Source organism: Cinclus cinclus, chromosome Z, assembly GCF_963662255.1.
Source record: "Cinclus cinclus chromosome Z, bCinCin1.1, whole genome shotgun sequence".
NCBI lineage: Eukaryota > Metazoa > Chordata > Aves > Passeriformes > Cinclidae > Cinclus > Cinclus cinclus.
The window spans coordinates 57,823,891-57,968,069 of record NC_085084.1 but is presented as its reverse complement, the minus strand read 5'-3'; the positions used below and the strand labels follow the sequence as shown (position 1 = coordinate 57,968,069).

Sequence of the window (144,179 nt, the reverse complement as noted above, 5' to 3'; positions counted from 1 at the left end):
AATCTCTTCTAAGTAGTAATGATATCATACAATGGCTGACATTGCTAATAGGCCTTGTAAACCTGTTCTATTTAACATTCCGAGATGAGGGGAGATTGACTTGGATGACAACTGTGATACTTCTCCAAGAAATAGGGATTCTGCCCCAGAGACTAAGGATTCTGCCCCAGAGCCTGACCCTGCCCCTGCCCCAGAGACTAAGGATTCTGCCCCAGAGGCTAAGGATGTTGCCCCTGAGCCTGATTCTGCCCCAGAGCTCACCTCAGAAAGGAACCATCCAGAGTGGGTGGGGTTTCTAGTGAAGGAGATGGGCCAGATGCTGAAGGAGTACCTTTCCCCAGCTCTTGAGAAACTCTCCCTCTGCCTTAAAGAGGGAGAACCTGATGGTGCAGCAGTGGAACCCACAAATGTTACATCTCTCCAGGTTCCAGCTGAACTGCAAGGACACTCACAACCAGCAGCAGTTGCCCCCGTGGAAATTAGAAAGTCTAAGATGAAAACAAAGCACCTGGATAATAAGGATCAGAAAGCAGGGCCCTCACAACCAGCAGGGGAGCCAGAGGTTGAGATCATCACGGAGTCCCTGTCATACGAGAGTCTCCGTAATCTTCGTAAAGATGTTGTACGAAGGGGCCGTGAGGCTTTTACAACGTGGTTACTGCGGGTCTGGGACCTTATGGGTACAGGTGTGCAGCTGGATGGTACTGAGGCAAGGAATTTGGGACCCCTGACCCAGGACTCAGGTGTGGATCACGTATTCGTAAGGGAGCCAGGCCCCCTTTCCCTCTGGGAGCGGCTTTTAATGAGTGTAAGAGAGAGGTTTGTCCATAGAGAGAGAATGCAGGAGCACCACCATAGAATGCACTGGAAAACCGCTGAGGAGGGGATCCAACAGCTGAGAGAAGTGGCAGTACTGGAGATACTCTTTGGGAGGGGTGGACAACATGACAATGACCCCGACAAGGTCAGGTGCACAGGGCAGATGTTGTGGAATCTGGCACACCTGGGGCCATCTCAATACACCACATTCATTGCAGCCATTAATGCTGACACCAACCATGAGACAGTGGGTTCTGTTGCCAATAAGCTCAGAAATTTTGAGAGTATAATGAATGGCCCAATGCAGGCTCAGGTCTCTGCCGTGATTAGGGAACTCAGAGAGGAGTTCAAGGAGGAGATAAGAGGGGTGAGGGAGGAGATGAGGAAGGTCAATGCAGCACCAGTGCGAGTCACAGATCCCAGAGTTAGAGCCCAACGTCCCCCAGCTGGGGAGAGAGGATACACCCCACGAGCTGACCTGTGGTTCTTTCTGCGTGACCATGGGGAAGGCATGAGAAGGTGGAATGGGAAACCCACTTCTGACCTGGCAGCGTGGGTGCGTCAACTCAGGGAGGGAAACACTAACCAAAAGAGCTCCACTAAAGTGAAGGTAGCCTCAACTTCCCATAACCAAGATGCAGGGTATTACAAAAGGGAGGATGATTTGTCAGATCCCCTTGAGGGAACCTCCAACATGTATGCCCAGGAAGGAAATAATAACCAGTGCTAGAGGGGCCCTGCCTCTAGCCAGGGAGAGGCACGGGAAAACCAGGTCTTTGGGATGGTGTGGATCCGATGGCCTGGCACATCAGAGCCACAAAAACATAGGGCATTAGTTGATACTGGTTCACAGTGCACCCTAATACCATCAGAACATGTGGGGGAAGAGCCTGTTTCTATTGCTGGGGTGACAGGGGGATCACAGGAATTGACTTTGCTGGAGGCTGAGGTGAGCCTGACTGGGAAAGAGTGGCAGAAGCATCCAATTGTGACTGGCCCAGAGGCACTGTGTATTTTAGGCATAGACTTCCTCAGGAATGGCTATTACAAAGACCCAAAGGGACCCAGGTGGGCTTTTGGAATAGCTGCTATAGAGGCAGAAAACATTAAGCAATTGAACACCTTGCTTGGACTGTCAGAGAACCCATCTGCAGTGGGACTCCTGAAGGTGAAGGAGCAGCAAGTGCCAATTGCCACCTCGACAGTGCACCACTGGCAGTACAGGACAAATCGAGATGCCGTGATCCCCATCCACAAGATGATCCATGAGCTGGAGGGCCAAGGGGTGATCAGCAAAACCCACTCACCCTTCAACAGCCCCATCTGGCCTGTGCATAAGTCTGACGGAGAATGGAGATTGACTGTGGACTATCGTGCATTGAATGAAGTGACTCCACCGCTGAGCGCTGCCGTGCCGGACATGCTGGAACTCCAGTACGAGCTGGAGTCCAAGGCAGCAAAGTGGTACGCCACCATTGACATTGCCAATGCATTTTTCTCCATTCCTCTGGCAGCAGAGTGCAGGCCTCAGTTTGCTTTCACCTGGAGGGGCGTGCAGTACACCTGGAACTGACTGCCCCAGGGGTGGAAACACAGCCCCACCGTCTGCCATGGACTGATCCAGGCTGCACTGGAAAAGAGTGAAGCTCCAGAACATCTGCAATACATCGATGACATCATTGTGTGGGGGAACACGGCAATGGAAGTATTTGAGAAAGGAGAGAAGATCATCCAGATTCTGCTAGGAGCCGGTTTTGCCATCAAGAGGAGCAAAGTCAAAGGTCCTGCCCGAGAGATCCAGTTCCTGGGAGTAAAGTGGCAAGACAGGAGGCGCCAAATCCCCACTGAGGTCATCAATAAGATCACCGCGATGTCTCCACCAACCAACAAGAAGGAAACACAAGCTTTCCTAGGTGCCATAGGCTTTTGGAGAATGCACATTCCTGAGTACAGCCAGATCGTCAGCCCTCTCTACCTGGTCACCCGGAAGAAGAACGAATTCCACTGGGGCCCTGAGCAGCAGCAAGCCTTTGCCCAGATCAAGCAGGAGATCGCTCATGCTGTAGCCCTCGGCCCAGTTAGGACGGGACCAGAGGTGAAGAATGTGCTCTACTCTGCAGCCGGGAACAAGGGCTTGTCCTGGAGCCTTTGGCAGAAGGTACCTGGTGAGACCCGAGGCCGACCTCTGGGATTCTGGAGCCGAAGTTACAGAGGGTCTGAAGCCAACTACACCCCAACAGAGAAGGAGATCTTGGCTGCTTATGAAGGAGTTCAAGCTGCCTCAGAAGTGATTGGCACAGAAGCACAGCTCCTCCTGGTACCCCGACTACCAGTGCTGGGGTGGATGTTTAAAGGGAAGGTCCCCTCTACCCACCACGCCACCGATGCCACATGGAGCAAGTAGATTGCCCTCATCACACAGCGCGCCCGTATCGGAAACCCAAATCGCCCTGGGATTTTGGAAATAATTACAAACTGGCCAGAAGGTGAAAATTTTGGTCTTGCCGATGAAGAGGAGCAAGAACAAGTGACCCGGGCTGATGAAGCCCCGCCATACAACCAACTGCCAGCAGATGAAACTCGCTACGCTCTTTTCACTGACGGTTCCTGTAGCATCGTGGGGATGAACCGGAAGTGGAAAGCAGCCGTATGGAGCCCCACACGACAGGTTGCACAAGGTACCGAAGGAGAAGGTGGATCAAGTCAACTTGCTGAACTCAAAGCCGTTCAGCTGGCCCTGGACATTGCTGAAAGAGAGAAGTGGCCAAAGCTTTACCTTTACACTGATTCATGGATGGTAGCCAATGCTCTGTGGGGTTGGCTGGAAAGATGGAAAAAAGCTAACTGGCAACGTAGGGGAAAACCAATCTGGGCTGCTGATGAGTGGAAAGACATTGCCAGTCGGGTAGAGAAGCTACCTGTAAAAGTCTGTCATGTAGATGCCCATGTCCCCAAGAGTCGGGCTAATGAGGAGCACCAACACAATGAGCAAGTAGATCAGGCTGCAAGGATTGAGGTGTCACAGATAGACTTAGACTGGCAACACAAGGGAGAGTTGTTTCTGGCTCAATGGGCCCACGATGCCTCAGGTCACCAAGGCAGAGATGCTACTTATAAGTGGGCACGAGACCAAGCGGTGGATCTCACCATGGACAGTATTTCCCAGGTTATCCATGACTGTGAGACGTGTGCTGCCATCAAGCAAGCCAAGCGAGTGAAGCCCCTCTGGTATAGGGGGCGGTGGTCCAAATATAAGTATGGGGAGGCCTGGCAGATTGACTACATCACACTGCCTCAGACGTGCCAAGGCAAGCGCTACGTGCTGACCATGGTGGAAGCCACCACTGGATGGTTGGAGACCTACCCTGTGCCTCACGCCACTGCCCGCAACACCATCCTGGGCCTGGAAAAACAAGTCCTTTGGAGACATGGTACCCCTGAGAGAATTGAGTCAGACAATGGGACTCATTTCAAGAACAGCCTCATAAACACCTGGGCCAGAGAACACGGCATCGAGTGGGTGTACCACATTCCTTATCATGCACCAGTGGCTGGGAAAGTGGAACGGTGCAATGGGCTGCTTAAAACCACCTTGAAGGCACTGGGTGGGGGGACTTTCAAGAACTGGGAGATTAATCTACCAAAGGCCACATGGTTAGTGAACACCCGAGGTTCCACTAATTGAGCAGGCCCTGCCCAGTCTGAGCCCTTGAGAACACCAGATGGGGACAAGGTTCCAGTGGTGCATGAGAGGTATGCTAGGAAAAACTGTTTGGGTGAACTCTGCCTCCAGAAAAGACAATCCAATTCATGGGGTGGTTTTCGCTCAACGGCCAAGTTGTACCTGTTGGGTGATGCAAAGGGATGGAAAGACCCGATGCATACCCCAAGGAGACCTTGTTTTAGGGTGAACTACCTACAATACTGTGCCTGTATCTGTAACTGTATGGATGTGTATAATTTGAAGATTTTAATTTGATGTAGCATGATGGTAGGGGAAAATTTGGGGTGGATAATGTTGGGGGTTGCTTCTTTCCCTTTTTCCCTCTGTGGAATTTTCCCCATTGTCATGCTAAGATACCTGTTGACTGGGCCCTGGTGACAAGGGGTGGGGGGAGAGGGGAGGGAAGAGGGAAACCCCGCAAGATTCAAACATCCAGAAGAGGAAGCGGAAGGCTGGGCTTGGCCCATTTCCTCCGCGGAGTTTGGACAAAGACGATCACCGCCTCTGTCCTATCCCTGTCATCCCAGCGCCAGGAGCCATCCTCACTGCTGTCAGACCCTGCCCTGCTGCCTTCTCGCTGTAACCTGCCACCATCCAGCACTCTGCTGAGCATCAGGACCCACACCGTGAGCGGAGAGCTCTCTCTCCATCTCTCTCTCCCCCTGGGACAGCGCTGCCATCACCCCCAGCCCTCCTGCGGCTCTGCGGGACCCGCCCACCCCCAGCACCGGGAACTGCAGCTCAGGGAAAAGGTGCCTGCAGCCAGAAAGGGACTGGGATTGAGTGACTGTCCTGTTTGTGGGTAATTTCATAGCTGTTGTTCTTGTTTGTCTTGTTAGATATACTAGTAAAGAACTGTTATTCCTACCCCCATATCTTTGCCTGAGAGCTCCCTTAATTTCAAAATCATAATAATCGGAAGGAAGGAAGGATCACATTTTTCAGTCCAAAGGGAAGCTTCTGCTTCCCTTAGCAAACACCTGTCTTTCAAACCAGGACATTTCTATACTGTTATTTGAGGAACATGCTGTGGTTATGAATATAGAGACTGAAGGTGTGTTTGTGTTTCACTAGAAAACATCCAATCCAGATCACCAGAAATGGACTGGACACTGTTCAGCTCATGAAGGGGGTGGTTATGGATACTTGGCTGCTAGTAAAGGGATTGCTCTGTCTATGCCAACCTGGTTTGTTGTTCACGGTAACTGTGTAAGTCTCTGTGTCTGTGTTGATGTATCTGGCTCTTCAGAATCCACAAATGCAGACACGCAGTTTTGTCCCTTAGGAAGCAGAGCTATACCTAACTAATAGTTCAGAGCTATCAGCTACCACAGACACTACTCACCTCTGATGAAGCATAAATTATCATACTTGCCAGGTAAAGTTTATCCATCTCAAGAAGTCTCATTGTATATAAGCCAAACTGAGAATTCCTTATTCTTGTTATGAAATGTAGAATGAGCTACAAAGTGCCATTATTATGGTAATAATATCATAACTAGTGGTTCTTAACTAAAATATTAACTCTGAGTAATAGAAGAACTGTAGGGCTGAATCACGCTGAATTTTCATTGCTATTTGCTATCTATGCACCGAGAAAGAAAAATCCTTTAGGAAAATTATGACCAAGACCCTTTCAAGAGCTTGCATTTCATAGCAGTTCTCACTGTCTTTCAGTCTCATAAACACAGGCAGTGTGAATTGTGAAAAAACATGATGACAATCAGTTTCGCTAAAGCAGGCTGATATTGCTTCAACATTTTTATTGCAGTATAAAGATGGAAAATTTCAAGCAGAAAAAGAAAATCTAATCATCTATTCAGAGAAGCCATAAGCCACCATTATCCAGCTGTATCACTGAGATGCCTCTATAATGCGAAATGCATAGCAGTAACATTGATGCCAGACTGCATTTTCCTTGAGGAACTGCATTTGTGCTACTAACATTCCTGCACATCTTTTTGAGGTTATCTTATTACCACAGGAGATAATGGCCAACACTTCTTACCTTTTCCTTTTTTGAAATTATACTAAATAGTAAGTTGCAAACTAAAATTATTAAGAAATCATTCACTTGCCAGAGACAATTGTTCCTTGTAGCTTGATGATTTTCATGTGTTCCATACAGTATTTTCTTATATTATATACTTATATAATGGCATTTCTGTTGGACATGAGGAACAACATTTAATTACATGCTTTACCATTGTAATTTGAACCCCTGGGCACTGTGTTAGTAGTAACATTTTTTTTATCCACTGTTCTTTTACAGTTTTTTTTCAAAATAGTTCTTTCCCCAATTTCTTTAAGGAATCTTACTTACAAGCATGGTATCTACTAAATACTGTTAATTTAAACAACCAGTACTGAATCATAAGAAAGGTTAAAGAAGGAGTGCAGTAAGATTTATTATTTTTTCTCTCACACTACATTTGCCTGCACTCTTGGACAAGTCTCTGAACTGTCTTTCTAGGGTATTGTTACATATGCTTAGCGGCAGGACAAAACACAGCACTAGCTGCTGAGAATAAAATCCCAGCCAAAACTAGGAAAAATGCAATATATGAATTGCCTGTTCTTGCAGCAGTGAACAGTGAGAATTCAGCACTGGAACTTAAAATATTAATAATTTCAGGTGCAAAACCACATTTTAAGGGAAAAAAAACCTGCAAAGAAACAAAATATGTAACATCCTTCAGCAACCCACACCGACAACAAACACGCTCAAAAACAAAGTAGTTTGAACCGGACTATTTCATGTCATGATATATTTGCAGTCTGAAATTCCTGTACACTTTCACTGCATAACCAGTATCAAAAGAGGCTTCTTAAGTTTGCAATGCTTTTCGTACAGGCACATAGCAAATGGCAGGGCTGAGGTGTAATGTGTGGTCTATTAGCATGTGAATGGTGATACAGAGCCAGAAAAATAGTTAAGAATAAAGACATAGAGTAAGAAGATAAGAAATTCATAGTAAAACCAAGAATTAGATACTTGTAAAAGAAAAGTGTCTTCTTTCTGAAATGACAAGCCCTCATTTATCATAGAACAAGAAAGTAACATGGAAAACATCCCTGGACCAACTGTTCCTTGTACTGAAAGACTTGTTCACTGACACCCATTTTGCTTTCTGAAATGTCCTGCTGTTCATGCTAGGCTTTTTTTCTAAAACTATGGTAACCTTGTTTCCTTAGTGATGGATCTTTACCAATAGCAGGATTCTAAGGGGTATTCTACTATCCAGTAATTAATTTGAATGTCTTAGCACAGCAGTTGCAGGTATGGTCCCTGATGACTGTCTTTTCTACTATCATCTTCATAGAATCACAGAATCAACTAGGTTGGAAAAGCCCTTAGAGATCATTGAGTCCAACCTATGACTGAACACAATTTTGTCCACTAGACAATGGCACTAAGTGCCATATCCAGTCTTAAACACCTCTATGGACAGTGACTCCCCTACATCCCTGGGCAGCCCATTCCAATGCCCAGTCAACCCTTCTGTGAAGAAATGCCTCTTAATGTCCTTCCTCCTTTACCTAAACCTTCCCTGGCACAGGGTAAGACTGTGTCCTCTTATCCTGTCACTGGCTGCCTGGGCGAAGAGCCCAGCCCTGATCTGGCTACTACACCCTCCTTTCAGGGAGCTGTAGAGAGGGATGAGGTTCCCCCTGAGCCTCCTAAACAACTTAGCTCCCTCAGCTGCTTCTCATAGGACCTGAGCTCCAGACCCTTCACCATCCTTGTTGACCTCCTCTAGACATGCTCCAGCACCTCAATGTCCTTACCAAACTGAGGGCCCCAGAACTGGAGACAGGATTTGAGATGCAGCCTCACCAATACCAAGTACAGGAGGACAATCCCTGCCTTGGTCCTGCAGGCTACACTGTTGCTGGAACAGGCCAGGATGCCATTGGCCTTCTTGGATACCTGGGCACACCCTGGCTCATGTTCAGCTGCTGTCAGTCAGTGTCCCCAGGTTCCTTTCTGTGTGGCCACTGTCCAACCACTCTGTCCCCAACCTGTGACTCTGCCTGGGGTTGTTGTGGCCAAAGTGCAAGATCTGGCACTTGTTCTCATTAAACCTCATACTGCTGGATTCAGCCCATTGATCCAGCCTGCCCAGGTCCTTCTGCAGACCCCTACTATACTCCAGCAGATCAACACCCCCCTCCAACTTGGTGTCATCTGAAAATTTTCTAGTGGTGGACCTTAACAACTCAGCAGCTATGATACTGCAGCCTTGCTTATTACAGAGGAGATGTGGTACCTTGTAATATTATCAAGGGGGGGAATATCTTTAAACTAAAACAGGATAGGTCTACATTAGATGTTAGGAAGAAATTCTTTACTATGAAGGTGCTAAGGCACTGGAACAGGTTGTCCAGAGAAGCTGTGGATGTCCCATCCCTGGAAGTATGCAAGGCCAGAATGGACGAGCCTTTGAGCAATCTCGTCTAGTGGAAATGGGGATGGACTAGATGGGTCCCTTCCAACCCAAGCCATTTTATGATTCTATGAATGTGATTAAAACTTTCAACATTTCACATTTCCTCTTATATAAGTAGTGATAAATATTAAAATGTTTAAAAATATATATCTTTGTACATTCCTAGCAAAAGGGAATGACATTAGGGAAGCAGAATAGGTACTTATTGTAATCTCACAATTTAAGTAATTTAATCTTCCCTACTTTTACTAATCCTGTTTCCAGGATGGAAATCTTGGCAGCAAGATAGAGAAGGATGGGGGCGTTGGGGTTTAGGAGGTGCAGCAAAAGGAGCAGGTAGGGAGTCGGGTGCTGCAGAGTGATTTCAGCCAATGATAGATTCTCATTGGGAATACAAACCAAAGTGAAAGCAAATGCCAGCACTGAAAAACAGGCTACCATTACCCAGGGAATGGGTCTTTGGGGGGCAGTGGACAAGCTGCCTCCAGAGTGTCTTGGAATGGCATTGACTCAGAGGGAGCCGAGGAAGTTGCAGGGAGGACAGGCACACCAAGGATGACTGAAGCAGTTGGCACTGGGAGGATACTTGCCTGGGATAGAAGGGGGAACCATCATGCTAAGGACCTGTACCCCTTTCAGGGATAGGGTGACCACATCTATTGAGGGGACAGGGCTGGCAGGAGTGCTGGGGTCCCATGGCCCTGAGGGTCCCACCAAGCCCCATTCCCCCAAAAGTGGGGGTTGTCACAGGCCTGGGGCTCCTGCATAGCTCAGGAGCCACCTCTTTGGTCCCAAAGAGGGGTATTCTAGAGAGAGGGATGAGGTGTCACAGACCTGAGGGTCCTGATGAGCCCAGCCATCCCCCTCAAAATATGTGTCATTACCCTGCTTTTCCCATTGGAAAGAGGGTGTCACCAGACCATGGTCTGAGACAACAGGGATGTGTCATTGTCCCCGAAGTCCCACCAAACCCAGCATCCACAGGACAATGGTTCTCATGGAGTGGGGTGTCCAGGGCCATGCTGCTGCCATTCTACCACACAAGGGCAGCAGTCAGTGAGTCAACACTTGTCCCTGCCCCAGCCACCATCCTCTCAAAGTGTCTCCAGGTCTGCACACAAGTAATCACCCCAGCCGTCTCCCAGGCCAACTGGTGTCCCTTTTCCCAAGCCAACACACAGCCTGGTGTCTACCTTACAGCCCCAGATCAGGGAGCACCAACCCTCAGCAGGCAACATTGAGTTGTAGTACAAGTCAGGATCCAGGCTTGCTCTCTTTTCAGAAGGAGTTTTACTGACCATGTAAAAAAACAATCATAATAAACATGACAAATCCAAGATGCATTCCCACACTGAGGAAAAAATTCCCACCCTGCAAGCTTCAGGGCTAGGATGGAGTCCCTCCTGTCCCCTGAGGTCAGCCCTAGTGGAAGGCAGAACACTACCCCTCAAAAATCTCAGAAGTCCTTGAGGTGGCTGTAAAAGTCCCACCTGCTGAGCTTTCCCTCAGAGGTGAAGCTCTTGAACTTGTACAGCTAGCTCCTCCTTGAAGTCCATGTGGTCCCTGGGGCCATAATCTTGGGGTCTGCAGCATCTAGACACCATGACCCCACCAGCATCTGCAGCACGGCCCTCAGCCCTGACCCATCTGTGGCACCTGCCAGGTTCCATTGTTGGAGGGGGGGAACTGCGAGGTCTTTTAGTAATGGATGGTCAGGAATTAAATTAAGCCAAACGACGCAAACATTGTATCTGTGAACTGTTTATTGGACTGAAAAGTAAAAGGAGCTGCCCAAACGAAACAGGGATAAGAGACAGAAAAGAAGGAAGGAAAATGAAGAATGAATGGGAGAGAGGGAGGAGAAAGAGAGAAGGCAGAGAGAAGAGGGCGTTACCACCAGTGAGTCAGACAAGCGCTGGCACCCGGCATCCAGGCAGCGGGGTGTGCTGGCTGGCTGCCTGTGCACGGGCCGGGTCGGAACCAGGCTCTGCCGGAGAGAAGCCATCCCAGAAGCCAAGGCAGGGACGCAGAGACGAAGCAGGCAGGGCATTGATCAGGGACCCAGGGAGGCAGGAGAGACGCAGGGGCAAGCAAAAGCCGGCGAGGGCAGAAGAGCCAAAAGGCAGGCTGGGGCCAGAGCACAATGCATAAGACTCAAAAAGCCCTGACTCAAAAGCAAGTTTCGAAAGCAAATCTCAAAAAAAAACCAAGCCGCAAAAGCAGTCTCAAAAGAGCCCCAAGGAAAAAAACCCACTCTCAAAGAGCAAATTTCAAAAAGCCCCTGGAGCTTGTTACACAGTTACTGTTAATGCCCCTGGCCCCTCACAAAGCCTGCCTGCTAGCAGGAGACCATTGGCCCAGTCCAACCTTTCGCCATCTGACTGGAGAAGCCCCTCAGGGGAGCTCAGTGTCTCCTACAGCCTGTCCCATGTGAGGTGTTGCCAGGTAAATTCCTCCCAGAGATAAGGCTTCTTCTAGTCGTCTCCTGCATGTGCAATCCCTCTCCCATATGCCTCTGACATCCATTGTTGAGGCGTAACAAAATTAAACTGGCTCCTCACAGCACCCATGATATTCTGTCTTCTGTCTTTTGATTAACAGGCAACAGCTCTCAATACGTGTATTTGCCTTTCTGTGGGTTCATTTAGAGCCTTTGTGACCTTTGCTCTGGGTTAGGACTCCACCAGTGTTACTGTGCAACTAACAACTTCAGCAGTCAGTGGAGTAAATTTACACTCCAGTAGGCATTATAATTTAATTTTTAGTTATTTTAAAAATATTAAACTTTTTGTTCTGGAAAGTTCTTTGTTCTGTGTTCTACGGGCTGTGTACACAGACTGGGGATTCCCAATGCTCTCTATTCTTCTTGTAAGAAATGTCTTTCGACCCCACAGATAAGACATTACTTCCCACTCAAATTCTGGCCATGGCTTACTGCTCTCCAATCTGTATCCAGTTCTGGCAATGGTGACCACGAGCTATTTTCCTTATTGTCATTTCTTTCAGCTAAGCAGTGAGATGGATTTTTCCTCCAGTGCTCTTGGACACAAACTTCCAATGCACAAATTTCAACATGCCTTCAAATTCTCAGAAGCTGACTTTGCAATTTGTAATGATATAATTTTAGTGCAGCAGCTGGACATAATCAAATGTTTACAGTAAAATAGACAGAATGTCCAGTAGAGCTTATATTATGACTTGCCTCATATGTCATCCTTAAACTTTACTTGCTTGTTTCATTCCCTTAAAAAGCCATTAAGAAGTGTGATTAGAAATGGTTTTCTGTTCCTACTCTGTCAGTTGTATGTGAATATTTATCCATTATTTTTCTGAACATAATGCTGACAAATAAATGTAATAACAGATTTATAAATAAAGACAATAATTAACTAAATTACAGAAAGGTATCACAGGTGCAGTTACAGAAAATTCACATAAACTGAAGCAAAAGCACCAACAGAAATAAGAGCGAAGCAGTCCATTGGCTGATACTAATGAATAAAGAAAAAAATTCCACTGTTTCAACAGAATTATTTGAAATATTGATCAAGATGATAAACAGCATTGATTTAAAGCTAATGGACATTTGGAATTCCAAACTGGAGTTCCAAATGTGTTCTTCAGAAGCAAAACCTGCTGTTGTAATTCTTACATTTCGGGAGAAAAAAAGACAATGCAGTTAGGCTTTATTTTCAAGTGGGACAGTCAAATCCTGGGGAAAGTCTATAATCCTTTCGTCATCAGGAACACCATAACATAGTTATGTTCCTTCTACCAGGGGGATTCCATGGTAGTCTCATTAATGTTATGCACACATGGCAGTGCAAACACCAAGCAGTCTAACAATTTAAAGAGCCGTATTTAATAAATGAATTATAAATGGTTTACAGGTTGAAGGTGAGAATTAACCTTTTTGAGCCTTGTAGCATTTTGGCCACTGATCTCAAGTAGAGCCAAAATGTCACTGAGACCATTCAAACACAGTTCTCTTCTGTAAGTCTGCCCATGATGAATGGACCTGCAGCAGACAGGTCAGCAACAGACTGTTCAGTAAGTGGGGTACATACCAAATTCTCTGACACTTCAGGATGTTTCTTCATGTTGCTTTTATCCCTTCTGGCAATTTGTCTAAACTAAGAAGCCTTGACTGTTACAGACAAGCAGATGTGAGTTTTGCTTCTCCTCCTTTATAGTGTGGTGTGCAGGTACGTCTCTGCTTCTTCCTTTGCAAGCCTGACAAACTCCTCCTGACCTCCCTTGTCTTTCTGTCTTGTTGCTCATCCAACTTATGTCTCTTTTTTCCAGGGAGAACACATTACCACACATCAGCTCAGCCACCGGAAATATCCTGCACAGAGATTACCAAAGAGTCAAGTCATTTATCTACAAGCATTTATTGCCTACCTTTTGTTTCTTGCTCCTGGAAGAAAACCTGAAACAGGGTATATTGTACACTAGCTAGTTAAACATCTTAATTCAAATACAGAACACAGATTAAATGATGTTTCCAGGGCACTACTGTGACTGCTCCATTAAAAAAAAAATTACCTGAATGTTTTACGTTCTTAGGTATTTGGGTTTTCTAAACTTGGCAAGTTTGGCAACAGTTTTCTGGCCACACCAACTGTTTTTTAAAATCTCTCACTAGTCCTTTCATTTTTTTTTTAAATTAGACTTTCTGCTTTTTGTAAAGAAATCAATGGAACTGCAACAGTTAATGGCACCAAAGTACAATCCCTTTCTTTTAAAATACAGACTAATGTTTCACAGTTTTTCTTCCTTCCCTCTGCATTTTGGCAGAAGCCTCTTGAGATGGTACAGTATGCTTTACAGGACCTCAGTGTGCTGGAATAATGCTGTTAGGGATGGAGAAAATATTCTACTCATTCTCCTGTCCATCCATGTCTGTCCATCCATCCATCCATCCATCCATCCATCCATCCATCCATCCATTGGGTCATTCACCTATTAGCCTACTTTTAGATCTCCAGTTATGAGTTTGAGGGTACACTATTACTCAGAAGTGGCTGACCTTTAAGAAGCTTAAAGAAAAGTAATTTAAATCAGCCAACGAAACTTGAATTTGGCACTAAATCAGCCATTGTGCTTCTGCTTCTGGGTACCTTCATAGATGGTGGCAAACACAACTTGTTTGCCACACAGATGCCATGATGGTGACTCAGCAGCAGTATAAACACATCACAATAAGCAGTGAGAAGAACTGTGTGGGATCTCATTAGGCAGAACAAGAGGCAGGGACATTGCATCATCCCTAAGTCCCTCAGGAGGTCACAGGTCAAAGTGAACTCTGCTCACTTGGGTGAATGAAAGGACAGGAAATGTCACAGCATTGACAGCGACATCCGTTTCAGGAGAAGAGGCACACCATGCTTGGCAGGCAGTGAGGCAGAACTTTTGCTGGATGGCTGCAGTCCTAGACCCAGTACAGGGCCACCAGTGTCTCTTTAAATTTATTTCCGATTCAGATAAGCATTTCTTCTTGTATGTGTCTGATTTGCCTCAACTTTTAGAAGATGCTTTCCTTTCCAGGCTTCTGGTGTTTCTGGGAGTCTAGCCATTGTGTCTTCCCCCCTTCTAGCACTGGCTGTGCTCACTTTGTTGTGGCTGTTGTCATGTCAGGATGTTTCTGCCCCTTGAGCAGACAGCTGGGATGTTTTCTGTGGCTGTTAAGTGGTCCCCTGCACAGTGAGTTTCCAAGATTCATTGATGATATTAACACTTAAAATCTTCTGGTAGACTGGTGGTTTATATTTTTAGACATGCTTCAACTGTACTTGCCAGATGCTGCTCTCACTTGCAGCGCAAAGTAAGATGATATGTATTTGGTGAGATGACAGTATGCAGCATTTGTCATTTTGCACTTTCCTTTAGACATCTCTCTTCTGTGTACTTTTTAAAAGATTGAGAAACCCTCCCATTCCTTCCCTGTCTCTCTGCCTTAGAAAATATGTTTGCATTAAGTACAATTAAGGTCTGAGTGACTCCCCCAAAACAGCAACATGTCATTAGAAATGTAGTTTAAATGCTTTGTCATGTCAGAGGCACATTAACCGTGGTTCATGGTAACTTCATTAATTCATCTTCTTTGTGCAGGGGTTTGCCATGGCCACTCCAGGTAAAATGTAGAAAGACAATGTTCATCATAATTTTTTCATTTACACCCACTATGAGGACATCAGGGGAGAAACCCCAAAACAAGTCAGTAACTTACAACTGATGAACTGTGCTTTGCAACAATTAGACTTCTAAATCTTTATTTAAAGGACATCATACGTGTGATCTTTTGCTCTGATTCAGGGGAGCTAGGCCCAGAAAACGGCATTATGTCATCTAATCTTAATCCCAGAATTACAAAAGCCACAGCTAGAACCTTCTCTCATAGTATCTGCCCTGAACAAATTAAGTTTTACACAAGTTGTTCCAGCTTTTCTTTCCATATATGGCACAGTAACTGTGAGATCTGAAGGACCCATGGTATCCTTAGGTAGCACCAGGACTCTGTGATTTGCAATAGTAAACTCGTGGAAGGACACCTCAGGCTGTGAATTAGGTGCCGGTTTAGGCACTGTACTTAAATCTCTTAAAATAGCCTTGCAGATTTGAGGTGGTATGTCTTATTTCACTTAGTTTCATTTGCTTCTCACTATTATAAAATGCTCTTAGAGGAGAGAGTTGACAACATGGACTGAAGATTTGGGTAGGAACTGTCTACCCATGTGGAGCAGAGAGCAATGAGGCAGTGCTGGCCACAGCCAGTCTGTACATATTGCTGAGAAATGGCTTCCTTCATTATCTGAATCAGACACAGCCTTCTGCACATGCTTTCCAAAAATTCTAGGCTCTCTGAGCTCATTCCCATTCCAAAATTAGGAAGATTTTCTGGATTATCTCATCTGTTTCCCTGTGTTGCGCTAATGCAGGGCACCAGTGTCACATCAGTCTCTGCTCAGCTGATCAGTATCCTGCCCATCCTCAGCCACCCCAGTAATGGCCCAGGTAACTGTGATACTGTTTGTGATGCCCTGGACTTTTCTCTGGATGAAAGGTGAAAAAGGTCTTTCAGATATATAAGGCAGGGCTCATGTCAGCATATCTTAGTGTTATCAGACGAGCAATATGCCCAAGAGCTATGTAATGTGAATGATGTGAAATAAGATCAGAAGCTAATTTCAAACAAAATAAACAAGAGAAAAAGCCTCATGAAATATTATTTGTAGGAGAAGGCAAGGTTTTGAAGGCTATGAAGTATCCATGGATATATTTTTAGTTTACATGAATGAGCGTTACTCAACAACTCATATTTTAGAAAACTCCTATGTGCTGAATAATAGCTCTTAGCATATTGCATCAAGCAACATTTTACTGAGATATTAACTGATTTTTCTATGAACTTTTTTCCTGAATTTGAGTACATTGAAAATTACTCAATTTGTGCGTGTTCCTAAAGTAGATCTCAAAGTTTTCCTTTCTCCTTTCCATTCTTCTCTACGTTGTATATGGTTTCCCACAGCTGAAAATACAATATGCAAAAAAGCAGAACCACTGCAGTATTTTCTTTTGATTGGCCTCTTCATTTTCAAAGCATGCTGAACTTGTGTTTTGGGTTAATTTTTCTTTTTTCTTTTTTTTTTTTTAGCAAAGATTTTAAACACACCGTAAGATGCATGTTGCATCTTTTAACCGAAAGACAATTTGGCATGTGTATAAGTTTTAGGTCCTTGCTGGCAGTCAACAGGAACCACATCATTCATTGCAGATAATACAAGCAGGACCTGTGAGTTACACAGTGAGAGGTATCCAGATATTTAGGAACGGATATTGATATTGTGCATTTATATGCAGGCAGCACAGTCGTAGCCATCTGTAATTACGTTCCCTGTGTTTACTAGCAGCACATCTACCTTCCTGAAGAACAACCCTTTCCTTACTCCGTGTGAGCAGAGCAGGCACCAGCAAGGGCAGGTGTCTTGCTCCCCCCCCAGGGCAGCTTTAGTTTTCTAAGTCCGTGCCACCCTCCAGCCGATCCTGACTGATCACCCGTGACCCGCCCGTCTCACCGATCCTTGCCACCTTGCCAAGGGACCTGGGCGACAACAGCAAGTCCTCTTCCAGTAATGTACTGCAAGTCGTCGGGCAGGCGGCTGGTCACCTCCAGGCCAGCGCCCAGCTTCTCCTTGTTGGCCTTGGTCAGTCTCCTGATCTTTATGAGGAGGTCGGGGCGGTTGAAGCGAAAATGCGGGTTCCAGAAGTGGTGCAGGGGCCCAACAGCGTAGCCGGTATCGCCCTCTGCGGTGGCCGGCCTTGGCCTGGACCCGACCGCGCTGCTGGTCAGACTCATCGTCAGCTTGTGGAAGCCGTACAGGTTGAGCTGGCGGACTATGCTGCCGAAGTTCTTGGTTTTGAAGAGCTCCTCCCCCCCGGCGAAGCTGGGCCCCACGCCCAGGAGCTCCTGCTCGAAGAGCCCCTGGTCGATGAACAGCCCTTCGCCGCGGGCGTCCCAGCGCACCGAGTCGACGCACGGGCTGTTGACCAGCAACCACAGCTTCATGGGGAAGGTGCAGGGCCGCGGGATGAGGGGGCGGGAGCGGAGCCAGAGAGCGGCGGAGGAGGGGCGGAAACCAGCCGGCAGCGACGGCATCGCCATCGCGCCGGGCGGCAACTGTCGCGACACGCGGCGGCGCGTGCCCAACGCCCCGGCTACCGCAACGGCCGCCGCGAGAGGACGGCGCCGCCCCCGCCGGGCACCGGCACGCGCCCGACGCACGACGCGCGGCTCTCGGCTGCGCCGGCCCTGCCCCGCGGGGTCGCTCGGCCTCGCGTCTCGGGCGCCCGGAGCGCGCCACGCTGCCCCCAGCACCGCCGGTGCCCTCAGAGCCCTCGGCTCCCCGCAGGGCCCCCAGCACCGCCGGTGCCCTCAGAGCCCTCGGCTCCCCGCAGGGCCCCCAGCACCGCCGGTGCCCTCAGCGGCACTGAACGGTCGGGAGGAATACAACTCTCTAACACTGTAACTTCAGTATTAGAGAGCAGGCCTTGCTTTATTTCAGTGCTGGGTGCACGGGGGACCACTTGTCCTAACACACGCCAGCGTTGTCCCAGAATTCTCGTCCCCCTTCTTAGAACTAACTTAAATATAGAAAGCTGTACACCCTATAGCTGGGCATTCGTATACAATTTGGGGAATGGTCTCAAGAGGGTCTTCGGTGGTTGTTTGGGGGATGTTCCCCCCCCCCCCCCCCCCCCCATTTTATCCTTTCCTATCCACAAGTTCACCTGACGACATGACTTAGGTATTGGCTCACAGCCTGCTGTCTTGGTTGGCTAAGAAAACTTTTTTTATGGTTTATGGAACTTTAAACAGTGGGTCTCAGTTTCTCCTCACAACTGAGATACTGAAAACAACATGCTTTTTGAGTATTTACCTCATCAGTTTCCTCATGTCCCCTGAGTGTCCCCAGCCCACACCCTAATGTCCCCAGTCCTCTGCTCCTGCCATCCCTCAGCCCTCCAGCCTCTGCCATCCCAGACCCATCATCCCCACCACTTCCTCTCGTCCTCCCCAGCCCCCCCCAACCCTCCAGCTGCCTGTCCCTTCAGCAGCTCCCCAGTTCCTTCAGACCTGACATCCCTGAGGAGGACAGTGCCCTGGTGCCATCAGCAGCTCCCATTGTTCCTATGAGTGACCCAGCTGAGGGGTAACGCAGGGTGGGTGGGAGGGCCAGGTGGGAAGGGGTTCAGAGCTGACGGTACATGGAAAACAACCCAACAAATGCCAGTGAGAGGGCATTTCTGCCTGGCCATGGGCCATGGGCATGACAAACTGGCTGTGCTCACTCCAGAGAGGTGCTGGACACTGCCTGGATCAACGGCAGCACAGACCATCAACCACTCCTCAGGCTCAAAAGTCATCTATGCCACATGCTTCAGAGCATCGCTGCTGTCTTAGGAACCCATAATGAGAAGTGCAGGTCTGTGACTGCAGATCTTCAGTAGGAGCAGGAAAAAAAAACACTGAGAAATGTTCTATGGCAGAACAAAGGGAATAGGAGTGATGTAGTCACCATAAAATGGGGTAAAAGACTTTTGCAAAAGCCTCAAAGACACTTATGCTCTTGACTCAGAATGTGAAAGGGAAGTGGTGAAACATACACCAGAAGCTGCTTGCAATGCTCTGGGCACAGTTACGTTAATAAAAAGCAGCACAATTGCTGGAATGTGATATGAATGACTAATTGCCCCTGTTACCATGTGGCATCTACTTGCTAGGTACTGCATCTTAACCTATCAAAAACTACTCAGGTACCACAGTTACAAAATGCTGAAGAAATGCTCATAGACCACATTTTAATGCAATTGCTCTGGGTTGATAATCAGAGTCTGTTTTATGCCTTGGTTCTCCAGAAGGCCCTTAAATGGTTTTCTGTTGTAGTTGTTTTTTGGGGTTTTCTTCCCTGTATGCATGCTGACTAATTTGGGGGTCGAAACTCCTATGATATGGGGTATGAAGGAGACTCGTTTCCAGGCAGCAGTACATCAGGGAGAGAGAGCTCAGCCATTATTTGTCAAAAGAAAGAGTCTAGTAATATGTGGGCAATCTCTGGCTGAAATTCAATAGAACAAGATTATCCAGCCAAGAAGCTACTGAAGAGTAAAGGGATTAATCCTTTGGTGCAGTATTGTATAGACTTTGGGAATGCTGTCATTTCAAACTGATTGATCTTCCAGCAAAAGAGGCCTATGTGGAAAATAGCATGAGTGGTGGAGACAGCACTCCCTCTGTCATCTGCAAATATTGTGGTTGTCTGCTCCATTTAACCTTAGCTATGGATACTTGCACTGGCTGTGTGATTAAAGCTTACAGAGAAATACTTACCAAACAGTCTGCCTGAGCCAGCACTTTTGCTCTTGCCCTGAAAAACTAATTGTTCCTTGTATTCACAGCAGGAAAATCAGACAAACCTGAAAAAACACCATTGACTGCTGACTTCGTTCAGGGTTGCAGCCAGAGAGAGACAGGGTGGAGGCTGAATAAAGTCACAGACCGATGCTGGGCCAACTGTGTATGATGATTTTGCTGGCACATGTGAAGCAGGAAGTACAGTGGTTCTGCAGCTGGCAGGAGTGAAGTGGAGCAGCAGCCAAGACTATTAATTAAATGTTACTAGAATTAAATGTTACTGGCAATTAAATGTTACTAGAAATAGTTGCTCTTATGTTACAAAGCAGTGGGCCAGCAGAGATACAACTTTGCTGTTCTCCCCCTAAGCCGCATCACATAGGGGCTTGCAATTCAGAGTCCAGCCGGTGATCTCTGTGAAGCTGATCAGAGAGAGGAGTTCAACTTACTTTGCAAGAAATAGGCCCAGCAAATTTTCAGAGGTCACAAAACACTATTTCACCATTCTGGAGCTGTCACATATGAGGGGCTTTTTGTCTTCAGCAAAATACTCACTTAAATAAGTGAACCAAGCAAGCTCAGTCTGCTCAGGCACAAGCTCTTATTTTCAAAGGCATTGAAGCGTCCAATGCAATAGTCTGGAAGCAATGTCTGAGACTTTTTCTAGTGGCTAATCAAAAATCCCTGATTTCCAAACTGTCTCAAACAAATTGCTGTTTATTCAGGCAAAAGCTTGAAAACTGATTGCACATTTCTGTGGTGCAGCTACATTCAGATTTACCTGTGGGGGTAATTTATCACCTCAACTAAAGCTGTAGAATCAGAACAGGAGTCTGGAATTGGGATTCTTAAATCAGATTAACTTTACTTATACCACATTTTACAGCCTTTCAACAGTTCTTTCTTCCTATGTGCTCTGCTGCCCTTTCTTTGTCATTTAACAAGCAAAATCAGAGTCACTGATCTAGTGGCAGAAGGGTCCCAAAACCGACCTTCTTATTATAATGAGTAGTAAGTCATAGCTGTGCCATCCATCAGCATCCCTCAGTTTCTTCTATAAGACAGGGGTGGTGGCATTTTTTTATTTATTAAGGCAATTGAGTGCAGGAAGAGGTGGAAATATTCAGATGTTGTTAAGAGACTGCAAAAGACAAATATTTTCTTGCTGCCATACAGAGCCTACATTTCAGGAGTCTGCACAACTCCAAAAATTCTTTGCTTCCATGAAGAATTTCTGCTTAGAAAATCTTTGTGGTTAGCCACATTTGCTCTAGATGAGATAAAACCTCATAAAGATATGATGTCAACAAACTCTAAGAGATCCTGTTGATGCCTAGAGGAATCTAGAGGACCTAGATAAGGCTTTGATCTATCTAACTTTCATCATGGATTGCAAGATGTGGTTACTCACAAGCCTTGTGATGAGGTTGTCATTGACAGTTAGCCCAAGCCATACCCAGAGCACAAGTGAGAGCTGCATGCCCATCTTGCTGCTCTGCCTGTGCTGCTCCCACATTTCTTCTGACTCCTGCTCAGGCTTATCAGATCCAAATTTCCCCAGACCATTGCCTTCTGGAGAGAAATGGACAGGTTCATCTGTGCCGGAAATGTTGGTATAAAATTGATTATGGCAATAGTGAAATCAAGAGTGGAGTCCCTTATCTCTCCTATACCTTTGTCATTCTCTCTTTGTCCCACATCAGGTTAGTGCCTGTGATAAGGACATCAAAGCACAGTAACAAAGCCAAGGTGCTGCCAGCAGTGTTGTGCAGTGTGATGCTCCTGAAACGCCTCTGCTGGATTTGCAGGCCTCTGCCAGGCAATGCAAGCTCTGGACATCTAAGGAAAAGTGACAGGGATTGCCAAAAGCAAAGGCACCCCGAAGCTTTCAGTGTTCCTGAATTAAGTACTTATGCTGAATACAGAGCAGATATTTGTCAGTCTAGATTGCTGTTTTCTGTGAGAAATTAAATGCTCCTGAGATGTCAGCACTGGCCATTTTTGCATCCTTTAGAGACTTTCTTGTTTTAAGTATTTAAACAGCAGTACTTCCATACTGTTCTTAGTATGTTTCTTTATGAGTTGCCTCAGTACTCCTAAATGCGTGAGCTACTGAGATTCAACGTTCGGTATTACTTCAGCAGGACACAGTCCTGCTGCCTGTTACCAATGAGAGGGGAGGAGCTGGGGCAAGTCCTGCCTCTGATGCTGATTTCTGAGAGTGGCTCTGAGGCAGCCTGTGCACAAGATTGCTCTCACTCACAAGTTCTTAATAATGGTTGATTAGGTCTATTACAAGATGAATTATGTATTGAATTAACAAAATTAACAGACATAAGACTTTAAATAGACTACTTACTACAAAGGTGTAAAACAAAAAGAACTACTAGCAGATAAAATACAATGCATGATAAAGGTATCTATACTTAACAGCTGGCGAAGAATTAATATAGATTAGGATTCAATGTAATTTACCATCAAATTGGTGATGGAGTACACATAGAATTCTTTCACTCAATTCCCAGGAAAGTATCCACCAAATTTGCATCCAAACTCTGCGTGAGAAGTCCCACACATTTCCAGAGTGTGTAGGAGGTTTCTGGCTTCATAGTGTAGGAGGTTTCTGCCTTCATGAAAGTGTGTGTAGCTTTTATAGTTTGTAAAGTAGTGTCTCTCAGTCAGGAATTTCCAGCTTATCTTCCCACATCTGTTCTCACAAACAGGTGTTTATTGGTAGTTCTTCCCCTTGTGCCACAGAGAGAAATAACTCACTAGCAAGTTATCCATCATATCATGTGCAGGGAAGAATGTCCAGAGCTGTTGCACCAGTTGTTTGACAAAGCAGATAAGCTTTTCTGTGGTAGGGGGGATGTCCTGCCACAGTGCCATCTCCTTGACTCCTCATAAATTCCTTCACAAACTGCACATCACTGCATGCCCTATTCCTCATCAATACTGCTTTTCTTCAAAACCTGCAAGTGTCCACAGTTTCCCACAGGCAGTTAAAAAAATCTCAAAATAACCAGACTGAAGTTTCATACTAAATTGGCCTGCTAATGCAGGCCCACTTTGAGAGCAAAGAAAGCAAATCTTATATATATTCCCTGGTAGGTCAAAAGGCAAATGCAACACTATTTGTGATAAGGGGTAGTCATTTACCTGAAACACAGTTTTGGAAAAACTATAAATAGCCCAAAAGACTCAAGCTTGAATAGAAAAGAAGCAAGCAGAATTCTGTCTAGCTGCTTTGGTGAGCAGCATCTGTTTTTAAAAGGCTTTTTTTCCAGGCCACAATAAGAGAAGAGACCAGTTCATGAGATGATCCCTGGTACTTTTTCCATTGGGAGCATCTGTGTCATTGTACAGCTAGCAGTGCTTCACTGAGCACCAGAAAATATATTTCTGAAGGTGGGGGAGGGCATTATCTACTGTCAAATATGTAATTTCAAGTACCACCAAATGCTTCCTTGTGGTGCTGCAAGAAGGCCTTTATCTTTCACTAGTCATTCTAGTGCAATTTAGAGCAGGATTTTTTTCCTTTTCTTCTATTTTGAATAATGCAGTATTGCCTTGCTTGCTTCTTGTTAAAATTGGAAATGTAGTCCTTTCAGTGAATTTTTAATACTGAGAGACCCCCCCAAAACCCAGTGTAACCTAAAACTGCTCTGACAAAAATCAGAAGCTATACACCTCAGGCACTTTATTGTATCCAGTTATAACTTCTGCAAAACCTCATACTACTATTTGAAAATTGATTTTACACTGTTCTTGCCTACTCGACATTTAATGAGTCAGTGCACCTCCTTTATAAAAAAAAATCTTGGATGGTATGAGCCTGATGTAAAGTTACCAGATTTGCAGAAAGAGAAGACCACACTCCTTTTCTAATTAAGGATATATTAATTTTCACTTTATTTTTGCTAATTCTATGTCCGCACCCTTCTGGGGACATTTCAACTAATTTTATGTAAGACTTAAAGAGAATGAGGTACCATAAAACAGCAAAGAAAACGTTGTGGTGATACATGACCTGTGATCGTTTGGATTTCAACCATAACAACAACAAGACTGAAATGATCAGATAATAACAACCTCAGCACAGATGGTTTGCTTTCCAGAAGTCTGTATTAAAGACCTGCAATTTGCTTTTAGCACAAAAGAACCCAATCCTATAAACATGTTCAAGTGTAATGCTACCCGTGTACCTTCCAGGTATATGCCAACTGAAGTCAAAGGCAATAAATCACAGCAGAAAAATTATTAGTATATATTTTTGTGGAATAAAGATTTGTGCCTGACTCATTCAAAATTATAAAGCTCAGAGAGACAACTCTCATGGAAGATATGAAGGACCTTAAAGAAATATAGGAAGATGTGAAGGATCTTAGAGAAATGAAAGTAATAATATAAATATATGATAAGATACAGCAGATTTTCCCTGGGGTTTTCACTAATTTTACTAACTCTTAAAAAATGTATGGCCTTCCATAAATGGACACCAACATTCTAAAAAAGAAAGTCTTTCCTGCATATGTAACGCTCAGATTTTACTAACTGTCTTGACTTGACCTAACACATGTAAGGACCAAGCCACAGATTTATTACAGATTTCCTAAACTTTTTTCAACTGTAAACAGAGAGAAATTAATCTGCCACCCTCCCAGTTTTTAGATCTGTCATTTACAGCTAACAGGACTACTGCAGATATGGTTACACAGAAGGTAAGGGGAAAGAAAAACCAATCAGGATTTCAAAAGAGACTGCTCATTCTTCAAAACAAAAGTAAGGACTACTCTTCCAGTTTCATCTAGACCATCCTATGCATGTCATTTCAATAAAAAGATAGCTTGCAAAAGCAGCTTACCTAGGCATTGTTGAGTTTACTCCATATATAACTAGGGAGAAAAATTACATTATCTTTTAGGCTGCTGTTGGATTTTGTCAAAATATCTGCTGAATCAGAGAAATACCACTTTCTACTTTACCCACCACACTCACTCCAAACTAATACCTTTCTTTAAAAAGTATCAGGGATTTTGTTTTTCCTAGTACCCTCAGGCAAAACAAGTAATGAGTGAAAACCTGTTGTAACAGGCTTTTGTCCAGAACTTGCACTTTAGTGCAGAAATACAAGCTATGCAGCTATTAGCTGTTAGTTCTTCTCTTCAGCTTCAATAGATCTAAACTTTGTTTAATATTAAAATTCCCAAAACTGACCACAATGTTATTTACTTCTGCTAAGTATGGCAACGCTGGATGTCTTTTGCTTTAAAAGTTTAAATGTTGTCTCTGTTTATAATCTTGATACTTGTAAGAGACAAAAAAATTACAGTAATAAATCAACAGAAGAAACCAAAACCACTACGAGATTCCAAGGATTCTACAGTATACTTGTAAAAGTATTCAAGAAAGATTGTTTTGTCAGACAAGGTGGAAAAAAATACTTCAGAAAAACTGGTCTTTCAGAGCAATTAAGCAGCAGTATAACAGAATTAGAGCTGTTGCACTGTGACAGCTAACAGCTGGCCAGGAGGCTCACAGTCATAAGTAACCCTGACTATAACTCGACCAGCCTATGCCATTAAGGTAAAGAAGTAAATGTCTCCATGAAGAAGGCACTGAAAAGCTGAGTGATTCAAATTCAAACAACGGATGCCAGCCAATCCCTGATGAGCATGGACACAGGCAACTACTGGGCAGTGAGATGGTAACAAAATCATAGAGAATCGGGACCAAATGTGAGGCTTTTGAAAATCCTATAAAAGAAACCTGTAATAAAAAATTTACTGTTGCTGTATGAACCTTGGGGTGTCAAGTTGCATCTGTTTAAACTGTGACACTGTAGCAAAGTCTGAACCTTTCAATAACTTCACTGATCTCAGTAAAGATCACTGAAATCTGTTTACATACCAATTTACACAGGATACAGAATACAAGAGGCCTAGCACTCCTGGAGAAGCCACCATACTAATATATTTGCATCTTAGGACACTCTGCTATCTGCTCTGAAGCTTCCTTAGATCCTTAGTAGGTTTCAGCTCTGGATTTTCTCTTGACCTTCTGGGAATACTCCCTGGACAACAATTTTCTACTTCCTTCTGAGAAGTTCTCACTATTTTTACCAGAACTTTTGCAGTTCTGTTATGATCTTTCCATAAACCAGCTATAAATTACATTTTTAGTATCACGCCCCAAAGCAATGCACTGTGAAACAGCAGGATTTATTCTGTTCAGCACCCATTAAAAGATTTTGACTGAAGGTCAGAGTCATCTCAGCAGCAGCTGCCTACCTTTCAAGAGTTCCTTTGCAGATTACATTATCATTTCCAAATCAGCGGTGACAAACTGTCCCCGATAGTAATTTGGACCAAATGATCATCTATCTTATTGACAATGCCTTTCCTCCACAAGAGGCCTCAAGAGGCACAAGAATCTGCAGCTCTCCTTCAGCTCACAGCTCACCAGAATCCACAGCCTTCCTGATGGATGCTCTTCCCAAGCTACTGCAGCTCCAGCTCAGAGCTGGTCCCTCTGCACTACACTCAGAAGTGCTCACTCGCCTGCTTCCTGTGGCACCTGTACGAGCCGTCGGCAAGAAGTGCCCAGTGCCCTTAGGAACCGGCTGCTTCCCGCCGGAGCGGGATGCAGAGCCCGCCCTGGGAGGCGATGCGCGGGAGAAAAAGGCGAGGGGCTTCGGTACCTACCCGAGTGTCACAGTCACGTCCGCACCTGCCTCTCTCCAGCTGCGGGACCTTCTGGCTCCTCCCTAGCACCGAGCATCCGCACGCTTCAACGCTGCGTTGCGAAGACAGCAGGGGCCGGGATCCCGCGCCTCCCGCCTTCCCCCTGTCCCTGCCCAGCGGGGCGAGGAGGCGGTGACACCGTGAGACCCTTCCTCCCTCCGCCGTGTCTGCCGGCTGGATGACCACGGCACCTGGGGGCGGCCCCGGGCGGAGACCGGAACCTGAGGGGTCGCGGTGGCGATGCAGGGAGAAGGTTCGCGAACCCCTTGGGAGCTCGGCTTCCCCCTCCCGGGCGCTTTCCCCTTCGCTTTATTTTCGAGGAGTAAGTCTGTAACTGTGATGTCTAGCAGTGGGTGTCGCTGTTTTGCTATAAAAGCTTTTCTTGGATTGTGTGTTTTTTGTTGGATTTAGGTAGTGCCACCCTCTCCCTGTCGCGGTAAAAAGAAAACGAACAAACCCCTGTAAATTAATTTCGTGTGTACGCCTCTGTGTCAAAAATACACTAGGAAGATTAATTAATGATAGCTTGTATAATACTATATTAACAATATTTGAGAAGTGCTCTTGGGTTTAAAAGTACCATGTGAATTTTAAGTTAACAACAAAGCTCACTGTGTTTCAGATATTTTGTAACATGTCTGTCAGTAATCTCTGGACCCAAATGGTTACTCGTTTATCCTGTCTGGAAAGGAAGCAGATGTAGCCACCCTGACTGCATTCAAAGGACTGTGTGGTTGTACAAAGTGATGGTCATCAGGTAGATAGAGAATTGTTTATGGGAGAATTGTTCCTCTAAGTTTGTTTATAGCCACAAAATGTGCAGAAGTGGCACACATGTTGCTGAACCGCTGTTTGCTCTAGTGACTGAGACGGTTCATCTGTAACAATAACCTCTGGATCGTTCTGTGAGGGAATTTGATGTTACCCCTTTATGAAGGAGGAACAAGGCTTTGTGCATGTGCCATCAGGTGCAAAGTGCACTGCACACATTCAGTGCTTCAGCACTCAGCAGGATTACTTACACCCAAAGCCAATTCCACAACCTCTTATTTAACATCTAGGCCAAATAACAGAGATTTCCAGGCTGTCAAATTCATTATTGTAGTGAAAGTTTGAATAAATACAGATATGGCAACACTGCGTTTGTTTAGCACAGAGGAAGGTATCTACAGGTAACTGAAATACAGGGCAAATGCCATCTAAGAGTTGTAGAAGTCTAGTGGATAAGCAGAAAAGTGATTTGCAGATAGATTTTATCTCTTCTAGATGTGAGAACCTGATGACATGCCAGTAATAAAATGGAGCAGCAGGCAAGATATTGTTGCTCACAATGCTACAAAAAAGATAGTGGCAAGGCTAGTTTGGAGGGGTAAGTTTTTTCTCACATACAAGGAGAGAAGAATGTCTTTTTTTCCCCACAATCTTTACTGGATATCTGCCTCAACTCAGTAGAAATGTGATACTAACCACTTACTCCTCAGCAGCTTCTCCTGTGCATAAAAGATAAACACAATTTATCTTTTTAAACAAAGTTTCCCACAGAAGAGGCGAACTTCAGGCAATGGCTGTTGCTGCTTTTACTGCCTCATCTTCAGCTTGCAGCCTTGGTTCCAACTTCAGGCACCACTACTAAACCACTGAACAGCTATATGCCTGTGGCTCCAGTACATTAGATTTTAGTTGCAAGAGTGAGTGTAAGGTAGCAAACTTGCTTCCTGAACCAAATATGTGTTTTTGAGGAAGGAAATGGGGAACTGGGACATGCGGAAAAGAGTTCTGAGATAATTTCTGTATTGCAGTCCTTTATCAAACATACACTGGGCAAATGTGTTTTCTGAAGGCATAAATTAATTTTAATTATCAAACCAAATAAGAGGACAATGTCTCTGAAAAACTCACCTGTATTCCTAAAAGTTTGAAGAACAACAGCTAACGTGAACTTGGACTACTGAAGACAGGAAATTTTGATAATTCCTTTTAATGTTTAATGCACATGTTGAATTGTTAGGTGAATCAGAAACAAACAAACAAAAACAACAGAAAAAAAACCACAAAAAAACCCCACAAACACACAACAATAACAAAACCCACGACAAACCCAAACCCAAGTGATAATGAATTTCTGTTTTGCCTTTGTAATTTCCAATCATTTTTCTATTCAGATTTTCATCAGTCTCTTCAAACTATGGTGTTATTCAAGAATGTGAGGGGTTGTTCCTCAAACCGTCACTACCATATCTCTCATATGGTGAATTCCATCAAAATTTGACTGTAAACACTATACAGGATGTTGCTCACCTGAAACTGCTGCCTTATTGTGAATGCTTGCTTGTGTGTGCACCATTTTAGTTTCAAAACTGATCTGTGGAAGTAATAGGAAAACAGTTTTTAATTCAGTTTTGTCTTTCACTGGCCATCAACAAACTCAGCAGTATCCATAGTAGCAAATTAGTGCTACCAACAAACTCGTCACTAATGCTATAAACACTAAATTTTTCAGTATCTCTTGCTAAACCACGTATTTTATACTTAAAAGCAAATTTAAGTCTGGAGGTGCAACAATACGTTCTATTAAACATTATTGTTGAACTGCTGCTTTGACACTGTAGGCTAGAACAGATCAACCAGCATTTGTTCCACAGGCATACCCTGTGCTGTAACACAGAATTGAGTTTAAATGTCGCAGTCTTTGCCAGCAGGATTGTTGTCTCTGTAGAGCCCCATTGCTTTTAAAGTTGAGAGCAACTGCAGTAATAGTTTAGTGAGCTTAAAGTTATCAGATCTAGTGGTGTTAAATGAGACCAATTCTTTCCTTTTCAGGCATCGCAACAGAATTTGTCTATAATGGATTACCTATTTGACTGCTTTTTTATTTTTAACAAAAATAAAAGTCCACCCACACTTTAAGGAAATATAAGTCAATTCAATTCTCTTTAATAGGAAAAACACACACACACACAAAAAAAAAAGCCTGATTGGGGTACATTATTCAGCATAGATAATGTTAGTTATTCTAGCAATTTTGTCAGCAGAAACATCCAAAACCAAGGCTTTTCTTGTCTACTTGTTGGTGTAGTAAAGCACGGATTTGAATTTACCGTAATAAGTGGATGGAGGTAAAGTGTGCAGGTAGAAGAATTACGCTTCCCAAAGACACACAGAACAGTCCACCAACAAGTTCACAGGAAGGGAATGCTGTAATTTATGTGGTGGTGATTAGGGCTGTCCCATTTTCTTGAAATTTTAATTATTGTACCTTTTGATTTTGGCACTTTGATTCTCTTGATGAAACTGGAGGAAGAAAGGAAGTCTAATTTTTTCTTTGACATTGGAAACCACTGAAGAACTGGAAAATAAATCGGTGAAATGATTGCTACTGTTCTGAGCAACAGTCACCTTGTAACTCACACAGACCAGTAAATTCAATGCCTGTGTTACAATTACACAATTTATGATTCTAACTTCAACATGGGGCTATCGCAGCTTTTTCAGGTGTTTCTGACACACTTTGACAGGACACCATGTATCGTGAGGAAAGGTGACATCCAGCTGCAGAGCATTGAGACAGCAGTTTTTTAGTATCTCTTCCCTCTAGATCACTGAAAATATTTTTATTTTACTAATAAGTAGGTTACTAAATATGCACTGACTGACTACATCTGCCATGAAGTCTGATCATAACAGCAGCAGCAGCAGATCTTGTGTACAGTGTGCCCGTGGCAAATGCCTGTACATAGAATTACTCTTACTAGAACAGTTCTACTTGTAAAGCATTTAGAATAAAAGGTCAGTGGTAGAATATTTCAGTCAAGAAGGGGTTGTTTTGGTTTTTAAACAGGAAAGTCCTACATGTTAGGTTAATTAATGCATTGTACATGTACAACAGAATTTAGCAAAATTTTGAATGAGAGCAGCAGAACCAAGTCAGAATAAAAACTCTTCTAGCATACTGTTAACAGTGCCAAAAATAGTTAATGGTTTCTTCTTCTTCCTTGCTTTGGTCAGATCCTTTTGTGAAAAAATAACTGGTTTATATTTCATGTGGTTTTTGGCATAGACCCTGATACAGAATTAAACTTATCTGATACACACTGGCTCTATGCGATTTTACATAATTAAAGTAAATGCTTTAAATAAGTCAAATTAAATACACTTAAAATAACTCAATGTAGACTGTATCTTACTTATTTGACAGTAGCATTGTGCAGCAAATTATCTTACAGAAGTAATAGAAATAATTTATTATCTTTCTTACACTTCTGTTTTCTTACTATACTCAGTATTTTCAAGTTTCTCCTACATTTTATCTGTACTTCATGCTTAGAGGTACTTCATGCTTGGATCTGTGGGTCTGTGTTATTATGAATGGAACTTCCATAATAAAATCAGTTCAATTAATATGAACAGCAACAGAGGTTGAATTTTGCAGGGTCTTCCTGGTAGCACTGTCAGTAAAAAAGAGCTGAGCAATGTAGGCTGTTGGCTACAAAAAAGTTGGTTGGTGTGTGATCCCTCTAGGGATGATGTTCCTCTACAGATTGTTTTCCCAGGCATGTGTCAGAGAAAAACCTATTTAGTCTCAGTGAGGCACCTGCTAGAAAATGAAGCCTTGTCTCAATTAGCAAACCAATTAGGAGTATTCTGTGAACACAGAATGGCATGGGGTCACTTAGGGAGTGATTTGATTGTATTGAAATTGATGGTTATGATGAAGATGACAAGATTGGGTGCCTATCGTAAGACAGGGGAAGATCAGCAGGATGAATGTCATGGTGGCAGTCTGTTACAGACCACCCAACCAGGATGAACAGGCAGATGAGATGTTCTTCAAGTGGCAGAAGTCTCATGGTGGCCCATTTTATGTGTGTATGGCTTCAGCTTACCAAATGTCTGCTAGAAATAGAACACAGCAGAGAGGAAGCAGACCAGAGGATTCTTGGACTGTGTGGAAGGTAACTTGTTGACACAGCTGGTGAAAGAGTTTATCAGAGGAGACCCCCACCAGACGTGGAGTTTTACATGTATGTGCGCATTTCGGCAGGGGTAGAGTTAGCTTTCTTCATAATGGCTGGCATGGGGCAGTGTTTTGGATTTGTGCTGAACACAGGGTTGGTAATACAGAGATGTTTTTATTATTGCAGAGCAGAGCTTGCACAGAGCCAAGGTCTGTTCTGCTTTTGGTACTGCCAAACTGGTGAGGGGACTGGGGGTGCCTGGGAGGCTGGGAGTAGACAGAGCCAGGACAGGTGACCCAAACTGACCAAAGGGATAATCCAGACCATACAGCATCATGCTTAGAACCTAAATGGTTTTGCTTGGATTGCATGCATGGCTTTTGCTTTCCCTATTAAACCCTCTTTATCTCAGCCCACAAGTTTTCTGGCAGTTACCCTTCTGATTGTCTCCCTGATCCTACTGGTGGGGGAGTGAGCAAGCGGCTTCCTGGGGCCTGGCTGCTGGCTGGGCTTAAACCATGACAATGAGCAAAGAAGGACTAGTGTGTGATATGGTGGTTGGTGGCTGTCCTGGGCAGAAAGACCATGAAATATCAGAGTTTTCAGTACTGGGTGGAGTAAGGAGGGGCATCAGCAGAACTTCCACCTTGGACTTCCATCTAGAAGACTTTGGCCTGTTTAGGACATTTATTGACAGAGTCTTTGGAGTCAGTCCTGAAAGACAAAGGAGCCCAGGAAGGCTGGATGTACTTTAAAAAGGAACTATTAAATATTCAGGATCAGGCTAACCCCTTGTCTAGAAAGACAGTCATCAGGAAAAAAGACCAGTCTGGCTAAAGAGAACTTGGGGGAGGGGGGGGGAAAGAGAACCTACTATCTCTGGAATGAGGGTCATCTAACTTGGGAGGACTGTAAGGACATTGAAAGATCATATAGGGAGAAGATCAGAAGGGCCAAGACCCTACTAGAACTTGGCCACAGCAGTTTAAGACAACAAAAAAAAAGCTTGTATAAATACAGTGATAGCAAAAGAAGGAGTGTCTTCATAATTTGTGAAATGCAGAGGGTAGTGTAGTGAGTGACAGGGCATGAGGAAAAGGCAGAGGTACTTAATGCCTTTTTTGCTTTGGTCATTAATATCATTCTCACTTGTCCTTGGGATACCCAGCTCGAGTAATTACCAGAGCTGGAAACTGGATATGAAGATAGTGAAGCCCCCATAATCCAGAAGGAAATGGTTAGTGACCTGCTGTGCCAATTAGACACTCACAAGTCTATGGGCCCTGGTAAGATCCACCTCAGAGTAATGAGGGAACTGGTAAAGCAACTTGCCAAACCACTCTCAATCATCTACCAGCAGTCCTGGTTACTGTTCCAGGAGACTGGAAATTAGCAAATGTAATGCCCATCTGTAAGAATTGGAAGTATGATCCTGGGAACTACAAGGCTGTCACTGTCAATCCTACCTCAGTTCTGGGCAAGGCTGTGGAAGAGATCCATTAAGCCTATTACATGGCACATGCAGGACAACCTAGAAAAACATGGATTTACAGAAGGCAGGTTCTGCTTGACCAGCCTGATCTCCTTCTCTGACAAAGCGACCTGCTTAGTAGATGAGAGTAAGACTTTGTATGCTGTCTATCTAGACTTGAGTAAAAGCATTTGACACCATCTCACACAGAATCCTCATAGAAAATCTGCTTGTGGCTTGGATGAGTGGATGCTTCGATGGGTAAAAAACTACCAGGATGGCCAGGCCCAGAGACTGGTGGTGAATGGAACTAAATCAAGTTATTGACCAGTCACCTGGTTTCCCAGGGCTCTTTCTGGGGATGTCATGTCATATTTAACATCTCTATCAATTATCTGGTGTTGCAACTGAGTGCAGGCTCAGTCAGTTTGCAGATGACACCAAGCTGGAGTGTTGATGTGCTGGAGGGCAGGAAGGCTCTGCAGAGGGATCTGGACAGGCTGGATCATGGCCCAGGGCCAGTGGTGTGAGGTTCAACAAGCCCCAGTGCTGGGTCCTGCCCTTGGCTCACAACAGCCCCAGGCAGTGCCACAGGCTGGGACAGAGTGGCTGCAAAGCTGCCCACAGGAAAAGGACCTGGGGGTGCTGGGGACAGCAGCTGAACATGAGCCAGCAGTGCCCAGGTGGCCAAGAAGGACAATGGCATCCTGGGCTGTTCCAGCAATAGTGTGGGCAGCAGGACCAGGGCAGGGATTGCCCTCCTGTACTCAGTACTGGTGAGGCCACACCTCAAATCCTGGGTTCAGTTTTGGACCCCTGAGTACAAGAAAGGCATTGAGGTGCTGGAGTGTGTCAAGAGAAGGGTAACAGAGCTCATGAAAACTTCAGAAGATGTTGTATGAGGAACACTTGAGAGAGCTGGGTTTGTTTAGTCTTGAGGAGGCTCAGGGTGCACCTCATTCTCTAGAACTGCTTGAAGGGAGGCTGCAGTGAGGTGAGGACTGATCTCTTCTGCTGTGCTTACAGTGAGAGGACAGGAGGAAATGACCTTAAGCTGAGACAGAGGGTATTCAGATATTAGAATTTTTTTTCTCTGTTAGGCTTGTCAGATTGGAGCAGTTTTCCCACAGAGGTGGTGGAGTGACTGTCCTTGGAGGTGTTCAAGAGGGATCTGGGTCTGCTAATGTGGTTTAGTGGTTTATGGGTGACAAGGGTAGTGTTGAGTGGATGGTTGGACTGAGTGTTCTTGAAGGTCTTTTCCAACCTTGACAATTCCATGACTCATTAGTTGCAAAGGTCACTGGTATAGTTGTAGTCTTGTAAGGTAAGATGTAATGCAGGGACCAATATTGTACCATACTAAGGTTTTGGTCTTTATTTAAAATTAAAGAATAGGCAATGAGTGGATCATAATTTATTGATGAACATCCTGAAAACAGTAAGCTTTAGGGTACAACTCTTCTACCTTTACCATGGTTTTGTGTGAAATAGCTATTTTAATCCTGGTACCCAATAGTTTTTTTTGGTGTTCTGGCATCTATTACTAAAGGGGTCCTCCCCACTAAAATAAAATACAGCATTTCTTCATATGAAATATAATATGAAACATACATGGTGCCTGCAACACATAGTAGAGACCCACAGATTAGATGATCCAGTAAGATTAGGCCTTCAACTATGTTTTGTAAAATTGTCAAAACATGTAACACATTAGCATATTGCAGAATATTTATAGCAAGAATTGCAGAAGTAGGTTCTTCTGGTACCAGACTGACACCACTAATTCCTGGAGGCCAAAGTCTGCATGCCTCTCACTGCTAGCTGTTAACTACATAAATCTGTAATGGGAAATTACTGATAACTTATTCATTGAAATCATTAAATACATTTCTGTCTCTATTTACTGGGAATGTGACAGCAACTCAGTTGAACTGACACTTCCTAGGTGACCCTGCTTTGGCAGGGTAGGCTGAATCAGATGATCTTCTGAGGTTTCTTCCAACTCTAACAGTTCTGTGATTCAAAGTACTTGGGTTTTTCGCCACCTGAGATGCACTTGTTACTTAGTTCTGTTGTTAAATAAAAAAATGTGGTCTTATTTCAGAGGCGTAAGTGCAATAACTCAAAATCAACAGTGCAACAGTCCAAAATGTCTAGCTATATAAAAAAACTGAAGCCATTCAGATATGTTTGTAACAAGAAAACAAATTTATTGATTTTAAAAGACAAGACACAATTTTGTTTTGAAAAACACAAGAAAGCTAGCCTGAGTTCAAGTCTGAAATATTCAGAAAAATCCTACTGTCTTTAGTATGTTCCAGTCATTTTTTTATACAACACACTAAAAGTTAATATATATTTTTATAATTATAAAAGGTCCCCAGTTATTGTACAGTACACAATACAAATTGCCAACAAACTATTATTTAGCTCCTGCCAGTTCTGAGAGGACATTATATACTAAAAGATTTAGCATTTGTCACAAAAATCACATCAGGAAATACGTATTTACAAAATCAAATACATTATACAAAAAAAACCATCACGTTATTCTGTAAAGATGTCTTCTTTAAATAATTAAAAAGTATATTCAACTGTAGCCCAAAAACTGGAAAAGAACATTACATTATCTCACACATACAATCTACAAAAAGTTGCTTACCTCATTTACATAATATATTCAGTCAACTGGAAAATAAGAGTTTGATTATGTCCTAGTGTTATGATGTTTCTGTGCTGTGGGACTGGATAATGTAATCTGCCACTTACTAAGTGAAATTTAAATGATGGCACTTAAAAGAAATACAGTATAAAATAAATGCAACAAGGGAAGTTTCCTAGAAGGTAAGAAAGCCCTGAGTGATGATAAAATTACTGATTGGTAGCTCTAGAATTAACCTAATTAAAGTTTACCACCTCAGGCACAATTTTCCAAGTTTTTGAAAGGCACTCGAAGTTTCTTTAACAGCCTCATTGGTTATTAACTGTAAATCCAAATTTCAGTGGGTATAAGTGGAAATGGGCAACTTGCTTTGGTACAAAGTGTTATTTTCCCAACATATTTTAAATTGCTTAACTGGATTACTTTAAGATGGGTATTTAATGTTTAAATACAAGGCAGTCACTTTAATATTGTATGGAAGGAAACTTTACTTGGGGAACCCATTAAATATTCCTTGTATAAAAACCTTTTGCTGGTATCAGTGAGTCGAAAAGAATTGAACTGAGTTCCTGTTAAAAACCAATTCATTCAAGGTTGTTCCTCTGAAGTCTAAATTCCTCCTAAAAGGACATTTCAGAGTAAAATTAATCTAGAACTGAAAATTCCTGTAAGATGTTTATACCATAACCAAGAAAGTGCTTAAGAGCATACAAAGAACATCTTCCTGAATTAGGGTAAAGTGAGGCTCATTTGATGCCTACAGGCTTTTTCTGGACCTTGTTTTCTACAGTGAATTTCAGCCTTAATGAGCAATCTCCAAATATTTAACTACTCAGGGCTTCCAATCCCAAAATGCCAATTTTTTTTTCAACAGGAAAAGGAAAAAAAATCAGAATAAAACGAGAATTAAAATGATCGTTTTCAAACTAAGGCATATTTTACTTCAAACAAACACTAGGCAGTCACTTTGTAAGTGGCTTTTACTATTTCTTAGTTAAACTGGTAAATTAAACTCAGGTCTACTGGCACATAAAATCACTAGCAGCAATGATCAAGGCATGCAAACTCAGAAGCATTTACAGTAAATTATGAATAAAAAAAGTTGTTAAATTAAAACCCTTTGAGTATTGCATTTATGTTAATTAATTATGCATTAATTTGCATTAACTGACTAAAAATGTTTACAACTTACTTGCACTATACTACTGACGTAATTCCCTTAAATAACTTCCAATGATACCCTTCTTCTATGCCCTCAGCTAGACTTAAGTGCAGCTGCTTTAGTGTTTGCTGACTGATATTGCAAGAAACCAGTAGAAAATGTACTGTATTCTCACTTAGTAAGGTGGCATCAGTATCTCTAAGTTAAAAGAATCTTTGCTTGCTACTACACTTGTTCCCTTGTTCCTGTAAGCAATAAGAACAAAGGGGCTTTTAAAAATATTTGCTCGTGCAATTTCTAGGTTGCTTTTAAAATGCTGACATTCAATAAGGGCCATCCAAACTGTACCCTTGTATGTGAAATTTAATAAAATACCTTCATCTTCTAGCTAGTCATTATTGCAGTGACTGAGTTTTAAAAGGAATATTAACATAATTGTGCACTTTTTGTTCCTGTTTCTCACAAACACTGCGAACAATTTCAATGAAACACATCAAATATTCTTCAAAATTTATTATTACTAAACGTTCTTTTAATCCTAAAGATTTATCGTTTACAGTACCAGAGTATTCCAATACTAATCTATCTCAGGAAATTTTCAAAATAGCTGAATATATTTTCTAAACCTTTATCTTCTAAAGGCATCTTAAAGTAGACAACTTCCTATCTGTAGAATCATGTTTGATTTTCTTTGTATATCTATGCAGTTATGAAAAACAGGGAGCTGAAGTACTGTTTTATATTACACAGTACATATCAATGGCAATGAATATTTTGTCTACATCTACTGAGCTCCCTATTAATAAAAAAACATCCCCATATTGTATGCAAGTATTTACTTTAGACATAGTTAAAAAAATTTACAACACTATAAGCTATTTCAAAGTATATGCTCAGTGGACTAGTTAAATTATCTAAAAATCTTTGTTCCCATCATGTTACTTACAATGCTCAAAGGGTTAATGCAAGGCATTATATCAAATTAATTTCCTAATACTAGAACTAAGCACTGTGTGTTTATGCTTCTATTCCAGTTTTTATTGTCAGTGTTGAATCACCAAACAAATTAGCAGAGATACTAGAATTCCATGTATCAATTTGCTTTAAACCGTATACTAAGAGCATGTCCTGTTAGTGTGACAAGGGCCCAATTTTCAGAAATTCATCTTGCTCTCTCAAATTTGTATTTTAAACTCTGAAATTATAGTTTTATAATTATATTAGTAATAAATCTAGGGTTTTTGTCAGCATATTTATGGCTATCAGTGGTTGTTTTTCTTTTGTAAAAGCATTCTGAATTAAATTGGATTGCAGTGCATCTCTAACATGGATTTTTTTCTAAACAGTGCAGATGTCAATTGGTGAGAATGATAAAGATATCAGATAATTTCTCCTAGGGAAAAGAATATAAAACAAAAAGTGTTCCAAACATTTAAAAATACCTCGCTTTAAATGAAATTTATATATAGACCTAAGCATTCCTGAATGGCAGAACACTATTATTTTTGAACTAAAGGCAGTAATTCTGTAAATCATTTTACAGGCAAATAATTTAACATCTACTTTCCAAATTTTTATGGAACTTCTAAAAAATGAAGGTGCTTACAGCATGCTACAGTACAAGTGAAAAAAACTGAAAAAAAGAAAAAATATGTTTTAAAACTGATTTACCATAAGAAAGATGCCAATGTAACAAAACACTTTAACAAATACAAAACTTATGAAAATTGGGCCCTGTGCTTTGAAAAGGTAGCTCAACAAGACCTCTTCCCCCACACTATTCACTGTGCTATTTTGTGCTAATGGGGGAAATGCCTCTAAAATAATTATTCTGTATTCCATTCCAAGATTAGATAAAACACATAAATCATGTTTGCTCTCATAATGTCTACCCTGTGGACACACGCTACACCTCTCCCTAGCACTGACAGCAGAGCTGAGAGCTGGTGTGGCAGTGCAGCCACATGCTACACATTACAGAATACACACTGAGGTACTCGTCTCTCTCTCCTTCAGTGATTACTAAAACCCAGCTATTATACAGCAAGAGTGTGCAAAATGTTTAAGCTAAGTGTTTGATTGAGCTGTCAGTAAAAACAAAACAAAAGACCCCCAAATCTCTAAGTATGCAACACAGTAAGAGAGTTGCTCTAAAAAAAATCCAGTAAAATTTTTAGAATTTAAGCATAAGAATAGAGACTCCAGTCAGTTTTCTGAACCTGTGAAAGTTCTAATTTGTCTTGATAATTCATTGCTTTTAGAAGCTATGAAATACATTCACTTTTTTTGTATTCAGATTTTTGTTCAGTTTTCTTTTTTCACTTTATGACAGTTAACAACTGAGTGGAGTGGAGAGCTAAATAATGAAAGATGAACTCAAGTCCCATCACATTTACCAATCTAGATTTACCTTTTACAATTGTACTCTTTTCTCAACAACAACAAATTCAACATTAAAACAAAGAATAAGAAAACGCAAACTAACAAAAAATTAAAACAACTATTACATTATTTAAAAAAAAGCTGAAAATGAAAAAATGTTGAATTATTTCACTTTATTTTACTTGTAAACATCTTATAATGCACAATGAAGGGGAGTAAATATTTATCACAGCTTAGTTTTAGCATTTTTGGTGAAGGGTACAGATGTGCTGATTTCTAAGGAAAAATCAGGACACACTGAGTGATATATGTGACAACAAAATCTATAATGAGATTCAGTGCATTTATGAGTTAAGAAATAATGAATATAAACCTCACTTTTACTTTTTACTGAGGCAAAAGCCATCTACTGACATTAGTAGGAATTATGCCTACACAGAATGAGCTGGATAGGTTCACAATTCTGCAAAGGAATTAAAATTTATTTTTGTGCACCAATAATGTTAGGACATTTTAGTTTATGTGCAGCTGTATTTGGAGCATATGTAAACTCTACCAACGAACCTGTTTGCTATAAATACATTTCCATTTTACATGCTCTTCTCCCATTTGGTATATATGACTTTAAAGTCATTTTCAGACACACTAGATAAACCAGAATAAAGAATCCTAATTGTTTTACACAGTCTTTCCTGTAAAGATGATATTTTTGTGTTCTCATTCACTTTTTGGCTTTTTTTTCCCCTTATTTGAAGTATTTCCATACTTTAGTGTAGCAAATTCATGTGTCTGCATAATGAAACGTTTGTGAAGAAAAACTTGAGTTCTTTAATGTCAATTAATATGGTCTCTATAAACTGATATTATTTAACCATTAAAATGTAATATCTGGCTGATACACCACAAAATATAGAAATTGAAAACATGCACTGCATTATGTACCTGCTCATTTATTTCTTTTTAGTTTTTAAAATTAAAAGTAGGCAAGGGTTTAGAAAATATATAATCATGCTTGGGACTATGGTCAATCTATTTTGACATTTGAAGTTGGTATTAAAGCTAGTTTTGCTTTCCAAATTCCCAAGCAAATTTTATTTCTATTAAAGTGAAATTCAGCTAGAAACGAGAAAAAATAGGTCTATTGTCATTCTAAGAGGGATATTAAAATCATTTAATAATAAAAAAATCCTTTTATTCTTTTGAAGGCTGTGTAACCTGCCCTTACTTCTTAGGGAATTTGAAAATGACAGGCACACCTTGTTGAATTAATTTAAGAGTTAAGAATAACAAAAAGTACTAAGTCTTAGCTTCAGTTCTGTTTAAGGCACCATGTAATAGCCGAGGTACAATGATCCCTGATGTACATTCTTAAATGGCAATGGTCCATCTAGCCACCTATTCAAATTCTACACAATTGGGAATAAGTACAAGTGAGGTGTGCCAGTTACACTGCCTTGTCTAATTTTTGTAAAAATTTAAATCCACTTTAACAACAAGGAAATGTTTTTGAAAGGAAAATGATGCAGGTTGCTACATTCCTTGCATTCTATAAATCATCTTTTCTAAGAGCAGCAGATTGAACCACTAGTAGGAAAAGACCTGGAATAGAAGAAAGTCATCCAAATGGAATGTTTTCCTGTATGTCCAGTTCAGCATAAGTAGCACATACACTTAAAATTAACAATAATCAAGTCACTTCTTTTTTAGCTTCGGTTTCTAAAAACAACACTACCACTGAACAATCAAAAGCATCTGTTCAGTGGCCTCACATATAGAATCAGTAGTCTTCAAAACAGAGGAACTGGTATGCAAATAATATCTGAAACTGTTGATTTTAAATGAAACTTGCATTGTTTACATCATGTTCAGATAATTAGGTACATTTATGCCATACAGATTACCACATTCTGATACAATTCTGTCATTTAAACAGCTTCTCCCTCACAGGAAGAAACTAGGAGATCTTCTCAACCCTCCAGCATTATTACAAAAAAATCCCCCTGAATACTCACAATTTTATCAAAATAGTGTCTTCTCGTAGTACGATGAAAAGCACCTTTTATAACAAATTTGATACATCTGCTGTCAAATAAGTATGCCTCCAGTGTAAATCAAAGAAAATAGTTCTTTTGATATTTCACAGAAGTGCATCTAATTAAAAACCTATCTATATGAAATCAGCATAATAACTAATAATTAACATTAAAATATGTTTAAAACTATGAAAAAATTAAATTATTGTAAGAGGACAAAACATTAACATTAAACTTTGCAAAAATCTTCCTTGCATTTGATACAAAGAAACCTCTTCATACTGAGTGGCCAATGTAAAATGATTTTGTTTAAAAAAAATCTTTTGTTTCTAAACAGACCTGGCAAAATACACATACCCATTCCATTTAACAACTCCAACAAAATAATGATCAGAACAGTTACATGTGACAACAGTCAACCTTCAGACTTATAATCTTTTTTTTTTCTTTTTTATAGTAAACCTAAACAGCTAAAATGCAATGGGGCATGTGTTGGAGGCCAGAGGAAGTTTCACACTAGACTGCAGTATATGTATTTCCAGTAGCACTGCATTGTCTGATAGTCTGAGTAGTTGCAACAATGTGCTCATTATGAATTGGGTTCAGGAGGTTCTGTTGTACTCCACTCTCAAGCACTGGCTGCATGCAGCCCACCTGGAATGCCTGGTTCAGCTCAGTTTTCTCCCTCTTAGCTTGTGGCTCTCCACTTTCATCCAGCTCTTCATCTATTTCACTTTCAACTTCACTGCCCTCATCTGCAGAAACAAACCAGCATGTAACTATCACAAAGCGAGAATTTTCTGATACAAAGCTCTTTATTTTTTAAGTAAGAGTTGAAATGCAGGGGAGCAATCTGATAAAGCACAAACTGAAAATTAAAATTTTAATGGAAAAAAGTTAACTGTTATCTCAAATAGATAAACAGATTCAGGTTTGATCACTTGAGCTACACACTTTTGATGTGGAAAAAACAACTGCAGTCTTAAAAGGTCTAACAAACAATGTTACCTCATATTCAGAAACACCTCATTTCCAAAACATGATGAACAAGAGTTGTTACTTTTAGGTACAGATAGGGAAACTGAGGCAAGGAGAGTTGTGGTCATTGACCCCAAATTTTGACAAACATTTTCATAGTCACTAGTTGAGTATTCTTAGGTCAAATCACCCCAAATCACTCAATTAGTCAGTGTAAGAATGCATGCCAAAACAGGACATGAAGAGAATATAAGGAACTAATTTCTCCCTGACTACATGCATACAATTCTGCTTCTTGACTTAGCAAAACATTCACTACAGTTAAACATTCATAAGCATACTCTTGTCTTTCTTTCCACAGCTGTTACCCTCCCCCATCCTATTAGTTATAACAAAATTTGCATAAAAATTGGAATATTTATTTGTGACAATGTTAAACATCTTTAAAATATTCCTATTGTAAAGCAAAGCTACAATATTCCAGCATTATTACATGTGGCATATTACATACCATAGCTATTGTATTATATCAATGTATCCATACAGCATATACATGCACTTTAAAAGATGATACAACTCTATAAATTCTGTTTCACTATGTTTTTTAAACATAAGGATTTATTTTGCTCAGAGATACATTAGCTCTACACAGAATTATACTCTGGAAATACCAAAATGCTTACCTTTATCCATATTTCCAGGGGACACAGCATTTAAATCACCAAACTGCAAAATAAACAATAAAAAAAAATGGACACAGTCTTAAGCAAATGTGGACTTACAATATCTATGATGTAGGAAATCTGTGCTCCACTGGTTTGATGGTTGCATTCATTCAATGTATAATCTTAGCTGCAGCCACATGCATAGCAGAGCAATTTCCCATTCCATTTCAGTCTTGTGCTTATTAAGACAATTATCACTAAGTAAACCCTCAAAAATTAGAATGGAGAAGTGCAACCTTTTTAAAAGATTGTTTCCTCAGGGCCTTTGTTGTTTGAAGTGAGCTATTTCTGTGTTTTATAAAGCCATACATTATAATGGATGTTCATTCTGAACTGCCAATATTATAACAAAAAAACTCTCTTTAAAATTTCCCAGGCACCATTTTAATTGTGCTGGAAAAAATTGAAGTATGTCACAGTGTTGTTATTCTACCTGTAAGGCAGATGAAAGGTACTGCTGAGAAAGGGTTCACAACCTGGTAACTGATTGACATCAAAATCCAGACCTTTTAAAAGAAACTGCATGTCAGGTAGAAACCTTCTTCCCTTTCCTTCCTCCATTTTCTCTTGTGTGAAATTTGGAAGAGTAAAATGCCACCAATGGATATCAAAGGAAAAGCACAATGTTTAGATAGATGCATTTCTAAGCATAAATGATGATACCAGTCTTTTCCAGAAGAATTTTGCCAATGCCTGAGTCCAAGGGTGGAAGATAGGAAGGGAGAAGTATGAGAATGCTTTTCTCAGTTGCAACCGGTCATACTGTTCTACAGTGCTTGTTGGACTGTAATCTTACTTTATTTCAGCCATTGAATACACAGGGGCCTAAGAAGACATGCATTTCAGGCCTTATTTCTATTCTGCCCCTCACCTCCAAAAATTTTGCAATACTTACTTCCTCATAGTATTTCCATCTTCAGTCTCGTAAAATGTTTACAAGGCCCTATGCTACATTTATGTCTAACATATAAAGTCTGCTGAGACAACAAGAATGTAGTAACTGCATACTTGTGTAGTACCTTCTGCAAATGTAAGGCAAGAAATGTAAGACCCTGTATACTGATTCTGGGTCTTTCTACTAAGTAGAGATGTTTAGTTTTTCTGAAACATGTCATGACACATGATATAAAATAATTTGACAAAGCAGGCTGAGACATTTTCCAACTTCTCTTGAAAGTATATAATCTCTTTATAATATTTAATAGGTCTATCAATATATCTTGTGGGAAGAATGACAACTCAACTAGCAAAATTACCTGCAATTTATAGGTAACACAGAACATGATAGAGTGACTTGTAAGTGTAAAAAGGTAACAAATCCGTGCTATTAACGATTTAGCATATTTTCAAATATATCCATTTTCCAGCACCTTTGAAGCATTATTCTTTGGGAACTGTTAATGCTTTCCTTACTGTCTCACTCAAAATAAAAGGAAGATGAACTACTGAAAAAAAGAGGGATAAGAGAAACTTTGCTTGCAGATGCCACAGCTGAGTATAAAAAATAGTTATGAATTGAGACTTTTTAAACCAATAGTGTTTGAAACAACTGTATGAAAATCAAATGTGTTGTAAACCTCTACATATGTCAGTACTGCTATATGAACAGGTCTGTACAAGCCAAAATTCTGCATGTAAACCAGCCTTCTTATGTCAAAGAAGGTACACATTTTGTGTGGGAGTTATGTGTGCAAATGCATGTAAACAGATCCACAGAAGTAACATTTTCCTATTACTATGCTCTTTTTTATTTTCACATAAAATATTCAGGTCTCAAAAAGTGGAAAATGGTTGTAGGTTGATCAACATTTTTCAAACTATGCACATGAATCTATGTGCAGGTTCATAAAAGAACAAATTCATTTAGACACAATTGATTTTAAGAATTGAGTGTGATTTTAGTACTCTTACTGAATGAACCAGTGAAACAAGTTTGAAACCACTGTATATATTTGTAACTCAATCTATTGTGATACGGCAGAACATCCTACCATTCTTAACATGCTTAAAAATGTGCAAAAACACTTACTCCAATTCATCACTAAATCTATCAGTCTAGTCTCTTACATATTATCTTACCTCTCCCATAACTGCAATAGGTGTTTCTCCTGTTGCCTGAGCAACACGATGTTCTACTAAGTAAAACATGTATTCATCGTAAAGCAAGCGGATCAGATGAAAAGAGCCAAAGCTAGCAGCACTGCGCAAGGTTAAATCCCGAATCACCATTGAGCTATTCAAAAATAAAAAATATATATATGTTTATGCATTATATGCCACAGCCATTTTAACATTTATCCATGTATACAGACATTTCACCTCAAAACCCATATTCTCAAAAGCAACATCATCCTCAAATGTCTGGTTTAAAGGGATGACCAGGAAAGGACAATCATTTGCTTTTCTCCTTTCTCTGAAGGTACCGTTGGACACCACTTAAGAAATAACTAGACTAGTTTGGTTTTGGTGTTGACCTATGCATAACTACCACTAATTAAGCAAGTGTAAACTAACTTGAAAGAAACTTTGTTGGAAACATAAACAACTAAAATGGTAGAGAAAACTATTTGATTTTAAAGAAACTATTGCTTAAATAGTGTCTGTTGTGTCAATCTTTCCAGGGTAATGCTTTTAATTGCCGGAATTTAAAAAGCTTTTATACTTAGAATTCAAAAACTATAGACTTGTGTGTTCATATTATATCTTGGTTATCTTCAGCAAGCAGTTGCTACATACAGGTTCAAAGAACAAGGTTTACTCTGATAACTGTTTCAATAAGCAGCTAACATGGAATGCTTGTCTTAATGTTCTTTTCATACATTAAAAACAACTTTTGCCTTTCTTATCTAACAAACATTGATGCCACAATGTTTTAATAATTGATATTAAAAACAGTGACTTAAAAACTGCATAGTTTTTTAACCAAAACAATTCATAATATGTTTCTAACTCTGGACAAAATTACCTGCATTCATTTTCAGATGGCCTTTAAAACAATAAACAAGGGTCATTTTCTGATAGCCCCGCATTCAAGGTTAATAACAGAAGTCCTCTGAAAAGCCCCCATGTTTTTCATGATGTACCAAGCCACTGTTTGATATTAGGTTTGTCAACTTCAGTACAATGCACAATTCAGAAATTAATAGAATAGTTAGAATGTTTTAAAATCTATTAAATACTACCTGTAGAAAGACCATTTTAACAGAAATTGCCGTGCTGCTTTAGGAAAGCTGGGTCTTCCTTCATACGGTTTCAGTGCTTGCATCATTACATTATCAAGCCAGGCAGCCCACTGCTCCAGAGTGCTCTGCTGTTGAAGAGTCATCTTGAAATCTGTTTCAAGTCTCTGAACCATGTTGTCATCACACTGGCACACCCAGGAAGCCTGCTCCTGTTATAGCATATGGCAACTCTTGAATTGACAGTACATAAGCCAAAGCACACAATGTAATTGTAGCTCAAAGGTTAAGCTCTTCAATGGATGAAAGAGACTGGACCCACTTACTAGACAGACTAATAAGTACTTTTTATTTTATGTCTATTGAAATTTTGTTGAAAGGAAATAGGTGGGAAAAGCATAGCATAAAAGAACAAACATCAAATAAAGAAATTAGAATGAAAAATGTAAACAACTGAAGTTTCCTGTTCCCCACATTCATTTGTGAAAAAAGGCTTCTACTTTTGCAATTTTTCTACTGAAATACTTATATCTTGTAATTTTTTTCTTGGATTTCAGGCAGGGCAAGCAGGAAGAAGAGTCAAATGCTGGGGACTAAAGTAATAAAAGAAGTAATAAAAGAAGTGAGAAATCAAGTGCAACATTCCCTTTTGATCTGAAGAAGTTAAGCTTAAAGAAAAATCCTGTTACATCATCTTATAAAAGAAACTTTGTACAAAGCAAACAAGGATTGTTTGCTGACTCTAAAGAGTAATAGATTACACATTACTTAAAGACAACATAAGCTCACAACATGTGAGTGGAGAAACACAGTATGCATACAGTAACTAGCAATTTAGTCAGTGTTACCAAGTTTAAATAAAGTTAACTGTTCAATTCAGAAAATGAGAAAAAAATGACAGCTCACTAACTGCAAGCCATTTCCATTTAAACTTTAGTTGTCATGTGCCAAGTTAACATCTCATTCAGAGACTCTGTATCCATGTCAACATATTAGTGTACGTAATATATTGTACCTCTGGTCAAGAACTCTTGACCAGATTTCTATTAAGTGTGCTGACAAGTACATTAAAACACTTGTTCACAATTAAGAGAAACAGAGAAGTAATCTGAATATGAAGTAATCAGGAATCTGAAACCTTTGCTGGCCAAAAGGACTAAAGTAATTTTCCTCAGACAAGCAAAAACACGTAGAGAAATTAAGCTTAGTAAAAACATGAATTTATGCTCTATAGGTTCTAAACATACTAATCGAATCCATTACTCAGGAGAGGTTTTTAAATTTAGGCAGAGGCACACAGAAAAAACATACTAATGCATGGAGTTTTAAATAATGGAGACAATCTGCACTGACACTTCTATGCATTTAATAACATTAGCAGACATTCAGAAGATACACTACTGAGATCTAATCCTAAAATATAATTTTTGCTATTAGTAAGACATGATTTATTGTTACCCATTCTAAGAAAGTATTTGCTCTGCATTTGCATAGAACTTGGAAGAATATGAGCATTTCAAGAGAGTAAATGGAAACAGGTAATGGTTCTGAGCTCTTACCTTTCTAAAGCATTAAGCTGTCACATTTGGACTGAGTCATCATGTATATGAATGAGCAAAATATTAGCACTTGACATTTCTTGACAGAATGATGCCTGACAATAACATTCAAAACTACAGAGGAAATAACACATAAAAACCCCCTGCTATTCAAAACTAAATTTTACCTGAACATTGGCAAAATCAACACGGTTGAGATCATTGAGCATCTGGTTGATTTGAGAAGTATTTTGAAGCACAGCACGAGCTGCTTGAGCCAGGTGATTAAGAGATGTGTATCTTCGCAGAGTCTGGGCAAAGGCACTTACAGCGGCAACCTATAAGGAAATTTATAATTTTTAAATATTGTACTCCGTAGATCAATTCTACAAATTGAGTCTTGACTATGTTAACAGTGTATATTAATGAGTCATCATATTTGAATTATACCATGTAGCAGATCAAATAATATTATTTCCTCTCCCATTATTTGATGCTTGATGCTAAACATGAAATTTAGCATTAAAGTTAAAATGCTTCTCCTTTTAGATGCTATTGCCCACTTGGTTTGCTGCTGCAAGAATAGTGCTTCAAGTTTTATCTACCTTGGTTTGTATCATCCTCTGTGGAATATTGTTCATGGCATTTGAAAGCCAACCTTCAAGGCTTTTTGCAAAATTGCGAATGGCTTGGGTCAAGGCACCTGTGCATTGGAGAATAAAAACAGAATGAAAAGAAAGCAGTGCACCTGTCTTGAAATGTTTTGCATCCTCAGAACTCTTTGTACTCAACTTTCAGGTCTGCTGCATTTACTTCCTAGACAAATTTAGTCTAGGATCAAAATGCCTCACTGAGATAAAGATTACACAATAGTAATTTTAGTTTTGGTTTAATAAGCAGTTTAGACTTCTTCACCAGACAATCTTCCAAAGAAGTTTGTGACTTAGCAGTATTGTTTGGGGTGCTCCTATACAAGAACAACACTAATATGCAGCAGTCATGATGGAAGTTTCCATTACAAACTTGCAGCTTTTCATTTTACCTAAGCACCTCTTTTAAAAAGCAAAAGTCTGGGGAAAAATCCACTTATAGGAATACTGCAGTTTCCCCAAATAAATCCAAAGTAATCTTAAACTATGTCATAGTGCTGCTTAACTCAGTTTTAAAGAATTAATTCTGTTCATATGGACTGCTTGAGCATCATCAATAAGCAAGATACAGGAGTGTGTTTCACTGACAGAAAGTGGAATTATTCAAATGACTGAAATCTGTGTGCATTTTGTTTCTTTTCTATGGCATCCACAGAAATGCTGAATGGCTGACAGATTTAGAGAGACACTGAAGAAGCCCCTACAGTACTCCACATTACTAAAACCAGAAATTTTAATTTTTCAAAAGAGGGCAGGAAGTATTGTCTGAAGGAACAGTACCTGGAAATAAATAACTGTACCTTCTGAGTGATAAACCCAGCCTTCCCATGCCTAACCCTTGCATATTGACATAACAGCACAACACTCAAACTGCTGCAAAAAGTAGGAGACAAAAAGAAAAAGTTTCTGAAGACTAGTGGAGAATGAATGCAACTACAACAGTGAAGAGGAAAAAAACTAAGGAAGAAATACCTTTTTTAAATAAAGCTTTCTACCAGAAATGAAAACTGCCAGAAGAGAAATTGTATTCTTTGTGGTATCTTTTTCTTATGTCTTTAAACTTGCCATCATAAGCAGTAGAATCCATATTGGTAATTCTTGTAAGTCACCATACCTTTGGACACTTAGCCGACCACAGTTTGATCTCACAAAGTATCTGTGTTAGTTGAGCCCTCTTATGGTATGAGTTTTTTTTCTCCTTTAAGGCTTACACATGAAAAATGAGCTCTTGTCTTCAACCCTGTCAATCCCCTAGCTCACTTGTGCTGCTCTGTAAATTATTTCAGTGCACTTACTAATTGACTACGTATTTACTCACATTTTCTTACCTACCAGACAAGATGGAAGTAATAATGTAAATACTGCATGAATGGTTCTTAAGACATTTAAGAAAAACATGACTACTTTTTCACTTCAAGTATTCTCATTATTCCTTTTTACCCAAGTATATATATGTATGATACAAAATTATTTGCATCACTGAAATGCTGATGTCACTTAAAAATAAACATGGAAAGACAGCTCAGGCCTTAAGAAACGCCTTTAACTAGAAAGAAAAAGGAACAAATAAAAGGAATTCCAAATTCCGAAGAAATAAAAAAGCTAAAGTAGTTAATCAAGCATCAGTATTGTATAGAACCATCATGGATTTCTAATGAACTTTGGAGATATATTAAATACAGAATTTTTCTCATATCCTTAAGTACACTTGTAGCCATTACCAAAACCATAAGTACGTACATTCTTGAACTTTCAAGTTCATCTGAATCCTTTAAAAGAATCTTTGCATGATAAGCATGGTGCAAACTAAATGGCCTAAGTCATGAGGTGTTACTAGTCACACACTAAATGATGTGGCAATGGCAGTTACTGAAAGTTTGATTTGCATGAAAACCTAAAAAGCTTGACTTCTGAACCAAAACCCCTCTGACTTGTACAAAACTGAGCTTTACAATCTGTCCAATACTTTGATTTTTTGTCTGTCTGGAATTGTGTAATATGGTGTGGAAGTGTATTTTGCATAAATTTGCCACCCACCATGGAAACTAACTCACAACCAAATTTGTTACTGTTCATTCTGCCATGCTTGAAAATGCAATGTGTCCATTCTAAAGTATAATAGCTCTTGTCTGTTGCCAAGGACACTAGATAATTATGGTCTTTATCCCCAACTCCAACAAACAGCATTTCACTTTTCTTAAAAAAAGGAATTTTGATGTTTTATACACAGCAATTCTTCAGTCATTCTGCGGGTGGGTGCGAAGTATTTCAGCTGACAAATTTAATACAGAGGTTAAAAATAAAACCATTTTTTCCCTCAGAAGTATTTTTTTCTATTTCAGTAATATGTACCAACAATAGGATTTGTCTAAATAAAAAAACCAAAGAACCACTGAAGATCTAACCAACAAAAAAAAAAACCCTTGAAAAAATTATGCTTTCTTCAAGCCTCCTTCAAATTAGTATTTTTTCCTGTTTTGTCTGCTACACCCAGCTGCATTTTTGTTATATTCAATCTTAATCCATTATCTCAGTATCTTGTAATGACTGGAGATGCTTTTATTCAAAAGCAGGGGTTTAAAAAATAGTTAAGATTTTGATCATATAACAGTGAAGAACAAACTTGGAGGGTCTATCATTAAAGCAAAGCTATTTAAAAAAGCCATTTAGTTAGCTGGTCCTGAAAGATAAAGAAAATACATTAGCTGTCTTCCAAAGGTAGCTCAGTGAGTGAAATTCTGAGCAGAAAACCACTGGACTGCTCACAAAAAGGAGGCAGAAGTCTCTTAGGATGAATTTGTCCTGGGATCAGATCATGTGTTTGAATCCAACAGTCTGATAACCAGCCCCAAAACAGGAATGTCAAACACAGTAGGTATCAATTATTCAAATATGACTGGTAATTCTAGAAAGAAATAGCATGAAAAGGACGTGATGCATCTAGTTACTGATATTAATTGATTTTGCCCCATTTTCTTGAAATCCTGTATTGGCATCATACGAAGCAAGCCAGGAAGACAGCACGATGTCATTTAAACACCCCTCTAGAGACTTCCAGGCTTTACGGGAAAAGCAACTGAAAACAAGAGGAGCAGGTTTGATAAAAAACTGTGTCTGCACTACCTCTTGATTCAGAAATTAACTTGCTTTTGCAAGTGAGAATTTTCATGAAACCTATTAAATGTTCCAATTAAATTTGTGGGGGTTTCTATTATTACATAATCATTTGTGATACACTACATTACTTTAAAATCCTACCAATAGTATTGTCATTAGAGAAATAAAACCTTAAATATAAACCAATGCAAAAAAATTGCATTTTTTTTTACACAAGTAATAGTTGTCAACAATTGCATGTGTTTGAGGAAACACTTTTCTTTTATTCTGCTATATAGATGCATAAATTATGTCAATTGCTACAAAGAACTTACTCATTCTTTTAAAAAAAGGTAAAATGTGCATTGTAAATGGCAAACCTTCGTATTTTATACATTTCCAGTTTCAATTTTTTTGTATTATACATAATTTGCTAAAGCCTGATTTTATTCCACTGGCAAGTAAGAAGCCAATAAAACTTTTTGGAAGGCACAACCACCAAATATTCTTACTGAGTGCTTATTACTGCTGAAGTCACTATAGGAGAGGAGGTGTTCACAGCATGACAACATACCTTTGTCACCTGTAAAACTACTTATGGCCCTAGTTTTAAAAAAAATAATCCAAATTTTTATAGTAAGTACTGTTTTTTCATTGGAAGAAGATAATACATAGGAATCATGAGGTGTTTAGAGGGTTGCTAAAATGATTTCTTCATAATATTTAGGACAGTATATGTGAGACAAGTACTTAATGAAGGAGCTCAACTTTCTTCACATAAATTTGTTTTCTACCAAAGATAACCATAAAAATACACTGCTAGAGCAATGACAGATTCTAGTAAAATTAAATTTGAAAAGAATGCTCTATTCCTGGTAATGGTGGTATGGCTGTACAATCACTATGTCATGCAGGATGTATGACAGGGAAACAGTAGATTGGAGTAATAAATTGGATTAGGAGTGTCTCATTGACTTAACAGTTACTAGAATTTATTTCAGCAGTCAGGGACAAAGGACCACCTCTCCAAACATGGAATCACATAGAACAAAGTTCTCTTCCTGACTAATCAAGAATTAATATGTTATGTTTGAACTGAAAATTACTGAATTTAGTGGAAGGACTGACTGACAATAGTGCATACTGCCACAGAGCCACAGGACTTCTTTCTACCAGGCATCCTGGAGCCAGGGTAAAAGGAAAACGTTTTTACCTGATGATGTAACAGATACAAAGAAGTACATTTAATATGAAATTTTATACTAAAAACTGGATCTACCAACTTTCAGAATGCCTTGAATTCTGAAAGTTCAATTCCTGAATTCCCAGCACAATTACTTATACAAAAAAATGGAAAAACTCTACACAGTATTTTGTAACTTTCAAACATTTTTCTTAAGCTGCCCTGTGAGGCACAAGCATACCTCCACCATATACATGCTTGCAGAAAAATCCTTACACACAAAATGTTTCAGGTGTTGAACTTACTAGGAATAGGTCTAAGGACATCAGGAATGAGAATCTCCACCAAAGCCTGGTACATCACATGGTCACAGTTACACATCCATTTCAGAATAGACTCATTCTTGCACAGAGTAATCAGCTTTGCTTTAGGAAGTCGACTTTCTATTTCACTCAGATTGCTGGTGTTAAAAAAAAAATGTATCAAATTAATAAATGACAATACATTCATGGCACCTATGTGCATGGTTTAGCAGCTAACATGGCAGTGCTAGGTTAACAGTTGAATTTGACTTTTCTGACCTAAAGTTTCCATGATTCCATGATTGACAACTGGTAAAAACCGTGTTGTTAAAATGTACTTTTTTTATACAAGCATTATAGATGTCTCAGCTGCACCCAATATAACTTATTTACACATTGTCTCATGGATTTAAGAAATGTCTCCAAAATTCTCCTACAATTCATAAATAGTGCAGATGTCTGAATGATCCTTTTGGCTTAAAAGAAGTGGATCAAATATTGGGAAGAGACACCTTCACTGTAGTTGTCCATGCAACGTACTCCCATGGATGACACAACTGCTTCAAGACTGCCCTCTGGAATACATCCAGGCTATACAAAACTGCCAGAAAACATAAATATAATTTGGAAAATAATAATAATATAATAATATCAAGAGACACATTAAACAAAGAGAAACATTTACGGACCTTGGTTCATTAACAGGAGTGCCATCAGGTGGAGCAGAAGGAGAATAGCGCCAGAAAGTTTGCCACAATTTTTCTATCAGGCTGAATTGAAGATTAACAACCACATCCAGTATTGCCTGAAGAAAATAAAACACGAGATCATCTTCTCTTTTAACCAGAATCCCTCCACTCCCAACTCCAACTAGATCTACAGGTCTTTTCCTTCATCACATAGTAGAACCAAGGCAAACGGTACATTTCTCAAGTTATAAATGGTATCTGATTTAACACTTTTGATATCCATAACTGTCCAGCACTATACACTGTTGTGTGTAGAGACTTGCCTAAGGCTTTCATGGAAACCTCCAGGAACCAGTATGGGCTATGCAAACATATCAGAGGAATTTAAGCACAGAAAATATTTACTGCTACTGCAAATAAAAAAGTAAACCTGACATGTTACTCCTCTTCACAATGCCTCATAAGTTGGAAGCACCTTGAAGAATTATTTTCAAAAGACATATTGTTCAGTATCAATTGTGGCTTAAATGTCTCAATGTTTCTCTGATATGAAAAAAAAAGCTACTGCTTTTAAGGTAAAAGAAAATAAAATTATAATCTAACCTGATTTACGTTTCCTGTTAATGAAACCAAATATCTGTTTGCACAATCTAAAGTCTAACATTCTGAAAAACAATCTAAAGTCTAACAGTCTATGTCTGAAAAACATACATGTATTCTTTCTCCATATCTGTTACATATTACTCTTTCCCCTGTTAAAGGGAATCCTCCAGAAAACCCTTTTTGCTAGCCTTTTCAATGAGATAAGTAAAATATCGTGGGGAAAGTCACATGCCACTATCATGGCTGCAAAATATTTGGCACTATTCTCCTCTACTGGCCTTCAGTAAAAGTCATGAACTTTCAAAAATAAATGGTTTATAGGAAATACCTCACAGTGCTCTCGATAAAGGCTCTGTAGAGATTTGATGTCCTCAAATGTAGTACCATCTGGCAGAGAAGATATTTCAACTTCTCCAAACTCTGGCAGTACTCGAGATGCATCTGTTGTCATGACAACATAATGAAAGAGATGCCAGTTGCAGCGTGGTTAAAAAAATATAAGGATTATTAAAAAAAAATAATTTCAAAAGGGCATAATATACTAAAAGGAAAGTATTTAATATCTGTTGTATGCCAAAATACTAAATACTTTAATATTTTTCATTAAAGAAGAAATATAAAATTATACTTGAATAGATTAAAATGCTATCATGTACAGAGTATACCTATATAGAGAAGCCAACACATGCTTTTTCAGAATATTACAGGGTGCAAGAAAATATGTAGAGTCAGTGCAGGAGAAACTAATCCTTGAATAAATTTTTTGTTGTTTAGCTGAAGAGTTTCTATGAAGCCAGGTGTGATGTGGCTTAACAAACTCAGTATACATTTCTACTTGACATTTACTAGACTCCAAGTAGAGCTAATGTGTGTTTTTACTATTTGCCACAAATGTTTCCAAGAGACAAGCTGGTAATAAAAAAATACTGGACTGAAAGGTATCTGGAAAAGAAGATTCAAAACATTTTAATGCTACCCTTATGCTCCAAGTGGTTTTAGTAAAAGCAAAATCAGGCCAAAGGATTTGGTGGTTGAAAATCCCAATCAAATAACCCTACACTAACAGCATACTCTATCAGCACAGCCAAGGACCCTTTGTACATAAACAACTAAATTATGATTTGTTTCTGTGACTGGAATACATGCTTAACTGAATCAACAAATACATAATTTGGGTATTTTTAAACATGACCTTTAGGGTTTCAGTTAAAACTATTTGTCTCTTTCCCCTTACAAAACTAGAACACCCTTTCAAAACAGCCAGGGGTGGCTAACCTGCATAGTAGTGCAGTGCCATTCTTCTACCCCAACTTTCATGAAATAAAATGCACTGTAATGCACATGAAGGAAACAACATTCATAGCAGGAATTTCAATATGCACATTTATTATAATTATGCAGAGCAACTTAATTTATGTAATATGGAGTAAATCTCACCCTATTTTTCCTTTTACACTTACATGATGCATATTAAATATTATATAAAGTTCACGTGTAATTGTTGGGGGTTGGTTCTTTCCCTTTTCCCTCTGTGGAATTTTCCCCATTGCCATGCTAAGATACCTGTTGACTGGGCCCTGGTGGCAAGGGGGAGCGGAGAGAAGAGGGAAACCCCTCAATATCCAAACATCCAGAAGAGCAGACAGAAGGCTCTGGCTTGGCCCATTTCCCCCGCGGAGTTCAGACGAGAAGGACGATCGCTGCCTCAGCTCCATCCCTTCCATCCCAGCGCCAGGAGCCATCCTCACTGCTGTCAGACCCTGCCCTGCTGCCTTCTTGCTGTAACCTGCCACCATCCAGCACTCTGCTGAGCACCAGGACCCACACCGTGAGTGGAGGGCTCTCTCCCCATCTCTCTCTCCCCCTGGGACAGCGCTGCCATCACCCCCAGCCCTCCTGCAGCTCTGCGGGACCCGCCCGCCCCCAGCACCGGGAACTGCAGCTCAGGGAAAAGGTGCCTGCAGCCAAAAAACACTGGGACTGAGTTACTGTTCTGTTTGTGGGTAATTTCATAGCTGTTGTTGTTCTTGTTTGTCTTGTTAGATATACTAGTAAAGAACTGTTATTCCTACCCCCATATCTTTGCCTGAGAGCTCCCTTAATTCCAAAATTATAATAATTTGTAGGAAGGAAAGATCACATTCCTCAGTTCAAAGGGAGGCTTCTGCCTTTCTTAACAAACACCTGTCTTTCAAACTAGGACAGTAATTTAAGTGCCTTTCTGTTCTGTTAAGAGTAAGGACTTTAGAGAGGGCATGATAACTTCAGAAGCAACTATTTTACTTGTCTGGCTGGACATTCACTGTGACAATAAATTTCGTCTCATTTATATAGCAGTATAAAACTTGCTTTCATACCTAGAAACTGCTGATGATGTTGACTTTGGGCAATTACAGTTTGTTCAACAGATGTGCCTGTCTGTTGACTACTTCCTGTGAAGCCATCTGCAACTCCATCCACTTTCTGCATAGGCTTATACCTGCAAAAATATCAAGTACAAAATTATCCTTTCTGTTTACTTCTTCATAAATGGAACATACAGTTTGATTTTTCCAACTCAAAATAAAATTTTCAGGACAAGTGACAAAATAATTTAGAGATTCTTACTTACTTGGTAAATAACAGAAAAAAAAAAACCACTAAGGGAAGCTCGAGTGTCAACAGTGCATTACAGAATTCACGAAGGTGGTACTCCAATTACTGGTAGAATTTAGCTTAGTAACAACATATTGTAAGACCAGCAAAAGAATACCAAAAAGGATCAAATCCTTCCCTTTCCACACAGCCTGACATAATTTTGCAATACCAATGCAATGTTTCATTCATTTTAAGAAGAAACAGTATTACTGTCTGAGGATAATGAAGACTTCAACATGAGCACTGAGATACTGAAGTTATGCAAATACAAAAGGTGCATGGTTCCCAAAAAAAGAAAAGGAATGAAGAAAAATTATGTATGGCTTACATTCAGTCTACAGCTTTGCTGAAGAGAAATGTTTATTCAATTAGATGTGTCTAATAGAAATGGTAGAACTGGCATAACCACCCAGAAAAAATATATTGACTGCAATTTACCACTAATTTAAAAGAAAAAAAGGACTACTAGAAATACTAATAAGCTGACAAAAGAGCAATATTACCATAATAATGAAATTACAATATTCATTCTTTTAGTTCTCTCTTAGCAAGTCCTGCTAGAATTTTTAAATACACTTGGATAATGATGTTATACATATTGTTATGTATATATGTTACATTGTTATATATATTGTTATATGTATATATATAAGTATATACACATGTCATATGTGAAACACTGATGTTAAATCCAAAGCCTCCTATGACACAGTATTTTCCATGTAACAGCTACCTATTCTGCACAATGGTACCTTGCAGTTCCCACCCCTCATCAACACCTTTACAGATTCTTACAGGAGACCTTAGGGTTGGTGTAAATTGAGCCTGAACTGGGCACATGTTGGTGTAGGTGCATGTGTGTAAGTGCAAAACATGGGACACAAAAGTATGCACTAAGAGCACACAATACCATATGTGTGATTTTGTTCAGACATAATCAAGGAATATCACATAAGTTAAGAAAATTAAGCCAAACATATACTTAGGTAAGGAAAAATAAGGGAACTGTTCAAGACATATGGTGGTGTTAAATAAAATAATCAAGCAAATAATACAATAAGAAATATCCAGTCCTAACAGCTATATAATGAAATTCCAAGATCACTTTTTCATAGTGAATCACAAAGAAAAGAGATGTGACAATGTTTAGCTGACTGGCATAATTTTTCCAGAAATAATTCTAGTTAGACCTTTTTGGCATATGTTTTGGTGCACATATGTGATTTTGAATACAAGTGAATGAAATGTCTAAGTGAATGAGATTGAGGGTGTAAAATAAGCTTGCTGTGAGATTTTGTAAATATCTATCATCATTCCTCAATATATAATCCTGCCATTGTGTTTGTAACAAGCATTTTCTATGTGATGTTACTATGAGACATCTCATGCCCCTGTATTGTGCTCAACAAAAGATAGTTAAAAACATGTATCTTACCATGAGCCTCCATTAGTGTTGCAACTAATCTGTACTGTCTGGAAATGACAGTGAAACCATTTCAGACCAAAGTGATCTTTGTGTCTGAAGTTAAAGTTTGAAGTTGTGTTCTCCGTATCTCAGTTGTGTACAAGAACACAAAATATTCCCCTAAAATATTTTATTTTAGGGTAATAAGGGTGGCTAGTGACACCAGTCAAATCAAAATTAATTTCAAAGAAATTTGCTAATTTCCATTATTTCCCATAAAATTTTCTGTTTAAAGTAGTTTTTAACATTCATATTCACACATTCTTTCACCACCAGTACAGTCCTGTAGACTGCTTTCAACTACTTCTGAGCTTTCACAGGTTCCTCGGGAACAACAGATTCTAAGGGAACATACTTACATTGCACTTGGAGGCAAACCATTGTGGTCACATTAATTCTTCACAAGGGAGATGAAATAACTACCAAGCAACTTAATAGTAATATTACTAGTTCTCTGTTAAGAAGTGTGAGCATAAAATGATAGAGCAATGAAAAAAGTAGGAATGTTTGAAATGAAAGCTCTTACTTCTTTTATTCAGCTTGTGGGACAAGAATTCAATATACTGAAGAAGAATCCATTCATATTATAGGTAATTTTATTATTATTTATTTTCTGTAAATTTATGAAAATTTCTAGGTAAATATTCTTTCATGTTGACTGGTGCCTGGAATCATTGACATCCACTGGGTATCCAGCACACTTTTACTTTCACAGCAGAAAAGCTGAACAGGAATTCCAACTTGTCCATATAAGAAAAAGTAACACCTGATGAACTACAAATAGTAGTGATTAGTTGTGTTTCACACTTTACCTCTGTTTCTGCTGCATGGGCTGTTGTCTCATGGCCATATATTGCATGTCCTCTTGTAGTCTATTAAGAGGAGAGTCTGGCTTGACACGAATCCCATAGTAATGATATTTGGAGTTCCCCCTTTATAAAAGAGCCAGAATTAAAAAAGCAGTAATACCAGTTTTACATATTTACATTACATTTACTTTACAATTTACATCGACTAGAAAATAAGACACACAAATCAGATCTGGCTCTCCTGTCACACCTGTTTTACGTGAGTGTCATTTTACTACCTTTGAGAAATTAATTCACTCTCTTAAACAAATATTATCAGCATATTAACTTGCATTCCACTTGAGTAAGAAAAATAAAATGCAAATAAATACAACTTATCTAGTAATGGGCAAGCAGTATTCCTAGTGATTTCCAGAAGGCAAGTTATGTTTTATTTGTAATGAAAAAAATGTGAAGTGTAGTTTCCAAAATATAAACACATAAACTGTCAAAAGCAGAAGAAATAAAACTATAATAGCATCTTAAAAAAAACATAAAACTGTTCAACATGAAGAAACAGAACTGACGGAAAAACACTAGTATTTTAATGCAGGTCCTACGTATTCTTTTGTCCAGAAGACAGGTTTCTTATTCATAATTATTACCTTTATTTTTTTATTATGATTCATTATTTCAATTGCACAAACCTAGTTCCAAGTCTTCTGGTCCGTAGTCCCATGAAGATTGACCGTATGAGTTTTCCAAAGGAGGCAGCATTGACTGGATCCAACTTGTGCTCCTGACAGTGTCGTAAGTAATGGTTGTAAAGGGTACTTCTTGGAAGGCTCACTCCTTCTGCAGTTTCATAGTTGTCTAAAAGCCATTGAAGCTATATCACATGTAAAACAGAAAAAAACACAACCCTATTATATACTTTATTAAAAATAATGTAGCCATACAGCATTAACTTCTGACAGTTAGAACCACCCTTCAGTCCTACCAAAAATTACTTCCTTCCTCAGAGTGTCTTTAAATGTTAGTTCAACAATAATGCTTTAATATCTTCAGAATTACCAGTAAATAGCAGAACTCATTGTACTTGAGACCTCAGGAAAGTGTCCTTTTCTTAAAATATTTTTAATTCAATACCACACATCAGTATATGATAAAGGTATCTATGCTTTGGAGACAAATAGTACAAAGAAACAAATTAATTATTAATGTAATACACATAAATTGCAGAAAACAAACTCCTTGGACACCATAGGTAGTTAATGTACTTGTAAACCTGAAATATGATACTATTTATCTTTGTCTGTTATTAAAAAACATGAAGATAAACGTAAGAAAAAAGCTACTGCATAAAAGTCAAAGACCTACTTAGGTAACATTGCAAATAACTGGCACATCTATGAATAATTAGGGATACAAACCCTATCAGCTGTAGCCTGCTTGCCTTTGACTTCCAAACAGCACGGAATGAGTTTCTTGGAAATACAGTGATCTTTTCATGTAATTGTGGTAGATAATTAAAAACATGCAAGAAGAGACTTTATGTAACATCACTGCATGTTCTAAGTACAGCACACTCATTAAATACCTCTAGCTGTTGTTGATATCCAAAAAAAGTTAAAAGAAAAATTTAATACTCCTAGATTTAATATTAAAGGAAAATCACAAAATATATCAAAACCAACACAGTCTGAGAATATACTAAATTTAATTGTTTTACTTTTTGGTGAGTCAGCATTTTCTTTATTTTTCCAAGTACTTGTCATGGATGCCTAGAATTTTCTAAGCTCTAGAAAAATACAGAAATAAGATGCAAATGCTTCTAAAACATAAAATTTTTAGCTTGGCTTGCAGGAAAATTTTGCACTTCAAATAAGAAAATGAAGAATTACAGTTAATCATCTTACCACATCATTGTTTTCTATGTACTAACATTCAGAAGTGCTTCCAAACTGAGCACCTGTCATTTTGAAATAAAGCTGAAGAAAAGGTATAATTGTAAACATCTGTGTTTTGTGTGAAAGTATTTAACTTAATTCACTAGTGATCTGACATAGGCCTGTCTTGGCATACAAACAAAGGTAATTATAACTTTCAATGGTTGCAATCTATCCACATTAAAAATCAGTTATTACATCTCAATTTTTATTAATACATTTATGTAACATATGTCATATATTTTTACATCTAGAATTGAATCAGAACGATACAGAACGTGAACTACTTCTGCCTTCCCCAAGGGGAAAAACTCTGTCAATCCCTAAAGACTGACAAACAAAAAATAATTATTTTGTAATTAAGTTCTGTATGTAGCATTAAAGATATTTTCCTCCAGATGGTTTATAATCTATTATTAATCACTCTGAGTGCACTTCATTAATTATATGAATTTCTAACAGATGTTATTTCAAACATAACTTGCATTATTCAACACACAAAAAACCCAAATCAAAAGTTAAGCTCAGTATAAGAATCTTTGCTCTTGGAATGAGTTACTTGGTAGCAAGGGCTTGAAATCCTTACTTGATAGAACATAGTCTGGAAGAAAAAGTGCAGTTAACTCATGATTTTAAGAGAAAATTGAATCCAAACATTATTTTAAACAACTTTAAAAAAAAAAAAACCCAAACATTTTTCTACCAAGCTGAAATACAATTTTAAAACTGTTCAGGTTTGAGTCCTGGCTTTGTAGTACTGACCATAATGTATTGGTATAATGGAGAAAGGTAGGAAATATTTACAGAGCTGGACCTGTTCAATTGAGTATGACTTCAATTAAGCTGCAATGTTTATAAAACACTCAACCATCAATTAGCTGAATAATTTGATGCCATCCAGAAATACATCAAGAAACAAAACAAAACAAAAGAGGAGAAATTTTAAGGACAAACTCCTTAAAATGAGAACTCATGTATTCAAGAAAAAAAATCCTACAAAAAACCTCATTGAGGTATTAAAGGGTGAAAATTTAAATCCCAAACTAAAATATTTCCAAAAATTGATTTATCATCTGCAAAATGTACAAGTTAATTAAAATCACAATTTAGAATTCTATTTTAAAATCTCTTAAACCAATTATTTTAATAAATGCCAAACCAAACCATTAGTAGGCAAGTTCAAGGAAAGTTTAAATAGACAAAGTGTACATCTACACTTGCACTTCCTTTACACTGTCCTTGAATTTAAATGCAATAAGCATTGCTTTAAAAACAGATAAAAACATCCTGTAGGCTTGATCTAGATTCTAAATTTCTTTCAAAATTACCAAAACCAGGAAAGACTTATTGCCACTAAAATATGTACAAGGGTTGTTTTAAATTTTTCTTTCCCCACAGAGTCAAAGATATATCCCTATCACAGTATTTTTCACAAAGTTCAGTCAAAAAATACCATGATAAGTCTTCACAGCTGGAAAGACTGTGATCTTCTGTGCAAATCTTGTTATTAGGAAGACACCGTGAATAGTGCCTACAACTGAGAATGAGTGAAACAGTTTACTGAGCCACTGCAGCTTATCTTGTAATCTTTCTTGGCTTTATACAAAGACTATGGACTTCCTATCAGGTTGAAGCAGAAACTTAAGTAGTTCTCGTGTTTTAAGTGTTTCCAGAGAGTTTTAAAACATTGCCAAAAAAGTTCTGGTCTGCTAAAAGTGACATTTAAACAATGATTTTCATATTATCAGTCTAATAATATAGATTATTATTGAAATATTAATAACTTTGATACTGTCTTATCTTCAAAGTAATTATTTTTGTAAGCACACAAAGTGGAACCTAAATGTCCTTGTGTATATAATTTCCTGGAACTTCTTACAATAAAGGTTTCTTCTTCCAATTTTAGGTTTAAGAAAAAAGAAAGTTTGCCTAATTTCTCCACAAAACATTCTTAATTTTAGCTTCAACAAAACCAGACCACTACAGGAAAAAAAAATCCAAAATCCAAACCCAAACCTTCAAAGCATACATTTTAAATTTGATTTCCAAAGGACAGTTTCTACCATCATATTCTACATTTAGACTGCAAACTGAATTTCAGTTTCTTCTGTAAAGCAATAAGGGTATTTGAATTTATATAAGTAAAGCTGAGAAGGAAAAAAAAGTAATATGAATACAAATCAATCAACATGGCAAAAATACAAAATTCTAAACTGCAAGTACCAACAGAAAAAATAATTCAGAAAGACTAACAACTTACAAATGAATATTATTTATATAGTATGTTTAAGATTAACTTGGTCTTTTTCCTTTATTTAATGTTATATATAATGAACTTATTGCTATATTTGGAGATCACGTTTTTGCACAAATATCTTTTAGCTTTGTCTACGAAAAGTTCTTAACTGTAAGACTTGCAGGGTAAGAACAAAGTAAAAGGCAGATGAATATGACATTTCTGTGTACTTTAAATTAAGGCGCTGCTTTCAGTTTTTACCAGGTCATCATAAGGATCCTTAGGGTTCTTACATAAGTAATTTCAAAATAAACTCTTTAGTCAAAATAAATGAAGAAACACCTAGGAATAACCTAAATATATTATTTAGGTGTGCTCTTTGTTTCTTCTCTTCCTCTTCACATGCCCCAAAATCAGTACATGGTACACAGTTCTTACATTGTCAACAATTTTATTTAAAATGCCAAAAGCCAGCTAATTTAGAATTAATTGAACCTTAGCTTGACATTTACACTGTAACCCACAAAACAGTCAAATGTTTTAACTCATCCTAACACAGGTGTAGAGCATAGGAAACAGGTAACACTCTGCAATATACCATAAAGACATTTAATCTGACAAAATAAAGCCATGGGAGGTGTAGTAGAAGATTACAAGCAACTAAGATGGGAAGATTAAGAGCAAAAAGTAATAATAAAATAAAACAAACATTTAGAGGCAGGCTAAGCATGCAGAACAAGCAAGAGAGAGTGTATGTGAAGAAGAGACAACTTACATGGCTGTTGAGAAGAGAGCTTCTGTGAGTGGACAGACCATCAGACTTTTGCAGTGTCTCAATCGCCATTTCAATCTGATAATAGATGTCATTAAAAAAAGGACTCAAGATGGGATAGTAAAAAAGCCTGATCAGAGAAGTTTTGACAGATTCCTTACAGATCAACAGAAATGCCTGCTTTATTCCTGGCTAGGGCATATATTTTATTTAAAGGCCTTATTCTGGAGTCCCAGTGAACACAAGCCTCCTCAATGAGGTAAGAAAGTAATTTTGCTTGTATGTATACTGCAGGATCACAGTCTCAAAGTTCATTTTACCTTCCAAGCGGCTCAGAATGAGCTCAAAGATGTAGAATTACTGGTGAGCTGCATTGAAATAAAAATAACCCAGACTGAACAAAAATATAATCACTAAAGGAAAAAAATTAAATAAAAAATCCCTGAACAATTTTCAGAAAGGCCTCCATATGTTTTCCCTTCAACTAGACCAGGAAGAAACATGCAGAGCTTGCAATAAGAATTGAATTAGAAACAAAACTTTAACTATCAGAAATCACAGAATCAAATCCCAAACCAAAGTAATTCAATAGGTTTTACACCATTAGCTTCACTGGGACAGGACATCAACCCTTAACACCTGCCAGCACCCTTTGAAGATCCCCAGCTGTCAAAGTAAATGGAAAGTCAGGAGTTATACAGACTGCAGGATCCAGCCTTTGGAAAAGCAGATTTGTTCACAATAATTTTGCTTTTAAAAAGGAAAAGAAAACACAGTAAAACTAAAATGCAAAGTAGATTTTTTTCAAATGCAAATGTATGGTTACTCTCACATCCATTTTCTTTCTTTTCCTTTAGAGTAACAATGGATATTTTGATTTTGGTCAGTTTGGTAACAACATTAAAGAAAAAATCCTAAGTATAATTTATCTGGGGGGCCAGAAGAGCAAAAACCAACAATGAAAATGACAGAGACAATGGAATGCACAGTAAGGAAAGGCACACAATTATTAGCTACAATAAATGGCCAAAATGAAAGCAATGGAACCACCACTTGAACTTTAAAAAATATTTGTAATTATTTCTGTGAACATTTTTTATGTTTTAACAGTCCTCTCTATCCTACTTCAAACACCACAGTACTAATTATAATTTTAGTGATGTAATTTATCAATATTGGCTGAATGAACTCTCTGTATAGCAGAAATGAAAAACTACTGTAGTTGATATCTGAATTTACCTGTAAAATTAGTTTATCCTTTTTTTTTCCAGGGCAACTGACTAGTATTTTACTGTATCCACTGTGAGGAGTAGTTTATTTTAATTGTGTAGTATTGGCTTTGCAAATCTTTTTAAAAAGGTACATTATTAAATATATATACAATAATTATGTAAGAAAACATTCTTGCTTGGCAATAATGTTCTTTCTTTTAACAATCTGACTTCCTCATTGACTTGCTTCAGTAGAAAATACTACAAGGCCAAAGTATTCAATCACACAGGAAATATTAAATTTTGGAAGCATGTTGCAAGGTAAACACTACAAGCAGAAAAGATCATCATAAGATCAGCTTAATACATATTGTAGCAAGAGAATTTCCCTTCCTAACAAAATACTACTATCAAATAATTGAGATTGCATGTACCACAGTGCTTAACCCACAGCAGTACTGTACATGGGGGTTATACCACCTGCTGCTCATTCCCAATACTGTCCTACTCTCATTTTGTTGCTGCAACTTGTGGCCTTTATCATTCAGAGAACCAATCTGTTGAAAAGATTGGAATCTCTAGAAATTTCACTTGAAAAGTGGCATTACAGATGACACAGACTCCTCACTGCCACATAGATTCCATGGCTTTTTGGGGATCACTGTTGGGCTTTTCGTCATTTGCGAGATTGTTGTTGCTGGAGTTCCTTTTACTAGATTTCATCAGTTTGGCTACAGAAGGCAAAGAATCTGTGCTCACTTTTAGTGCATCACATAAGCCAAGCAACACTGGCCAGCACTAAAACATGCTAATTAGTTTATCAAGCTCAGAAATGGCATCTATATTTAAAATGAATCTCCACCATGTTCTACTAGGACAAGCTTAAAGAGAAATTGTTTTCACTACTGATTATTTTGTCCACCATTTTTAGGTTATATTTTGATAAAATGATCTTTCACACTTATCTGACAGATGTCTCCACAATGCCAGAAACCCTCTTTGCATACAGATTGTAAAATTACTTCTTAACTATTTTTGAGCATAAAATATGATTGACTTGTAGACACATTTTTTAGACACTAAGTGATTCACTTGCCCTATCTGAAAACTTATGGCTGCTTCTTGTTTTACTCTATTGTACCCTGCAGGACTCAATTTTAGCGTCAGTTCTGTTCATATTTTTATCAATTATCTGGATACAAAAGTTGAATGCACTATTAGTAAGTTTGCTGGTGTTATCAAAATGGGAGGTGCTGTTGACTCTCCTGAGGAACAAGAGCCCTTGCATAGATAAGGATGTGGATACAGTGAGACACTGGGCAATCACCACTGACACAAAAATGACAAGTTAAAATGCCATATTCTGCAGCTGGGATAGAGAAATGACAGACACACGTCTAAACTGGGAGAGGGGCAGCTCTGGGGTTGCAGAGAGGGCTCTGGGGGTGCTGGTTGGCAGCAGGCTCTGTGGAGCCAGCAGTGTGCCCTGGCAGCCAGGAGGGCACCAAAGCCCATCCTGGGTGAAGAGAACCCCATCCCAGGTGCACCAAAGCCCATCCTGGGTGAAGCAAACCCCATCCCAGGTGCACCAAACCCTCTCCTGGGTACCCCCAAACCCCATCCTGGGTGCACCAAACTCTGCATCCCCAACCCATGCAAAGAGGTGACTGTCCCTTTGTGTCCAGTGATGGGGCAGGGCTCCCCTCCCTTCTGGGCTCCACCATTTCAGAACGATGGAAAGGTCCTCAAAGGCATCTGGAGAAGGGCAATACAGCTGGGGGAAGGACTGGATACCGTGGCCTGTGAGGAGCTCCTAAGGGCTTTGGGCTCATCTAGTTTGGGGTAAAGGAGGCTGAGGGGCAACCTCCTTGCTCTCTTCAGCTGCCCGAGGAGGGGAAGTGGAGAGGGAGGTGCTGATCTCTTGTCCCTAGGATGCAGCGATAGGATGTGTGGGAATGGCTCAAAGCTGTGCCAGGGGAGGTTCAGACTTGCCATTAGGAAGCATTTCTTCATAGAGAGGGTGGTCAAGCCTGATGATGCCCTGAGCCTGTCAGTGCATAAGGGGCATTTGGACAGAGCCCTTAACAACCTGCTTTACCTTTGAGTCGGCCCTGAAGTGAAGCAGTGGGGCTAAATGATTCCTGTAGGTTCCCACAGCTGAAACATTTTGTTTTCTTATGCTCTGTTATTCCTAGGTTTTGGGTTTTCAAGAGGCACATGTGTACAGGAAACAGAACAGAGTACAATGTATACAGGAAATAGAAGCTACCTGAGTAAAAAGTTCCTTAAGTGATGGATCTGTTCCTTGAAGCTTTTAAGTTCTAAATTCTGGCCAGGGACCTTTTTTTTTGGCTCTAGGAAAACTGAACAGTATGTCTCTATTCAAACAGCACTGAAGAACAAACATGTAATAACTACACAGGTAATACAGTGCATACTATTATGATATTTTGTGGGATGATGAAAGTAATTTTAACATTTAAAATTATATTCTGCATAAATACAAATGGAAGACTGATACTCTCCCATTTTTAATAAGAAGTGAGAGATTCCAGGCACAACTTTCTACATATTTATCTGATATGTTAAATATGAAGAATTTCACTTATTTGAATATGTGCTCAGCCACACATTTCCTCATTTCTTCCCTTAATAAGATTAAAAATATTTATTTCAAACTTCTGATAACTGAAATGTTCACTATCACTCCCACTGCAACTCCAACTAAACCATGTTAAATGTTACACTACATGTAGTTTTTATAGTTACAAACATAAGAAGTCACTAAATTAAGGCCATTATAGATGAGAAAACTATGATTTGAATTTCTTTAATTTACTTTGCCAGCTAAAATACTGCCTGACACTGATACAATCATTAAGGAATAAGGATATTCTCCTGGGGTTAAAATTTCCGCAGTTTGACCCCAGTATGTGCATCTATAATGTAATCCTTACATGATCTACTGATTGGGAAGTTATTGACTGTTTTTGCTAGGTTATGTCTTAACATGTTACTAGATAAAAAAATTACACATAATAGTCTAATTAGTCAATAGCACAGACACAGCAAATACCTACCCCAAACCCACTTTGCAAAAGAACTCCCTTCTTCTTTGGAACAAGAAAGAAACAGCTATTTTCCATATGATTCAACTAACAATTTCCATGATCAACTAACAATTTAACAATTAGTACAAAATGTTTATTATAAGCTGCTCTGAGGAAGTTAAAAAAAAAAAGAAAACTGTGTGCAAAAATTGAAGTCCTGAGATTTAGTGAATAATCAGGTACCCTACACTTTTTTTTTCCTTTATCTGTTTGCGTTTGCAAACCACCCTCCACCAGCAGCAGGGCAGGCAGGTGGCATCTTAGTATTCAATATATTGTTGCAACATACTGAAGAAAATAGCTCCTGTCTCTTTTTCCACAGCCACATCTCATTCACAATGCCCTTTATTCACTTCCAAAGGTTCACCCTTTTAGGCTTTAAAGGAAGTGAAATTCTAAAGCAGCAATCATCACAATGCTCCATTATGAAGGAATTACTAATTAATCATATATTGTATACAAGAAAGACTGATTTGGTGGTACAGCTAGCTAAGTCCTGGGTACTTGTGGCAATTGTGCCTACCTAAATAAGGCAGAACTAATCTAAAAATACAGGATAAATGGACACAGGCCTTTTGAAAACGTGATGCTTACACCCTTTCAGGATGCCACAAGCATACATGGTTTATGGTGGCTTTCAGTTCTATTTCAGGACAAAGTATTCATGATGTCATACTGTTTTCTGAAACCTGTGTCAGAAAGTTGTGTTAGGCAGACAAGCTCCTTCACAAGAAACCACCTTGAAAACGAAATTGTATTGACCATGAGAGGAGAACTCCAAACTAGCCCATACAGCTGGGTGACTTAAATCTAAAAGATTTGCATTCTTGTCAATTGAAAAAGCTATAGCAACCCATGCAAACAGATTCTGTGAATTTTTTGGTCAAAATATTGAAACAATGCTATGAAGAAATTTATTTAAGTTTGTGGAATGAAAAAGATGGAATTATGCAAAAAGAAAGAAAAAAAGTCAAATTAAGTGCAGTATTTTACATAAAGCTGACCTTAAAAGAATGCTAATAAACATTAAAAACTTAGAAATATAAGTGTTTTTTTAATTCCTAAAAACTCCCGATTAAATTGTAAATGTGAAAGTTCAATATACATAACTGATACGGGTCAAAATACCTCCTGCAAATGCACACCACCAGTAGTGTGCAAGTACATAAGCCATGTATCCTGACTAATGAATACAGCATGTTCTCTAGCAATTATAAAAAGAGTCATCTGTGAGAAAAAGCACACCTAGCAGTCACAGACTGGAAAAACAAAAATTGCTTGGAGTTAAATCTGATTACCTTTTCCTTCCCAAATTTTCAAATGTAACGCTGCCCAAGTCCCAGGGCACCTCAACACACTTGAGGTGGGCTAATGCAAATCTCATGAAATGCAATAAAGTGAAGTGCAAGGTTCATGGTAATCCCAGGCTACAGGCTGGGTGGAGAAGTGTGAGAGCAGTCCCGCAGAGAAAGATTTGGGGGTGATGATTGAGGAAAAACTCAACAACAGCTGGCAATGTGCACTCACAGCCCAAGGTGTCCTGGGCTGCATCCAAAGCAGTGTGGGCAGCAGGGCCAGGGAAGGTGGAGAGGGACTCTTCAAAAGGGACTGCAGTGACAGTACAAGGAGTAATGGGTACAAACTGAAAGGGGAGAAACAAAGGTTGGGTATCAGGAAGAAATTCTTTACTGTGAGGGTGGTGAGACACTGGAACAGGTTGTCCCGAGAGGCTGTGGTTTCCCCATCCCTGAGGGTGTTCAAGGCCAGGCAGGATAAGGCCTTGAGCAACCTCCTCTAGAGGGAGGTGTCCCTCCCTGCCCATGGCAGAGGGCACTGGACTAGATGATCTTTAATGTCCCTTCCAACCCCTAACTATCTATGATTCTATGTTTATCTTCTTTGCTAGAAGTTGACTAATTTACCATCTTTTCTCCAGATCATCCAGTTATCTGTATACCTAATGTCTCTTATATACATCTTTAAACATATTCTAAAGCTTTTTCTCTGTGGTCATTTTCCCCACTTTAGGAAAACAAAACAAAAAAATCCCATGTAAAAATCTTGTAATAAAGATTTAAAATACATACATTCCACCTAACACTGAAAAACACATGTAAACATATCAGTTATTTACACCGGAGAACCAAAATAGAGAAACTAAGAAGAAAATTCAATTAAGATTACTATTAAAATCAAATTTGAAAACATTTGTGGCATGACAGCCTTAGACAGAGAGAGTGGCCATATTAGGATAAAAGTGTATTTAATCAAAAACAAAGAAAACCTGTAATCCTTTAGAAAGTTGATGCATCTATGCCATTGATAACCAGACTGTTTTGAGAACATCATGGCAAGACTCCTGGCATCCAGTTTATTATGCATTTTCAAAAAGAATTAACACAAATTCTTCCCATGGATTGAAAGATACCTGTTTTTGACATCTTATGATTAAAAAAATCATGTTTTTTAAGATCTTTTAAAATCAGAAACTGGAATACTACACTGGAATAAACCGAGTTTCCAGCAAGTTGGTATTTGATAAACAAATACCAGAATAAACATTAAACTGCCAAAACTGGAAGCACTGCATTTGTTACTGGGCTTTTATGTAGAAAATACACTAAAAGCCAATGAGGCCAGCCTGTACCAGAGGAGAAGCAAGGAGCATAGACAGATGAAGCCAGACAACAGGTGTGGCTGACCTTAGCAGCAATCATTCTTCCTTTCTCCCCACATTTCTTGTCTTGTGAAGATGACATAGTCTCAATGCAAGACTTTACACTGTAGCAGTAAGGCACTCAAAGGTAAGACAGAGAAATACGTAAATTGTTTTGGTGACACTGCTACACTGAAACCTCTGGAAAAAACGGAAGAAACCATGATGCTCCACAGCTCTGAAGCAGAAACAAAAGCAGAAGATTTATCAAGGCACAAGATCCACCTGATACCTTTTTTTCACAAGAAATCACTCTGCTCAGTTGCAGGAATAATAAATAAATGTCCTGCCTGTATATGATGTCAGACAAAAGCATCTAATAATCCTTTTTGCGTAAAAGTCTGTGCATATTTGATTTGATCAGAAATGTTTTATTTTATGCTAAAATGGATTTAGCTACATCAAAACTACCAGGGAAGTTAAGAAATGGAGGAGGAAAAAGCTCCTGTGCCGAGAAGGAAATGAATAAATAAAATCTCACCTCGAACTTAAATCCAAATTATAGCCTTTATGTCCTTATGTAAGATTTGCTAGTTTTTCTGAAATAGTTATAATATTTCCACTAGAATTTTATTATCAGGATATGGTATTTACATTGGGTCTTCTTATTTGTTGTTTTCTTTCCAATAATTACAACATATTTTCAGCAGGTACCATCCTTCCTTTAAAGTTAATAGCAACTTTTGCATGCTGTTTTTACCAGCAGAACTAAAAATTTGTGGTGATACATTATATCCATATTAATTCTGATTTTATCTTCATGCAGATTTAGATTTGCACTGAAATAGGATGAATTACTGTAACAGTCTGAGTGGAGAGCTCCTATGGCTGGTGATGACTACTGAATGACAACTGTAAACTGAGGATCAGACATAAAGCTTGTTAGGAAACAAGTCTAATAGATGGGAGCATCTCACTGACTGACAAGCATAACAACACATTTATTACTAGAAACTGTATGATTTTTTTTAACCTTGTGATATTATGAAATATGTTGATTAGATCACCTTTTTCATCACAGGAACAATCCTTATGTGTTTACATATGGGAAAAATGGAAGATGATTTATATTTATTTCATTATTAACATGGCAATCCAATTTTTTGGCGAGACCCCTAAATGTAGTGTTTCCTTATTTAATGAGAGCTGCCAGTAAACCAAACAGATGACTCTTTCACACAGGTTTGAACATGCAAATTCATTTCAAATAGATATCCAGCTAGGCTATATCAGTTCTTCTTCAATGCAATCACAATACGCTCTTGATCAATCCACAAACACACTCAAATGAAGATGGTAATTTTGGAAAGCTGTTTATCTACCAAGTATCTCATATAGTATTTCTTACAATCTGAATGTCTTTCTGGTTTTGTGAAAAAAAAACCTTTTTAGCACATAGAGAAAGTAGTTAAATAGGCCAGCCAGGGATATAATGGGAAGAAGCAGTGAAATCAATGGAAATGAAAAAATTAAAGAAAAAGCTAACAAATATTCTTCATGCATACCAACATAAAGCACTACAGTATATATGTTGTACTAGTTTTGACAGAGCACAAGTCTTGATATTTTGGCTATAAAAGCAGTGCTGCTACATGCTACAGCTTAATAAGGACAGCTTTGTAGTATGAATGTTTAACAGAAAATGAAAATAAATTAAATATTATAACTGAAATATTAGGTCTTTATTAAAATTCTGAAGCAGAACTCAGAATTACATTAAAACATGAAGAAAAAAGTGAAAATAAACTTAAGCTAAAAACTCTTTCACTGAATTCTGCATAAAACAAATATCTTACCTGCTGAAGAGTAAATTAGATTTTTAATTTAATTAATCTAAAAGACAGTTAATAAAATAAACCTATTCTATACATTTAACTTTTAACCCGAAGCTATCTTGTTTGTTCCTTTCTTTTAACTTAAGGTAGATGTATCAGAAAGAGGTAACATCATTCATACCAAAATTTGCTTATTACAGAATGTAACGATTTGATCAGTGAGGGTGATAAATGACAAAACAAGTGAAGTTATCAGCTGAGAAGAGTAAACAGAACTAGTGTTTCTATGGCAAAATAAAGAGAACTTGTGATGACCACATATATTAATAAATAATTTTTTATTAATTTCTATATCCTTTATCTCTATATGAAAATCCTCCAAACTAATTCAAAACTGGGAAAATTTTTCTGCATATTATTCTAGCAAAACAGTCTTGATACAGATCATATTGGTGGCTCCAATATATTCTCTACACAAGAATAAAAAAAGTTATGATGGTAAAGATCAAATGAGGATCACAAGTGAAACAAGCTCTTCCTATCTAAGGTGCAATCCAATTAGAGTATTACATTGCTCTATTTAACGCAGTTTAATTATGTTACCTAGTAAAATTAAAATAGACTTGGTGCTTTCAAGTGTGTATAAACTGAACCTTTAGTGTTTCAATTAATTCTTGAATGTTTCAGTTGAAACACACCTAGCCTAAAATTATCATCTAAAATCATGTTATGTCCCACTTCCTTAGCAAGAAATGAACTTCATACATACTCTAATGTATCATTCTTATGGAAAACTATATCATACAGAAGAAATAACACCCCAAGAAACAGAGGAAATTATTTTAGTGCCAAAATGCAATTCAATAATTGCTGTTTAACTAGCAGTATTTTTTCATATTCCTAACAGTGAGATGATACAGCAGTATAGAAATTATTTTGAAAAACAGGCTATTTTATTGACACACAGAGCAAGAGAAAAATGCTGCTGAAGACATGAACTTTAGCTTTTGTTCAGTGTTGGCAAATGCTACTTTTAATTTTTGAAAAAAGATCAAACCAGTTTTTAATTTTCAAAATATAGTGTGGAGCTCTGACATTCAAGAAATTTTAGGATTTTCAACTTCAAAGTAACTCTACTACTCTTCATCTCTGTTTAATGGATACATTTAAGCCTCATTTGTTTTCACAGTCAATTAAGCACCTGAAATAGGAATGACACTTTTTTCAGAAACTCTGTTCTTCTATTAAGTCATGCACAATACAGGCAAACCCTTTTTTTTTAATTCAAGTATAAAATTCTCTGTTGTTGTGAAAGATCCCACTATGTTCAAGTGGGATAGCTATACTTTTCATGAATTATGACTCTTCACAATTTTTGTTTTCAGGAAATAATACTGTATGGGTTTTTTTTAATAAAGTAATAATTTCTCGCATGATACCAAAAATGGTATTTATCTGTACCAATCACCTTATGATTCAAACTGGAGAGAATGTTCAGATCATCTAAATTATCCAATGCTTTTTCATTAGTTCCTAAAAATTATGTCCCCTAACTTCACTGCCTTTTTGAATACTGATGAATCTGTATTATTACTGATGCTTTATCTCCTTTCTATATTTTTAAAATGCTGCTACCCTATGTTTCACAGTTCTCTTTCCCGTTTATTCCAAATCTCTACGTGCAGACCAGAATACTCAGAAGAATGAGGTAAAAGTGCTCCTCAGGGCAGCAAAGGTAAGGTTAGTATAAAACCAGTTCCCTAACTGAAATACAGGCTGATTGAGTAAGCTCTTAGGTAAAAAGTTCTTCACGGTCATGTTTTGTGGAACCACAATATTCTATACCACAATTGCAACAGAATGCATCTTCCCACAGAACTGCCCCCCACAGACATTCCCACAATATGAGCTTTTAATCTGGAACAGAATTTGGAGACATACCATAGATAAGTAAGAATAAACTGGTAAAACATATTACCTCAGTATTCTGAACAATTGGAATTTTTTTGAAATAAGCTACCAAAACTATACTAACATCAGGCAAACAAACTGATTAAATGCAGGGAAGCTACAGATACTGATCTATAATTTATATTATTTAACATTTACATCTAACATAGTTATGCTCAACAACCCTTTTTTTGTATTTTTCTTACATTTTCACAAAAATCATAAAATGTTAAAATTTAACATATGAAATGTAATAATTTTCAAGCTGTCAAGGGAAAGGTATATCTTCATGATTAAGTTTTCACAGTATTCTTACTCCTGTATCTTATACATACATAGTGCTTTTTTTACAAAAAGTACTACGTACTCCTTATTCAAACAACATCATACCGCAATGCATTCTGTCACAAAAATTGTGTCAGTCTGCAAGAACATCTGAGTGACTAAAAGACTATCCTCACAGGCTTTGCATCAGTCTGAAATACTTACTGTCGCTGGGGAGGCCCGCGTTGTGTGAGTCACTGTATGACCAGAATTTTCCATTGAATTGCCAATCAGATAGGTCCCTCCTGAGCTGCTAATGAGTTGTCCTCCTGTTACGCCCATCTGAATCCCTCCAGTGCCCACCATGCTATGGGACGAGACCACTGTTGTCACCTGTGCAGAACTTCCTTGAGTATCAAAATAATTTCCCCCAGTGTTTTGACTGTACATCTGGGTTTCTGTGTAAGGATAAGTTGTTGATCGGCTTCAAGAAAAGAAAATAAAAGAAAAGGAAAATGCATTATTTGTATTTCATTTAGCTGAGGGTAATGTTAGAACTCTAGAAGTTGATTTACAGAAATGAAAATCAAATCAAATCAGATTGGCAAACAATTCCTGTCTCCTCAGAGAATAACAGTTAATCAAGTCAAAGCATTAAGTAACTAACTCAGTGTAAATGATAAGCCAAGCATCCAGCGAACATTACAGAAAAACTGTCAGTCTTACACAAAGAGGAAGAGAGAGAGGAACAATAAAAATTGAGGGCAGGCACATAGAACTAATACAATTATTAATATATTGCAAATATAAATTATATTTAATTTCTAAAGCCTCACCTGCATCAACATTTTTTAAAATTTGACAATAAAATTTTGATTTCTATTAAGATGTTATATGTTTTGCATAATGCACAGTTTGCAAAATTACAAACAATTCATACAAATGTCAACTAACAGAGTCCAAAGTTCAAGAGTTCTCTGTTGTCTATTGCTTTTAAATTCACTGAAGCTATTGAATGAAGCTTAAAAATCTAAGTCTAGTGGTATTTCGGGAAATGCAATTATTTTTACAGGGCAAGTTCCAAATCAGATATGTATTTGTGCAATGATACAAAACAGCATTTAAGAAAAAAACCAAAAAAACAGACTTATAATTTGTAAAATGGTTACAAAGATTAAAGAAGTTAAAGGAATGCAACAGCAACATTTTAAAAATAATTATCAAGTATGAAACATTCACATGTCATTACACAGTTCACCCTAATAAACTACTCAGCTACAGAAACCTTCCATCATATGTTTCATATCCTTATTTACTTATTTTGAATAATTATTCTTCATGTGTTATTATCTAATTATAATTGTTGAATTTGTATTTGTTCCCACAAACTAAATTTATTATTAAACTCAATGTAATTCAAAACTGTACACAGAACTCATTTTTTCAAAGACTGGATCTTTTTATGTTGACAAGCATGAGAACTAGTAAAAATCACACAGTTTAGCCAGTCATTAATTTTCTCATTTAAGAATAAAAATCTGTAACATTTCATGTAATCCACGGGCAATTTCAATTTATACGGCATGTAGCTAAACAAGTTTAAAAAACCCCAACAACTGAACAACAAAATCCCAGACACTTTTGTACAGAAACACAAGAGATGGATGCAGCAGTCATGTTTTATGCAGTAAGATGATGATTAAAACACCTATGCAAAAACCTTAAGTCAGGCTTTCCTTCCCCTTTATCTATATAATATTTATTTTTTTAGTAATACAGAGAAAAAGTCAAGGCAATTTACTATTGTTATTTTTTTAATTATGAAAATTTATGTAAGATTACTTAATTAGAAAAGAACAGACACAGAAACTATAATTTCTTCTTTACCTTCAGAAAAGGATTACTTCTAAATAACTGAGGAACATAACAGTACATCATCAACAAAGTAAGTCATAAAATTTGCTTTATTAACTATGACTACAAGAGTTTCTCCCTTCTCCTGCAGAGACTTTCAGAATCTCCAAAACCTAATTTCTAAAATTTGAGATGTTTCATAAACCTCATACTACCTTATTCCCTCTTACACCTCTTTAAGATACTTAAACACTTTCTCTTTTATTTTAAGTATTTCAAAAGCCTCAAGATCAGCTGCAAAAAACCTTTAAGCTAATAAAAAAAAAAAATGTTGCAGTCTGCTGAAAACAAAGCAAAATAGTTCTTTTAGGGACTAATACTCAAACAGACACTTAATCTATTAAGCCTTCTTTTAGAAGTTAAAAACAATTGATCTTTGCATTGCACTAACCTATGTATGTATTGAGGTACTGTGCAGGTTGTGATTAATCTGCTCTGGCAAACCGAGGTATCATGGTGATACTTTGTGATACCTTAGGGATACTGTTTATCTTAGATCCATGTAAAAGATTTACTGAGCTGTTAAGGTTCAAAAAAAAAAAAATCAAGTCCAACCACTAACTGAACGCTGCCATCTTCATCCCTTAACCATGTTCCCATGTGCCACATCTAGATGTTCTGTGAACATTTCCAGGGATGGTGGCTTCACCATTTCCCCAAACTGTCTGTTCCACTTCTTGACCACCCTCTGCAGCAAAATGTTTTCTTAATGTCTAACCCTTGGTGCACCTTGAGGTCATTCATCTTGTGATGAGCACAATAACCAGCAGCAGACTGGACATTGCCTCTATCTTTACATGTGTGAACAGTGCTATGCAGTATGGGAGAAATATAGGGAAATGTTGTGATGTAGGCTCAAGGGAAATAGTTCATAGAAATGATCAACAAGAGACTGACACTGTAATTTCTCCCAAAAGAGGAAATAATCTTGGTATCAGCTGTCAGAAAGGGAAGTAATGACAGGATAACGCTGTTGACAGCAAAAATAGACATGGCTAGAAGAAATACACTGTACAAAAGATGCAAGGAGAAATCAATCTCACTTCCAAAACTGGAATTGAATATTGGAAGCAATGCAATTCCTAAAGAATGCTTCAATTTTCTCCTTCAAAGAAAATGAAGTCACTGACTTGGTGTGGAACAGGAGACAAAATATTTGTTTGCTTGTATCTTGTTTAGGTATATCTGTATACCATATATATCATCTGTAGACCTCTATATCACACATAGTCTCTAAATAGGGACTGATTGTAACAGAACACCTATTTCTGTATGTAAGAGCATTCTGTGTCAATGAGTCTGACTCAAAAATACACACACTCTTTCATTTGGTCCAACAATCAACAGGCTTTTCTAGAACACCTGATCATTGGAGATGATTTAGCAAACCCTTTGCAACAGAAATCAGCTGTGTACTTAAAAGTGAGATGAAAATATTATTATTATATGCAATAATAATTGCAACTTGGCAAAGAGGCATTTAATTTAACCAAAATTATTCAATCTGGAAATTAAAAATGCAGTTGTATATGACGAAGTTTTAGAAAGCAGTTTTGGAAAATGTTATTTTTAGAAAGCAGACTTGGATGTTTTAAGGTCATTACACATGGTAACACTACCCTATAAAATAAAGTTGCAGCAAAGATGAAAATAACTTCAAATAAGGAAGTGATCTTCCATTTCTCCACAGCACTTGTAACAAAAATATGTTATACTTTCTCAAATAGCCTGACACATATCATAGTCAGCTTCTTCCCACTGCAAAGGTTGTAAAAACATTCCTAGTTCTTCTTTCACAGAATCACAGAATGACTAGGTTGGAAGACACCTTCAAGATTGAGTCCAACCCATTCCCTAACACCTCAAAGTGCTCTTGTGAGATCAATGTGATCTTATGAGACCACATTAATGATTAACTCTTGTTTGACATAGCAGGAAGGCTACAGAACCTGATAGTTCTTACTATTGAAACACTGTGAAGTTCAGTGCTTACTAGAATGCTTACTTATCAGTTACAAGTAAATTTAAATTGAAGTAGCTAGACTGTAGAATCCTAGTTTCCAGAAGGCTGTGCCAACTAGATCATGTTTACCCTGTGAGCAAGCAACAGAACATCAGGTACTGTGTGAATTCAACTCAAATTAAGCAAGCCTAGAACAGGTGCCTGATGTTAAGATCCCATATTAGAAACTAACAATACCAGCAAGAGTTGGACTAGCATTACAAAGTACAATAAATCAAGGCATTTCCTATTGTGCCTCAGTGCCTGCTCATATACATTTTGATTTACAAAATACAACGTTACAAATAAAAAGTTGGAGTTGTGGTGTAAAGTTGTTTAAAACACCTTTTTTTTTTTTGCACCTGAAAACAGAAAAGAATTAATTCCTACATTCAGTAAGCCCCAGCATTACCATGCAAATCTCTTGCAATGTCTTACCCTACATAACAGGTTCTAATATAATGTTACTGAGCCCAACTTTTACAGACACTTTTGTCTCTTCAAAGACACTGACATTTCGAAAAAAGGAGAAAAACAAAAACAATGACACAGAAAGAGTAAACTTATTCTTGTCCTCCCTTGATTTTCAGTGTGCACATGCAGACATTGTAAATAATTTAATCCCATCTGCACCTATGATCAGACTCTATATAAATACCTAAATCCATTGACTACTGTTTATCACTGTTCAACCTTAGAACACCTCCAGACCAAGAAATTCTTTCATGCCAGAACAATATCCTCAAACTCCTTTAAGTTTTGAGGATAATTCTGTGGTCCTTAAGCTAATAGTGAGCTTCACAGAAACTAGAGAGAACAGAATTCTTTGTCCAATATGGAGGAAAGACCTTATGACAGCCAGATTCTGGAGGTGATGTATCCTAAGCAAAGGGAAGAAAACAAAGTGCCATACACCCTGAGACAGTCATAACAGAACTTGATGCAGCCATTAAATTATAATAGAGAGGCATTTATTAGCCATAAAAAGGAACTGAGATCTTTAACACTTGGTCCAAGACCATTTTCCACATGGAAACAAAGCAATAAAAGTGCACACAATGCACAGCTACAGAAAACCCTGCAAACCAGGGAATATAGTAAAATAAAACAAAGGTGTAATTCTATAAATGTTATTCTAATGATCTGTAATTTAGACAGTTAAGGAAACATTAATTAGAGATTTCTAAAATTCTGATGAAGTACAGCAGACCTACAGTCCAAGAAATATGGCACTGCCACTGTTAGGAACATGTCAAAGGGCATAAATCTACAAGACCTCAGGAGCTGAGTTTTTCAGGCTCTCTTTGTTTAGGCTTCTTTGTCTTAGTCCAGAGTTTTGTTCTAGCAGTGATTACTGAACAATTAGATAAATGTTACTTAATCTGTTTCCATTTTAGCTTAGATTTCTATGATTGTGTGGTATGAAACCTGTAATTAAAATGCTAAGGCATTGTAACATCTAACAGACAATATCAAATAGCTGTTCTGTACACAATAAACAATCTGTGACCTTAAATCAAAACTGTAGCAAGGAGGACCATGAGCTGGTACAACAGTACTCAAGAAGTATCCATTCTGACAAAAGCAGACCACAGAAAACAAACTATGGAAATGGAAACCAGTGAAGAACAGATAGACTATGCTAGATAGAACACATTAAAAATAACTGCAAGTGGACACACTGTGGAGTGGCCATCACCATCCATTATACATTGTGCAAACACAACACCTGTGTTAGTGGTAAATTGCTGAAATTCTCTGTAAGTCAGAGAGGAGCCATTCACCTTAGTATGCATAAGGGTAGTAAAAGGAAAAAGATGATGCCAGAGAAAAAGGGATAGATACTAGAAACTAGTATGAAGATTACAACTTTAACTAAATTGATAATTACTTTATTTAACCATTAAGATTTCAATTGGAGTAATAGTAAATTCTTGGGTTTGCTTAAACTGTGTTTTGCCAACATAAACACCACAAATTGTTGTACAATAAATTGGTGAAGACTGCTGTTTGGATCCAACAGCAGTAGCAATCCTCGCACAATCCCAGCAATTAAAACCCTCATTGCAGCATCAGAAGTACCAGGTGCATGGCTACCTTTTATTAGTGTGCTACAGTTTGTAAGAAGAAAGACCACTTGTAGTATGTGGAACCAATTGATTTCTTAACATAAGGTGCAGCAGGAATAGCCTTAATATTTTCTGAACAGCCAGGTAAGCCTGTACATGCCATTGCAACAACGATGCACTTTTGTTTCAGGATAGAACGACATGCTTGACAAGCAAAACTGCTGTTAACTAGAGACAAATGTAGATAACGTAGTTCAAATATTCTCGTATCATACAACGTATGTGACAAGTTGTGGGCTACACCCCTTGTATTGTTATATTCCCACCAATTTTAATAAAACCAAATAACTTTTAAGTGTAGACAAATAATGATATAAAATGTGTGGGAAGAATTGTATTATAGGAATACAACAGTTAGACTTAACAAAGACTGTGAAACCTGACAAACATCTTATTTTTATAGTTCAAAGAATTAGATAACTTTTTCCTGATTTATATTGTAACTGCACCCTTTTTTGCTATTGTATATGGATTTAAATTGGTGCTAGTTTGCAGGTGTTGTATTCTAAAATAAAGGACAATTCTTCCACAGAATTGCAGAATGGTTTAGGTTAGAAGGGACCTTAAGGATCTTCTAGTCCATCTCCACCTGCCATGGGCAGGGACACCTTCCACTAGGTTACTCAAAGCTCCATCCAACCTGGTCCTGAACACTGCCAGGGATGGGGCACCCACAATTTCTCTGGAACACCTTCCTCACCACCCTCTGAGCCAAGAATTTCTTCATAATATCTGATGTAATCGAATCTAAACCTCTCCTCTTTTAGTTTAAAACCATTGCCCCTTTAGCCTATCATTATCTGACTGTATAAGAAGTCCCTTCCTACCTTTTTCTGTAAACCTTTTTTAAGTAATGGAAGGTCACAATAAAGCCTCTTAGTCTATCCTCATCAGACATCATAGGAGAGGGGCACCAGTGCTCTGGTCATCTTTTTGTCCCTCCTCTGGACCTGCTCTAACAGGTCTATGACTTTCTAATTGCTGAGGACCCCAGAAGTGGACACAGCACTCCAGCGGGGGGGTCTCATGAGAGCAGAGTGGAAAGTGAAGTCCTTCATCAGGCATGCTGTGATAATTTATTCCAGAGATTCCTGTATGAATTAATGTCTTCACCCTAACTATGGTTTGCAGACTTCTTATTCTGTTGCTAGAGCAGCACTGTAACTTTTTCTTGTGCCCCCTGCCCTGTTGTTGTTGAGCAGGGGAAAGTTCAAGGTTTGTGATTGCTGGCCTTTCAGGCACTCAGCTTCATGGTTTCTCACAGAAACCTTGAGTTTCCAGCCGGCATCAAAAGACCAGGAGAGCAGCTCAGATTTTTCCACAGGCTTTATTATCATCCATGAAGGGGTCAGGCTACAGATCCAAAGATGGGGGATCACACGTGTACTTTCATAGGGTTTGGGGGGATCACAAGTAAACCAATGGAAAACAGGGTTAACACATTTTGGCCACCACATTATCTTTCTTTGTTTGGGACAACCAATTATAAAGAACCAAACCTAACCAATAATATTCAAAAAAGATAAGAAGAGCTTACATTTTTCTAACATGAGTCATTCTAAGCAAGTAGTTTTTCTTATCTCAAAGGAGGTTCCAGGGGACTGTCGCAGGGGTGTTTGCAGAGGGATTCATCTCCTCTACACAGCACTGTTGCTTGATAGATTATGGAACAATCCTATATCTAATTTTGTGTTAGAATTAAGATTTTGATTTATCATAAAATATATCAAACATATAATCAGGGGAAGACTACCCAAAATCTGGTGTATAAAAGCAAATGGGAAATGTACTTCACTATATAGAATCTTTAAGAAGTCTGAGTAGAAACACAGACTGGGTCCATCTCTGCTAATGAAATTACAGTCTTCAGAAAGGCTAATCTCCCTGTAAGGACTGAGCAACAAATTGCCTGTCTGCTACATTGCTGCTCACAACAGCATAGGTAAAATCTTCTTTGTAGCAAGGAAAAACAATCTAGATTTGGCTCACATGCTAAGAAGAGCTTTCTTCTTCTATATCCTATTGATTGATTTTGCAGCAACTGACAGAGGGATTCAGATGCAGAAATAAAATAAAATAACGGAAACATGAAGGTTCATGCTAAGCAGTCAGTCACATCTGCTTCTGTTTTTCCCTTGGACTGTAATCAATAGTGTAGTACACTTTTTATACACTGCCAAAAGTCCCAACAGCACACAAAATAATTTAAAATAATGAATGAAAAGTGAAACTTGAAAAATAGCTTATTTAAGAACGACCTCTTTTGGAGGCTAGTAGTATACTATCATGGTCACAATGACGTTATGATGCTGTATGTGTGTGCTGGCTTTGGCTGGTGTAGAGTTACTTTCTTCACAGTAGATAGCATCAATGCCATTTGTAGCACAAGGCTGAAACACAGCCCTGCAGCAGCTACTATGAAGAAAATTAATCTATCCCAAAATCAGACAAAATCAGTACAATGGAGAAGGCTAATGCATATTTAAAATACATTGTTTAGGATTTACAAATGAGAAAAAAAATGGAGAAGACAGTATGTGAAAAATTAATAAATCAAAATGTGCTGGCAGAAATGACCAAAGAACGTTGTCAGTGTTAGCATCCTAAGTCTCTGAATCCAAATATTACTCTTGAATTGCTTTTGGATTACCATCAATACATAAGTACTTTCAGACAATTAAAAAGCTTTCTCAATTGTACTTGTTCATAAAGCCAGTTAGAAAGCAAAAATAGTAAATGAACAAATGACACTGAGAAGCAACATAGTTTAGTTTGAAGTCTGAGCCAGTCTGAAAGGTGGTGTTGCACTAAGTCTGTTACTAGACTAGGTAAGGTCCAGAGAACAAATCAAAGCTCCATTTTTTTCTTAGTCTTACCTAGCTTGTGTATTGAAGAAAGAAACTTGATGATGAAAAAGCTTGTTCAGGAAAGCAGGAAATTCACAATCATGTGAAAAAAGATGTTAAAGAAGCAGCAAAATGAGACTTAATTTCCTTCCTCTGCTTTTTGTCATTTGTTTGGAAAAATAAACCTGATCTCATTTTATGAAACAGGAATGAAATTACATTACGACTTTCTTTAGATAGTAACTACAGCTGCTGCACCTCTCTATCATTTGCCACTAGGATTGCAGCCAGGAAAACAGAAGGCCCTGTCTTTTGTCCTGAGGACAGAAGTTTTACAATATGTCTTTCAGATAGAACATACCCATGAACTAGAAGATACTTTTTCAAACAATACTATGCCATATGGGTGCAACTAAAGCAATCACAAAAATTCTGCTTACACAAAACTTCTGCCTTAATAAAAAAAGTGTTAATTCACATTTTCATCCAAAAAAACTATTTTGTCACAAGAAGAACTGTAATTGAATAATTTTTCTTTCCAATTTAATATATAGTATTCAACAGAATCTAACTGAAAATATGTATTTAACTACACATTTTAATGAATATTAAAATTCTGACTATTTTCCAACTTACATAGCTCCATTAGTGTAGACTGTGTCACTTCCCTCCACATACTGAACCTGGGCTGGGTAGACATGCTGTACCTGTTGCACAGTCTGTACTTGCTGCACCTAAAAACAAGAAAACCAGAAGTTTGGTATATCATAAAGTACCAGTGCTCCAGTGCACCTAGTGGCCTCTAAATAATTTGGGATATCTCTGCCCTCAACATTACTTAAGGTGTATCACAGCACTAACAAAGAAAATTAGTGCTCTTACACAATATTTGTGCTGTAAGTTTGGTAAACGGAGCCCCAACACTGAAGATGCACTCATGAAGCATACATACCTTCAGTGCCAAAGACATAATTAACTGGAGAGCACAAAGATGAGATGAAGTGTAACTTTGCTTTGCGCTAAGATGAAGAATTACAATTACATTTATGCTTTTTCTTATTCCATTTAAGTCCTAAAGTACAAGCCATAAAATCATAGCTCAAATGTGTTGCAGTAAGTTTAGAAATAAATGTTCTCATTAAGATGCTTCAGCTCTTTTTTTAACTGGAGTCAAATTATAGTGATACAAGATTTATTTTATGGTGTACAGTTATGGGCCAAAAACCCCAGTTTGAGTAACCCCTTTCCCAGAATATTAACAGCTATTGAAAACTCCAACACAATCTTGTTTTACTTTAATGAACTGAACAACAAGAGGCAGTAAGACATGGATTACCATCCCCTGTATAGCTAAGGACAGACACTCATCAATTCCTCTGATTTATATACTATTGTAGGAATATTTCAGGTTATGCAAATTTTCTCTCCAGTCTTAATTTTTTGTCTTCTGCCACAGAAAAGATGAAGAATTTCATATTTTGTGCCTTCCATCTTACAGAGAAGCTGTATTTTGGTCCAAGAGCAGTCCAGAATCTAAAACATGCTAAAAGACTTACAGAGACTTCACAGATTGACAAATTTTACCCAAGGAATTGAATCAAGAAAATATCAATGCACTTATTTAGTAAATAGATTTAATGTTTGGCGACAATTTTTCTCATACTTATTGTTATAAGGCTACTTCAGTCTAATCCAGTTGGTTCTAAGGACTGCAAACACCGTAATTCCAGATCAGACTGGGTTTCATGCATTTGATGAACCTCCTCCAAGAGCTCTTTAAAAATATCCTAATCTAGTACTTCCACCTGTATTGTGTTTTAAAAAGTTCTGCAAGTAAGCAATTTTTTTCATAATACTAACTGACTTTGAAACAAAAATCTAGATTTTCATAGAAACCTTCCCTTAGGTTGACATTAAAACCCAAAGTCTGAAAAAGAGACAAAACAGCCAAAGTTTAGAATGCAACCATGATGAAAAATCAGATGCTTCTATCCATTAACAGCAACAACACATTACATTATGGCTAAGATATCAATTAAAGTCCAAAGTTTCCTGCTTACCTACATGAATCATTACATAAATTGAGAAATACAGCTGAAATACAATTTTTCGACTTCACAAAGTATACTTTGAAGAAGTTTCTTAATTATTAGGGTAAGGCAACTGTGTACATTTCTTCTAACAATATTTAGTTATTTCACAGAAAGCTTCAGTTCTCAAAAGTAAATACAAAAAACTCTAATCAAAACTATTAACATTACTAAGACCTTAGAAAATTCTCTGAATTAAAAAAAAAAAATAGCTGTATTGTGCAAACACCTTCCAAAATTAAATTATTTCTATTTCCATCATTTTTGACTTCATAACTTAATTCAAATCATAATTTCATGGAACAGGCTTGATCTAAATCCACTGTAAGAAAGACCTGTAAGCTTGTTATTTATCTACACCTCTCAATATTCAGATCTTCCAAACTCTGACAAAACGACCCACTCACAAAATAATTGGCCAAAATATGTATGTGCTTTATTGTGAAACATATATACAACTTACTGTGATATTTTTTTAAGTTCAACTCGGCATATTTCTTCCTTTTGTGTGAGTCAATTCTATGACCTTCAATCAATGGGAGAAGGGGAGTCATTGTTGATCAGTCTATTACAGAACACCAAACTGATCTACTTGACCTATGCTGTGAGAAAACATCTTGAAAATGGGCTTTGTTCTTAAAACCAGTAGGTTGTCACCTGACATGTAATGGATATGCCCCATTTTCTTTCTCAGTAGCACAGATGGGGAAACACTGTGGAAATGATGCTATTGTCAGTATCAATTCCATGTTCTCATCCAACTACTCCCAAAATGCACTTTGTTCCCTATTCACACACACTGAATATGGCTTCATTTCTATTAAAAATAACCCACACTATTTTGCTGTTAATAGAGACATGATTTTCTCCCTGTAACCTGCATATACTGATAAAATGGAACTCCACATTGTGTACAAACACATCATTAAAACAGAGAGGTCATGTTCCCCTTCTATACAAGGCATTATATCCTCCCATTATTCTTGAATACAAGCTGTTACCCATTCCAAAAACATCAGATTCAGCACAGTGCAAGACCTTTCTGTCAGAACTGAGACAATACTGCAGGGACAAAGCATGCACACAGTGCATCAATGTTTGATGCCTATTGGACAGGAAAATGAAAAATCCCAAAATGTGTTTCTCTTCTAATATGGAGTAAGAACAACAAAAATTCAATTTACCATGAAACAAAATACCAAAATCTGCTAAAATTAAAATTTTCATTGCTTAATTTCAATTTTCCAGTAATTTTTTATATAAGTTTTTTTGCTAGCCTAATACATAGTACTACTGAAAACTTCAGGACTGTGTATGCATAGAAAGTAACTTATTTTTTAAACCAATATTTAAGAATGGATATGCTACAGTGCTATTAAAACATTTTACCTACTTTTGAAAATCAAAATGTTTTTCCTTTAACACTGAAGATCAATACAAAGAGGGCGACTGAATTATTCGTTTTCCAATACAGTAATAAAAAAAGTTTACAAAAAACTTACTTTGCTTCAGCTTCTCTGAAACTCAGTACTGCTACAGTTAAATTCATTATCCTGCCAAAGGAAGCTGTAGTCACTACATGGTATTTCAATGTACTAAGAACTTTCAGGGTGGGGAAGGTTAAAACCAAATATTTTCTCTGTAAAGCTATGACAAATAAGTAAGGAGCTTTTACGATGGCCTTGTATATGAAACCTCTGCCATGATGAAAATCTTTGTTATATGATATTTCCAACACTAATTTTATTTCTTATTTTATTTCATTTTTAATGCTTTAATGAGAATTAAATCTGGTGCCTCTGAATTTTCTTTTTAATCTTCAGCAGAAAGAAATTCGATGTGTATCTTTACTCTCTATGAACACAAAATTACTTGAGGGAAGCTGGTTATGAGGAAATGAAACACCATGAAAAATTGTGGGAAATATGACAAAAAGGAGTTTTTTTCTTCACTTCTGTTTTATTTATAATTATCATTTCACCTTTTATTAAGCTATAAAAGGAGTGGTATCAGCTAAGTCATGTAGTTTTTGGGGCAGAGCAAAAAATGTTGGCTATTCTCCCAGTGTTTTCCAGAGACCTAAACCTAAGTGACCTTCTTGTATTGAAAAATATTCCAGTAATTAACTGAACTGGACACAGAATAGAAAACACAATAAAATATTTATTAAGGAGCAACAGTATGCAAGTTCAAAAACAATGTTCTATGGTGGACTGGTGAACTAGCCATGGTAATTTTAATTATTGTCTGTCTGGAAAACAGAAAATTAACAAACTTGTATAGCAGTTTTTAAGTAAAACAAAGTCAGACAGTAGAGCTTTCATTCCTCTTGCTTCAGTGACTCTACCCAGAAATAAGAAACTGGAATAGGATTAGAAGTAAGCAGCTGAAATGTTGCAGGACAACAAGAGGTGAATGAAAACTTATTTAATTATACATGTGTAGTTATATTTATTAGCTGAAGAAGGAAAAAAAGGACAAAACAAATTGTATTCTGAATTATACTACCTCAGAGGAATAAATGAGGGACTAAGTTATATTTTATCTATGAAAGTTAACAAAGCGTATAAAAGCATACTGAAATGCTGAAATTACACTGAAGCATGAATTGAAATGTACAAGTGAACTTTGAATTCCAATAAAAAGTGCTTCTGTTCAAAGTACTAGTAAGCAAAGACTAGAACAACAGAGCAATATATATATATATATATATATGTTATATGTATATAATCCTTATATATATGTAAGGATTTTTAAATTCCATTTTAAAAGGAACATATAATTATCCACTGTCTTTGCAAATAGCTTGGATGTGCAACATTTTCTGTTCTTGGAGATAAAAATAAAATTTTCCTTCATTAGTATGATTACTTTTGGCAAGTAACATATAAATAGCACATGCTGTAATATTCTAAGCACATTCATATTTATATAATGGCTAATGTCAGTTCATGATTATGTGTTTCATATGCTAAACATGATTTTTGCATTAAGAGCAATTTTGATTAGCAAAAGTCTGCATCTCCAATTAGTGAATGATAGAATGCTTTGTGAATGTGATAGCCACCGAATTCAGTGACTGTGAAGAAATGCTTTTGCCCAACTTCAGACACATAGATACATTTTATAAAGCAGCTTATTTTTAGTTTTATTTCTCCAATTCTTCCATAGTGCGTGGCATAAACTCAAAAGTGAGTTTAATTTTGAATTCTTTGAAGCTTGCTGCACTGAGTTGAAGACTGTCTGTTGAAATAGCAATTATATATTAACAAAAAAATCCCTGTATTCAAGGAAACAGAAGACTAAGAGAATTCCTCAGGCTATTTAAACAGAATTTAATTACACTCTCACATTTTTGGTCTTACTGTTGTTGCTTTTTGCTTCTTATTCTCCTCTATCCCATCTCAATAGTGACTTCTGCTGTGTTGCATAAAACCAGCTGCCACTAGAGCCACTTTTGCAAGAGGAACAATGCAGGTTTTCACTCATGGTACCTTTATGGTTCCTATTCTTGGAGCACTACAGCAGATTTTTATGCGCAGCATATTAATATCAGCTATGTGGAAATTAGGGACTTTTTTTAGATGAAAATATTAGAAGTTACTCTTTTGTTGACTGTTCTAGATACAGGATGCCTAACTACTAACACAGCTGAAGAGAAAAGGCTCATAGTCTGCCCTTCCACTTATTCAGCTTGCTCCTCTTCAGGACAAATATATTTCATTTGGAAAAAAAAAAATGTACATTTTGTGTGCATAAAAGAAATATGATGTCATGAAATCAACCCCAAATAAATGCATTTAGGTGATGTCATTTAAACATGGTGTACATACAGGACTAGAAACATGGGAAACGGAGATCTCCCTAGAAAAATTAACTACTATACATTGCTTTAATATTAATTAAAACAAATTGGCGTAACATTGCATTATTCACTAAAATACACTAATAAATCATTGCAAATCATACTATGGAAGTTTCAGCTTAAAATGAATTGTTCTATATACATGGATACTCATATTACAGTATCCTTAAATTTAACAAAATCACAGAACTGCCCCACTTGTTCTTAGCAATGTATATTCACAAGATGATCTAACCAAAATTTGAATACTCACACGTAATTTGGATACAGCTGAAATCATTAAGCATGTCCATTATAAACCATAGAAAAAAAAGAAACCATACTTTATATACACATGCCTAAAACCTTTTCTCCAGCTTTGAACATTGGTAACTTTAAATGTGCAGAAATAATAAGTCCTCCCTCTGCCATCAAAAGAATGTCTTCATTAAAATAACCATTATAATGGCTCTTTCTCTTAATTTTCTTTAGATAAATTAGCCCATTCCTACTAAATGTACACAGAGACAATATAAATTTTAGGCCAATCCCATCTATACACAGGTAATTCCTCAAAACAAAATTTCCTCAACACAGTGATTGTTTTTACATTTGCTGTTCCTTTCCTTTTTTCAACCCAGCAATTGAAATTACCTATCCCACCTACACTCTTCATCACATTTTCTGCTTGCATACCATATTCACATCTTTACTCTTCCCTTCCTCCTCACTACTTCCATAATCTAATCATCTCTCTCTACACATATCTCCCATACATATGTGTTCAATCACTGCAATATTGTCTGCATTGCATTTCTCAACATTCTTGTTGGATCTTCAATCCCTGATCCCTTAGATTTCTTTTCTCAAACATTATGCTGATGACAGTCAGTGTTAAGAGTCAAATGGAAAAGTGTAATTTACTATGTCCACAGGGAGAAACAATCCAATACAACGATGGTGTATTCAATACAAGATGATACTCAGAAGCAGCAGTACTAAAGGAGATGTATATAAAGTGATCAGGAACAGCTTTACACACTCAGGGAAACAAAGATGAGGCTATGAAACACATGTATAAAAATCCTCTGTAATTTTAAGAACTCAACAAATGCTGAAGAGTTTAATTTAGAGAGAAATGCTCCACTAGCACAGAAATGAATGGCACTAGTTAATAAAATAAGTCTAGTTCTCATACTATCGATTTGGAAAATGGGAAGTCAGATTTTGATGAAAAACATCAGATGTCATCCAGAATACCCACCACACGGACAGCTAATTTCTGTGTCTTTTGGAAAAGTCCTGGACAGCCATCATGGCTTTCACAATGAGTCCCCATTTTCTACCTCCATACTTCTTCTTTTTAGCTCCCAGTTTTAGTTTGCCTCTGTTTCTTATAAAGCTCATAGGTGCTGCATAGGAGTAACCACCTCATGTAACAGAACAGTGCGCTGTGCTGGCTGCTACACAAATCTTCCTTCCCTGGCAAATTTATATTATGAGTTACTGATTGTCATACCACAAAAACTTCCATAAAATTGTGCATGTATCTGCAGGCAGTCAAGCCTAAAGGTGCAAAGAACAGTGTTTTTCATATTTACATTTGGATTGCACTTAATTGGATGTGCAAATGGATGAAGAAATTATATAGACAATAATTTCAGAAACATATGCATTATTTAAAGGAAAAAATGTAACTATTCAGTAACATAAAGCAAATTTCTGTGAGCTACTGCATGAATTATATAATAAATAACAGTTAAGAGTTACGTATGAGTACTACCTGAGCTTGTCATATGCTCTAGTTAAGGAACAGATCCTGAAAACAGCTTGCTTTTCTCTGGTTATTTTAAGTCCAGCAAACTAAAATTTTCTCAAAATTAATACCACGTACCTGTTGCTGAACCGGTACTTGCTGTACTACCTGTGTGGGCACTGCTGCCTGGCCAGCCACAGATGTCTGTAAAGTCACAGTCGAACCTGTATCCGCCCCAGTCTCTGATGTCTGCATTGTGATCTCTGAAAAAAAAATATAAAATCAAGAAGTTAGTACATAAATGGTTTTATTCTACCACTTACATTAGCACACTAATTCGTGCCTTATTTCTATTAATATTTAAAAATTAACTAATACCAATCTTGTTATGAGCCCAAAGTTTTTTCCCCCTACTAGCCCATGAGTTTGTATAAATGGGGTTTTATATTATATTTTTCTTACTTATATCTGAAATATTTTTTGCTTACATATGAAGAAATATATAACTTATCTGAACTTTGTCACTTTAGGAATAACTCTGAAAAATCAGCAGCAGATCTTATTTTAGCTTGTAAATAACTGGTCAGCATTCTAAACCATTCTTTCAGTGTTTCACTGAATTACATTAAAATCTCTATATGTTCAAATTAAAAGTTGAACTTGAAGCAGGCCACTGCTTCAGAATTCAGGCCTCTACTCTGGAAAGCAAACTCTGTAAAGCATCTAATGAGTCACAGTGAAAAAAAACATTCAAATAACCTTATTCAGTAGAAAGCATTAAAGTAATTAGTAAGAAACTTTTTGACACTAAAACCATTTAGAAATACATAAATGGTAGACAAGCACCTAAGATAATGGCCCTGATGTCTAAAGGTAACAACAAAATTTGGGTAGAATAAAGAAATGGTTCAACAATCAAGGAAAATGCCTGACAAAGAAAACTTACCAGAAAGACAAGCAAGAATGACATGCCTTCATATGAAACTTAGATTGTGAGCTGCAGATTCCTCAGTTTTTGCACAGCCAAAATGACAATACAACTGACTGGTGACAAACCAAATTGAATTCAAAATTGTGAATCAGCCTTTTATTTCCCTTTCTTCTTAAATTTTTTTTAAGCAGTGGATGATTAACCAGTTGTCCTGGTTCAGGGCAAATTTGGGAGGAAACCTCTGAATGAGGTCCCTCTAGGAAACAGATTCAAGCAGTCTCTCCTCCAGCTGGTTTGGGGAAAAGTATTTTCTCAAAGATAAGTGGAAAAAACTGGTTTATTTAACAGGCAAAACACTCCCCAAAACAAAAATGAACAATACTAAGCAGCAAAACCTCTTGCTGCTCTGAAGAGATGACAGATTTAGCCGAGTCCCTTCCGTGGGTCGCAGCCCAGCTCACTCAGGCTGTTCTCTGTCCCTCCAGAGCTGGGAAATGTCACAGCCCCAGCCAGGCCTGGTGGGACACAGGTGTGAGCTCCCAGTGCTCTTCTGGTTTTCCATTCCAGAGCAGGTTCAAACAATTCCAAGAAAAAGGAAAAAAATCCATAGTCCAGGGAACTTTGCCTCAGCCAACCAGAAAAAAAACAACCAAAGGAGAGGAGAGCTCTCTCCCACTGTCCACTACAGACAACACAGCCTGCGTGAAGGATGTGTGGGAGCAAGTGCAGTCTCTGATAACAAACTGTGCACCTCTTCTCTCCCCCTTCACTCCTGGAACCAGCCTTAAAGCTGCAGAACTCAATATTCAACACCAACAGAACAGACGACTGGGGATAGAAGCATCATAAAGTGACCCCAAGACACCAATGAAAATAATAAACAGATGAGACAGGTTCTTCTTCACCTGGTACCTTCAAAACAGAAGACTGTATATGTCTGTGAAGGATCACAGTAAACAAACAGAAATTTGGAGGCTGTAAGCCAAATGTTCTGTGAGAAATTTTACTGTTCTCAGTCTCTATCAATCTATATTAGCTACAGAATACTCTGGCAATCTGAGAACCACTGCTACTAAAAATGAGTAGCTTTATAATGCATAATAAAAGAGATTGATATGAATAAAAAAATCTATAGATACTTAGAATGATCTATACAAGTAATTTTTTTTCAGTTTAACTCATGAGACTCAGATGGCTGACACAAGAAATTGGACTTTAATCCCTACCACCACCACAAGCAAATAATAGGCTCCGCAAAAACATTTTTTTGAGACAATACCATAATAAAAAAGGTGAGGAACATACCAGTAGATAGTCGAAGGAATTAATTACTGTACCAAAAGATTTCAGTGTTCTTGCTTGACAACAGAACCAGCTGTCAACAGCAAACTTTCCTCTCAAGGCTGGGTTCCACAGCAGTTTAAGCTGATTTAAAGCTGGGTTTCTGCAGTTCGTCCCTCCAACTATCTCTAGCTCACTTTGCATTCAAATGTAGCCACTGCAAAGCAGGAAGTAGGTATATAAATATGGTATAAGGTCAGGTGATAGGGCCAGGATATTGCCAATTGGGACCATTCTTGGTTTAAACTCCCGGAAACTATGGCTGTGGCATACTTGATTGATTTAAATTCTTCTTCTGAAATAATCACAAAGACTGATAATTTCTTGATCAAATGAATTTCAGATTAATCAACATTAATCAACAGACTCTTAGTTTCATGTTAACTGAACCATCTGCTTTTAAGCAGTGGATGCACTTCAGGACCCAGTACACCCGACAAAAATCGGCATATAAAAGGAAAAGAAGAAAGAAACAGAACTTCAAATTACATTTATATGTTAAAATCCTAACAATTAAAATGGATGTCCACATAATAAATATGGAGGAGTTGAAAGCCTCCATGCTGCTAAAAGTTACAACCTTACTGACATTACTCAAAGCTGGTAAGACGAGCACAGCCATCAATGGTTACAGGCTGTTCAGAAAGAAAAGGTGAGGAAGGAAAGATGGTTATTGTGTTTGTCTGGCAAGGTTTGGGTAGCAAGTGAGGGGGACTACAAGGGTGGCTTCTCTGAGAAGCTACCAGAAGCTTCCCCTATGTCTGATGAAGACAGTGCCAGCTGGATCCAAGATGGAACTATTGCCAACCAAAGCTGAGCTCTGAGCCCATCAGTGACAGTGGTAGTGCCTCTGAGATACCTAATGGGGGGGGAGGGGGGGGGGAAGTTCTTGGGCAGAAGCAAATTGCAGTCACAGAAGAAGAGAGTGAAAATAAATGAGAACTGCAGACATGTTGGTGGAAGAGCTGGAGAAGGTGCCTGCACCTTATATGGGGTGCAGCCCTTCAGGACTTCAGGCTGCTCGAACACGGCTTTCCCTGGGGGTCACAAGAGATTGGAGCAGGTTTGCTGGAGGGACTTGTGACCCCAAGGAAAAGCCGTGTTCGAGCAGCCTGAAGTCCTGAAGGGCTGCACCCCATATAAGGGACTCGCACTGGAACAATTTGTGAAGAACTGTAGCCCATGGGAATGATTCATTGAGAAATGCATGGAAGACTATCTCCTGCATGAGGGGCCCTACCCAGAAGATTGGTATTCAAGGTTGGTTCAAGGTATTCAAGATTGGTACTCAAGGAAGAGTATGAGTTCACCCCCTAAGAAGGAAACCATCACAGAAACAAAGTGTGAGGAACTGATGGTAATCCCCATTCCGAATTCCCCTGAGCTGCTGGAAGGGAGGAGGTAGGAGAATCAGGAATAAAGTTAAGCCTGGGAGGAAGCGGAGGGTGAAGGGAAAGTGTTTTGAAGATTTAGATTTATTTCTTACGATTCTACCCTGATTTGACTGGCAATAAATTAAAATAATTTTCCTCAAGTCAAATTTCCTTTGCCTGTCATGGTTAATTGGTGAGTGATCCTTCTCTGTTGTTATCTTCATCAATGAGCTTTTAGTTACATTTTCACTCCCTTGTCCAGCTGAGGATTGGAGTGATAGAGTGTTTTTTGGTGAGCACCTGGCATTTAGCCAGGACTGCTTCAGTTGTTTTGGTTTATGTCTCCATCCTAAATGCAAAATTTTAAAACAGTTCAGTACACTGTACAGATTTTTCCCCCTAGGTGTCATACGATATGGTTGGACAGTCAACCTTAAGCATCTTCCTGTTTATTGGAAGTTTTTCTAGCATTGTATCTGTGATGCAGTCAGTGTAATTCCTTTACACTGCATCAATATTGAGAGCACGCTGCTGGTTTTAGCTAGGGTAAAATTAACCTTTTACACAGTGGCTTGCATGGGGCTGTGTTTTGGATTTGTGCTGAACACAGGGTTGGTAATACAGAGATGTTTTTGTTATTGCAGAGCAGAGCTTGCACAGAGACAAGACCTTTTCTACTTTTGGTACTGCCAAACTGGTGAGGGGACTGGGGGTGCCTGGGAGGTTGGGAGGAGACAGAGCCAGGACAGGTGACCCAAACTGACCAAAGGGATATTCTGTGTGGCACTAAGGTCAGTGTACAAAGTAGGATGAAGAAGGAGAAAGAGAAGGCATTAAGAACAGTGGTGTTTGTCTTCCCAAGTCACCATTATGTGTGATGGGGCCCTGCTCTCCTGGAGATGGCTGAACACCTGCCTGTCCATGAGAAGCCCTGAATTAATTCCATGTTTTACTTTGCTTGTGTGTGGTTTCTGCTCTCCCTTTTAAACCGTTTTTATCTCAACTCCTGAGCTCTACAGCTTTTACCCTTCTGATTCTCTCCCCAGTCCCACTGGTGGGAGAGTGAGTGAGTGGCTGTGGAGGCTTGGCTGTTGGCTAGGATTAATGCCAAAATGATAATCTAAATGAAGACTCTTCCCATTTTTTCACTGACACTCCGTCTAAGTAAAGGAAGTGAATATTACAGCAGAAAAGACGTCATCCTTGCTTAATTGGACCGTCAGGTGTATGACAAACAACAGATGAATGTTTGACAAGGTCCTTTTTATTCTGCCTAATTAAGCAGTTGGACACACCCATCTGTTAATGGTATTGCTTTGTATAGCCAATGCTTGTTGCATGATGTGAATGTAAGCTAAACAGGTCACATTCTGAAAGAAGACTAATTAACCTCTCCAAGTGGGAAAAGATACTGTTGGGACCCAGCTGCTGAATTCAACAAGGTTAGTATTTCCTCAGGATAATGGGCAGAACTTAGGCAAAGCTACTGTGCTGAAAATTATCCCTTTCCTATATATTCTGTTCAGTTTCTTGTTGTCTGTTAAATTCCCTAAAGATTTTTTAATATACCCAAATTCTCAAGTTGGAATCCCTCTGTTTTCTAGACTTGAAATATGAAGACAGAATGATTTAAGTGTATAACTTGCTATATTACTTATGAAAAGAGACTTTTTAAATGTGTCAGATTACGGTTTATTTCGTTCCTGGATTACTTCACACTGAACCAATTTACTTTTTTAAGCAACCGGAGTTTGCAAAGTTTTGTTCAGCTACATATGCTTTATTGTCTAGATCAAATAATGTAGCAGGCTTTAATTCAATGCAGAAAATGAAAGCCTGTAATTTACTTTCAAGTGAAGCAGGAAATTTCTTTTTTCTCCTCTAGAAGCCTAAACAAAACATCACAGAAGATAAACTGAACTAGATCTCGTAATCACATCCAGTAATGGCAGGCTTTTAATAGTCAGAATAAAAGGCTAATCTTAAGATTTTATCTATTTATAATGATGAATAGCCAATATACTAATTAAGAATTTGCAGCAACATAATGTGTTTCACAATAAAGGAAAACTTCTCAGAACATTAAGTTCCAACAATTAATACGGAATGCTTGGCTCCTGAACAAGAGTATAAATGGAAATAGTTTTCAGCAATACACTAGTTCCATGTAAGCACTCCTTTCCAGTTTTTGTATAAACAAAAATTTTATGAATAATTTACTTCCTAATTGTGTTACTGTTAGTCACAGAGAAGACAGATTACAAGCTATTTACAGAGGAAGAACAGAATATTACAATACTTACTATATAGTAATGTATTTTCATGTTAGAACCCCAGTTTCTTACTAAACATTATTTGACTATTTGTTTGTCTTCTCCCAAGGTTCTTGTGAATTTCAAAGTAGGCAGCTGGACTCTGCCTGGTATTAGTTGCTAAATATTGCAGTTATTAATTAAAATTTCTTTACTGTTATTTCAGCTTTTCATAGATTTATGGAGGAGTAGCAGTTTAACAGAATGGTACAAAATGAAGTTTTAGAAGCTGCCTCTCTGGACTCACATACATACTTCTGAGTAGTAAAACCCTGCAAAAGAGTAACAAACAGAAAGGTGAGATGCAGATACACACACTGGAAGGGACTTGTGCAAGTAAAAGCTTCTGGTAACTCCTTCCAAGAAAGTTCATAATATAAAAAGCATTGTCTTGATGATCAATTTACTCTAGAGTACTAGCCAATAACAATCATAATGAAATTCTGTATTGTCAGCAGATCACAGCACATGGGTGCTTAGATTGAATGACTACTTAATGATGCTCTCACTTTGATCTACTTACTAATTTTACCTTCAAAACCATCAAAATTGTATTTACTCTTGCTGGAAAATTAATCACTATTACACAGGAGCCCTACACATTAGTATACACCAGAACCAAGATGACATTCACACACAGGATAAAGCTTCTTGAAATTTTTGATGTGAGAAAACTAACAAACCATAAAACAATTACATTTACACTCTTCTAAAACATTAGTTTATCCACTAGAGATTCTGAGCAGAAAAGTCCAAGTGGTCTTTTCCTTCATCCAGGGTGGAAAGGGTGTGAGGAAGAGGGCACTGATACTGCATGTGAACACTCGGTTGTAGAACTGGCATTGGCAACAAGGCTTTTGTTCTCTTATGACCATAGGGTGCTCTCTGAGGTTAACAACTTAGGAGAGACAGGATGCACCTCATTAATTGTGGCAGAGATATTTTTGCCAGCATGATAGTTGACCTGATAAGAAGGGACTCGAACCAGGAGTGATATGGGGAGGGAGTTTTCAGCAGTGCTGTGAAGGAGTAGTGGACAGGTTCAACAAGCAAAGGCCTGGGGTGACATGCATGAAAGGCAACACATAACCAGGAAATAAGGCTTAAGCAGGGTCATCTCAAGCATGCGCATATGAGCAAGGAAGTGGCTACAAGACATCTATATAAGGAAGACACACAGACCTTCTTTCAGAAATCAGCATGCCCAAGTGCCTGTCTGAAGAGCTCATATGCCAAGGAGTATACAATGGCCTCACACTCACCATGGTGAAAAAACTTGAGTAGAGATGTCTGTGCACTTGCAAGACTATCATCTTGTTGAGATGACAGTGATGGGCTGGGATAGCAAATATGACTGAACAGCAGCAACAGAGGGACATAAGCTATAAGACCATACAGTTTGTTTTTTTCAGAATTAAGAAAGTCTTTAGGAAATAATCTAAACAGTCTTTAGGATGAAATTCACAGGAACTTCCTTGTTGGGATGGTATTTTGTAGTGTTTAACCAGAAACAAGTTTAGATAAAGAATTTTATTACAGAACATTTCTACAAGTTTAGGGTGCTTTCTAAATTGCTATTTCCACTGCTAAGTCTACTCTATTATGGCTTTTAATTCACAGCTAGTCAAGTATTATGCTATCTTTAATAGTACTCAGATGCTTTTCAGATACAGAGGCATCTGTCTTTGTTATATTAGCATAACTGTCATGGGCTGGAACGAGCATGTTCACAATCTCCCAAAAATATCTCTATGCAAAATGATAGTTACAATATCAAATGAAATTTCTAGCTTGAGCCAAGATCTTATTCTAAGGCACTAATGATAACAGCAGAATTAATTATAAAGTCTAACATGTACAATGCTATTTCTTCAAACCTTCCAAAATTATTGAGAACAAAATGTATTTTGATTACTTTCTGAGGAAGAATATGAAACCAGGAGATCCACCTGGACAAAACAGGTGGTTTTGATGCTTCTGCATCATTTATGCAATTATGAAAGGAGATCTCTAGGTTGCTTCAGAAGTGACTCACGGATGTTTGGGTGGGTTTTTTTCTCCTAATATGATACTGCACTGCAGTCCTTTCATTGGAAGACTAAATGTGTAGTTGAAAATAATGAAATAAAGGGAGAAAAAGTGATGTCAAAATGGAGACTATATTTATTTTGACCACTCAGTAGACCAAAACATAAAAAGTCAAAATATTATAGCTGGAAAAATCTGCTTTATTAATAGAATGAGCAGTATTAAGAGGAAATGGCTTTTGTTCTCCATGTGTCACCTCTTTGTGTCACAAATTTTCAGTTTGTGATTCTTACTGTTGGACTTTTCACCACATGATAGTACAACCTCAGAGACTAGAAGGGACCTGAAGCAGTGCTACCTAGAAAGCTTCTACCCTTCTGTCCAGGACCACATCCAGGTGACTTTTGAATACAGCCAAGAACAGGAATTCCACAGCCTCTATGGACAACCTGTGCCCATCCTTGGTCACCCTCACAGAAAAAGCTTTGGTTCAGGTTGAGAGAGGACCACCTGTTACTGCCTCTAGTACCTACACTGGGCACCACTAAAAGGAGTCAACTCTGCCTTAGCCCATGTTATAATTTAACATTTAAAAGTTATGATATTAGTAACACACTGACATCTTTCAAATGCTTCATTTAGCCATTTCCTCACCAGGTACAAGAAGAAGGAAACAATTCATGCCAGAATTATTGCCCAAATGACTGTGTTGTTAATTTTCTTCCTTTACCCATCACTTTAACAGTTAAACAGATGGTGAGACAGGTGACAATCCATGGTTCCCCTATGAATAGGGACAGGGGAAGCCAACTAAGAAAAAAAACAAAAATAAAACAAACAAGGATAGAAAAAAAAATAATGTAGAGGGAAACACATAGGTTTCACCAACAATAACATCACCACATCATATTCAGGTTGATATAATCAACATCATTTCCCAAACTAGAATTTACAGTCACTGGATAGGAAAGAAGGCTTAGGACAAAGACTGATGAATGCTCTTGAAGAACTATTTAGTACTCTGAAAATTAAAAGTGGTTCAATATAAAAACATTTTTAGATTTTGGAACATGTACAGAATAAAAGGTTAAACAGCATGATTCTGTCTTGCTACATCGTATTAGAGACCCACAATTCTAATGCAAGATTGTGCATCTAGGAGAAAAAGAAAATGAAGAGAGACATCTTTTCCCTTACTCTGAACTACAGCAAAGTTTGCTTCAAAATCACAAAATGATCAGATTTCAAATGGCTAAAGTTTTGGATTGTTTTAGATAGGATGCATAAATCTTAATATTTCAGTTTTTGAGAAGCTGAAGCAGTTCAGAACACTGGAAACATTATTACAGGCTCACGCATACTTCACATTATTTTTATGCAGACAGCATTGATACCGATATATAATCCTAATCCCCACAATATTTAATTGAATTGCCTAGTACACATACTACAGTGAGTGGATAACTATGTGATGACGCCCTGTGTATACAACACCTTTGAGTTAGGTGAAATTCTGTATTTTTGTTGGAAGTATTGCATTACAGTAGAATTAAAACTTTATATTCTTTTAAAAGACAGTGTTTTGGTAGTAGCACACAACAAAAGTAAATTTATGCTAGAAAAAATTACGAATATGTGTATAATAAGTAACTGTTTAAACAAACAAAAGTATCACATTGTCTGACAGTATTATACCATTTGTTCATTTACTCTTTGCAGCTCCTGTTTCTACTGTGTGATACTCTTCTCATGACTAAGATACAGAATATTGCTCCGATATTTGAGAATCCTAGTGAAAAATACTGTTGGCACACTGAAAGTTATTTGGAGATATATATTCCAAACATCTCAGGTTTAGGCTCTGAAAAACGATGATAAATTATCACAGAATCATAAAATCATTAATACTGGAAAATACCTCCAAGATCAAGTCCGATCTTTGACCAAACACTACCATGGCCAGTAAACCACAGCACAAAGTGTCATATCTACTCATTATTTGAACACTCCCAGGAATACTGAATCTACCAGTTCCCTGGGCAACCCATTCCAGTGCTTAACCACAGTAAAATAATTTTTCCTAATATCCAACCTGAACCTCTCTAGGCAACTTGTAGCCATTTCCCCTTGTCCGGTCACTTGTTGCCTGAGAGAAGATGCTGATCCCCATCTTGCTACAATCTCCTTTCAGGCCATTGTAGACAGTGGTATGGCTCCCCTGACCCTCCTTTTCTTCAGGCTGAACACCCTCAGTTCCCTCAACTGCGCCTCATAGGACTGGTGTTCCAGTCCCTTCCCCAGCTCCATTGCCTTTCTCTGGACATGCTGCAGCACCTCAGTGTTCTTGTAGAGAGGGGCCAAAAACTGAACACAGGATTTGAGGTGTGGCCTCATCAGTTCCAAGTATGAAGGACGATCCCTTCCCTGACCACACTGATTCAAGTCAGAATTGCTTTCTTGACTAAATGTGAAATCCATTTGGTTACTAAACACAGAAGCAACAGCTGTCTTTTATTTATGAAAGTACAAGGAAATAGACTTCAACAAGAATATTATAACTGACACCAGTAAGGACTATATTGGCTTAAAAAACAAAGAAGCAAGCTAATACAAATCCTTCCGAAACTGACCTGGGTAACATGCAAATAGGCTTAGAGCTGGGATATCTACAGGCTTACTTCAGGGATAACTATATGTAATCTACTTAAACCATGAATGGAACTGATGAAATCTTACCAGTTTCTCCCACTCCTGTCTTTCTCAACCTGTAATTTTATTTCATAAGAGAAGGATGTATATCATGCATGTCAAGAGACAAGTTAGAGACTATTTTACTTTGTTAATGACTGAGGCATCATCTGAGGCATGTCCTTCCTTGGAGTTTTCCTTCCCTATACTGAGAAAGTCAATTTGTGAAACATACTATTTTATTCTTGCTCTAAGACATTACGCTGCTTGCTTAAAACAGAAAAATTAAATAAATTCTTGTTCACCTTATACCAGACACCCATAAAGAATGAATTAGAATCAGAAGTACAGTATTCTATCATATTGGATTGTGTACCACAGTCTGCAACTATTTGCAGGAAACAGATTAATGGAAAGATGTCTGAAAATAGGTATCAACCTTCTGAAGGTCAGTGCATTTGATTAGTCTTTGATTCTTAGCTTGTAACAGACTGACCAGATAGAAGCAGAGCATAAAAAAATGCATGCATGAAATTTGGAGATTTGAGTGGTGTCTTTCAGAATATTACCATTACAGCAGTCCCCAGTTACCCAGCCATAATAGCTGCAATAATTCACACCTTAGCTGCAACTGACACTCTGCTTGGTATGGTGTCAACTCACCTGAAAATGGAGAAGAAAGCACTGGGAATGCAAGATAATTCTGAAATATAATGCAATTAGAAAAGAATTAAGTTGTCAACAGGCAGGGAATGTAGAAGATAAGGATGCACAGTATCCAGATGAACTTCACCATACTCATTTACAGTTGTCATTCTACACCTAGCAGCTGTATAGCAAAAGAAGCCTTGCTTATCCTTATACCATTCTCCCAAATTACCCTCCAGTAGTAAAATATTCTTACCCTTCCTTATGTTCGTGACAAAAAAGCATTAATTAAAGAATAAAGAAAGAAGCAAAATAGAAAAAAAGTCTGTAGCCATCATGTAATTTTGGCTGGAATAGAGCTAATTTCCTTCATGGTGGTTAGTGTGGGACTAAGTGTTGGATTTGTGCTGAACACAGGGTTGATAAAATAGAGCTGCTTTTGGTATTGCTGCACAGGGCTTACACAGAGCCAAGGCCTTTTATACTTTTGACACTGCCATGCTGGTGAGGAGACTGGGCATGCACAGGAGGCTGGGAGGGTACACGGCTAGAACATCACCATTTTAAGTGGGGGGAAGAAGAAGGAAGAAAGGGACATTTGGAACAACAGTGTTCACCTTCCCATATCACCATTATGTGTGATGGGGCTGTGCTCTCCTGGAGATGGCTGAACACCCGCCTGCCGATGGGATGCACTGAATTAATTCCTTGGTTTTTATTCTGCTTGTGCATGTGACTGTTGTTTCCCCTATTAAACTGGTTTTATCTCAACCCATGCGTTTTCTCACTTTTCCAATTCTTTTCCCGAACCCACTGGCAGGGAAGTGAAGCTGCATGGAGCTTAGCTGGCAGGTGGCGTTCGTAACAATCCTTTTTGGTGGCCTGTGTGAATCACAAAGGGTTCAAGGTAACAACAGATTTGACTCAAATGCACTAGATCAAATTTACAGTTAATGCCATTTAGCTAGTAATGAGCAGGGTCCTGTGCTTGCCATGGGGCTTGGTTGCCTAACTGAATATTAGAGTCTAGTGCTCATTAGTGGCCACTTGTTGCCTTTGCTGCTCCTTGCAGTGCTGTGCTGCTGATCACCTTACGGTGTTGTGCCCCAGAGCATTTTGAAAACAGCCATGGCAACGTGCCTGGGCTGGCAGGTAGCCAGGGTGTTGCTGCAGTTTTCTGTGCTGCTGTACTGGACAGGCTAGAATATCAGTGTGAACTTGAGTAGAAGGATGAGCCCATGCAGGAGCAGGTATCCACTTGCAGTCCCTGGAGGACCCATCAGTGGAATAGCTGGACGACTGAAAGAAGCTGTGACTCTGTGACAGGCTTATGCTAGAAATGGTTCCTGGCAGGACTTGTGGATGCATGGAGACAGGAGTCCACCCTGGAGCAGGTTTGCTGGCAAGACTTGTGACCCTGTGAGGGACCCATGCTGGAACATGCCGTTTCTGAAGGACTGTACCTCAGGCTGGGGCAGGTCATGAAGAGCTATAGCCTGTGACAAGGACGCACACTGAAGAAGTTTGTGGAGAACTGTATTCTGTAGGTGATACCCCATGATGGAGGAGGGGAAGCAAGAGATTCCTCAGCAGCCTGTTTTGAAGACCATGGTGAGGCACGCTTTCTCTCTGCAGCCCATGGAGGTTAATGGTGGACCAGAGCAGGAACCCCTTGCTGCCAAGCATGGTAGGAACAACTGAAGGAGTCCACAGCAAAATGTTAAAACCATAAATCCTGACCCAAAAGGATGAGGGACAGACCTTGTAATGGTTATACCTTTAAACTGTTGCTGTAAGCCATGATTTGAGTTGCATCTTATAGGAATTACTGTGACAGTAACCACCAAAACCAATGGAGAAGACTTACAAGAAGCAGTTCCAGTGCAGCACTGATCTGACCTGACTTTGGTGCCCTGTTACTTCATGAAAAACACATCCCCTGTCCCAAGTGACCAGAACAGATGGAGCCCAAAGTCATGGACTAAATAAACTCCAAGGACATTTTATGAACATTTTGTTGAGGTGATCCTCAACATTCCTAAGGGAATGTTATCTGTGTATTACATCAAACAATGGAAAGGGGGTAGTGGTTAGTAAGGTCATATTGAGTAGTATAGGTCTTGAGCATGATGTAAATGCCAGGAAATAAGGGCTGGAATGCACTGGGTTTAGGTGGGGTAGAGGTAATTTTCTTCACAGTGGCTGGTATTGCGTTGGGTTTTGAATTTGTACTGAACACAGGATTAATGATATAGATACATTTTTCTTATTGCTGAACAGCACTTGCACAGAACCAAGGCCTTTTATGCTTCTTGTACCACCCCACCAGTAAGTAAGCTGGGGGTGTACAAGAAGCTAGGAGGGGACACAGCCAGGACAGCTGACCCCAACTAACCACAGGGATAACCCTTCTGATTCCCTCCCCCATGCTGCTGGTGAGGAGGTGACTGAGCATCTGCATGGGGTTTAGATGCTGCCAGATGGATTTAAACCATACTTAAACCTAAAAATATTCTGAAGAATAAAATGCAGTGCTTCTGTGTTCTGTCAGAAGCACTGACAATGAAGCCATGAAAAATGAGCCAAGTTTTGTGAATACTTCAGAGCAAAGCTTCTTTACTGATCACATTCAGTCATGAATTATGCGGGAACTCTTCTGTAGCACCAGAGTCATTAACTCTGTCTTGAAGCCTCAGTCAGCCCTGAATGCTGGCATAACCTGCTCATCATGGTCTGTTCAACACCAGAAGATGTGTCCTCTGAATTCCCTAAACTGAAAAAAAATTCTAAAATTATTTCAGGAAATTAAAATTTCAGACCTAGGAACTGATCAAATAATTCACGTGAAGGTATGGAACCTGAAAATATGGAACTTAAAATGGAAAAAAAAATTAAATATAGTGCTCTGAATAACTTCAGGTTCTAGAACAAACACAAATTGGTGGCTTAGTATTTCTGACTTACCATAAGGCTTGTATGTTCTTAAACAATAATCTGATATATTTTGTGTATCAATGGACAACATTCCTCTCTCTTCCTAAGATTACTTAAGACTGTTCGTGTCTTGACAGCATTTGCTATAGTAGAATATTTATCTTTCAAGATACTTTGACAATTTTATTTTATATTGCAAAGAAAATCTGCAAGGACTAAATTGTTTAAAGAACAGACAGCGATATGTATTTTACTTTATATCTATGATTTTTAAAAGGTACAAATCCCAGCGTATTATGTGCTCTGATATTATTACTTTAATAACAATAGTAGAAAAAAATTCTCTCATATGCTTTATTTCTGCTGATAGTTTTAATTATGACTTTAACTTGTTTCAGATAAGTCTTTCTCATCTCCCTAAACAACAACACACTGTAACATGTATTAAGTGCTGACATGTTAAAAATTAGTAAGTATTTAGACACAACTGGAATAAAGAAAATGGAAACTGTAGGTTGATATATCCTTGAAGTAAAGACAACCAATGCAGACCTGACTGTAACAGGCAAGTGCCTCAGTTCCAGACTTCAGACCCCACCAGAAATGCTCTATCCATCTATCCATCACTGGAGACTCCACAGAAGAGGGAAAAAAAAAAAGGCATGCATATTTCATGTGGGAGGAAAGGCAGACCAGAAGGGATTTGTCCAGCTTGAATAAAAGAAGTTTACATACATATAAGTTCCTGAATAAGGACTTGCAGGTAAATTCCTTGCCTCCTGAATTTCATGACATGCCTTTAAAACTTCAGAAACATCCAAGTAGATTTAATGGTAAATATGGTTTTTGCAATACCAGCATTTCTCTGAGGTATCCTCCCCACTTACTCAATCTTAGAAGCAGCCAATTTCCAGCTGACACGTGCTCTAAATGCTAAAGATGATGCTTATGGTGTAGCACAGTGACTATAACTCTCAAATAAATCAGTAATACAGTAGATTTTCTAAGACAACCTAAACCTCGATTTAAAAAATAAACAAAACAGAGACTTAACCAAAGTGCTTAGATTTCTTAATTCAACCTAAAGAAAAACTAACTACATTCTTCCCATAACTCATTTATATCTTCTCTCTCCTTAACCTATCTAACATCTTAGAGAAAAAAAAACAAGTAAATCAGTAGTTACTGAATTATCAACCTATATTCAGGATAACAAGACATTCTTGTTTACCTACTGGCATCTTCCAGGCATCAAAAGAGCAAAGATTTTTATCGTAAAACTGGAATATTTAACTTTTTTACAGATAGGTTCACTTACATTTCAGAAGTCTGTACACAGAAAAGTGAAAAAAAACATAATGACTGGCTGCAGCAACTGAGAAACTGATTACAGGAAGAACGGATTCAAATCAAACTAAGACAAGTTATTGACCATATGGTTCCAGGTTCAACAGTCTGCATCTGATCCACAGCTGACTGTACACAAAAGAATTAGGAGACCCAAAAACAGTGCAGGCAGACTGGAAGATGAAGTTTAAAACACTATACATAAGAAAAAAGACATAGGTTTTTGAGGTAAGAGAATGTCCTATTAAGAATGAGCTTGGATCTGCATATCATCTTCACATGCAATAGAAAGAAAGTTCTCAGATAAAAAACAGAAATAAGAATCAAATTTCTCCACCATTTGACAGATGGAAATAGTAAAATTTAATTCAGACTGTAAGATTTAATTAAAAGGTGTTTAATTCAAAACACCTGACCATTTGATTTAATTCAAATGGTCAGGTGTAAGAAATAACTTAGTGTACTTCCAAGTTTACATACCTTTGCCTTACTAAGAATGAACTTCACCTTACACAACACTATTATTTGCTGGCTTGGATTACTTCCTGTCTCTAGCTAAGAAACACAAAAATTATTTATTCTTTCACTGCTCACATCCTTGCAGCATTACAGCAGTAGGCTTATTATACTTACTGAAAAAAACTGTTTGATTCCTGCTGCACCTCTTCTTACAGCTTTTGTTCCATAAGGCTTCATCCTATACTGTGAGTCTTTCTCACTTTGCAAAAATTGCACTGGTGCTACTATGTTGGTTTCTTTTCACATGGAAAGAGAGCATCCTGATGCCAACATTTGGAACTTGCACTGTACAAACCAACGTGTACTGCCTTTCACTACAAAAAAATTTTATTGTTATAGAGCTAATATTTCAAGTCTGTCTATAGTTTCACAGCAAATAGTTCTTACCTTACCCACAAAACAAACCAGTATTTTTTTTTTGCAACTTTATGAGGACAACTGTAGCATGAAGAGCTGAAAGACTGAGCTACTCTCCACTGTTCCACTCATTTAGCATAGAGACAAATATTACAGGCAGTTCTACTACAGTTCAAGGAAGCAAGCAAAAACTATCAATCATTGTAAGGCAAGCTCCTCGACTGCAAAAGAAAACTTGCCTGTCAGCCCCCACATAATTAGCTATGTGTTTTAAACAAGTTTGCTGATGTGTTACTGCTCACAAGCCAATATGCCAATGCAGCTATTATATTTACATTTAATATCTGAGATGAACTGACAGGTATCACACTGACTACATCATGCTTAGATAAGTGCTGATTTTTTACTTCTGGTAAAGAACTATTTTTTTAATTTTGTGAATTGTAGTTCAAGTTTCTGGTACCAAGTAGAAAAATGTGCCAAGCTACTGCAAGACTTATTTTCACTGCAAGTGAGTCAGCATTGATTTGCTATGTTATATTGTGTTACTTCTGTGTAAACAACACTGCCCACCTAAAAAAAAAAAATTGTCTTCATTCTAAGAAAAAAAACAAAAAAAAACCAAAAAGCCACAGAACTGTACAACTGTAATTAAAATACTTAAGTCAGTTAAAATGTCCAAATCTGTTATGTTTCCAAGTGATTCTCCCTTTTTGGTGAATCAAGATAATGGCATAACTATCTCAATTGTTTTGAGAAAGCAAGACAAAAAAAAAATGTAGCTCAACTCACACCAAGTACAAAATAAGATCACTGGCAATACTTACAGGAGTTGAAAACTGGACAGATTTTGTTCCAGCTCCTGCTGTATCCAATATACTTTCATAATGTCTTTGCAAATAAGCACAATCTAAATGGTCTACTCACATTTGAAATGTCAGGGCTGCTTACTAATCAGTGAAACAGGTAGTCATATTTGTTATTGTTTTTAAACTACAGTGCTTAAACACTTCAAGCAAAATAGAAATTTCCTTATGAAGTATTAATTTCACAAATCTAGAACACCAGGACAAACTGGACAGTTATTACACAACACATCTAACAAAACACTAATAAAATATCCTTTCCTTTTTTTTTTTGTTTACTAGAGATGGTGTATCTCCTAGAATAAGAGGCAGCCACAACAGTATCCTTACCTGATATTGTGATATTTACAAGAACTGCTGTTTTTCTCTTCTTTCCCTTCCCATCTCTCCTCACAACTTCCCAAGATCCTCAAGTTCCTGGACAAAAGCTCTGTACACTGCAGAAGACTACCTGCATGTTACTTCTACCTAATACAAACCTTTAAAAATGCATTAGTTCTGCACTTTGAAATGTGCCATATTTTATATCAACAGAAACAATTCAGCATTTGCATGGTTTTCACCTAGAGACGGTGCACACAAAAAAACTATTATACAACCACCACCTAACAACACACAGCAAAATAAAAGGAAAGGTGTCTGAAGTTCTCAGTGCAAGGTGTACATGACAAAGTTACAATCTTTCTAAAACTTTGCTCTAGGACCAGAAATTTGCTTTAAAATATAAATAAATTGCATGTATTTTGCATGCCATGAATATAATGACCTGTTACACAGAATGCTAAAATATTAAAAAGAAAAACCCAGGAAGTTCTGGGCAGACATAACAAAAATAAGTTCCTGACCTACAGGATGGAAGAAATAACTAGCAACCTTTAGATACATGTATACAAGTATACTTGCCTAACCTAAGAACACCACAAAAAATTTATGAAGTTATTTTTAAAGTTGTTCTCTCTAACTAACTCTAAGATAGTGCCCATTTGCTCAATAGAACCATCTTCAAAACACCAAATATTTAAACTAAACCTTGCTACAGCTGGGTACCATGTAACCTGAGTAATTCATGTGCCAAGGAAACACTTTCAAGTTTAAACTACTGATAGGTACATATATATATATATGTACAACAGGTTCAACCCTGAATTTCTCCCCTTGAAAGAACCAGCTTGTATTTTGTTACAAAAAATCCCCAGCTGCATTACACAAAGTACTGAAGATGGGAAAAGGCCTCTGCTCAGCACTGGTGAGGCCACACTTGGAGCGCTATGTCAAATTCTGGATTCCTGTATCTGGTGGGTAGCAGAGGAGCTACAGGGCTGGCTCCAATAAGGTTTCAGAAACTTCCCCCATGTCAGAGAGAGCTACTTCCACCTGGCTCCAAGACAGACTCACTGCTGACCAAAGCTGAGCTGAACAGCAATGGCAGCAATACCCCTGTGATAACATAATCAAGACAGGGTAATATAAAAGCCATCCAACAACTGAGAAAGAGAAGCAACCCTGCAGACATCAAGGTTAGAAAAAGAAGGGGGAAATGTGATTCAGGTGCTGGAACAGAGATTCTTGAATCCTGTGGAAAAAATGTGGTAACACGTTTGCTCCTGCAACCCAGAGAGATCCACAATGGAGCAAATATCCATTCTGCAGTGTGTAAGTGAAATACAGGAGGATCCTAACTTAATATCAGTGCTATCTCCATCCTGAAGATTTTCAAAAGCCATCTACATACGGTCCTAAGCAACTGACTCTTAAGTGGCCCTGTTGGAGCAGGGGGTTGAAATACAGTGCTTCCAGAGTCTACTTCCCACTGCTTAAGTTTTCTTACCACAAGGAAGGGGTCCCTCTTCCCTCACAGATCTTCAAAGTGCCAAGACAGCTCTCCATAGGCACCAAGAGTCCCCTGCCTGCATTGCTGCACTGCCCGAGTCCTCACACTAAGGGGACAGTCATCATAGGATCTGAGGAGACTGAGGCTTAGCTCAAAAAGCCACCACGTTGTGATAAACATCCTGTAATTAAAAGGTTTTCCTCTTTTTGGGGCGTTTCCTGTCCCACTCAGGTGCTGGTTGTGGTGCAGGCCCACAGACTTAAGTGTTATCACCGTGGGGCACACAGCCACAACTCACGGCACTTGAGCACCCAGTGCATTTGGTCTTGGCTCCCGTGAGTGCTCTGGGGCTCCCCGCACCGCCGAGGGCTCCCGGTCACTTCCTCCGTCCCGACCGGCCCGGGCAGGTACCTCGTGCCAGCCGAGTCCCGCTGGCTGGGCGGGAGCAGCGCAAGGGACATTTCTCCTGGAATGGGGGCAGAGCGCCTGAGGGGAACGGAGGGGGAGGCCCCTGTGGAAGGCAGTGGAGGGGCTGCTCCGTCACTTTCCAGTGAGATCTTTCCCTGCGACCTGAGGGAGACTCCTGTCCCCCCTGTGTGCCCCACACCGAGACCCTTCGGGAGGCTCCTGTCCCCCCTGTGTGCCCCACACCGAGACCCTTCGGGAGGCTCCTGTCCCCCCTGTGTGCCCCACACCGAGACCCTTCGGGAGGCTCCTGTCCCCCCTGTGTGCCCCACACCGAGACCCTTCGGGACGCTCCTGTCCCCCGTGTGCCCCACACCGAGACCCTTCGGGAGGCTCCTGTCCCCCCTGTGTGCCCCACACCGAGACCCTTCGGGAGGCTCCTGTCCCCCGTGTGCCCCACACCGAGACCCTTCGGGAGGCTCCTGTCCCCCGTGTGCCCCACACCGAGACCCTTCGGGAGGCTCCTGTCCCCCCTGTGTGCCCCACACCGAGACCCTTCGGGAGGCTCCCGTCTCCCCTCTCTGCCCACGCTCCGGGCCCTTCTCCGCTGCCGGTTCCTGGCTCCACAGCAGCTCCGGCACTCGGCCCCGTCTCTTGCAGCCCATGGCGCGCGGTGCCGAGGAGGCTCTGCAGGAGAGCGGCTCAGCCACGCCGGCCGGCTCGAGCGGGGCCCAGCGGGAGCCGGAGGCAGCCGGGCCGTGCCCCATCTGCCTGGGCGACGTGGACAACGCGGCCCACGTGGGCACCTGCCTGCACACCTTCTGCTTCGGCTGCATCCGGCGGTGGGCCGCCGTGCGCGCCGCCTGCCCGCTCTGCAGGCAGCTCTTCGGCCGCATCCTGCACACGGTCAGGGCGGACGACGACTACCAGGAGTACGAGGTCGGCCCGTCCGGCCGCCGGCAGAGCGCCGCGGCCGGGCGCAGGGTGCGCGGCGCATCCCCGCACTGGCGCTCCCGGCTGCGCCCGCGGCCCCACCGCCAGCCCGCTGCCGAGAGCAGGGGGCGGCCGGCGAGGGGCCGAGGGAGACCTCCAAGGAGCTCCGGCACCTCTGCCCCGTAGGCTGCGGGGCGGCGCTCGGCCGGCCCTGCCGCTGGACCTGCCGTCCCCTCGCACGTGCTGGGGGCGCGGCTCATGGCCCTCCTGCTCCTGGGATGAACGGCCAGAGGCTTTCGGGGGCACGCTTCTCTCACAAACCCTTGCTGTATTGCACGCTCTTCTCCGTTACTAGTAGTAATAAATTGCCTTTCGTTTAAATTAATAAAGTGTTTTTACCTTAACCGATGAAGTTTACCTTTTCTCCACCGCAGTGGGTGGGTGGTGGGAGGCAGTAGTTGGGGCAGGGGAGTGGGCGAGAGACTTCATAATGCTTAATTCCCAGGCGGGGTCAAACCATGACACTCTGCACTTTTTAAAATGAGTCATGGTGACTCCCTGGCACAAAAAGGAGCAGTGAGCTAAAATTCATAGTTTTTAGGGGGCATATTAATATTTGCAAGAATTTCAGTCTGTCTTCTTACAAGAACTCCCTATGTGCTGCATTCCAAAAGGACAGTACATTTTTTCCTTTTTTTAAAATACATAATTGTTACTTGTATTAGATTGCCTTATATAAATAAGCTGCATATGTTAGCAAGAAGATGGATTTTGTTTTCTGTTTTTTATGAAGTTTTCAACGAATGCTAACAAGTTTCTAGGTATATCTAAGCAAGAAAAAAGAAAAAACCCAACAACAAACAACAAAGCCCCAGGCGATAACACTGAAGAAAAGGAGTATTTTAACAGAAAGTATGTACACAAGTAATATACAAAGTGCAAAGTGACCTCAAGCAAATAAGGGCATACTTCCTTGAGCAAGCTGTCATAAATTAAACTGTTACTGTTAGCATACTCTGCAATAAATGTCAGATAAGAATACATTCAGGAGTTAATTATTACATCAAAGTCACAATATATTAGCACTTTATAATTTCAGTCTTAAAAGTTATTGTCTGACTTTTGCATGAAGATTGATGTGTCTTTATGATAGTCAAATTATTAAGAATTTCTGTTGTGTCTTAGTTTAGGACAAGCAGCACATTATTTGAAGCCCTATTTTATTAGAGCCAGAAACGAGACTGACACAATGGAAGGAGAAGGTAATAACTAATTACAAAAAAAGACTCTGAAACAAGACAAGTAGCAACTGCATCCTCTGCAACATGTCTCATGGACTACAGAACATGAAGTCATCTTCACAAAAGTACAATAAAACCCCTATAAAATATAATAGCTTAAGAACTGATTCTATCATTAAGTTTATAGGATATTTGGTCACTACCAGCAATCCACTGAGACAGATTGTTTTCAAAGTTAAAACCCATTTTTATTTGCAATTGGAGATTTGCAATTTATTGCCACATGCAGTAGAGAGAGCTTTAAAATAAAAAAAAATAAGGAAAATTGAGCAGGACTTATGCAATTTCACTCATTATTTTAAGTAAATTAGAAAAGTAGGTAATAACACAATAAAAAAGAAAGGGAAGAATACTACTACTGATGCAAGCACAAGGCAAGGGAAGTGAAAGTTAATGGAAGGACTGTGTCTAATCTGTTTTTACAATGGATTTGAATAATTACAATCTGGTGTGTCAAAAAACCCCAAAGATTTAGTACCCTCCCCCCTTTTTCTGCTCAAAACCACAATACAGTTACCTTGGCATACACCTGAAACCTTGTACTATTGTGTCATCAGGAACATTAGCCATCATTAGAGGAAAAATTTTAAAAATAATGCTAAAATTGAGATTTGCAAAAAAAACCCCAGGAATTAAGATTATATTCAGCCTAACAAATGCAGTAAGAATTTAACAGCAATGCCAGTCATGCAACCTTTGTGAACCACAACTTTTGAGTATGTCTTGTGAGTGAGTCTTTTTTATATAAGCATACAACTGCAACACTATGGCTCAAGAGAGAGCCTGCCCACTAGGAACTTCTTAGGACTAGAAAACATGCATATTAAAGTCTCTGAAGTTCTGAAACATGCATTTGCTGATACCCACATTTCAAAAGAACTCTGAACAGAATTTAACAAGACAGGGCTGTCACCAGTGGCACAAAGTCCAGCAGGTGGCCATCAGTTGCAAGGATCAATACTGGGTACAGAACTGTTTAATGTCTTCATTAATGACCTAGAGGATGGAACACACTGCACCTCAGCAAGCTTGTTGGTGGTACACAACTGCAAGGATTGGTTTGTAGATAGTGGATAGTAGTGACTAAAAGCCATCAGGAAATCAATCTCCTTTTAAATTACTTTAACAATTTACATTCTTGCACTGACAAACAACAAGAAGGATCTTTGTGAAATAAATGGATAAGATTAAGAGTTCCAAAACATTTTTTGGAGACTCTTAGATGCAAAACAATTTTAGCCCTCAGTTTAGCCTCATTTCTTCTCTGCTGACTAGGATATTGTCAATTTTATACCATTATATTATTTTACTCAGATAAAAGCTCTTCAATCTGATTGAAAAATACTCCATATAAAGAAGTACTAAAAAAACTAAAGAGATAAGACTGGCATCTCTTAAATCCTAGCAGTTTCCTTCTAAATTCCACAACAAATTCAAGGTGCTACTCAGTATGTTAAAAACCCCCACACTTTTGAGAAAAAAAGAAGAAAAAATACCACAACCAAAAACCCCCTACTACTTAAAAACTCTGACTAAGGATCAGCTAAGAGGAATTGGATTCCTGAACACCTTCAGGTATGTAGGCCTAAACAATTAATTCTGGACAACACACAGAATTAGCAACATAGGGAACAAACTTCAAGTTTCCAGATTAACTCCCTGATTTCTGGATCTTCCTTCAACGGACATGACAGACACTAGATGTAAGCCTTCAATTTAGAAAAACACATTATTGTAGCTCATAACCATCTCTCACAAAGTGTAACCGTAAGTCCCATATTATTTCACAATAGAATGGTAGTTTTTAGCATATTGGTTTATTTTCCTCTATCTTCCACTTCACCTATTTGGATTTGACAGTTTTGACACTGGTTTATTTCAAATGAGGTAAAGTGTTATTTCAGAGCATAAAATAAATTTTCTCTGTAATTTCCATTACTGATATTGCTAACAAAAATAAATTAAAAAGAACAAAAAAAAAACCCCAAAAAACAAACAAAGAAAAATCTTGTTTTCAAAATAATATTTAAAGAATTGTTTCCATACTAAAAGAAACCCAAAGTAGCAATCATTTTTCAAAGTTAACTTCTGAAACCTGGAGTGATAAGGTTTATACATTTAGGATATTATTTAGGCTCTACGACACGTGTTTTTTTCTTTCTGTAGAGAGGAATGTAGCTGTCAGTCATGCTCTCTCTTGCAACACAAATGTTTTTCAACTTTTACTTATCACTTCCATTACATGTAATGTAGGAAGGTTAGCACTAAAAACAACTGAAGAACCTGCATTAAGTTAAATACCTAAATAATTATTAGCGTGACAGAAAAGGTAACAAGTTTCTTGTGACTCCATTTGCTTTGTTTGTTGAGGAAGAGAAAGCTAATTAACTGCAAACGTCAACCATAAAGACCTAGATCTGTTTATGTCAACATAAGCTTTGGAGAAGCTAAAATATATTTCACATTTAAACTTCATTTCCCCCTGTCCCATCTCCTTTCTGTAAAGTAGGATGCTATTACAAAACACTAAGTATCTACAAAAGAGTGAACACCTCAGGCATAAAAATGGAATAATTTATTTTTAGTAAACATTTCCCCATATTATTTTAAATGTGAATATGCTATATGAAATAACTATCTTTATTTTTTTATCATACCCATAATTTTGTTGTAAATAATCACTTTGTATAAAAAATTTAATCTAAAAATCACAGCAAGAATAGTAGTTGCAAATTTAAACTTTAATAAAGAAAAACCTCAAGTCTTGTTAAATTATGTATTTTAAGGACACTTAAAACTTCTTTCACTGTCTTCTATCACAGTTTCTTGTCTGGCAAAGTATAAGAAAAGGGGACAAAGCAAGGGCAAAGAAAGAGGTGGTGGACACTGAGGAAGAAAAGGATGAAAACTGTACTTTCCTCGCTTTTCTAACTGTTTAAGGTACAGAAGTCACTGCCTCTAGAACTTTCATGAAACCTTAGTTTTTACTATATACTTTTCAAAAACTAAAAATGACTACCTTTTATAGAAATCTATCTGTGCTACAATAGTCTGAAACTTTTCCTTCCCTATTGTATTGAATATCTTGATCCTTTACCACCTCCATCCAGAGCATGTGCTTATTACAACATGCTCTCTCAATCCTCCATGTTATAGTCAAGGTCTCATCAGTTGGCCTCACCTTCCTTCATGTCTGCTATCACAAATGCATTGTTTCCCCTGCACAAAATCTGATTTCCTGAAAACATCTTCCATTTAGAAACTGCTATAACAGTCTACTGTGCATAGAGAAAGGTGTCCAAGTAGAGGACAATGAATTAAGAGACCACACCGTCAAGCTCAAAATTGAAACTCCTGGACATTTTTCCCATATTTTTTCTTAAATTGACATATGCTAAAAAGTGAGCTGAAGAAAAAACCATGTTGCTAGAATCTTTAGAAATTCCAGCCACTGATAGTAGAAACTGAAGCAATCAGGTTCCTAGGAGAGTTAATGCTGAATTTAAAACACTAGGAGACTTTTGTTCAACTTCAGCTCAGAAAACAACTGCAGAAAAAAATCCTTGTAAGGAAAATCATAGCTGTTCCTCTCCAGGAAATAAAGGAAGAATTCTAGAAAAATTAAAAAAGAAAATCAGCCCACAGGGTGGCAGAAAAGACACACACGCGCACACACGCGCACGGTGTAACAATGAGGTAAGGTACCAATTGATTCCCGTGGCTTTTGGCTTTCTTACACATTTATTATAGTGTGGAAAACTAGGAAGTAGTACATTATAATGTTGTGACTGCACAGTTTTAAGAACACTTCCTAAACATTTTCTACAAGAACTGGTATCTGAAGATGCAGTTTAGTAAGGTCAGCTCATTCTCAAAGTGTGTTGTGTCTTACCCTTAAATTAAAAAAACTCATTAATGTGCTCCACGGTTTCTGATAAATCTTTATTACAGTGAATGCTGTCTAGTTCTCATTCCAGTTTAGTATTGGTATAGTGGTATTCCAGTTCAGCCTAAAAAAAGAATCAGGACAGGGGGTCTACATGTTTTCAAGAAAGGTCAAAGAAAACCCCAAACATAAGTTAACATTCCCTAACTAAATGATACAAATACAGAAGCAGTACAAAGAAAGCAAAACAATTATTTATGTAACCATCCTTAACAAGTTAATGGCATGGAAGTTGAAGTCTTTAAACTCCCTGAAACCTTGCACACCAAGAGCATAAAAATAAAATTAGCTACTGTAGAGATACTTGAAAACAGGTGGAGACACCAATTCTTATTTTTATGACAAACACTATTAGAATTACTATACACACCTGGTAGTTTTTAACTCCAAATGCATGCCTGCATGAAATGCATCATCTCATTTTTTCCCACCTTCTCATGATTACTGATACTGACTGATACCTATAGAGAATTTGAAGCCGTATGATAAATACTTATTTAATTTGCTTCTTTTTGATCTTTCTTCTTGTAGTATGCAAAAATTTCTTTAAAACATGAAACATCTGAAATTAATTAAATATAATGTAAGAGTAAAGTACAATCACTGGCACAATCTTTCTTACCCACATGTCATTTTAAGTGCTTTGAGTAGTTATCACTCTCATAGATCATACTGATAAATCAGTTATCTGACTATCAAGGTAATGTACTACATTAGGAGTTCCCCTACAGTGACAGAGATTACGAACTTACTTTTTAAAATTCAGTTAATGAAGATGTTATTAGATCAACTCCAATAGTTTCATTGAAGACAAACTGATAAACCAATGTAGCTCTCTGATGTTACAGTCATGAATGAACATAAACTTCAAAAATTATCTTAATTATATTAGCTTCTGAAATACAATTGTGACTTACACAGACCTTAATACACTAAGAATGTTGCTGAGCTGCAGCTAATCCTAGAAGTTCTAGTCGATGGAAACTATTTTGGCTGCTTACTAGATTCATTTTAGTACAAATTGTGGTGGCTTACTATGCTACTTGAGTAGATTTGCTGATTGGAACATATTACAGAAGGCATGTAAAACATGATAAAAATAAATCTCAGGTGATGTTAACCAATTTCTTCAAAATGCGACTAATGTTAATCCTCTTGTTTTTCTCACCCCTTTTTAGAATGTTTAGAATTCAACCCTCTAATAGGTGATACACGAGTGATTATATTCATCTTATTAGAGGGTTGAATTCAGGGCTAGCAGCAGAACTGAGTCTCCTTAGCCCTACACTATTAATAGACTCAAAACGAACATATATCTCCATATAGCCACTTGCTGTTTTGCATGTCCTAAGAATTTAACTGACTTAAGTGTAGAAAAAAAATCCTCACTATACCCAGTAGACATTTCATTCTCTATATAACCTCTAGGTTATATATATCTAGGATACATATATATATCTCATTCTCTATATAACCTCTATAACCTAGACTAGAAAAAACAAAGTAACTCACAGTCATCCTGGCCTATGCAGTGAACATCCTTGTCTAAGAGCTGAGAATCTTTTAAATCCAGTATTCTGTTTTCCCACACTCCTTTTCATGATCTTCAATATGTCCCTTTGCCTTTCCAACCATTCAGTCCTCTTCATCAACCTTCCCATCTCTGAACCAGTAACATCCAGTAGTAAAGAAATGGCAATATACAGCACAAAATGAATTATTTACACATTTTTAGGACTGAAACTGTTGACTGTAACAATTGAGTCCTGACAGATATTTCCTATGGAAATAAGATCTGGCTAACGTTTATGACCAATAAATCAATTCCCAAATACCTAATCATTTTAATTCAAATATTCCCAGATGAACAATAGACACTGACAGCAATTGTATAATCTGCAAAAATTATATTGACCATTTAAAAGCAAATCATGAGAAATGAGCTCATTGCTGAGCAGCAGGTCACACAGTAAGTTATGCAGTGACAAAGCTATGGGAGCATTGACATGGGACCTGTTTGATCACACTGGCATAAATGAAAAGCAAGGAATAGTTCTATGCAATTTACTTTAGCATCTAGAATATCACTATGCTCTGGCATTTAGTTCAGATTTAACTCAATAGGTTTTTAAATTGATTAAAGTATTTAGCTGACTAAATTAATGAAATTCAACTCACCATGAACAATTCTATTCTTTAATTATGTCCTTACATTAGTTTTTTACCAGCAGAGTCTATACTATCCTAAAGCATCTTTAATAGACCAGAAAGCAAAAGAGCATTGAAAGCATTTTAACTAGATCATATCATGTTGTGTACAGAATAAATTTTCTGAAACTGTAGCTGAATAGCTCAATTATCCAGTGCTAGTATCTGGTTTTAGTCAGTATTGTAACAAAAAAGAAACTGCAATCCTAAGTGAACACTACATAGATATCTATTAATTTGAAAAATAAAAGTTTAATAAAATGGAGTAATACATTGGAAGAATATTATTTTTAGTAAGAATAAAACAACTTCATTTCTGTGGTAATTGTCTACAGGCAGAAGCATGGATCAAAAATGTAGGAAAAAAAAGGAATTTCCAGACCTACACCTGGAACTCTCCCTGATGACCATGATCTTTCAAACAATCAAGAGTGATCTCTCAGTGACACTGGTCAGCTCCCTCAGCATTCCTGTGTACATTTTTCCAGAACCAATGGACTTTTGTATGTCCTGTTTGTTTAATCACAACCTGACACTCCTCCACAGAGTGCAAACCTTCCATGACCCTCAAGTTTTCCACTGGTACCTGCAACAGCTAAAGGAGATCTTACCAATGAAGACCAAGGTGAAGGATGTACCTTTGAGTCCCTTGGCCTTTACCATTGTCCTTTTCTACCAGATCTGCCCCAAATAGCATCTAGAGAACACATCTTCAATTCCTGACGTTTCATTCCCTATCCTCCCTTCTACACATTTCTGTATTTATATAAACCCTGAAGAAAGCACTGACAGCAACTTATTTTCCACAGCGATCAGCTGTTCCCTTTTCATCACATTCACTGGAGGGTATGCAAGACTGTGTCATCACAATGGTTTTAGTCACAGAGTTGCAGTTTGACATTTTGTTGATTCAACTCAAGCTACTTGCTTTTTTCATTACACATTTGACTCACATACTGAAGAAGAAATAAAGAATGGAAGTGAAAACTGCAGGAAAGAACTGTAGTATGCAGTCAGAAGTGACTCATGATACAAGCTGGGAGTCAAACTCTCCACATTTAAGGCATCATTACCTGGCAAAAGGTACTTTTTTCAACACTACAATGGTTTTGTTTACTATATTAAAAACAGTAATATCAAAGAAAGCTGAAACAGAACTAGAATTCACTTGGGAACATCCCCTTCCCCCAAACTCAAATACATGGCACAATTGACATGTTAATGAATTTTGATTAAATTACCTATTCAAACACATTAAGGAAATGAAATTTCGTTTTTAAAAGAACTGATATATGTCTGAACCTATAACACGTTTTTACAGTAAGCATTACTGTAATTATAAATTAATATTATTTTGAAATAATATCAGATACATCCTACATTTGCCACTTTTATAAAAGCACTGGCATCCCAATTAATTATTCAAAGGAACTCACTGATTTTAAAGTCACAATTGTCATGTCAAAGCAACCTTCAAGTTCAAAAGAGACTGTCTTCTACAGAAAAGGAAAAAACAGGCCTAGCTACTGAGATTTCAAATAATTACAGTAATATTTATCTAATGATTAGAGGCTTAATGCATTTTATTTCAGTGAGGTAAATTATTATAAGGTGGTATCACCACTATTCTCATATTCATGTAAAAACTGAATGGCATATTACCTCAAGGCATTAATAGCTTCATGTTACTGACTGATTTTGGCTTGCTAGTTATATTCCATGATCAAGTAATAGAAAATTAAGATAAGGTTTGCTTTATAGGTCAGCACCTTCAATGACTGTAATTTCTGCAATGACAGAAATAGAAAATGTCTGTGCTTCTAGAAAGACCTAGAAATGACCCAAGTTCCAAACACAGGGCTTTGCGTTCTAGTATGCTTCAAAAAATTAAATCATGAGAGACAGCAATTCACACACTATAACTGTAAAATTCTTTAAAGAGAAGTCCTTAATGACAGCTTCTCATCAATAACTAATACAAAATACATAGCCCCAAGGGCTACATTTAAGATTGTATGATCATAGTCAGCATTTTCAGAATAGCCAAAATTTCTATTAAAAACATGAAACACAAAGAACTAGCATATGAAAGTATAAATGTAAAGTTGTATGTAATATTTAGCAATACTATTTAGATACTCTCCTATTTATTACAACATAAAATGCATTTGGAAGAAAAATGGCAAAAAAAGATTTTTTTTCTCAGAATACTACAGAAATCTTAGATTCTCAATTGTCAGAAACATAGGAGAATATCTAAGAAAATCTGTAAGTCTTAGGCAACTCAGAATTTTCCAATAATGAAACTCTTGCAAAAAAAAAAAAAGGTAAAACACGAGCATTCTGAAGAATTACTCTCCAGAAATATAAAAATACATAAATCTCATAACCCAAAAATTCCATCTCTCTCTTCAAAAGGTCACCATTAAAGATTGTTTTTGTACATCTTTGTCCTCTCTAGATAAAAGCAGGTATACTACACAGTAGTTTCCTACACCTTCCTTTCCAATACAAGTAACTTTAATATCTTCAAGGGTGTATCAAAAAGAGAGATACTGAACACACAAGTTCAGGTTCAACGCACAAACAGCATTCTGTACTTATATCTGATTAACAGCTATGTTTGTGTGATGTAGACCTATTAAGGTGGGTGTTAAGTATTTAATTAAGCAGAAAAAAATTTCATTGACATTCTTCACTCTTCTTGGCAGATAAAAGTGGCATAAATAACAGTATACTATCAAAGAGTGAATATTGTACATAGGTAGACTTATGAAAGAAGAATATCATACCTGCTCCAGTAGTATATAAATAGCAGCTAAGTCCAAAAAATGAATTAGATCTTGTAGTCCTCCACACAACAATTACATTTAATGCTAATATAGCTTTTTGCTTGGAAGTGTTCACAACTTCTGCCTGTTCCTTTACCCATTTAAAAAAACGCTGTATTATTAAACATCTTATAATTTTACACAGCATTTAACTACATAAGCCAACATTATTGCTCGTATTTGTTATTTTAGTCATAGTTAGTGTATTGGGAAAAGAAAGACATCACTACAAAAAATAAACAAAGCATATGAGATGTTTGTTTCAGAACTGGTGTCTGGTCAATTGTTCCAAACTACGCTTTTCAACTTATAAAACAAACAAACAAAAAAAAAACTGTTTTGACTTCTTACACTAAATTGTAGTGTAATTCTTCTTACAAAAATCATTATGAGAATAGAATATGTTTACATGAAATGGAAAATTCTGAAAATAAATTTGCATATCAACAGCAGTAATTTTTAAAAAATAGAATTAAACACACAATGCCATGCCACAATGCATTACATTTCATGGCAATTCAGTAGGAGGACACATGCACAGCCCAACAGACTACACAGATTTTTTTATCCAACTTCTTGTTCGCTATTGTCCTTTGAATTTCAGAGACCTACTTCCTCCCAGTCTTTCTTTTTACATTTCCAAACACTTGAACAAGTTTCCTAAAATTTAATATTCTTATAGTCATAAATAAATAAATAAATACTTTTTTTTTTTTCCTTTTCTGTTTTGCTCACCTTCCATTTTTATTCCTCAACATTTTCCATTGTTACATGCTACAAGACTTTACAACAGGTTTTTTGTCCTCTCAGGTTTTCTTATTACAATAAATATTTTTTTTCTCTTTCATAAAAATTGTAAGCTCTAAGAAATATAAAGTATCCTTTCCAAATATAACTTTCACCTGAACTCCCCTAAAAGGACAGGAAGCAAAGAAACACTCATTACTATCATATATGACGACACAGAGTCAAATATCTAACCTCTGCTGTTTTGATTTGAATGGAAAAGGGGCTTTTTCGGTTATTTTAAATTATGAGGCAAGCAGCCTGATAGATTAGGTCTGGATGAAGTAGAAGCCTTAACCCACAAATCCAGCTATTTATGTTTGCCCAACAAAAATACTAGTAAGTAACTATTCTAAGCAACATCTCTGGTCTAAAAGGTAAAAACAAGCACTAATACAACAGAGAAATCCAGCTATGTAGGAGATGGGGCACAGGGAGTTGAACAAAGTTAATGACTGCATTTCTGTAAAGAAAACACATTCTTACAGGATTTCTGATTGTAATGCACATGATTTAAGGATATGTATTTGCCATATTAAATATTACATACTATTGTTACAATGTAAGGTTGAAATACTTGAGACTTCCATGAAAATATCACAACTGTACTACATAAAATAATTCTCAGTAAAAATACCTTTAACAGTCATAATCTGTGGAGGCTGTAAAAGTTATGTTCCTGTATTTTTAAATTTCTTTTTTCTGTATCCTAGCTAAAATTTCATTTATTAGATTTGAAACTTGTTTTAAGTTACAAACTTCTAATTCTGCTAAATCCTTCACACTCGCCTACCTCTCCAGCTGTGGTAGTAGTTACTTTACCACATAAATACCTCTGTAGTGTACAAAATTAGTAAGCAATCCACAAATGCTAGTTAAACACTTTTGCTTAGATGTCAGACTCAGACTAGACTACACTCCTAAATAATTTTTAAGCTTTAAAATTCAAGAGTTTAAATGAGTACATAGTCTAAATGACAAACATAATACAGATTTGGAATGTTGTTCAGATTACCACTTAACTCACAATTCAACAGAACTTAATTTTTGAATACAATCACATAAAAGCATCTTGTTTCATTGATCATATCCAAAATATGTCTCTGTTACCATGCTAATACCCTTCAGCATGAGAATTCTAGTGTCAAATGAGGAAAAACCTAGTAAGAAATTCTTTACTGCGAGGTTGATGAGACCCTGTAACAGGTTGCCCAGAGAAGCTGTAGATGCCCCAGCCCTGGCAATGTTCAAGTCCAGGCTGAATAAGGCCTTAAGAAGCCTTAAGAAACCTGGTCTAGTGGGAGGTGTTCCTGCCCATGGCAGGGGAGTTGCAACTGGACAGTCTTTAAGGTCCCGTCAAATCCCCTAACATTCCATGATGCTATCAAAATGCTGATATTAACAGTTAAAATGGAAAATATTATCTGTAGTCAGACCTAAGAGGTCCACTGAAAAGAAACTTTTTCCAGAATTCAGTTTTAAAAATTCCTGAGATAAAAAAACACTACTGATAAACATCTGAACATACTGAAACATCAAAATCCAGTGAAAAATATCTAGTCACACCTGTAACTTCCAAATTTTTTATATATATATATATTTTTTTTAATCTTACATTTTTTCTTCAATAACGTATGGCCCCCAGAGTTGCCTCTGTTATCACTAACTAAAGATGAATGTTTTATACTCTTTGAACAGTTTTAATCTATTCTGGAAACAAGGGATGCCATATTAATGGAATATAGCAGATTACAAATAGCCAATTTGTTCTTTTTGTTAAGGTAACTGACCTTTACTATAGTTACACTTCAACACCATCCCAAAAACAGATACAGGAACTGAAAAGTGGTGTTAATCTAGTGTCAATCTTCATCTTTATTTAACAACCAGTATTAAAATTTTCAACTGTTAGCCAGGTCAAAACATTTAAACTGAAATGTAATAATCCAGAATTACAACTATTAATATTTTGTGAGATGATTTCTGTCTCTCATTCCAAGTCACTTGCTTGTCCATATATTTCTACCTTTCCCATGCAACAGGTCTTGAAAATATGAAATGCTGACCGATTAGTGACATAAAACAAATCTCAGTTAATTGGTTTTATTCATTACCTTTTAACATTAGAGTGACAGGACATTTCCAAACTTTTCTAAACAACATGTATATCAGTACAGCTATGGGTTTCTATAAAGATCCAGTACAGGTCAATTTATAAAAGAGGTTGAGATTTAAAAGCAATTTAAAGCGGTTACTAAATACTCTTCTTTGTTCACAACTAATTCAATGTTTCTTTGTTTTCCCTAATGTTCCAAAAGTACTAGACATCAAAGTCATTCATTTTAAGCACCTTGTCACAATTTTTGTACCTCAATTTTCAAAATTACTTTCGTTTTGCAAAGAGGTTCACCACTTTGAGAAACAGAATCTCCCTAAATTCAACACTAGTTTACTGTGAAAAGAAAACCATGACAACTGTTTGTACTCTTGCTTTATTATCACATCCGGCCTGGTCACTATTGGAAATTCAATCTATTATTGTTGCTAGGAGCCTGTTGCTATGCAACCTAAAAGGGTTATGCAGCACTTTCAGGCTAGGAAGCCTTGAAAACACCACAGGCCTTCTCCTATGGCTCTAACCAGTTTATTTAAATAGATGAACACTCTCCTTAGTCAACCCCAATTCCAAGTATACCCTTATTAAAGTTACAATGACAAATTTCAATACTGTATACAAACACAAACTCCAAAAAATTACACAGAAACAAAATTTCTGACCTATACAGCATGCTACAAAGCAGACAGCAGTATTTCCTCTAATCCATAATTTAAATTAGCAAAGTTAAAATCTGTTAACTCCAAACCCCGTCAAAAGTTTAACCTTCACATACTAACCAGCTAGTATAATGGAGTTGCTAAACATGCTCTGCAAAGATATTTTATAATAAACTCTTGACAAAACAATACATTTTCATATGATTTTCATACTCTAGATCATAAAAGTGGGACTTTGAGGGAAAAAATGAATGTAATAACTTTAAAACAGCAGAGTATTTCTTACTTATAATCTATATCAAAAGACGTCCAACAAACCTCTAACTAGATTTCAAGCGAGTTCTTTTTTTGTGTGTCTTTGTCACCTTTACACATTTTACATATTAGACATCTATGTAAATCTCTGCAGATTAATTTCTCTCAGCAATATTTTTGTAAATCTGCTGAACAATGGCTAAGAAATGACATGCAAAAGATGTGATTACTATGGCTTTTATTTCTAATAATCTGGGGCAGTTCCAGGCTGCATCAAAGAACAAGTTGTTCCATGGCACCAGAATTAAGAATACAGCATTTCCTCCAGCTTGGTCCTTTAAATGGATCCATACAACACTGTAGGCTGGATTGTGAATATTTGCTGCCTGACTATCCACAATGTTGGGAGTGTAAAAGAAGCTGAAAATGCCTCTTCTTCAATGGTAGCACATATTTTTGCTTACATTTTCAAGCTAATTATTTTGTTTAGTATGTTTTTCTGAAACTTCTAATCCTCTTTTGAATAAGATTAACAGGCATATCAGAAGAAAATAAATATACCAAACTTACTTTCTTAAGAGTACAGATTTAATAAATTAATGTACTGCCTCAAAAGTTACTGGAAATGTTAGGATTAGTTATCTAGGCAACAGATGTAACAGACAGTGCCACAAAATGGATTCTAGTAGTCATAAAAGGAAATGCTATGGTTTATCCTTTCCAAACTGCTTTGTACTACTTAGTGACTGATGTTATTTAGGGGAACCATGAAAAACAGTAACAAATACGAAGAAGCATGTTCTGAAGACAAAAATCTTAGATGGTTGGGGGTAAAACAGCAAATAATCAGCAGAACATATTCATTAATTCAAACTCTTCCAACTACAACTTTATTGCTCTTCCAGAATTTTTAAGTTTTCAAAATCTTTTTCAATGGCAAAACTGAACTTTTCACCTGTGTCAGGTTAACACTCAAACAACAAAAAAACCTGCCTTACCCCCTGTACTTGAGGGATTTAGCCTGCAACAGTTGACACCCATCAATCTAGTAGAGTCTACAACCAAATGCCAGAATGAAACACATTATATCGACTTCTGCAGCAAAATCTGAAGAATTGCTGTGCATAAGCACCACTGCCAGTTGACTTTTCATGATTTTATTTAAAAAGGATCACTGTAATATGTTACCCTAGACATCATGACCTCAAAGACGACAGGCTGCTTGGAAAACACCAAAAACTGAATACAGCTGGAGGTGTAATAGAAGCATGTCACGCTGTAAAACTACCTACAGGTTTAGAATTACAAAGTACGTACTGATTATCTGAATTAAGTTCTGCAGTCAGCATTTTGTTAGAGCTTGCTATGTACTTCTGTGTTGCCCAAGAATTTATTAGAGACAAGGAGGACTTTGACAAAGAGAACAGATGCAAAGCATTGTCCATCCAACATTCTTCCATAGATGTTTGCCTGTAAGTATATTTCCTTTAATGTTACTGATGCAAATGAAATTTGTAGACATCAGTGGTTTCCTTACACAATACAGAATAGGGCCTTGATGCCTTCAGTCTGGTGAGACACTCTGGTTGTCTTCACTGACAATTTAGTAAAAGAAATTTGACCAGAATCTCACTATAACTAGCTTGAGGACAAGCCTAAGATTCCTTCATCCTTTATTATAGAACTCACTTGTAAACTGGCCATTCAAATAAGCTGTGAAAAGTGAACATTCCCTTGGCTCTAAGAGATAATTAGTAAGATGACGTATGAAGGTAACATTTCTCCCATAACTCTAGAAACCTATTCTTAGGATAGAATTCACTACCACCAAAAATAATACAGACCAAATGCATGCACGATTGCTCCTGAGTTCCCTAAAACAACAACAAAATACCCCCTCCACCAAAACCAAATAACTCAGCATCTTGTTTCAATATATTCTTCCAGCATTCCACTCTGCAATAAATGGGATTATTTCTGTAGAGTCTGGAGATATACCTGTTCTCATGTAGCTGTTAAAAGAAACAGATTCTGAATTTCTCAATTCAAGTTATTTCCAATTATAGCAAACTGACTAAAAGAACATTCTTCCAAATATATTTTTAAGCATCAAGTTTGTATACATTGCCGTGAAGGAGGCTAAACCACCCCAAGAGGAAGCTAGAGACTAGCAAACATGAAAGCAAAGTGGCTGTTGGCAAATCAAAAAATCAGGCAGTCCCTGAAAGCCAGTCTTGGCACATGTAGGCTATCCCTACAACCAACTGGTATATATACATCAGCACTGTGTGATGCTTAGCAGACAAGTCACACCCCACTATCTCATGTAAACTGTTAAATATTAAACCACATCCCAGCCAGGCATCCAACAACAACAGGGAAAGAGAAAAAAAGCTCCCAAAAACAACAGCCAATCTGTGGATACTAAACTCCAGAGCCTGTCATGAACAGCAAAAACAGCAGAATTTGATTTCTAAGTCTTAAGATAATGGCATATTACTATACAACATACTACCTCATTGTTCTTACATAATTGCCAAGTAACAATAAAAAAATATAAAGCAGATATCATTACCTATCTCTTTTATAATATGGAAATATAGAAATCTAAACTACAACACATACAAGGTCAACACTGAACTTTAATTATATAAATTTTGAAATATGCTTAAGTTTATTTTGCTTGTTCTCCTTATTGCAGCTCTTTGTTTTGCCCAGCAGGATTCTACTACTTGAATTTCTTGATATTCATTTTAATCACTAACTTTAAAAAGTCCAGCAGGACTTGACATGAACATTCTAAAAGACAAACACATTAGAACAGAGGTACTATGTCATGGTGTTAGATCTTTTTAGGGCACTTTTGAGTTTCACTGTACACTCATGTGCTTTGTTCAGTCAGAAAAATTATTTTTCCTTGGGAAAAAAATCACTGGAAACACTTTATGAAAATCCTACATCCCTTTTTAACTGAAATTCTCAAATTTACAGGTAATCTTAACAAATAATGAATAAAATAAAAACTTGTCCTAAATAATGTATTTTCTTATCCAGGCCTTAATCATTCAATTCAACTCAGTTTATTAGCTGATATGAAACATCTCCATTTAAATAAAGAGATTACTTTCTAATACTGCCACGGTTATCCTGACTACATTTATCATAATTAGCAATGTATACATATGTTTTTGCTTATCCCTCAGGCAGTGCTAAACAGGAGTAAGAGAAATCAAAGTACATTAAGTTTGCTATGGATCTGAATGTCCCATCATGATAAACTCCAGCCAAAACAAACAAAAGACCCTGAAAAGAGAACCACTTCAGTCAACAGAAGCATTGACTGTCAATTTATTTTTCTGATTTCACCAATAATAGTTACTGTAATGCACATTTCCTTAGACCCTTGCTCTTGATCTCTATCATTGTTATTAATTTTATATCTGCAGCTATGTGATAAAGCAAACACTTTTCTTAAAACTAACATCTCTTTACATACACTCAAAAATTATCGTCCTTGCTTCTGAAATCCTTTTTTTTTGGACACAATCCAGTTCTTATCAAAATGAACAGAGATATAGGCAAGTTACAGGAAAATATTTTAGATACCCTCATTACAAAAAAGACCCCCTCTTCAGATTGCTGGCTGTTATTTACATTGAACACCACTTACAAATCATCAGGCAGCCAAATACAGAATGTTTCATCAACACACTTGAACTGGTTTCAACAAAGGAAATTATCCAGTTTATTTTAAAATTCTAAAAAATTTCCAAGAAAAATATTGTTTGCATTCTTCTTCTTTTAATTTATTCTTCTCTTTTGCTACAATAAAATCAAAATGTGTGAATCAAGACTTTGATAAATAGACACAAATAAATGTTCACAGGTATCAGCAGATGGGGTTTGGTTCTGCCAGGTATTCAGCCAAGGCCCTTCCTTCTTTTATAAAACCTTTTGCTCATCACTGTCTTTCCTAAAGAGACCTAAAAAAAAAGGTTTCCTGCTACTGCAGTATTCTCTACTGCTTTTATTTTTTTTGCCTCTGCAGGACTCCAGTGGAAAGTCTTGAGGTTTCATTCTAAAATATTGTGTAAATAAATTAGAGAAATCCAGTCTATGTCCAGACCTAAGTTTGCAAAATCCATAGAATGAAGCATTGGACCAAAATAACAGAAATGTAACACACTGAAGAAAAAAAGGAACCCAAGAGTTGCATTATTGGGGAGATCATATCCTGGGCACCCAGTCCAGGTCTTTGTGATATAAATCAAGAGGACTACTTTGTGGTTCTAGCTCTATCCCTTCCACTTTTACCTCCATATGAGGATTCAAATGCAGTCCTAGGAAACTGAACTGGCCAACAAGACTAGAAGACAAACTAGATCATGTCTAGGAACTTCTGCTGTAGAGCAACAATCACAAGTAAAATCATAGTATAGCTTGCCTGGTGTGGATTTCAAGAGCTGCCAATGCCAACTTCCCTCCCCCAAAGCAGGTTCAGACTTGGCCTTAGACAGCTCCCCAGGGCTTTATCCAGGCAGAGCTTGAAAATCTCCAAAGATGGAGATGGCAAAACCTCACTTGGTCCAAGCTGCATAGCCGGGCCATCCTTATGGGGGAAAAGGTTCTTCTTGTCTCCAATCTAAACCTCTCTTGTTTCGACTTACAAAATTGGCTCTCATCCATTCACCACACGCTTCCTTCCATTGGAAGTGCACTTCCAGGAAAGGCTGCTGATGGGACCCCTGTAACTCTCTCAAGACTGAACAAGTCCATGTCCTTCAGTGCCTACTTACAGACATGTGCACTCTAGTTCCTGACTGTCTCAGTGGCCCTTTGCTGAACTTCCTCCAACCAACACTTTTCTCACAAGTGCAGAAGAGTGAGAGTAAAAGCAGAAATGCATATGAATGTTGTACAATAAATACAGAAGAGAGGTGGATAAACATTCTCTCAATTTCCTGCCTATATCTGCGCTCATACAGCCTAAGAGACATCTGTGATCTTCCCTACAGCCAAGGCACACTGCTAGCACATGTTCAGCTACCTGACAACCACTGAACTCAGGGCCTCATCCAGCCTGTAGTCCCGGCCTCTCTAGTCTCAGCCTGTATCTACAGGCCTCTGAAGTCCTAGGGAGCTTCATAGGACTGGCATTCCTCTCCCTTTTGGCCAGAAGATTATTGCAGAAATAGGTTTACAGAGTAATTTTTTCAGTGACTGCTTTTGTTCTAGATTTCACTAAGACAACTGTGTTTATAATACGCAATCTGTATGTTTGCTGTAAGGAAAGATAAGCTTTTTTAACACAGTGTGAAGGATAGTTAATAGATTATTTGAGAAAACATGCTCAATACAGAAATTACATACCAGTCAGTAATGATGTGAAAATGGCCAGTTTTACCCTTTGCCCTAACACAAGTAACTCCATTTGACAAGTTGAACCACCTTGATTAAAACAAAATGTCCTGCTCAATAATTCTTATTCCTAAGAAATTATCTGCCACATTTCTTTCACTCTGCAAGGAAAAAAAAAACCAAACAATCAACCAAATATAAACCAACCACAAACTTCACAACATACTGCACTGAGTCACTGAGTACCCTAAGTATCTCCTGTTCCTTTGGTTTTATTGATGCCTTAAAGATCTAGAAATGAGCAACACACTTTCCAGACAGTATTAGAACAGGAGGTAGTATAAAGGCTGGTCTTCACTGGAAGCCTCCAAGAGGCAGGTTTATAACTTTAGCAAATTAGCATAATTTAAAAGAACCCTCAATTAGAAGCACAAGCAATGAGGTAATTCCCCTGGTTCTATCCTTTCTGGAACTCCCCCACCCCCCCACTCCCCCCTGATCAGATAGGAACTAAACTTTATTTATGAAAATGTGTCTCCAAGAGCTGGTTTGAACCTTGGCTCCTAAAGAGAACCAAGACAGGTTCCCTGGCCTAGGACCCCTGGGGCTTGGAGCTTCTGGAGTGTGTTTTGTCATTCTGCCTATCAGGGAAGGGAAAAGTACTGGAGCTAGCTAGGAACTATATAACTATACAACAATAGTCTACAGATACATATATATGAAGGAAATATAAAACCAAAAATCATTCTGGCATCATTATGGTAAATTTACCATTTCCATACTAGCAAGAATTTAACTAGCAAGTTAAATGCTGTAACTAGAGCACATGCTTTTGTATCAGTCTATGGAAGATGAAAGTACTTAATGTAGAATGAACATATTTTTAAAAACAAACTCTATAAACACTGGCCAAAGAGAATGGATCACTGGGAGTTCAGAAGTATAGCTATAAAACAGAGTTACACTTGTGACCATGCAGTTTGTTTTACAGAGGTAACACAGAGCGATTTCATTAGAGGACTTAGCATATTATGAATCAACATCTCATTTCCCACTGTTACCACCCAATTATATCTTCAAACCATTTCTAATGGCCAAAACCTTTTACTTTCCCCTTCTTATACTATAAACTCTGGAACAAATACTAAAGTTTCTGACCAAAACTTACACACACACACACACACACACACACACACAGAGCTTTCTTTATCACAGATGACAAAAACATAACTTCTGTTTTCCTATCTGCCAGACCCCCTTGTTTTTCTGACTTGGACATTTTATCTTTTCCCAGTTTATAAAATATGGGAAGAAAATGCTTGTAGTTTTTCAAAATATTAATTATTTTCAAGTGCAGGGGAAAAAAGAACCACTGGTTCCTGCTTAACCCTTTTTTCAGTAGTCTACAGATGGCCAGTCTTTTGATGTTGAGCTTTCAAGAAATTCAGCTGTGTCTGAAAAGTTGCCATTCTTGAATCATTAATGTGTAACAGAAAATACAACTATGCTGACACAAGAACTTTTGAGTATCTCAAACTTACAGCTGCGCTGAGGACACAAGCCATTAAAAGCTGCTGATATTTACAGCACCGAGTTTTTACAAGTCTTAGCCAAATAACCTCGTATTTCGTCCTGAAATCAAGCACTTTGACATACAAAGTAATCCAAAAACTCCTCTTCATCTCAGATGCCTGAAATATGTTTGTGATAAACATACTTGAAACCAGTGACTTGAGACTGCATGAAGAATCTATCTTCATCAGGTCATGAAAGCTGGTCACTGCACTGAAATCTTGATCCTGTGTCCAGCTCTTCCCTGAATTCAAGAAATGTCAGTTTCTTTGGAATTCAGTAAGAAGAAATCAGAACTGAAGCAGGCCTAAGAGTGAAGATGCTGAAGACCTTCAAACCCTATTAAGGAAATTTGACTCAGTGGCCCATATCAAGATCATGGCATGAAATTTTAATACCTGAAATTTAAATCTGCCACCACAGAAAGTATGGATATAAAACAGTTACATAAAATCTGGATATCCCAGACCACACAAGCTCATAAGGTTATAGTGTTTGAAAACTGACCATTTGAATGACCTGAAACAACAGCATTAAAAAGTGTAAAACCAAACAGTGTAAATCTACAGTGTGAATCAGTGTAAACCCAGAACTTTTAAAACACTGGAAGGTCTGCTTCGTAAGACAGAATCATTACTTACATGATGAATTATGCTATTGCTTTGCAGGACCATTTCTAATTCTGAGTTTACCTCAAATAAACCTTTCTTCAGTGTGACATAAGTTTGCCAGCAAAGGGTACTTCAGACACAAAACCTAAATTATGTGAACTAGCCTGAAGTTTGCACAACCCTAAGCCTTTCTCATCTCCATATCACTACAGACCCAGCATATTGAAATCTCTATACTTGCTCACTCTGTTCCATGAAATACCCCCTCAGGACTGTGCTCCTTAACACTAGGAAGGAGCTTCAGAGTTGGAGAAAGCCAGAGCAACTCAGGACAACCTTCCATCAGAAAGCACCTGGAAAGAGACAATACCACGAAGAGCTGTATTTTCATCTTCATTCATTCATTCTTGCCTCACTTCAAAATTCAGACTCGCAGCTCAGAAGAATTTCCACAAAATAAGGGAATGGAGCTATATTTCTGTCCTACATATTATTAAATAATAATTATATTAAATTATATTAAATCTACAATTTAATACTAAGCACGTTTTACTCTCTAAAACAACTGTAAGAATGGTATAGTTCATGGGAGAGCTTTCATGCCTTTCAGAAAGTTCAGTGAATAAACTTTCCAGAAGTTACAGGGAATTGCTATTACTATTACCCAGACTCAACTCTGAGGAATTAGAAACATACTGGATTCTACATTTTTTCCATTTACTAAATTTGAAAGAAAAACAATACAATAAATAAGAAAGAGTTATTTATCAACTCCTTTGCAAATTGCAATTCAGTTGAAATGATTTAACACAGAGAGGACATAACAAAATAGGAGTGAACTAAATGCTAAAGACAATCACAAATGTTGATATGATCTTAGCTACCATATTGTGTCAACTCACCTCATGGCTAACAGTCAGTTTGATAAATCAGCTACTACACAGGTAGCTCAACTGCTCCTCACTATCCAAGGCTAATGTAACTTTGAAAACAGCTGGACTTTCCTAAGAAGTAATCTAAATAGTTTCCGTAAGTCATATACTTTATAAATTATTGTACTAGTCCCTTGAGCTATATCTATTTAAACAATACCTTTCTATAACTTAACTGTAAAATGCATATCATCTGACCATTAAATTATTCCAGATCTTCCAATCGGAAATTGTGAGAAAAGTTAGTTTTTAAATGGCAATTATGAAACAACTATTTTTCTTAAAAACACTGAAAAGGCAAAATGGGATTTTAATTAAAGAAAGTAGTTCTAATGCAAGGTTAATTGTTTATTGTATCTTCTAAATTCTCTGAGATACAAAGTAATTAACACTGACTTCCAATAACAAACACAATACATAAAATCTTAACTAGAAAAACAAATTAACAATCCTTTGTGTATAGCCACATGTCCTTCCTAATGGAAGAACTACAACGTGCATCTCATCAGCAAAAACGTGAGGTAGGAAACATTCTTCCTTCATTAAATCTGTAAGTCTACTGTATCTACTCTCAAGCCACAGAACAATGAAGAGGTATAGAGTAGACATCTCACTGGGAAAACAAAACAGTTAGGACTCTAAAGGGAGAATTTAGAATACTTTTTGCAGCAGTTAAATAGGAAATAGTCCTCAAATTTATGAGGCATTTAATGTTAAGACAGAAAACCTGATAGCGGTCATTGCTTCCAATGGCATGAGAACTACAGCTATTTTGTTATTTTTGCTTTCCCCTACCAATAATGAAGATACTAAGTCCTCCTTAGATAATGCTAGTTACTTTTCACCATTCAACACTGTTAGTTTCACTGTTAAATTTAACTTCCAGCTCTTCCCAAGTGCAGAATGCTACCACATGCAAGGTAATTTGTTAAGATGAGGTCACACAGTACAAGAACAACATTTCAAAATGCCTTGTAGATAATTTGCAACAAGTCACACCAAAACACAATAGTACAAATTGACAGTCCTAGTCATCTAATCGACTAGAAAGGAAATTTCAGAAATTCAATAAACATCCAATATCATTGTCAGATTAAGGGAGATACATAAACAAGCCTGGTCTCCCTTCTTCCCACCTCAGATTTAGGAACATTTGGGGATGGGGAAAGAAAATCAGACCAAAGGTAGTAGAAAATCACCTGAAAATTCAGCAGACATGAACTAGCTCACTGGAGGCAAAAAATGTATATTTTAATAAATAAAAAGCTATCTATAACCTTAATAACTGTCCTGTAAGTAGTCCTGTCACAGAATCCTATTGTACTTTTAAAGTTCTTTGTAGGGGATGCATGGTTAGCAGCATATAAAAAAGTAATCTGACAAAACAAACCCTAAAATCCACAGAACACCTTAACTAAGCTAAAATGATCTGATTGAATGGCCTCTGCAAACTGACATATTCCACCTTTTAACAGATTATCCTGTTTCTGCTTCTAGTTGCAATGTTGGATGATTTAACTACACTGAGTTTCAGAGTTTAGAAACATCCCTGAGGTGGTATATAAGAGAAATCATTGTTAGATTTAATATATTGAGGAAGTAAAACAGAAGAGAGAACCCCTTTATTTGGTACATAAACAGTAAACACAGCTTTGAGTCATTAGTCATGAGTCAACCGAAAAAAATCTAAATACATGGTTCTTGCCTTAAAGGCCTTATAAACTTATTTGAAATCAATTTTCAATAAGTAGAAAATGAAAGAACTAGATATATTGTTAACTCAGAGATGGTCTAAGAAGCTGAAATGTACTCAACATACTGGATCTATGGGTGAATGAAATGACCTTTAAAAAGTGTGCTAAATTGCTCTTTCCTCTCATTGATGAATGAATAAAGTTATAAATGCTACAAGTACACTCCAGCTCAGTTATTCATATACAGTATTTGGCATTCTTGTAGCATTGCTATGAATATTACCCAAGAATTTAAAGAAGACAGGTTAGAAATAAATTAGAAATTTGAAGAGGAAACCTAAAATGCTAGAAACTAACCTTCCAAGTCCCACTAATATTCATACTGCAAAATGGAAAATTTATTATCAAACAGTATTTACAATATATTCCATCCACTACCTCTTGATTTTAGGACACTAATACTGAAGTTCCTAACAAATCAAACAACTTAACAATAGTGAAACAGGTAGAACAATTAAATTGTTTGCAATAGTGTGCAAAACCAAGCAATTTAAGGGGTACTACCCTAGATACAGTCTGCGTCTTTTCACATGCTTCCAAAGGGAAATTACACCAAACTAAACACCATTAACCACCTACACACAGAAGAGAAAACATTGCCTTATTAATCTTATGGAGGATGATAAAAAATAAGTATCAAAAAACTACGGATGTTACTACAATAAATTTCTAATCTGATAGGTTCATATATCCATAGAGAATTTTTTGCAATGTAAACATAGTAATACCTGTAAATATGCAGAGGCAGGGGCTAGTTTGAGTTTTTCTTTTGGGGGGAGGGGGTGAGGGGAGGTACGCTGGTGGCTTTCTTTCCCAGAACTAATGACTGATGGAAGAAAACATCCTGTCCTTTTTGCAATCCTTAAGTACACAGCCCCCATGCCAACCTCAGTTTCATCAAACAAGAGCTTCAGTGAGAAAGGAAAAAAAATCTATATACAGCAATGCATTTTTTAAAAAGTGTTCACATATGAGCAAATTAGCTACATAAAATATGAATACAGATTTATAAATAAAAAATGTAACATACAATAAAGGTCATTCCAAAATGCATGCGTGTCTCAGATAAGTTCATGTAGTACTTCAACTAGCATACAGCTTATATAGTTTCTGCTGTATGTGAAACAGACATAATTTACATATACATATTTGTTTTCTTTTGAACAGAAAGTGCATTTTAAGTGTGTGAATCTACACACAGAGACATAATCAGACCCAGAACAGCCAATTTCTTCTATGATTTTTAACATAATATTGTCAAAACAGTAAGTTTGCTTTATTGCACTGTACAGAAAAAGAAAGTGCAAAAATTTCAGTAATGTTTATTCAAGCCTCATATGCATTATCAATGCATTCAATTAACAAACTTTTAGGATTTTCCCTCCTTTTTGTATTTCAAATAGCATAGCACCCTCTGGTGCATCTGCTGGAAAGAAAACAACTAACAATAAACACCAGTCATTGCGATAAAAAAGTCAACATAAAAAAAGAAAAAAGGAATCCTTAGAAACAAAAATAACAAAAAAATTAGAAACCAACTTCAATTTCATTCTTTCTTTTGAAAATCTTTTGCAATTGATGAAATTATAACTACTGAATAAAATTTAAAAAAATAAAACAAACCCTCTGATGTGCTAATACAGCAGGGTGCCAGAGAAAAAATTAAACATATTAGTTTGAAATTAATCCCGTGTTCTTTATAGTAATTAATTTTTATTTAAAAAGCTCCCAAAATGAAATAATATATAAGTAAAAAATACAAGGTAGTGAAAACAAAATGTTACACCACGGAATATATCTGCCCTTGGTCTGGCAATAATAACAATTATTCGGTCTACAGCTATCCATACATTCAAACTACTGAATTTCACACCAAAATAATCCCATCTCCTTTAAAAGTCCAGTGAGAAATTTTTAAATTATTGTATTATATGAATCATTTCAAACTCTGCTATGACATTTTAACTGTTAAAGCATAAACTCTAATATGACACATCAAACTATTAAAATACACCTAGTCACTAGGAAAATAATTTCCTACAAAAGTCTAGCCACAGAAGTGGAGATCACCATCTGCTTTAGGAAGCTCTTTTGTAAACCTCTGGAAGTTTCAACACAAGGCACAAGAAATGAAAGTGACACCTGTTTAAATCAGCCATCTGTTCCTAACAAATTAGATTTAGCCAAATCAGTATATATACTGATCCTTAAATTTCCAAAATATGGATATGCATTGCATCTGTGAGAAAAGAGTATTGTTTTGATTGACAACCAACTGTAGGCAAAATACACAGATAATAAACTTGTGGTTAACTGAAATAAAAAGTCTTCAACATTAGTAATTCATTTTAAAAGCCTCATTAAGTTTTCAGCCCTAATTCTTAGTTTAAAAAAAAATAAAGGCATTTCCATTGATGATATCAAAACATTCTTCTTTTTGTACTCTAGTATATGAATTTGACAAAGAGCTTGATTTTGAAATGGAACTCCAGCTAAAGGACACCATATTGCCAATGAAAGCTTATTTTTTATTCTGTATTGTCGAGCATTCACATGTCTGTCCAACTGAAAATGATTTTTAAAAACCATTTTAATAGTCATATATATTTTTTAAAGCCTATTTATTTTTTAAGCATTCTGCTTGACACATACCTGCAGATGGTAAGATGTTGAAGACTGCACGTAAACAAACCAATTAATCTAGAATATTTTCAGAGGGAAGGAAGCCTTTAAAAGAAAAGCATGAAAATGAGAAACACTAGTTGCAACACAAAAAGGAACTACAATGATAATGTGCTATTGCATTTTAGGCATTGGCTTATGTTTCAAGTAAGAAAAGAAAACAAAAGCAGCCTAACCTCTCAGAAGTTTAGTAAATGGAAATAAAGTGCAACATTTATTTCTCTAGGCAGTTTTTTGATTAACAAACTATGCTTTCAGGCAGGAACAAGAAATGGGATAGCGCTAACAAAGCTGAACCTAATAATCTAATAAAGTACCATGATTTTAAAATCTTTAACAGCTTTTAACAGTATCTTTGATGCCCATTTCATTTATGTACACTACCTCACTGAAAGGGTTTCTCCAAAGTAGTGTAATGTAGGTTAGCTTACTACTAACGTAACAGAGCACCTGATGGTGACTGCTTTGTTCCGATACGTTGAAACAAAGTTAGATACTCACACTCTGTAAGTCACGAAAGCCTTGTGCATTTAAAATAAACTTTAAAAAATTACAAGACATGTCATTTTCAAAGACTGGTTAGCATCACAAACGTCAACTATTTTGTTAGCTGTGGTCATTAGGGAACCAGAATAGATAATGCAGATCGTGTCTGTGGTCACTGCAGTATCTCAGAAAGAACAGTTCAACACTTGCCTCAGTAAAGTCCATAATATTAAAAGCAGTGATTACACCTGCTTTATTATTTTCCAAATTGTAGTCACTAGCTGAGGAAAATGCAGCCAAACAGTACTATATAGGTCTCTGGGCTTGGACAAAAACATGTGCTTTTAATATGATTTTTAAGAAACACCTATATACATCACCTCACAGTCAGAACAGAAACTTTGTCTCACACAGAGGCACAGGCTTCCCTTTGCTATCCAGCATCCTGGATACATGTTCTACAAAGAGATCTCAACACCCAGGAATGATCCCATTCTGAGCAATATTCTGTCCTGATCCAGAAGAGCTATTCAAGGAAGGTATAGTGCAGAACTGACATCTTCTCTTTTCATCAAGACCAGATGCCAGGAAATATTTCAAAACCAATGATTCACAGAAACTAACAATAAATCCATAAAGACTTAGATTTGCCATATAACTGATACCCTGTAAGAACTCACACTGAAAATTCTTAATGTATTTAGAACTTATGTACACCAGGACCTACAAAATCAGCACGCAGTAGTTTCATCTTGGATTAAAAATCTAGAAGATGATGATGTAGAGGCTTTTGGTCATTATCTAAAATAATTTATTTACTAAGTTCTTGTGGATTAGGAAATATTAAAACACAGTAAAAAAAAGATCCAATATGCCTTATCTCAAGGAATATCAGTATCAAAAATAGCACTAACTACTTAGCAGATTTTGTTGTTAATACCTGCTTGAAAATTTGCCTCAGTCACACTCATTGGTAGTTCCAATGTGAGACAAATCCCGTATCTTACACTGGATATCTAAGAATATAAAAATGCAAAATATATATATATATACAATTAAACATAGGGTTTAGATTAAAAACAAGAGCCTTAATTTTTTTTTCTTAATTATTTTATGAAATAAGTAAGTCACCACTTCAGAAAGAATAAAGCCTGCCAAAACAACACATGATTTGACAAGTCAAATGTATGGAAAGGTAAAGATGTTAAATGTTTCACTGCTATAAAATATGCCAAAAATTCAGTTCATCCAAAGAATTTAAAAAGTATATTAAATGTGATATGACATCAATGACAATAAAAATCTTTAGATATCAATAAGCAATCACAGAAAGGAAGAAAAAAGCAAGCAGTTTGGATTGAAAATAAGAAGCAAACCATACTCATCAATAATATGAGTCCTACTACATCTCTTTAAGGGGTAACTAGCTGCCCCTTCCCTCTTCCACAAAAGTATTATTGAAAAGCAGCACCACTAAGAAAATCACACAGACATATTTTTCATACTATTTTTTTCCTTTCTTTGCTGCTTAGCACTGAAACCTGCAGTCAGTATCCTGAATTTCCTTCATCGTGGAGAGTTTAAGGAAACAAATGGAATCTCTCCACACGAATGTAACTCACTGTGCAATAAACTAGACCTACACATGCACTGTTCCATGCTGCACTGTCAGTACGAAAGCATCACTGAAAAACAATTCCCTGCAGAAGGAGTGCAATAAGAATAAAAAACACCAACCTGCTAGCTACTCTGTGTATGTATTAGTGGGGGTATTGAATAAACAAAACCCCACTCCACAATACAAAGAAATCATACCTTGCACGAAAATAAACCGCAACATTAATTATGAATAAAAGAAAAAATTACACCGAGAAAGCACAAAAAAGGGGGTAGATACAATCGATAACACGAAGGGTGTAATTAAAAGATACAGCAAGTTCACGGAAACCTGCAACATTTAATTATTTAGTAGTCACACCAAATCAGAACAAGGCCCCTGTGAGGGAAAGGGGGAACTCAACCCCTACTCCTGCTGTCCTAGAGGATCCGGCTGCATCTTTCCTCCCAACCCTACGGCTTCTTTCAGGTTTCAAGCCATTAACCTTTGACTGCGGCCACAGCGTGTCCCCCGATTTCTCCATCTCCCGACCCGTACAAACGAGACCCAACTCAGACGCACACGCACCGCATCCCAGCGATTGTCCTGGAGGTCCCGCAGCGTGCCTGCGTCCCCGGCATCGCCCGGCCTCTCCTCCTTATCAGCCCGCACGGCTGCCGGCCCCGCTCCCCGCCCGACACCCCCGTCTATGCCCGCCGCCCCTCTCCTCCCGACCGCACGGCGCTCCCGGGAGGGCCGCGGGGGGTCGGCGGGCAGCCCCGCGTCCCCTCGCCGCCCCGCGAGCACGGGCACAGCCCGAGGGCGCAGCCCGGGCCCGGATGCCGCTCGGGGAAGGAGGAGGGAGGGCCGGGGTGCGCCCGCCGAGCGCATTCACCTGTGCCGGGGCGGGCTGCGGCGGCGCTCCCGCTGTCGCTGCTGCTGGTGGCGGCGGCTGCGGTTGTTGTTGTTGTTGTTGTGGTGGGTGACGGTGAGGCAGGGGGTGCGGAGCAGCGGCAGGAGGAGGAGGAGCAGGAGCGGGAGCGGAGCGGCTGTTGTTGATGGGTAACAGTCGCCAGGACTACGGTGACTATGGCGCTCGACTCACAAGGCAACGGTTGCTATAACTCACAAAAGGAGAGCGGGAGCGGGAGGGAGGGACCGACGGGCGGACGGAGGGAGGCGGGGGCGGCGGCGCGGCCGCGCGCCCCGGAAGGGGCGGGGCCTGCGGTAACGGCTGGCGAGCCGCGGCTGCCGCGGCTGCCCCGGCCCCCCGGCGCGGGGCGCGCGCCCGCCCGGTTCTCGGCCCGCGCGGGACGGCTCACACGGCGGGCCCGGCGCGGCGCGGGTCGCGCGGCGGCCGCGCGAGGCCCGGCAGGGAGGCGTGGCCCCGCGAGGGCTGTCTGACGCCACTTCCGGCGGGAGGCCGGGCAGGAGGGGCTCGGCGGCCGCCTTCCCTCCCGCCTCAAGATGGCGGCGGCCGGGCCGCTCCCCCACTGCCTGTGGCCCGCGCTGCCATTTTCGGGGGGGGGGGGGGGGAAGAGGAGGAAGAGGAGCAGGAGGAGGAGTGGGTCGCCGGCGACAAGCGGCGATGGAACGGGAAACGCGGTCGCCACCATGCCTGGCGTTTTTTCTGTCCCGCTGACTTCCCGCTGGCCTCGCGGCAGCCCTGCCGACCCTGGACTTCTGTGGGGGGCCGAGCCAAGGCCCCGGAGTGCCCAGTGGTTGCTGTCAGGCCACATGGCCTTCCGGCCCGAGTGCGTGCGTTGGGCCGTTGTCCCGTTGTCCCGACTGGCATACCGAGTCACAGAAGGAGCTGATTTGGAAAAGGCCTAAGATCGCCAATTCTAATCAGTGACCAAACACCAGTATGTCATCTAGACAGAGCACTGAGTACCATGTCCAGTCTTTTCTAAAACACTTACAGGGAGGTTGCCACTAAGTGTGATAGGATGCTCTCCTGGCAGCCTGTGTCTGGTCCTTCCAGGTGTATACAGAGTCACAGGGTTGGGAGGGACGTCTGGAGATCATCTAGTCCTACCCCCAGTGCCAAGGCAGGGTCACCCACAGTAGGTTATGCAGGAGCATGTCCTGGTGTTTTGAATGTCTTCAGAGAGGGGAACTCCAGGACCTCGGTGGGCAGCCTGTCCCAATGTTGTGCCACTCTCAAGGTGAAGAGGTTCTTCCTGGGGGTAGGTGACTTTGAGGCTATGTATAGTTGCCCCTGCATCCACTGGATACTGCTGTGTCTCCCAGTAATCCCCTTGCATCCCCTTCTGCAGCCATTTTCTAACCAGAAAAATATATTTGAAGCTTTATATGCAGTTACAGCAGTCTGTGTAGCCAGTAATGCTTGCCTATAATCCATGTAAACCATGGAGTTTCCTCTTGACCTATGTACTGGACTGTGTCCTCATGTGTTCTACAAACACATGGTTTACCACTCACATCTTTCTCATACCTCCTGCTAAAAGTACCTGGCGTTTGTGTGGAATGGCCTACAGCAAGCTCTGTTCCTACAGAAACAAAATGAAATTGCTCTTACATTAGTATATCTACTCTTGTTTTCAGGGCCCTGTGTAACCATTTTAAGCTGTAGAAACCATTTACTAAAAATACTGGGGAATAGGGTTAAGTATATACAAACAAGATCTTGACTGACAGAGATTTAAGTCTATAACAGAACAATCTTGAATTAATAAAACTGTTTAAAGCACTTCTACAGCTGAGGCTATGTTTTGATATTTCTGCTGTGGAACCTGATTTTAATGAGATGCTAAACTAGTAACTTCAGCTGAGATAACCTCATTGCATATCTGGGTGTTTTTGGAGCTCACACTCACATGACTTTTCAAAAACAT

At 38.2% G+C, this 144,179-nt stretch overlaps 1 protein-coding gene across 1 annotated transcript; it reads right to left on the bottom strand.

Moving 5' to 3' along the window:
• Positions 1–41,679: 41,679 nt before the first annotated feature.
• Positions 41,680–142,240, bottom strand: RFX3 (regulatory factor X3). The gene is made up of 18 exons (XM_062512814.1): positions 142,217–142,240; positions 139,209–139,283; positions 91,853–91,977; positions 84,661–84,758; positions 75,359–75,617; positions 64,111–64,185; positions 59,858–60,039; positions 59,175–59,294; positions 56,618–56,739; positions 54,589–54,701; positions 53,658–53,773; positions 52,972–53,126; positions 48,343–48,440; positions 47,926–48,075; positions 46,203–46,411; positions 45,100–45,253; positions 42,979–43,021; positions 41,680–42,072 (listed from the first exon to the last, which is right to left on the bottom strand). The coding sequence occupies exons 3-18, from the start codon at positions 91,967–91,969 to the stop codon at positions 41,834–41,836; spliced, it is 2,250 nt and encodes a 749-aa protein (XP_062368798.1). The 5' UTR covers positions 91,970–91,977; positions 139,209–139,283; positions 142,217–142,240; the 3' UTR covers positions 41,680–41,833.
• Positions 142,241–144,179: the final 1,939 nt, after the last annotated feature.

Bases quoted from the DNA above. Each gene is read 5' to 3' on its own strand.
- RFX3 (XM_062512814.1), bottom strand. From the start codon at position 91,969: ATGCAGACATCAGAGACTGGGGCGGATACAGGTTCGACTGTGACTTTA. The intron at 84,759-91,852 runs GTACGTGGTATT...TCTTGTTTTTAG, and splicing joins AAGTACCGGTTCAGCAACAG to GTGCAGCAAGTACAGACTGT. The intron at 56,740-59,174 runs GTAAAGTGTGAA...ATATTTTTGCAG, and splicing joins CCCATGCAGCAGAAACAGAG to GTATAAGCCTATGCAGAAAG.